Source organism: Metopolophium dirhodum, chromosome 3, assembly GCF_019925205.1.
Source record: "Metopolophium dirhodum isolate CAU chromosome 3, ASM1992520v1, whole genome shotgun sequence".
NCBI lineage: Eukaryota > Metazoa > Arthropoda > Insecta > Hemiptera > Aphididae > Metopolophium > Metopolophium dirhodum.
This window is the reverse complement of record NC_083562.1, coordinates 22,109,111-22,226,199: the sequence shown is the minus strand read 5'-3', so window position 1 is coordinate 22,226,199 and position 117,089 is coordinate 22,109,111. Positions and strand designations below refer to the sequence as shown.

At 28.1% G+C, this 117,089-nt stretch overlaps 8 protein-coding genes across 21 annotated transcripts; 6 read left to right on the top strand and 2 right to left on the bottom strand.

Annotated features, from left to right (window-relative positions):
• Positions 1 to 2,142: 2,142 nt before the first annotated feature.
• Positions 2,143 to 17,690, bottom strand: LOC132940434 (hippocampus abundant transcript 1 protein-like). 2 transcript variants are annotated; one of them, XM_061008047.1, is made up of 9 exons: positions 17,116 to 17,690; positions 9,070 to 9,710; positions 6,705 to 7,071; positions 4,464 to 4,565; positions 4,196 to 4,333; positions 3,901 to 3,984; positions 3,641 to 3,797; positions 2,746 to 2,859; positions 2,143 to 2,667 (listed from the first exon to the last, which is right to left on the bottom strand). In XM_061008047.1, exons 2-9 carry the CDS (start codon positions 9,646 to 9,648, stop codon positions 2,664 to 2,666), a joined length of 1,545 nt encoding a protein of 514 aa, XP_060864030.1. In that variant the 5' UTR covers positions 9,649 to 9,710; positions 17,116 to 17,690; the 3' UTR covers positions 2,143 to 2,663. The 2 variants fall into 2 exon arrangements, with proteins under 2 accessions (XP_060864030.1, XP_060864028.1); XM_061008045.1 differs by having other exon boundaries at positions 2,733 to 2,859; positions 17,116 to 17,689.
• LOC132940432 (proton-coupled folate transporter-like) lies at positions 10,599 to 38,299 on the top strand. Of its 5 annotated transcripts, none has more exons than XM_061008043.1 (9): positions 10,599 to 10,758; positions 11,382 to 11,513; positions 29,945 to 30,586; positions 31,119 to 31,509; positions 35,014 to 35,115; positions 35,223 to 35,360; positions 35,497 to 35,580; positions 35,721 to 35,877; positions 37,945 to 38,299. In XM_061008043.1, exons 3-9 carry the CDS (start codon positions 29,996 to 29,998, stop codon positions 38,036 to 38,038), a joined length of 1,557 nt encoding a protein of 518 aa, XP_060864026.1. In that variant the 5' UTR covers positions 10,599 to 10,758; positions 11,382 to 11,513; positions 29,945 to 29,995; the 3' UTR covers positions 38,039 to 38,299. The 5 variants fall into 5 exon arrangements, 3 of the variants coding, with proteins under 3 accessions (XP_060864026.1, XP_060864027.1, XP_060864025.1); XR_009664080.1 differs by lacking the exons at positions 10,599 to 10,758; positions 11,382 to 11,513 and adding exons at positions 26,335 to 26,662; positions 37,505 to 37,589; XR_009664079.1 differs by lacking the exons at positions 10,599 to 10,758; positions 11,382 to 11,513 and adding exons at positions 26,335 to 26,662; positions 37,505 to 37,642.
• Positions 38,300 to 42,616: 4,317 nt separating this feature from the next.
• LOC132941819 (beta-galactosidase-like) lies at positions 42,617 to 76,988 on the bottom strand. Its single transcript, XM_061010007.1, has 11 exons — positions 76,792 to 76,988; positions 76,454 to 76,620; positions 54,112 to 54,262; positions 50,647 to 50,710; positions 50,042 to 50,136; positions 48,075 to 48,270; positions 46,312 to 46,664; positions 45,423 to 45,686; positions 44,281 to 44,418; positions 44,014 to 44,226; positions 42,617 to 43,031 (listed from the first exon to the last, which is right to left on the bottom strand). The coding sequence occupies exons 1-11, from the start codon at positions 76,852 to 76,854 to the stop codon at positions 42,846 to 42,848; spliced, it is 1,890 nt and encodes a 629-aa protein (XP_060865990.1). The 5' UTR covers positions 76,855 to 76,988; the 3' UTR covers positions 42,617 to 42,845.
• Positions 57,178 to 70,708, top strand: LOC132941666 (peroxidase-like). Its single transcript, XM_061009808.1, has 14 exons — positions 57,178 to 57,303; positions 63,473 to 63,605; positions 63,674 to 63,869; positions 64,062 to 64,253; positions 64,335 to 64,501; positions 64,890 to 65,085; positions 66,872 to 67,069; positions 67,128 to 67,260; positions 67,975 to 68,125; positions 68,195 to 68,371; positions 68,455 to 68,653; positions 68,996 to 69,098; positions 69,492 to 69,568; positions 70,523 to 70,708. The coding sequence occupies exons 1-13, from the start codon at positions 57,254 to 57,256 to the stop codon at positions 69,550 to 69,552; spliced, it is 1,956 nt and encodes a 651-aa protein (XP_060865791.1). The 5' UTR covers positions 57,178 to 57,253; the 3' UTR covers positions 69,553 to 69,568; positions 70,523 to 70,708.
• Positions 76,989 to 77,761: 773 nt separating the features above from the next.
• Positions 77,762 to 83,696, top strand: LOC132941926 (peroxidase-like). 2 transcript variants are annotated; one of them, XM_061010175.1, is made up of 12 exons: positions 77,770 to 77,955; positions 80,006 to 80,427; positions 80,728 to 80,922; positions 81,149 to 81,324; positions 81,559 to 81,754; positions 81,819 to 82,016; positions 82,277 to 82,409; positions 82,469 to 82,619; positions 82,679 to 82,858; positions 83,048 to 83,246; positions 83,356 to 83,458; positions 83,538 to 83,696. In XM_061010175.1, the coding sequence occupies exons 1-12, from the start codon at positions 77,906 to 77,908 to the stop codon at positions 83,605 to 83,607; spliced, it is 2,073 nt and encodes a 690-aa protein (XP_060866158.1). In that variant the 5' UTR covers positions 77,770 to 77,905; the 3' UTR covers positions 83,608 to 83,696. The 2 variants fall into 2 exon arrangements, with proteins under 2 accessions (XP_060866159.1, XP_060866158.1); XM_061010176.1 differs by lacking the exon at positions 80,006 to 80,427 and having other exon boundaries at positions 77,762 to 77,955.
• Positions 83,697 to 87,554: 3,858 nt separating this feature from the next.
• Positions 87,555 to 94,456, top strand: LOC132941940 (chorion peroxidase-like). 3 transcript variants are annotated; one of them, XM_061010198.1, is made up of 14 exons: positions 87,555 to 87,695; positions 87,752 to 87,832; positions 87,999 to 88,161; positions 89,114 to 89,309; positions 90,443 to 90,631; positions 90,731 to 90,909; positions 90,969 to 91,167; positions 91,611 to 91,811; positions 91,898 to 92,030; positions 92,628 to 92,784; positions 92,868 to 93,047; positions 93,123 to 93,321; positions 94,128 to 94,230; positions 94,317 to 94,456. In XM_061010198.1, exons 2-14 carry the CDS (start codon positions 87,801 to 87,803, stop codon positions 94,402 to 94,404), a joined length of 2,019 nt encoding a protein of 672 aa, XP_060866181.1. In that variant the 5' UTR covers positions 87,555 to 87,695; positions 87,752 to 87,800; the 3' UTR covers positions 94,405 to 94,456. The 3 variants fall into 3 exon arrangements, with proteins under 3 accessions (XP_060866181.1, XP_060866182.1, XP_060866180.1); XM_061010199.1 differs by having other exon boundaries at positions 87,569 to 87,695; positions 87,759 to 87,832; XM_061010197.1 differs by having other exon boundaries at positions 87,585 to 87,832.
• Positions 94,457 to 96,127: 1,671 nt separating this feature from the next.
• On the top strand, positions 96,128 to 104,591 carry LOC132941646 (chorion peroxidase-like). 3 transcript variants are annotated; one of them, XM_061009788.1, is made up of 15 exons: positions 96,128 to 96,340; positions 96,537 to 96,643; positions 96,883 to 96,931; positions 97,064 to 97,223; positions 98,038 to 98,233; positions 99,644 to 99,832; positions 99,907 to 100,085; positions 100,556 to 100,757; positions 102,344 to 102,544; positions 102,635 to 102,767; positions 102,862 to 103,018; positions 103,158 to 103,385; positions 103,969 to 104,167; positions 104,238 to 104,340; positions 104,406 to 104,591. In XM_061009788.1, exons 3-15 carry the CDS (start codon positions 96,900 to 96,902, stop codon positions 104,497 to 104,499), a joined length of 2,073 nt encoding a protein of 690 aa, XP_060865771.1. In that variant the 5' UTR covers positions 96,128 to 96,340; positions 96,537 to 96,643; positions 96,883 to 96,899; the 3' UTR covers positions 104,500 to 104,591. The 3 variants fall into 3 exon arrangements, with proteins under 3 accessions (XP_060865771.1, XP_060865770.1, XP_060865769.1); XM_061009787.1 differs by having other exon boundaries at positions 96,537 to 96,685; XM_061009786.1 differs by having other exon boundaries at positions 96,537 to 96,685; positions 96,812 to 96,931.
• A 4,784-nt stretch (positions 104,592 to 109,375) lies between these two features.
• Positions 109,376 to 114,774, top strand: LOC132941849 (peroxidase-like). Of its 4 annotated transcripts, none has more exons than XM_061010062.1 (14): positions 109,376 to 109,521; positions 109,587 to 109,670; positions 109,842 to 110,007; positions 111,283 to 111,478; positions 111,679 to 111,867; positions 111,952 to 112,130; positions 112,188 to 112,386; positions 112,816 to 113,016; positions 113,108 to 113,240; positions 113,333 to 113,489; positions 113,576 to 113,755; positions 113,998 to 114,196; positions 114,269 to 114,371; positions 114,443 to 114,774. In XM_061010062.1, exons 2-14 carry the CDS (start codon positions 109,636 to 109,638, stop codon positions 114,531 to 114,533), a joined length of 2,028 nt encoding a protein of 675 aa, XP_060866045.1. In that variant the 5' UTR covers positions 109,376 to 109,521; positions 109,587 to 109,635; the 3' UTR covers positions 114,534 to 114,774. The 4 variants fall into 4 exon arrangements, with proteins under 4 accessions (XP_060866045.1, XP_060866043.1, XP_060866042.1 ...); XM_061010060.1 differs by having other exon boundaries at positions 109,818 to 110,007; XM_061010059.1 differs by having other exon boundaries at positions 109,399 to 109,670; positions 109,818 to 110,007.
• Positions 114,775 to 117,089: the final 2,315 nt, after the last annotated feature.

Sequence of the window (117,089 nt, the reverse complement as noted above, 5' to 3'; positions counted from 1 at the left end):
TATTTTTAGAATGATCTATTTAACTTTATTATGAACGTATTAAAATTGTAATTTTTTGAATTTTTAATATGCTCACAACTTTCTCTAAATTGAAATAATAGAAAAACCATGTGTGGCACCCTAGATAATATTTTTGTAAAAACTTGATTTTAAAAATAACTGCGAAATCCGATTATGATGGCCATGTGTAAGACGTATCATGTCGTTTAGGTATGTATATACTATTAGTTATTACTATACATAGAACTATAAAGTAATTAGAAGTTGTCAATAAAGTATAGGTACACAAAAATAGAAGTCACCCGGAAGAATAGATATAAAGATGTACTTTTTTATTTTTGTAACATTAATGTATAGATATGGTGGTAACGATTAACGAGCTACGATGACCCGACGACCGTTTGTAGGACTTTTTAATTATTTTATTAACATTATTAACAACTAGCTGAATAACCCGGCGTTGGCCGTGAAAATAATTGTGATTACTGATTAATCAACTCATTTTGGGTGTAATTCGCGCCGTGTATTATGCGAACAGTGTATTATTATCAGGTAGGCGGTAGATCGCAGACACAGCGAAGTGGGTGATAAAATATAGCCTAAATTAGTAAAATAGCTTTGTAGTTGAAAAAAAATTTGTATACAGTGTACCTAAAATAGCATGGCTTAAATATACATTGTATATTATTATTTTATGTGAAACAGTATTGAAGTCATAGTTGATCATCCCGGATTTTTAGGAGTATTTAATAATCATATAGTAATATATTTTGGGGGGTTATTTTATTTTATTTTTACAACCGGCGTAATTGTATCTACCTAGCTTTGTGAAATAATTCGCATATATAACGTGCAACCAGAGGTAACCATTAATAAACCAAAAAAAAGTTTCCATTTCCACCATGAATCTTGAGATCCCTGTTTTACCACCTCTTTAAAAAGCGAATATCAGAAAATCCTTTCTTATTGCTTATCTAGATTCTAGATCATTAGAGGAACCAGTAAGTATTCCAAATATCAAGTTCGTACTTTTGTATTTTAAAGCCAATATTGTATATTTAGTTAAGATATTGATTGATAGATGGCGCCGCTGTTATATTCTTACAACCCTTCATTTTCCCTTCTAGTGATTGAGTTTCCAAAAATCCTTTCTTAGCGGACGCCTACGTCATAATTGAAATCTATATGACAAATTTCAGCCCGATCCGACGTACTTTTTGTGGTGGGAGAACCCACAGTTGCTTATCACAAAGTTGATAGCATACTTATTAAGTTTGTCACGAAGTTTATGATACGTTAAAACGTTACACCTGCAATACGTGTATCTATTGGTATCGGGATTTGATGTCGGTACGCGGCTTACGGTGCGCCGGTACGCCCGTATCATTTATAATTTGGCGGGAAATAATATTATTCATTATTATAAATTTAAATTTAGGTTGTATATTATATTGGTACACATTTATATACATTTATATACATTTTTGGTATATTTTAAAATATTGTCAAATATATTAATTATTAATACGTATTAGCCATTACGTTAAAAATGAAATAGAATATTTATTATAGAAATTAGTTTTAACCTTAAACGGTATTTGTTATTATTGTCAATAAAAATAATAAAGGAGTTGATTTTTTTTTATTGAAGAAGCAATGAATGCATGATTATGGATGAAACAATTAACGCTTATGTAAGTACAACACATAAATTAAACTATGTAAAATAATAGAATACTACAGAATCTTGTTTTATATTTATAACGTGTTTGTTGGTGGTGGGGAGGCAAAGCCCCCCACTTAATTTACTTATTATACAATTGGTGGGCCTAATTTCAAGGTATAGTTAGGTCTATACCACCAAGTTGTATCAAACATCAAGTCTTCGCATTCCTTTATATTCTTGGATAGTATCTTTTCTATTCTGAAGAAAGCGGTAAAAAAATGTTTTTATTGTATAGATAATTTAACAAAGATATAAATAAAGACATTGTTTAGATATATGTTTCTTGATAAGTTAAATATTTTTACATTGTGATGACGTAACATTTTATTATTTACTATATAGGCACCTATCACGATTTAAGATATATCTTAAATCGTGGCACCTATTGAACAACAATAAATTATAACACATTAAAATACAGATATACACCAATCAGTAAACCAGCTATATTTATATTATCTACTACATTAAATGACACTCGTTTATTAATAAACATTAACCATTAACCATAATACCATATAGGTTACTTTAGGTACATACATTGATAAATAATATGAATACAATAGGTATATGAAAAATTACAAACTCAAATATTGTATTATTGATTAAGTATGCTATATAATGTATAGGACATAGGTAGGTACTTAATCAATGGTATCATATTAGATTAATTGGCCCACGTATTTTGCAAAAAACAATACAGAACACATAATTTTATAGCCGAATCGACACGATTGATTTACATAATTATGTTATAATACTAGGTCTTGGCGCTTATATTATTAGTATATTGTAAATTTGTACCTATAATAGTATGTGATGTTATAATATACAGTCAACAGATCGGTAGGAACTTATGTTGAGACGTTGAGTTAGGTATACGAATGGAATGAGAAATCAGCCGTATATCGCTTTGACGAACAGTAGGTAATAGTGCCTACCTATTAATATTATTAGTTACTCGTTAATAACTCGCAACACATTTCACCCCATCAATAAATAATACAATCAACTGTTACTGTTTTATCGTCCCATATGTAGTGACTTCGCCATTTGGGTCTTTCAAAATATCCGTATCGGGTAATGGTTCGTACGATTCTCTGGTTTCCTTTCTGTGCTGGATATAGAGCCACCTTAAATAAAACAACGAAATTACACGTTTTACATAGGTATTATTATTCATTAAAATTTATAAAATTATAACCATAGTTTTTCTACGGTTGAAAGCACATAATCAATATTATATTTTAATTTCCAATTTATTTCAATAACGGTGATAACATCGATAACGATAATCTGTTATAAGTTTATTTTGTCAGTTAAGCTACAGTCATAGAAGTAAAATGTATCTAAAAATGCATAGCTATGGATTATGATCCCAATGGGTTTTAGATTAAGTGAGAGGTTTCGCCTCTACGTCACCACCGTGCTGCTTTATTATACATCATACAGCACAGGTAGGGTACACACAATTTCACAAATGTCACAATTCTGGGCAATTCTTAAAATTCATGGCAATCGTATTGAATATAAATTGTGGATAAATTGTATTTTTAATTCTCATATTTATAATATTTATAACAATAGTTCATATAATGCAAAAAAAGTTAATCAATAAAATAACACTGTTATTTTAGTCAAAATTGAATTAAATATCTTATACAGCCAATACGTATAGGATGGCTTAAAATGACTTAGTATACATATATACTGTTTACTGATGACCTAGGCATAATTCTAAATTTATCATAATAATATTACATGGACATATAAACAGTGGCAGATCCAGGGCTTAAATTTTTTTTGGGGGGGAGGGCAAATGCCCCCTTTGCCACCCCCTCCCCTAGATCCACCACTGCATATAAATAATAAATAGCTAGGTATAAGGTATAATATAATATACTAAGTACTTACAGATAGAGAAAAATGGTCGGGACCGTTATGGCCGCGGTGACTAAGAAATAAGCACTGGGGAAGAAGCTAACGGTGGATTCGTACACGTAACTATACAATGGGCCACACAAAATGGGTACAACGTTTTCCCCGATGCCTGTGACTGCGCTGACTTGGCCTACAAAGGAAAAACAACAACGTAATTATTCTAATAAAACTGTATTATGATAATAATGGGTACCTATATCGGTATACTTATGTGAATTGCATAGGGTACTCACCGAGTTCTTGCGCCGGAATTATTTTGTTTATGATCGATTTCATGGAAATGATGGCCGGTCCTTGTAAGCAGTTCACGAGCGCCCCTGAAATCGAGATTTTTCGTTACAATAATATTATGAAAACGGTTCAAATGTACAACATTGTTATTATTCAGAAGTATAGAGTGCCGACAGTAATATCAATGATATTTCATATTAATATATTATAATATTATGCCGGTATTCCGGTATTCGTATTCGCACCGATGACGTATCTGATTAAGTTTTTTTTTTGGCACACGCCACTGCCACTCACCTGAATAGAACACGACCACACTAGTGGCGGATACGAATATGAATTGTGATATCAATTTTCCAGTAGTAGCCACAGTGCCGATCAACGCGTCGTCAACTCCGAACTTTCTGACCACGACCCCAAGAACAACAAATGTTCCTGTGGGACACATAAACAAATTCCGAATTGATTATGACAAGTTTACAATGCCGACAAAGCTATATGTATATCTATATAGTATATTTTATAATCAATGATAATACTGAAGTAAATTTGCAATATTACTGACCCACGAGATTGATGCACATCGTGGTGGTCGAGTACACGCTGAATTCTACTTCGTTCCAATTAAACTTGACTCGAGTAAACAAATATGCAACGCCTTTTTCACCTATAGAATTACAACGAGTAATAACATATGACTATATGAGTATAATAATAGGTATAAGGTATTAGGTAAGATTTTAAATAATATTTTGATGAATTCCGAGTGCATATTTTTGCACAATGTTACAAAAATATAATCAAATTTTTATGATTGAATAACAGTTTATGATAATCGCGTATCTCTGAATTATAATTAATACGTAATTAATATTATGTAAGATGTAACAATGTACCTAACATTTCTATTTAAATTTATGTGTAAAAACGGATAAATATACCTATAAATTATAAAACGTTTTATACAGGGTCATACCGGAGATTTGTTATTACTGGTAAAATATTTAAATACATTTCGATGACATGGTATATGGAAAATCATAATAATAAGGGATTAAATTTAGTTATTTTAAATCTCTATTGTATTAGTCTTAATCAAATATAAAGTGTTGTTTTAAATTTAAAACACTTCGAGGTTTGACCACACATTTTTAACACATTAGTGAAAAAAAAAACGAAACAGATTTATACGTTAATTATTATTAGTCTAGTTTCTGCATTAGAAATTCTAAAGACGGGATTTAAAATAGTTCAGGACTCTTAAACTGGTTTTTATAGCAATACATGTTCCACATGCCATACTACCATGACTCTTGAATTTTGGTTACTATTTAGGTAGTAGGTAGGTTAGTAGATTCTTACTGTTACGGTTACTTACGCAAAATGACAAAATGTTAAAGAAAAATAGGTTATCTAAATACATTTTGACCTTGAAAATTGTATTCAAAATCCCTCATAAGTTGTTCTTACAGTCACATAAAAATAATATTTTTTACATACATTTCAAGTTCAAACTTTAACAAAATTGGATATTTAAACAAAAAATAATGATTTTAGTTATTTTGATGTAATACAAAACATATTATTTGTAGAGACTCGACATTTTTCACCACCACGTGTATTATTAGTTGTTTATTATTCAAAATATATTGATTAAAATCTTAAAAAAAAACAACTTTAAAATATGTAATACAACGGTGCTCAATAATAATTTATTTTGCACAATATTCCGGATCTGGTCAGCAATAAGAATATACAAATTATGTTGGATTTTTATATAGCTGGTATTTTATTATTTATAAATAATTAAAATACGGCTTGTGTAATTTCACTAATTGATGCGTGTTCATAATAATATACGAGTACCTACCTGCAGTGTACCCTGTAGGCTGTAATTATTAATAATATCCAATCGTGATTTCAGAATTTAATATGCTTATTAGGTAACTAAAAATAACAGAATGTACTCCTACTTAATGTACCTATATAGGTAACATGAATGAGAATAAAAAACGTGTACGACGAATGAAATATGTTATTAAATATTATTTTCCCTAAGCAATTTAAAACGTCGATTAAAAAAAAATCTCGTCGAAATTCTTTTAGTATACCCATATTATATTATGCGCTATAATATAAATTATTATTTAAACATATAGGTATATTTATAATCAAAAACAAGAAGTGTTATGAACCTATATGCTATAATAGTACCTTATTATCAATTACGTTCCGATAAAAATTAAAGTATATCAATATTGTAATTGTTTAATTTCCAGGAAATATATTATAATTATTATCTATCGTGGCTATTCGATAAATGGGAGAACTGATAATAATATTCAAGTATTAACACTTGTATTTTATAATTGTTATTAATATGTTTTTATTTTAATAGGTAGGTTTATTGTTAGGCAGGTACATTAGACGCTGTTCTTTGAATTTATTCAAGATTGTTTTGAATGAAACCGTTTGGCTTTTTATGTTAATAGGTTTCTTGTGTTGGTAGGTACCTGCATCAATAATCTACGTTGCTTAATATTTGTCTATTATATTTTTACTGTTAGGTATATCGTTACTCGAGATGTTATACAGTATAATTATATTATTTATTACATTATTATTATAATGATAATACTATTATATATTTAAATTATACAAATTTAAATTGGATTTTCCCAGATTTATTGGAAGTTCAACAGATGAGGTCTACTATTATAATCGTCTTTACAATTATTATACTACACAACAAAATATTGTTTTGACAACTATTGTAATAACTAGGTATATTAATTAATGTAGGTACCTTGCAATGGACCCATGATTCCAGTTATGAGCAACGTCAAAGCGATAACTTTCATTCTTCTATTGTTTTTTTCCTTTTTGAATGTCACTTTGAACGCGTCAATTATGTGATTTAAACTGAAAAAGAACTTGATACGAGACCAATAAGACCTTTTATGTTTCTTACCAGAATCGAATTTTATCTGTTTTGTATCGTGGACGAAAATGTGAGCCATCCAAATACTGATGCAACAGAGTATCAAAGCTATGATGTATACTCCGGTAAATCCAAGTTCACGATATAATATACCTGACAAACCAGTACCTATAGGAAGACATAAGGCCATTGTCGCGTTTACTAGACCAACTCTTAAGGTTTTATTTTGTTCCTATATGTAAAAAAAAAAAGAGGTACATTGATGTATATACATTTTAATTATGTAACTAACTACTTCATAAAAGTTTAAGGCGTTAGCCGTTAGGTTTTGGACAACTTCATGCGTTGTAGTTATTATACATTTTTAACTCTATAAAATATATGACCTTCGTGCAGTTAATAATATAATTTCGTAAGCTTAACAATTTATGTATTTCTTCAAGGAGATAATGATAGGGTTCTCATACCTATATATATGGAAAAATATTTGTGTGAAATCGATGATTATAATATTTTATGATGTTAAATAAACACTAAACAGTGTCTTACAAATAATATTATATATATAAATATATTATTACATTTCCTAAGTTAGAGTTAGGTAAGTACTTGATGCTGTTTGAAATAAGTTAATAATTTATCTTAGAAAAGTATGTTTACCAAATAAGACTATATATTATTATTTTGTATATATCTAAAAAAATGACATTTAATGAACGACTTAGTAACAAACTTTCATTAGTGACTATGACACATTTATTAATATGTTGTTTTATTGTATATTAACAACTTTAGTGTATGACTTAATTATAATATTATATTTTACTTCCTTCAGGTAATCAAACCAAACTATGTTAAATTATTTAACTGTTATAAAATATTAGGTACTCGGGACCTAATTAGTGCATTTCTATTTTATATAGGATAACGGGATTTAATTATAAAATAATAGCGTGTACATTTAATAGAACATTTAACAAAATAATTTATTTTTAATTTGTAATTAGACAAGATGTAATCCCAAAAATAAAATGCATGGCCAATTAAAAAATATATGATGATCACGATACTTACTGTACCAATAGTTAATAAAATTATGAAAGTTGTGCAATATGAAAAATTAAGAAAATTGAGCAACTCGGTGAATAACTTGCGTAAAAACATTAGAGTAGATATACCTACTGTATTTCAAATAACTGAGTATTATAGATTTAAAAAATAAAAAGTTTCATTGGTATAATGTATGGTTATCTACAGTATGGTTATCTTATTATCATATTTAGGGGGGCCTATTCAGACATAAAGGATTTTAGATTTTAAACTAATATGAACTTTTTCGCCAATTTACAACATATAATGAAAATTGAAATTTTTCGGAACCTGCAACGTTTTACGTCTAACATCTAATATTATGTTATTGATATTATTACTTATGAAGATAATATTTTATACTATACATTTTTAACTATTGCCCCCACAAATAAAACTTTATTGATATTCATTGATATTCAACGATATATTTTTAAATATCGATATCGTTTTAAATTGTGTGATATTGAATCGCGATATCGAAAAAAAATTTAGGTATCGATATATCGATATTCCGATATTTCTATGGACTATGACTATCATAATGTCAATACTCAAATACTCAATTGACTAGGTAGTAACTAGTGGGTATTATATTAACAATTAATTGTTTTGAAATATATTATTCAAGAGCTTTGGCATTAAAATCAGTTTAGCTTGCTGTACATCGATTATCGGTATTTTTATATCGTACGATAATCGATACTTAAATTTCTGATTTTCTGATATCTAAATAGATTTTTAATATTTTTCATCTGTCTTTAAAACAATATATTAATAAGAGCTGTCTATTAAATGTTCAAGATTTTTTACCCAACAAATACAATTTTATTGATATTTATAGAATAAAAAACCAAAAAAAAAAAAATGGAATTTGAACATTTACGTAGATAAACCACTCAAAATAAGTCAAAATATTTTGAAAATGTTATGATATATAGAGATTGCTAATAACCACCCTCAATTGCGCTTTTGGTGCTATACAATTTTGTAAGACAAAGTTTGGAATAAGGGGCTCCAAAATTTGACTCACACCTGGGCCCTTTTATCCCTAGTTGCGACACTGGTTATCTAACCTCTGAAGTAAGTATGCTTTAATTACTTTCTAGAAAATGTCATCAAAAAAGCCGTAGCCGCTTACCGTGCTGTGGTCGCCCACGTACGAGAACACGGCCATGTACAAGACCGTCCAGTAACCGGTGACGGCGATCGGCAGCGACTGCCACAGGCCCGTCACATTCATGGGCAGCTCGTCAAAGAAGTAGACGCACACCAGCAGGCCCAGGTTCCGGGCCACCTCGCCGTAGACGGGCAGCAGCATGCACGGCCGCCGCAAACGGTTCCGATCGCTCCACGAGCCTAGGAACAGCACGAAGACGGCCGGCACGCTGCTCTGCAGTATCGTCTGCCAGATGAGCATGTCCGCGACCAGCTTCTGCACGGTGATCTCGCTGTCGGTGAGCATGCTGTTGTTCTTGTCCTTGTTCTCCAGGTCGTCGCACACTTCCGAGCTCAGTTTCAGGTCCACCCGGCACGCCTTCTGGATGTTGAGGTTCTGGTTGGCCAGTATGACCAGTATGGACGCTATCAGGTACGGGAACAACATCGGTTCGACGGTCAAGTTCCGTAGCACTACCTGGCGCAGCGGTTCTTTGTCGCCGTTTTTCGGCTGTTCCATCTTGAGACGATCTGTGTTCGTCGCTTGAACGTCTTCCCTCATCACTGTGTGTTGCTTTTGATATTATTATTGTTGCTGGTCACGATGTTGGTATTGCTCCATGCCTTGTAAGCAAATAAAATCCATTAAATATTTTTATATCTAAAAGCTTATTTTACAGAATGCATTACATTCGTTTTATAAATCAACCCATATTTAAATTATTTGAAAAACGATAAGTCAATATATATTTTGATATCATAATTTATAATAATGTGTGCTAATAGGACATTAAATCAGTTAGTTTATCTGTTATTAAGATAATGTTTGATTTAACGATATGACCCGGATGAAAAATTACCATAGATTGTATGCGGGTTCTGACAGAACTTATGCCCTCAGTTGCAAAACTTATAATTGATGCAACTATGAACTAATAGTTAATTAATTGATCAGACAGCCGATGTCAATTTGTTTTTGAAAATTTAAAAAAATTACATAAATCATATTTTAAAATTGTAATATATAATATTTAGACTTAAAATAAAACACTAGACAACTTATAACGACTGACCATATTATGGGATGTGGGGTGATCCAATATACATATATACATACGCATTAGGTATCTATATATATATATATATATATATATATACATTATACGCACTCGTCTTACGCACATGCAACACATAAATAATATTTAACACCTCTCCGATTAGACGTTTAGTGGAGACAACACAATCAATTATCAGCGGCGCCAGTAAAACACCGTATATTTTAAAAACATGAACGCATTCTTACACAAATACATACGTATATATATTATATACTTCAAGACCCCTTCGATAATTCTCCGATCAAGGCGTTTGGTCAAAACAACACAATAAATTACCAGCGGTACCTTTATCGCACCGCGCAAAAGAAGAAAATATATCAATACTTTAATATCACATAAATCGATGCACATCAGAAGAAGTGATCACACCAAAATCATATTATATAAGGACCAAATGGAATCGACTCGTCGTCAGTGTCATTCCAGAGAAGTCTCAATACACATTGTCCACGCCAGTCAACATCGCGACACACCTACAATGATTATTCGTATATGCTCATGCATTACTTTTGCGTTATGAACTTATATGTATATTGTATCATTCGAATATTCAGGTATGGTCACTAAGTTATTTGTCTCGTATTGCTAGATCAAATACATTGTTAATTATTATCCTCTATCATCATATTTCCAATATAAATAATCGATTGTTAGTGTAGTGTGATTAGAGTTTTATAATCGTAATTATACTATATTATATTGATGCTATAACAGTTCATAGGTTAGGTTGATTCGAGTCGTTATCAATGTCCGTAAGAGGTTAGGTTAGGTAAAATAAATCTCTAAGGTGTAAAATCATTGCAAATTAACAGTTCACAGGCTAGGTTATATTCGGTTCGTTATCAATGTCCGTAAGAGGTCCTATATGGTGACGGCGAATACAATAAATCTCTAAGGTGTAAAATCATAATATATTAGCAGTTCATAGGATAAATTACGTTCGAGTAGTTATTAATGTCCGCAAAAGGTCCTATATGGTGACTTCGGACGTAATGGATTTAAAAGAGAACTAGGCTTAACTTCCACAATTAAGGTAATAGAACAATAATCACATTGCACTGCGATTTACAAATAAAAGTTAAGGAATGTACTGTAGAAATTATATGACTATTTGAGTAATATTCGAATTATATAAATATCATTAAACTGGATATAAACTAGAAAAATATTATCTTAGCTCATTGGTATAAATTAAAATCACGCGGTACATACCTAGCATATATAAGTCAAAGTGATATCGATCATCGAACACCACGCCGAAGAAATACAATCCAATCGCAGAAGACAATCATCTCAACCCATGCACGAGGTAAGTAATTTGACATATATTATAATAATGTAGATAGTAAAAATATCATTAAGTAGGTATAACACGGTAGTAGAAAGATCTTATGCGGATAAACGAGCAATATAACAACGTAATTTTACACGATTTCTAAATACGTAAACACACACACACACACACACACACACCCATACATACCCACAATCCCTCTTACTAATACAAATAGACCTACTACAACACATTGTCGTCGTAGCGGGGGTTATTGAAGCGTCTTTGCGTCTTTTTAAAGAAGCAGTAAAACCGTTTGTAAAATTATGGTATTTTTGATTACTAGGTTCATAATATAATCGTACAATTCTTGTAGACCATTGGTAATATTATATACCTATTATTAATACTAGATAAGACAACACTAATGTGCCATTAAAATAATTTAATTTTAAATAATCACCACACATTAATTTATGAATTGAATGATTGAATAATTACAGCCAAACGCCAACGGGCATATTTTTTTAGGTACTTATTAAAATAAAAAAAAATTGAGATGTAAAAAACATGGCTTCTGTATTTATTGGTGCTATGAATTTTGATTACGATTTGTATAACAAAAATGGTTTACTTCTTTCGTAATAAAATACATTAGAAGGTTCAAGGTTCAAAACCTCGGCCGCGGGCGGCATTTTTCATCGGGCAAATCACGGTGTCCGGAGAGAAGTGCCGCCATCCCCCACCCGGGCATGGCAGATACCTACGGGTGCCCACTAAAACAATCTGCCAAACTGTGTAAAACGTGTTTAAATCTACAGTACCCTCCCACATAGTAAAAACCACCCAATGGCCTAAGTTGCCGCGGGTTAATAAAAAAAAAATAAATACATTAGAAGTTATAACATCAATAGTTGTTTAAATTTATTATTTTTAATAAATTAATAATAATGATTTAAAATATTGGAATACCTAAACAATTTTATAATTTTATTGCCGAAGATACTCAGTTTTAAAACTGTTTAAAATAAACTACGTTTCAAGGCACTTGCAATTTTGTCTTAGATGCGTAAGAACAAATTATACAATGTATCCTACCAGGTTTGTCCTTGTAAATTTTACTTAGGCTTTTGCTTTAAATAATTAAAAAAAAATATCCAATAAATGCTATCTGTATATCAGTGGCGAATCCAAGGGCGGGGGCGGTCGCCAAGTAAATAGTAATACCACCGATATTATTAAAAAAAAAACCTAATCCAAATTTTGCATATACAGATATATACAATAAAAATAAATAAATAAAAACTATACTCAATATAGTATTTCGCTGTATACGCTTTATCAGAACAGAACGTAACCCACATAATAGTTAATACTCAACAAAATCATTTAGCAATAAAAATTATGGCCCAATGACCATTATATTGAGTTCGTTGTGTAATTTATTTTAGTGAAGGCGAATACGCGTCAATATAATCAAATTTTGTTTTAACTTAAAATTTAAAAATCTTAATGAAATCGGTCAAAAACGAATTTTTGTAAAGTTGACATTTATTATTCAGATAAAAAATTAATACCGGTAGAATGTATATGTTTTTTGCACGTAAAAATATCGTACCGAGCGATTTAAAATATACAAAAAGCGGGTAAGTGGGAAACGATCTGCTGTACATTAGGTGTCTAGAGAGTCACTGTAATGGTGTGTTAAATTTGAATCCAAAAATCATTGTAGGTTACGAAAAAGTGAAGACAGGCTGTCAGCCTATAGGCTATAATATAAGTAAGCAAATTGTATGATATTATTGTGATTAAAGTAGTATACTTAACTATTAGGCATTAGTACCACCTACACTCTACAGTAGGTTAAATTAATTTTTGTCAAAAATATTGCGTTTGGAAATGTCATTGTTTGTATAATACTGTATATAATATTATAATAATGTACTCTTAAAGCCTCAAGTACCCACAAATAATAATTTTAAATTAAAACAAAATAACTAAAACCGTTATTCTTGGTTCTAAATATTTAATATGTAATTTCGTCCAAATTTTAACTTAAAATGTCTGTAAAAATAACTATGCTCACATATTTTTAGATTTTTTGATTACAGTATGAATTATTTATGAGGATCCTTGTTTTAAATTTTGAATTCTTAGCTATACAAATTGGACATTTTACATTTTTTTAACTACAAAATAATTTGAAAACTTTCGTGATTTTGATAAATTTTACAAAAATTTGAATTTATATAGGTAATTATAAAAAAAAAATCGTGGTAACTAGATTGACTTTCTTAGAAAAGGTGCTGTTGAAGATAATCGAAGCATTTTTGTCCCAAAAGGTGATGAGTGATGGCAGACACAACGCGATTTGAGTCCACCACGGGATTGGATTTTGTTTGATTTGTGATGGAGTGTGCTCCTTTTGTGAGGTTTACATTTTTTTTTTACATTTTTAACTATAGCTGTTTTTCCAGATCCTAGGTTAAAATGTATACTCATATATTTATATCGTTATGTAATATTGTTACATATGCATAAGCCACGAGGCCTTAGAACATATTCTTAGGAATTTATTTTGAAAAATATGTTGTTTGTTAACTTTTGTTTGGGACGCTGCATCTCATACTTGCATGTACTCACTAGTCTTATTATCAAGTGGAGAATTAAATGCAAGATACGGTATGGTTTACTGAATAGGGTATAGAATTTTTATCCGGTTTAGTTCTTATTATCATTGTGTATTTTCCACTTACCTAAACAATAATATGATATAATGATGTATGCCGTATTTGAAATAATACCTAATGCAATTAAGTCTCTCGAGTCTTGGTGACAAAACAAACGGAATGATTGATGCAATAAATAGATTAATATCTATTGACTATTAAGGACAATAGTATTTAAGTGAAGTGGAAAATATAATATGCTCGGATCTTGTCTGACACAATAATTACTAATTAGGTACATATTTACAACTTTTCATGCCTTATCGAATTTCTCTGTATGAAGTAAGCAAAAATATCTAAGTATATCATGGCCGAATTTTGATCTGGTATTCATATTATAGTGATGAGTTGACATTTTCTATTGGATTTATCAATATTTCCCGAAATATTACAATTTATAATACATCCATAAATCGGAATTTTGTAAATCGATACGATGTGGTAGGTATATCTGCATATACAAAATAATACTTTCACTACCTAATTGTCGTAATTTAAACTACATCCTTAAAGAAGAGTATGTAAGTATGTTGAAATCAAATTTTCTATAACAAGTCCTCACTAGAAATTATTTTTTTTCACAAAATTCGAATTTTTCCTGTAGATACCACACCTGGAAAAAAAATTTTTGTGGTAATACCTAAAGTATACCTCAGAAAATTCAATTTTTTTTCACGATTTCTTATTACCATGTAAGTAGCGTATACTATAAGTACTATGGTGTATTATATGTAATTACTAATTATATTTTATATTTATTCTGAATCGTTGTAGATGTTATAATATTGAATAGTGGTCAATTGCCATTGATAAAAATAATACGTAGGTACCTATTCGTATATTTTGTATAGCTGGTAGAACAAAATACTTTATTAATAAATAATAGAAATCATGATTCATGGAGGATAAAATTGTCTAGTTTTAATAATAGAGTATTCATTTTAAACAAATACAAAAAAAAACCGTAATCACCAGCATTTTATATAATGAGCATATTAAATAATTAAATATTACTATCAAATGCAAATATACAACTTAATGTAGATTATTGTTCATTGATTTATTTATTAATTGTGGTTGGTTTATCGTAGTCATAGTTTATTTTTATTAACCAGTAGGCTATACATCAGATGGTAAAATATTTAATTATTAATGATGTAACAAGTTAATTGGAATATCCTTTTGGCCTTTTTTATCTACTAATGGTAATGATTAAAATTTTTATTTACACTGCTGTATTTTTAACGTTCAGAATGTTTAGATTATTCAAACTATATTATGATTTTCCTTATTAACTATTACTACTGCTGTTATTAAACTTTATATTTTATATCGTATGTGCTTCGTTGTTATGTGATTGCATGATCGACAACATAATAATATTTATTTATTTAATAAATAATATAAAGGATATTTGTAGTAACTTTATAGTTTGTCTTATCGCGTTCATTTCAACAGCCACGACCCTCCCTCCCAAAAAAAGTTTCATTCGCTTTATATTTATTTTATTAATATTATATTTAGATTGTTAGTTATAGAAATATCCACTACTAAGTTTTACAATTTGAATGGAAAAAACACCAGATTTAATGTGCAATATGTAATAGTAAGCTAAATTTGGCTGATCTATTTTTTTTCCTTTAATTTTACAATGTTTTCTGTATCTTGGCTGTAGTTTTATAATAGTTCGATTGAAGTTATTATAGTACAGATACTACAGAAAGTCACATTTGGGGGTCTTCAGTTGCCATTCAAAAGGGGGGGGGGGGAGATAATGTTTTTTTCTCTTATCAGTTTGCCTGTCCTGAGAGAAAAAACCACATATTACCCATGACTGAAGTTTGAACCGAGGACGTTAAGAATCCATATAAGATCCATAAGAATCGCAATATTGATTGTGAAGAATAAAACATTTAAACGTTGGTCATGCGTATTTATATTGTATTACAGTTAATAATGAAAGAAGAAGTAAAACTAAAATGAAAATTGTGTTATACTATAGGTACACCAAAGTATGTGTACAGTGTATCTACAGAATTCATTAAATTAAACATGATAGGTAGGTACGAGCTTATATTATTATCATTATTGATACCTAATTGATCGGGTCAACCACAAATTTGAATATTTAATTTTGATTATACCAGTATCACTATTGCTGACACTGCAGATGTAGGCCTAAGGTCACACAACTATATTATACCATTATATCAGTCTATTGAAACTTGAAACTATGATACCTATATATTTTCGCGGTCATAAACTGAAATCAAACAGTATCGAATATTGACGAACGTTACATAATATGAAAGGATTCTGGAATTATCTACTCCATGGAATGTTGATCTTTGCCTGACCGAGGATGACGGGAGCGGGACGTGATTTCGACTTTTCGATGATCGGAGTGTTTTTGCAGAGAACGTTGTGAAGAGGGGCATGTCGTTTCGGTCAACGGTCACGCCCAATAAAAAATATCTTCATATTTAACAGACCTCTAAGTCATAACCAATAATACCTAGTACGTTTTATGTATTTTGTACGAGGTTATACGATTATTATAGGTTAGTTTGCGTATACAGTGGAAGTAACGCGCGAAACGTTTCTGAAGTTGAAGAATCGTTGATCAGTGATAGTGATCTAATCAATAACCTGGATTTTCGCACACGCGGGTACTTATGTTATATTGCAATACTACTGTAGGTTTATAATAATATTTACCTAGTTCACTGTTACAAAAAAATGCGTAAATTCTGTAGTCAATGACTAGTGGTTCGTTGGCAGTTTACCAAATTAGTACTCATGTAAAGTGTAGTTACTATCAAATATATACTATATAACTACTATTATAAATAAAAAATTACACAAAAATTGAATAATCTAAAACAATAAGACGACGTATAGGTACTTACAGCCACAGCAGTAGGACCCGAAGCGGGAGAACGCAACGAATGGTGATCCCAGACGATTGGTGGTTTCAGAGTGAACTCTCACGCACGACACTATAATTTTATTATCATTAAAAAACAACACGTATAGGCCGGCCGCCTTCGGATGATAAAAACCACTGCGTCCGGTCGTGGAGCTGATGATGATGCGACTGCGTTATAGTTATGCGACTGTATAATATTACCTTAAAAATGTTGCGTGCGATGGCGTTACCCGGTATCACGTGCGTGGTTAGGTCGTACCTACCTACCTACAACAGACTGTGTCCAGTGAACCTGTCTCGTGGAAAACTGGTTATAACACTTGATATTAAGTCATCGTCTATGCGCGTATAGCGTACGTATGCACATAGTTTTATACTAAATAAATATCACTAAATAATTTTAATATTTTATGCGGTATAATACACGTCGAACTTGTGCTGGTCGTTACAGTTTGGTCGAAATCACATTATAATATTATTAAAATATCGAGAAGATTACCGCTGGAAAAAACGCAGATTATAATATTAATGCCCTTTTCTCAAGTTTGATTGTAGGTCAACATTTAGACAGTTTACAGTACGTATATTAACATTAAAAACGTTGAGCTGTATGCTAGCAATGCCACCGATGTAGTGGTTCAAGAATTCGGGTTACCAGAGTATCAGTCGGGTTATCAGTAGACACTAAACAGTATTAAATTAATCACTAATCACTTATCAGAACAGTAATTATAATATAGGTCCCTCTAGTCTCGGTTTGTAGGGCTAACGTCATAGACTACAGCTAGTCTCGGTGGAAAAAACGAGTACTTACCAAAACTTATACATACATGCATGATGTAGCCCGGATATAGTAACCGAGACAATTAAATGTATAAGCCATAAGTTGAATATTATTTTAATATATTCGCTTCGATAATTGTGTTAATTTTGTAAATCGCTTTAGATGTACAATCTATATCTAAATATAAATCTATAATATATAGCTGATCCCGTGCACTTCGTTGCCCGTTAAATGTACCAATGCTATATGACTCAAACTTTGTTCAATTCGTTATTTAATATTCGGTGTATGGTGTTCAAAATTTATCTTAACTTTTCTGTTGCCCGGAATAAAAGTTCTGATTCGCAGCAGTATATTATCAGGGTAGGCAATCTAATCGTGGGCCCCGTGCTGTTTGTACGTAAGGGCGAGACCGTTTTCGACCAAAAACGTACCCTTCCCTTTTCGGCCGATTCACTTTTCGACCAAAACAAAAAGTTTTGTAATATGATATGTAGAATAAAGAATTGATATATAATTTTTGTAAAATAGAATACCCATGTATTAATATTTTTTTTTTGATTACGATTATTACGATTTATTATATACGATCGGTGATCGTCGACTGTGATTGTTACTACCATAATATATAGTTATATCAGTATAATATTTTATGTAGTATGTACCTGCAAGACTGATCGTTATACGTATTGTAGAGATTCACTATCTTTCTTAATATTATATTATACATTACTATTAGACTTAATAATTATTGACAAAAATTGTATATTATTATTAAAGACCGGATTTATATGTTTTTACATATCGTTACTGGGTCCATGCAGTCTTATGAGAGTAAAAAATGTGGACGGTTCGTTCAATTCCGAATGCGTAGAAAAAAGTTATTTTTGCATATTTGAGAATATTTCATGGGTTAGAGAATATTTAACCCATTTAGCATATTTTGGAATATTTCGTAAATTGTGAGAAAATTTTTTTATTTATTTTGAATTTTATATGACGGAACCCAGAGAAAAATTTTTTAAGCATTTACAATTTTTTTTTTTATCATTTCCAACTCTTACTAAAGTGCAATATAGTACTCCATTAGAATACGAAACTTTTAGTACTTAATTAATACGTCACTATTAAAATAATTTTGAAAAAAAATATTAAGATGCATATTTTTGCATGTCTTGCATATTTTAGAATATTTTTAAAATTTTTAAGAGAATATTAGCATCATATTTTAGGTATTTTAAGAGAATATAAATCCGGTCTTTAATTATTATGTTATTCTTTTTATAAAATATTATGCACAGTGTGACATATTAACACAAAACTAATGTTAATAATATATAGGTATTCTTATATTTAAATTTTTTTTAATATTTTATTTTACAATATTTTATTTTACAACATTTTATGTAACTTATACTTTAAATAATTTTTAAAATTATAATTGCCACAATTTTACGAAAATTGTATACCAATTATTTTATTTATTTTACATATCATATATTACAAAACTTTTTGTTTTGGTCGAAAAGTGAATCAGTCGAAAAGGGAAGGGTACAATTTTGGTCGAAAAGGGAATAGACCTTTTTTAAATTTGGTCGAAAAGTGAATCGGTCGAAAAGGAAAGGGTACGTTTTTGGTCGAAAACAGCTATGCCCGTACGTAAGTGTATGATTTAACTCTAAAGTATCAAAATTGTACCAAGTTTGTCATTTTTACTTATTTCCACCGACGGAGGATTAATATAATCAATTAATACAAAAGCCTAACGCAACCGTACTAAAATTCGATGAATAAAAAAAAACAAATTTTCATTTTTATCTATATCTATACTAATATATAAAATGATAGCGTTTGTTTGTATGTTCGGGATAAACTCCGAAACTACTGAACCGATTTCGAAAATCTTTCACCAATACAAAGCCACATTCTTTGTGAGTGTCAAAGGCTAATTTAAAAAGGGAATTGATCACCCCTAGTAGGTGCTCAAACAGGAATTTTGAGATTTACGATAGAAATGTTTGTTTTTTAATGGTTGCTATGGGTTATATCTGTCTATATATATAAAAATAAGTGTACCTTTTCTTAGTGCACCCTTACATGATGGTACGAAGGTACCATGAACATTTCAAGCCCCCCCACCCCCCAGCTATCATAGTTTAGGCTCTAAGTTGATTAGTCAGTGAATCAAAAAACCGAGCATTTAAAAAAAATAGACACATCGGTCCAGCCATTCTCAAGTGATTCGATTACCAACGAACAGCATTTTAATTTTATTTGTATAGATTATTTTTTACATTTTATTATTTCCACCAACCCAATTAATTTTTCCAGGACGTATTATACATTAATACCTTTCCTGAGACTCAGGCAATCCATTAGTGAAAACTGAAAACTGTACTAAAATACGTTAAGTACTTTTTAAGATATGCGCGCGCGTCGTGCATACAAAAAAGGGGCTTCTTCTTAGTAATATAATCTATATATATAAAAATAAGTGTACATTTTGAATACATTTTATAACTCAAGATCCACCAAACCGATTTCGATAAAAATTTCAGAGCATATTAAGGTTGATGCGTAAATGGTTTCTGTGAAGTTTTTACGCTGTGCGATAAGTGGTTCCGGAGTTATGGCCTCTTCTCTTAAGTGCACACCTGGTGACATCGCCAAAAACAACAACAACGTCTATACACTTATTTTTATATATATAGATATATAACCCATAGCAACCATTAAAAAACAAAAATTTCTTTAGTTAAGATAACAACAAAAAAAGAATTAGCAAAATCGGCCGTTCACGCGTGATGCGATGATCAAGGAATAGACGTTGTTGTTGTTTTTGGCCATGTCGCCAGGTGTGCACTTAAGAGAAGAGGCCATAACTCCGGAACCACTTATTGCACAGCGTAAAAACTTCACAGAAACCATTTACATATCAACCTTAATATGCCCTGAAATTTTTATCGAAATCGGTTTGGTGGATCTTGAGTTATAAAATTTATTCAAAATGTACACTTATTTTTATATATATATAGATGATATTACTAAGAAGAAGCCCCTTTTTTGTATGCACGACGCGCGCGCATATCTTAAAAAGTACTTAACGTATTTTAGTACAGTTTTCAGTTTTCACTAATGGATTGCCTGAGTCTCAGGAAAGGTATTAATGTATAATACGTCCTGGAAAAATTAATTGGGTTGGTGGAAATAATAAAATGTAAAAAATAATCTATACAAATAAAATTAAAATGCTGTTCGTTGGTAATCGAATCACTTGAGAATGGCTGGACCGATGTGTCTATTTTTTTTAAATGCTCGGTTTTTTGATTCACTGACTAATCAACTTAGAGCCTAAACTATGATAGCTGGGGGGTGGGGGGGCTTGAAATGTTCATGGTACCTTCGTACCACCATGTAAGGGTGCACTAAGAAAAGATTTTACAAAATTCACATTTTAAAGAAGCGTGCTCACACTAGGATTTTGAGATTTAGCATTAGGTCTAATGTAAATTAAATTTAAAAATGATTCATTAGAGATAATTTAAGACAGTTTCTCAAATTGTATTTAAATATTAAATTAAAACACCCCACTTTAAAAAATCCTGGCTACGCGCCTGAATTACATTGACTTCTATATCGGAATGTAAAATTTTAATAAATTATTCAATAATTAAATATAGGTGATTATTATCATTGCTAAATTACAAGGTACGATCGCAATTTGCATTTAGACGCATTTTCGTTATGGGCTGTGCACTTACTATATAGTATTGCATGCTAAATCATGGAAAGGAATCTCAGATGGCAGTGATTTTTACATTTATTTAGCTATGTAATTAATAATTTATAGTGTTTTTGTATTATAAATCGAAGTGATAATATTATGTATCACAAAGTTGCGATCATATGCGTATACATTTAGCCATGGTTATTATATAATATACTTATGATATATTATAGTTGTTTCATGCATATTTTGTATTGGGCCACTTGATAATAAAAAAAACTTTGGAGAAACAATACGTCTTTAATTTTATGATATTTTTTTTAAAAATATTTTAGTGCTGTCATCCCTATGGCTATATATTATATTATATAAAATGGCGAGTTCTAAAATCAGTAGTTCCTGTGCAAAACTATAGAGCGTGAAATGTGGTTATTATTGCAACTCGTGGGTAAAGCGAGACTCGATATACTTCAAGTATCAATAAATAACATTCATTATGTTCCAAATAGTTGTAAACAGGTCTGTAAAATACATACGGTTGATTGCGTCATGGACACATAAAGTATTTTTATGCAAACACGTAGTTATAATAATAAGTTATAATGTATCTATTATAGACAGCGCTTAAAGTGACTAAAAATGGCAAAGCGAATTATGATTTAAATTTTGAGTGATTCTTGTAAACTAAAATAATTTTCATTACCTACTAAAACATTTAAATTTTATTACGTTGACCAACAGATGTTGGAGACCCTAGGACCTTTGTGTTTATTATTACTTCTAATCTCTAAATTAGTATCTATCCCTTATTATTAATTTAATATTTACATACAAATTTATCGTATTTGTTATAATTTTTTTTAATCCAAGCTCTATAGCACCACACAGTTCCCTATAATTTAGACTGCATAAAGATTACATGACAAAATATTTGATAGTTAGTAATACAGTATGTTTTTTAAAATAATACAATATCAATATAATACAAATATTAATAATCATGGGGCTGGGGTATTCATTTTTAAATAATATAATATTATATATCATAGTGTGTCAAGGATCAATATGGGTAGTAAGGACCTATGCTGAAAATTTTTTCTTGGGCCCAATGACCCAAATTATGTAAACCTTACTACCAGCTACTGGTACTATATACAACAGAGAAAATTCCCCGGATTTTGTTTTATTATCTTATATTTGATAAAATATGGTAATGCAATAATCCATAATATAAATATACTATTGTTACTCAATTAAGTATTAAAATTAAGTCTTGTGTAATTTTCATACTGAAATAATTGAAGGTGCTGTAATTTAATGTACTGTTTTTAATGTCGTTGGATCGACGAACATTAATATTAGTTATAGTGAGTGAAGATGATCGATTTTAGTAGCATAATTTATTCTTCTTATTAAGTATATTATTTCTTATTGAAAGATAATATTAATGAAAAAAAATAAACTGTTTCAACAGCAATTTGTGGTTGTTATGTTGTGTTGTAACTGTCGATTTGATGTAGTATAATATGTTAAGCGGAGATTGATGTACCTCATATTATAAACCTACTATGTTATAGTAAGAGCAATTTATAGGTAGGTACCTTAATTCATTATTTTAACGTCTATGCTATTGTTTAGTGTTTAATTTCATTTTATAAAATTAGCCATTGTTTTTTTAGTCATTAATACATACCTTATAATATTGTTACTACCTATAGTATTCATTAGATTATTTACTATAACAAATTAAAACGATTTTCAGTTTTACAAATAAGTGTTTTTTAAGAGATACCAAATTTAATACAATTAATACATACTATTATGTAGCAATATGTAAATGTGTGGTTATATTGTTTAATCTATAGTTTTAAATATTCATCAATCTAGTAAGTGTTTTGTTTTTAAACATTTTTTTTTTATTTTGCACTATACATTATATGTATTAATTAATACATATTTTATTAACAATGACAATTTGTTAAGAAAGTTGTATTAAAAAATATATTTGATTTTTTTTAAAATCCTATAGGTACCTACTATACTACTACTACAAACCACCTTAGGTTTCTATTGTTAATACCTAGGTCTTAGTTACTGTATTCGACTGTATAATACATATAATCGCATGGGTACTGGTTAGAGAGTTATATTTTTAACTTAGAAACTATAACTTATCCTATCATTGAATCCAAATATTTCTAAAAAAAACCATGTTAGTTATAAAATTATAAAACTATATTCGAGTTATTTTATTTTGTATTTGCTAACCATGATTAGACATAATGTTTGGAAATATTTTACGTCCGCATAAACATAAGCATATAATGAGTATAATAGTATTATATAAATAAACTAATATGATTTTTTACGGAAACTGTTAATTTTAAATTGAAAGTTAATATATAGATTCGATATTTTGATCTCATTAGTCATTAGCTCACTTTTAATAATGGTTTTATTTTTATTTATGTTTCTGTAAATCATGGATTAAGCATACGTTTAACATCATTAAAATATACAGTTTGGATAATAGTATCTATGCTATAGGTATATCAAAACTATAAACAATGTAATATGATTCGTACAGTCATAGTTAGATTTAAAGTTGCACAAGAACTTGTGTTAGGTAATTATTGTTATTATTAAATGCAAATTGTGGACTCTAACAATGTAGGTATGTATATTTACAGAAGCTTAGTAAATCGAATGATTGCCAATTATTGAGTAATATCTGAATGTTGTTAGAACTACTTAAATAATACTATGATTTGACTCTATAGGGTTAATGGCTGATTTTATGCAATCGCTATACGTTGCCTATGGATCGTTCATCGGTAGCACGGCCTTTGATTATTCGGTAGTATTGATGTTGCATTATAGCCAAAATTATGTATTAATGTATTATAGTTGACGTCGGTGGCGGATTTTCAAAATTTTTTTGGGAGAAGGGGTCTTAAAAAATAATATGTATTTAAAATGTATATTTTTTATTAAAATTAATTAATTAATTATATACGTATATATCAGTGTCTGGGAGTCACTGGTTGACGTAGTCATGTACATTGAGTAAAAAAGATTAATTACACTATATTATAATGGTTCTATTAGGTATAATACATACTAATTCTACTCTTGGTAAAAAAAAAATTATAAACCACCATCTATATTTAAGTTGGTTATCTTATAATTTTAAACTTCGTTCGTTGATTTTATTGATTAGCTATTTAGTAAAATACAACTGTGTTAATTACAATCGTTCAAATAGGAAAATGTTTAGGAGGGCTCAAGCTCTCATATATTTTTTTAAAGTATATTGTACAGTGCAACCATATGTAGGAGAGAGTTAGGGAAATGTGTTAAGTACAAATATGGTATACGGACATTCAAGTATTCAACCTAATCCAAAGGCCAACAGTCAAATTGCTGAGGTGTTTTAACCAACAAGGTTAATAAGCCAACATGACAAAAAGCCGACATTATTATACATTATCAACTTGATAATAATTTCATCTAAGAAATTATTAATGTAATTAACCTGTCAATATGTTATCTTTTACGAACAGTTTGATGTTTGACCATAGGTTCCCGTTATATTATACTGTATGGTCTGTTGATAAAATTGTAATCTTCTTTTTGGTGGTTATCTACTGGTGCTCACTTTGAGATGAACGACTGTAAAGGTAATTTTGAAATAAAATACAAACATTGAATTGCACTCTATATTATCTTATTATTATTATAAAGTATCAGGATAAGCCAGATTCGTATATAGGAGGGGCTCCCTATGTCTAGAGACCCCCAGATTTTTTCTTACTAATTTCCCATAGAATCTTGATTCTTGATAGTGAAAATAAAATAGAATTCATTAGAATTAAATAATTATTATTATAACAAGCTAGTAGGTACTAAATTACAAAAATATTAAATTATATATTTGAGTGAAGTTAGAGTCTAAAGGTAGGTAATGAAAAATATTGTTTAGAAAATCGAACTTAATTGAAAACGGGATTTTTTTTCATGAGGGGTAAAGCTTAAATATTTTAAAAATGTATTAGTTTCACAATTACAGTGATATTTCTAAGTAATAAATTCTTAGGCCTATTTTTTTTTTATAATATCCTTGTTATTGAAATGAGTCACATATTATTATTTTTTTCACATATTTATAATTTTTTATATGGTATCAAATTGTTTCTAATGAACGATGAACCTGTGGCGGTGAGACAGAAACAAACTATACAGTGTAACCTTGTAAGATTGACGGTGTCGTAAATAGAATACCACTATGAAGAATCTCAAGAAAAAAAACAAACAACAATAATAATAACCTGAATGTGTGCCACTGTGAATCGAAGGGTTATAATTTATAAACAAGCCATTTATTTTTATAGGTAATCTTCATAATTAAATAAAAATCTTATTTTTTTTGTGATCATCGACATTTTGAAAAAACTTAATTTTACTAACTTTATTATTTGATATAAATAATACTTATCACTTATCTTACACTTATTTGCGCAGACGTAAGCCAAGCGAGACAATAATTACCACTCCCTCGCCGGTACGCGTCATTGTAATTTGTAGTTTATGTGTTATTTTTTAAATAATAATTTATATAATTTTTTTTATTTATTCTTATCTCTATAATTATTGAATTTAACATTAGTGTATTGTATACATCGAGAAAGTTAGGTGTTGTTGAATTTTCATAGCTTTTGTACCTAATTTGCTTTTCCTTAAAATGTCTAGCCATTAGCCATTATGTTGCAAAAAGATGCATGACATTATGGAAAAGTCCAATAGGAAATCGTTCGACTCAATGTTTGCATTATATAACAATCCGGTTTACAGCGTTTACGTACCTATATAACGAACTGGTGAATGCCGATAGTCCTAACATTAAACACAGAGTTATAGCCAGCAAGACATGACGCTGAGTTGAAGCGATGAGTTGATAAATACAGCGTGTTTTACCTATTAATATTTAAGATACAGACAATTTGGAATTAGTTTTTCGTAAGTAGAATTAATTGTATTATCACATATATGAATATAAGAAAACTAATTGTTTGAGATTACATTTTTTAACAAACATTATTTTATAATATAATTTAGGAATAGGTACTTCTAAAACATTACAAATATTATGTAGAAATATAATATGCAATGCTTCAGTTTAAATTAGTTACTTTTTATTTTAATTAAAAATATGCTCCTGCATAGAAAACGTACAATTTTCGAAACTATTAATCAGGAGTTCTAACGACGGAAATTATTTGACTTAATGTTATAAATTATAATCATGACAAAATTTATTGGAGTGGTTTAAGGCTGCTTATACCATGGTCACATAATTTTTTAGACCCCCAAAAGTGTTAAAAAATATAAAATTATGAAAAATAAAATGGAATTAAAAATCATAAAATTATCATAGTTCACTAAAGTCAATATTATGTGAGATATTTTTAATATTTAATTACCAATTAAAATATTATGGGGGTCAGTGTTTAATAAATAAATAATAACATATTATGTTAGTATTATTAAAATGTACACGGGTTTTGTTCGTATTTCCAAATATAAATAAATGGCATAAATAAGTTTAATATATGGCTATTATGTTAAAAAATGATAATTATTTTGTTATTTTTTACCATAAATACTTATTATTTACATGGTATTGGTATTTTACGTTTACTCTAAAAAGTTAACCTATAGGTACCATTGAACGAATGAAATAAAATAAAATAAATATTGTATGCGCAATTTGAGGCATATTATTCGTGTAATATTTAATTTTGTTTTAAGAACAAAAAACATGCTGAGATTTATTATTATAGATTAGAAAGTTAGATTAGTTTAGGCATAGCACATTTTAGACATAATTTATATTATTTACCCATGCTCTTCTCCAAATATTATTTGATCAAGGATTCCAAAAGTCTAAATTAAGCCAAGGTTAGAATGTTAAAATATTGAAAAACTTTTAAATTTAATATTTGTATTCTGGTGTATTTGAAAGATAGATAAATAGCAGTTATTAAATTTATTAGGTTACCTACGTTATTTATTTTTAGAATATATTATACTGAAATATGGACTTATATAATTATAATTTATATAGGTACCTACCTCCAATATTTTATATATAATAATATTTGTATGTAAAAATTATTTTTACTTTTTGGTTTCAATTGTAATTATTATTTTAATGCATTAATATGATAAACTTATTTATGAAATATAGTATAAGCTGTGGATGTAGGTATCTATTTTAAAGAAATAAGAGTATAAAATATAATATAGGCACAGCACCTAATTTAGTTGTTAAATTCTTTAGGGAACATAAATTTATCTAAATTAGGTATAATATACTTAGGAATTGATTATGTTTTACTTTGTAACATATTTTTAAATTTGAACATAATTGTAATTTTAAAATAGATTAATATTACCGAAGAGTTGACTCCAGAGTATTTATTTAAATATACAAAAATTTGCAATAAAACTCATATTCATACAATAGTTGGTTAAGTGGCATACCATTATAATATCTATCATCAAAGATTGAAACATTTTAGTAAGTATTTAAATTTAAACTTTTAACACGTTCATTGCCTTCGCAGTACGCACATATTCCTAATCTGGCGCCACACGCTGCGTAATTGCTGATAACATTTAAATTTATTCTAAACTAAAACGAAAAATCACGAAACAAGAACAGGGAATACCGTCCAATATTGTTTTCCCAAATACTTAAAGGTCATAATAAATATTAAAGCAGTGTCCCACCAGCTGAACGGTTTATAAAGATAGGTATTTAAAAATATATATGTACTAATGACGAATTAGTGATTCGTTAATTAGCCGATTATGGATAAGCAGTGGTCGTCACTGTTAATATAGTGATAGATCACTGACATCCAACTGTGATTTTCAGCAATGGTAAACGTGTTGAATCAGAAATTAGATTCTCGCATAAGCTATAATACATAATTTAATAGTTCGAATTAATAGATATAATAATTATAATTTATAATTGTTTTCTTAAAATCGGCCTTATGATATATTTTACTAACGTACCTATCCATATTATATTATTTTAATTTTAATAAGCTGTAGGCAATAAATTATGATTCAACGACTTACAGCGTAAACGTGATCGTAATAAATACTGGTTCACTACTAAAAAAAATCGGAACAAGTTTCGCCCAAATTTGGTCTTTGTAGAAATTTAGCAAGAATTTACCATTAAGCAATAAACATATTTATATTATTATAAACACACATTCACGCATTTATAATTAACGCATTCTAAATTAAAACATACCTATATCATAACTTTTAATATAATATCAACCGCCCAAGGTCCAATGGAAATAGTATCTTTATTATAATTACACAATATGTTTAGAAAACAGATAATTTAAATTTAAGATAAGATTCTTTTAATCCATTAATAGTAAAAATATAGTATATTAGTATAGTATCATATAGTATAAACTTTTTAAAAATATTTTACGACAATTTTTGAATAATTACTTGTTAAAAGCTAAATATTTTTTTTTAAAGGTTATCATTTATTACTTTTCAAATTAATGAGTCTCAGTTAAAAAAATTTGGACAGTTTAAAAGTTCATAAAAAATAAACAACATGACTTAAATAAGTGTTTTTACAATCAACATTTTTCTAATAACCAAATTTACAAATTGGCTATTTTGAATTTTTCAAAAAAAATTAAATCAAATTTAAAATTGTTTAATTTAATTTTACAGTATAACAGTATAAAATGATAAAAATAAAAAATATTATATTATACGTGTACCGCAAGAGTCAATATTATATACATATACAAAAATAAATGTATTGATTATGACCAAAGTTATTTAATTTGTCAGGTCTTCCTGTTACACCCTGTATATTCATATGTATAATCAGTGGCGTAACCAGGGGGGGGGTTAAGTATACAAATACAATATGTCTGTTATTTACATTTTTTATTTTTTTATTAATTTTGATAAAATTCTAAGGTCAACACAGTCAATGGGGGTGGCTTATCCCCCTTAGCCCCCTCCCTGGCTACACCACTGTGTATAATATGACAATATAAGAATCTTCTTTGTGAAATTTGAAATATTATACGATTTTTGCTTTCTATACCTACTCCAAGTGATATTATGTTACACGATATAATATATAAGTTACAAATAGTCGAGCCATTGATGTAGAAGTAGAACAGTATATAGATGTAAAAATTAAACAAAATCAATAATCTTCAACTTTTGACACTGTTTCAGGTCTGACAAGAGTATGACTATTTAGGTGTATACTTCTCGTAAATCGCAATCATGAAAACAAACAAACACGTGGCGAAGGCGTGCCCGCCGATTACCAACGCCGATGCGGATGAAGACGAGTGGCGGAAAATGAGCTTCACGTCCAAAGCGGCGCACATGGCCCGGAATGTGACGGTAGAACCGATGTTGGGGGTCTTCCAGCTATCCATGATCATGTCCAGCCTGACCACGCAAAACCTGAACATGCAAAAGGCTTGCCGGGTGAACCTGAGTCTGGGGCAGACGGTGTGTTATGCCCTGGAGAACAAGAACGCCACGTCTTACCGGAATGAAGAGTTGGCAGTGCAGCAGCTGGTGACCAAGATGATGCTCTGGCAGAGCCCCTTCCAGAACATTGTGCCATGCGTTCTGGTGATGTTCGTCGGTTCGTGGAGCGACCGGAACCAGAAGCGGAAACCGTTTATGCTGTTGCCAATAATCGGCGAACTGGTGCGCAACGTCGGCCTGGTCATTTGCGTGTACTTCTTCCATGAGCTGCCGATGGAGGTAGCAGGTATCGTCGAGTCGGTCCCGTCGGCCATTACGGGTGGCTTACCTATACTGATACTAGCCGTGTTCGCGTACGTGGGGGACATAAGCACGGTGAGTTTATTATAATATTGCCTTGTAAGCTATAGGTAAGGTGTATCTGGTGGGCTTGACGTTTGCGAATTTAAATCGCCATTACACCCGTTAAATCCTCTGTCTGCGAATAGACTTATAGTCTATACTATCTCTATATTTATGAATGGTTGGGTAGGTATGTAGTAAGTCGTATGCCGGAGAAATCACTTAGTGTAGCTCTTTTGAACACGTATGGTTCTCTTATTTTATCTTAATGAAACATGGGTATGAAGTAAAATAATGCAGTTTGGAGGGACTTTGGCATAGAATTTTGTTACTTTTAGAAATAACTGTTTTCATAAAAAAAAGTGTGATCTCTAATTACTAATTAGACATACCTTACATTCTTACTCTATGCATAGTAATTTATCATTAAATATACGAACATTGAAAGTTGAAACTACAGATAAAATTGCTTGTATAATAATATTCAACATTAATCTGCAAAACTATTTATATAATATTTTGTTTAATGCATACAATTTTTAACCTGTACATTATATCGTTCTAGGTTAAAAGTAGAACAGTTCGAGTGGGCTTCGTGAGTTTAATTTTCTCGATCAGTATAACCGTTGGATCAGCGTTATCCGGCATCCTGTTTCGAGATTACGGTTTTTACGGCGTGTACTTTATATCCACTGGAATGTATTTGTTCAGCTTCATGTACTGTATAATTGTCATCAAAGATATTAAGCCCGCTGTCGTAGAAAAATACCATGAGCCCAATATTGTCGTTGGACACTGCAAAAAATCAGCTTTACTCGCGATAACCGATTTCTTTGACTTGAAACACGTAAAAGAAGCGCTTCGAGTTACATTTAAGCGAGGAAATGACGATAAAAGAAGAACCGACATTATATTGTTGTTTGTTATCATGGTTATTATTTTGGGACCTCTGAGTGGTTTGTATATTAAATTATTATTTTATGAGCATAATATATAGTACACATTATAAAATATATAAGTTTAATGAAATATGTTATTAAACTTTGTAGAAAATGAAAATGATATGCAAATAACCCAAAACTAAAATGTATGGTATAATCATTGAATATACATGAGTATATTTAACCAATGGTATAATATCTAAAATATTTTTACTCAGGTACAAATTTAGAATTTTTTTTTTATATTTTAAGATCTTACTAAATCCGCGATTGCCTAGTATAAATGTTATTACTTATAAATAAGGAAAAAAACAAATTGAGTATCTATCTGAAATAAATTAATATTTATAAATAAGATTTTAATGAAATTCGATCTTTAAAGCGGGTAATGAGTATTTTAAAATTATGATGTTTTACATGGTTTTGACTCAATTTTTAAAATTAATATATCAATATAGGCCTAACGTGATGTCCTAGATAATATTCTCAACTTTAAGTTTGATAATAGGACAATTTACTTTTTTTATTAAGAGGACGCCACACTCGCATGTGTTGTCTCCGTCTTACAAACGCGCAACATACTAAATGTACGCTAAAAAATTCACGTTTTATGCTGTTAGCTTAAAAATTAGAGTGAATCAACCTATTATGAAAATTGATGGTAAGAACATTATCTGTGTTGACCATATTTTTAATTTACATTTATTGTGCACGCATAACTCACTTAAAAACTGAATTATCGTAAAAAAACTTTCTACAAAACACAGATAATTTTCTTACCATCAAGTTTCATAATAGGTCAATTCACTCTAATTTTTAAACTAACGGCATAACACGTGCATTTCTGAGCGTAAATTTGGTATGTTACGTGTTTGTAAGATGGAGACAACACATGCGGGTGTGGCGTCCTCTTAAAGCTATGATAACATAAAATTGGTTTTTACATTTTTTTTATAAAATAAAATAATTATTATTTAATACTAAATATTATTCATCTCAATTCCAAATTATGAATATATTGAATATCGAATAGTTATCAACTATAATCCTTCTACGTAGTATTTTGTTGCACGAAGTTATATTTGCTGGGAACCTGTTGTATTACGTATGTTTTCCGTTAATTTTATAATATATAATTATAAAACATATTAAATATAAATAATTATGTATATTTTCACTTCGTGAAATCGATATTTTCATAAAAAGTTGTCCATAAAATAGAAACGGTTTTTTCACACTTACAATTTTACGAAACGATAATTTACACTGTGAAACAAAATATTTACTATAATTGATATATTTTTATTTTAAGTATAACTCTACCAACTATTTTATTTTTTTTGATTTCATATTTAATAACTTGCAAGGTGTTATACATATTATTATACTTTTAAAATGTATTTATTTAAATATCAGTAAATGTATACATAGTAATATTTAACGTTTAAGTCATACTAAATCTACATATTAAAAACTGAAATACATCTTACCTAATTACTAAGTACCTACGTAACCTTAAATAAATACAACTTAAATGTATAAATATTAAAATATATAACATTTGTATGACACTGGATATGACATGAATAAATCATTTTAAAAAAGGAGGAGAGTAGATAATCGCTCAGTTGTACAGTAGGTGTCGAGTGTACCTCGATATTGAGTATAAGTCACTGTAATGTATTTGATAAATTTAAATTCAATGAAAAATCATTGCAATACGAAAAACCTTTCTGAGCGAAGACTGTCGATCAGCCCAAGTTACTAAGTATACTTTATGATGTATTTATGTTGTTAATATGGTAATTTATTTTACTATTAATAATACGGTAGTAGGTTGAATTAATTTATTCCAAAAAGTAGGTTATTCGTGGTGAAATATGTAGGCAATATCATAATAAATGTTTTTAAATAGCAATTGTGTGTATAAAATATAATAATATACGTTTAAGCTTCAAATTCTCAGAAAAAATATTTTTGAATTACAGCAAACCAACAAAAATTGTTATTCTTCGTTTAAATATCTAATTCCATACAAATTTGAAATTCAAATGTCTATAAAAAATAGTGTCTACATACCTAGTATATATCTATTATATTTTAAATTTTTCATTAGCAGCATAAAATACTTATGGTTATGAAGAAACTTTTATTCAATTTTCAAGCCTTACCTATTAAAGTTGATAATTTTATAAATAAACAAAATAGTTTTTGAATTTTAGACGTTTTGACGTTTATACTATACATTTTTATAAAAAAAATCGAGCATATTATTAAATATCAAATCATTTTATATGATAAACTTTTATGAGGAACTTTTTATTACATTTTCAAGATTTTGGACTGAGCCAAAATGTATTTATCGATAATTATAAAAAACCGAAAATGTTAAATGCCTATAAATAACTAAAATAATCAAACTATTTAGAAAATTTTACCATGTGTAGGTAATACTAATATTAAAATTTGGTAAAAATGGCATGAGTCTACGATTATTGGTATTTGAATTACAATAAAATAAGAAAACTGTTTGCTAAGAAATTGTTATTTTACGTGTGTAAATATCAAATTTCGTCAAAATTTAAACTTCAGATGCATTATATAATATTTGTGAAATCACTCCTAATTTTTTTTAATTACAGCAATATAATATGAGTAACTTTTAAATAATTTATAAATTGTTTGACTAAGCAAAAACTTTTATTTTAATTTACAGAAAAAAAATTTAAAATAAATCAAAAATAATTATTTATTAATATCTCAAAAAATTAATAATATTTTGATAATTATATCGGGTATATAATGTTCATATAATTTTAAGTAGCTACAATTATTATTTTTAAAAATTATCTTAAGTAGCCAGTTATTTTTTTTTTTGAATTATGACAAAATAAAAAAATTTATTTCGTCAAAACTGGTTTTACGTAAACATCCCGTTTTCTTACAATTTTTATTTCTTGTTTAATTCAATTATTAAGAAAAGTAGTCAAAATTATTAATTTATATCACCCAAAAGTAGTAACTAAATTCACTTCCCTACCAAAAAAGATATTTAAATTGAATATCAATGCAATTTTTCTACTGTAAATCATGTAGGTGCACAAGCACACACACCAAAAACAGATATTTAGCATTTTAAAACCAATACAGTCATGATTCATCGAATTCATCTTAAAGCCTAACGTTGAACAAATAATAAAAACAATAAATTGTGCGTAATATGTTTTATTTTATCATAAAATGAATAAAATTACACTTTATCAAATTGGAGACAACAACCATTTCGAGACATAATTTAGTAATTATTTCACAAATTGTGTTATATAAGTTATAAAAATTAGAAAGTTGGCATTCTTGTCGAGTAGTCATTTCTTAGGCGCTTTTTAAATATTATAGTTATAATGTTATATAGTAATCAAAATGTACTTAATATTGCAATTAACTGCAAATTATTTACGTGATTATCGAATAAAGCATTTGTGATTTAAATGATTTAATGTGGGGAAAAACTCGTTTCAGGTGAACAAACATTGATGTATTTGTTGGTACGAGTTAAATTCAGCTGGAATGAAGTAGATTTCAGTGTTTTCTCCACGTATTACTTTATTTGTAATCTCGTAGGTAAATTTAATTAATACGTACTATAACAATCACATTATATACAATGTTCGACTATTCGGGCAATGATCGTCAAAGACTAATGACACATGCGTATTATTAAATTCCAGGTATTGCATTTACGTTGTGGATTCTGGTTAAACGTTTTGGCATTGACGACAGACTGCTTGGGGCAATTGGATGTCTGAGTAAAGGATTGGCTTCATTCGTTTACGCCTATGCACCGACTGAATTCTTATTCTACCTAGGTGAATATTATGCAATAAACCATACAATATTATATCCATATAATTAATGTATAATACGTATCAGCTAATAGTCAATATAGAAAATATGATCTGCTTACAAAGCTAATATTATGTACAAATATATATTTTATTTCAGGTCCGATCGTGGACATTTTTCACGGTACGGCACTTGTTGCGTTTAGGTCGATACTCTCAAAACTTGTTCCTGCAAACCAACTAGGTATGGAGTTAATTAAATCCATAGTAATAAAATTATGAATTCATTTTTGTGTCACACGTGGACTTATTATTTTTAAATATATAAGTATGATTTATAAATGTATTATACATTAGCATTAATTTATTTCGTATTGTATATAGGTCAAGCGTTGGCGGTATCTTCTCTCGTCGAAACCATAGTTCCTGCAATATTCAGACCTCTGTACAATGTGATATATTATAAAACACTACACTTTCTACCCGGCGCATTTTACATACTCGGAGGAATCCTTAATGTTTCTGGTATCTTTGTTTTTCTGTGAGTAAAAATTTTATAGTTTAACATTAGGTATGCAATATAAGATTTAATCAAAATTACAGTTTTACAAATGTTTGAGATATCAAACCACTAATTCTGAATACTCATATAGTCATATACATGTGAAGTGAGGTTCAATAATATCATCATAGGTCAAACTCCGAAGAAATGCTATAATTAGGTTGGATTTTATACCAGCAATATAACCCTGTCCTATTCGTATATGAAATAGGTAGCTTTAATTTATGAATTGGTTACAAATCATTGTCATTAGGTAATATTTATAGACTATTAGTACGCATAGTAATATAATTGCCTCATAAAAAATTATACATATATAGGTACGTAAATATAATTAATTGTTGACATTATTTTGATTAAAGTTTGTTTATAGTTGTCACTTGTTCCAAGAGATTGTCCGTACATTTAGAGAAATTATTAAGAAAATCTAAAGATAACCTTTTTAAAATAGTTTTTGACTAGATATGAATACTTGATTTCAATCGATAAATTTAGGTTGCTTGTTGTCACTCATTTTACTAAAAAACAGTGATGACAGAAAAAAAATATCACACCAAAATGTAATATTCTATACATTCACTTATAATATAAAATGACTACCTTTTCCCATGAAACGTATTAAAAATTGTCTGAAGTATAATTTAAAAATACTAACAGTACACACACGTATAGGAAGTTAGTGGCGCGGTAATCTTTTTATAAATAAAAGTTTAATAAATATCTAAACTTAGTTTATAGAATACGCAAAATCATTAAATCGGTGATAAAAAAAGTGGATAAGTGGATGTCGCTCTGCTGTACAGTAAGTTACAAGTGGGTCATTGTAATGCAGGGGCGCCCGCAGGAAATCAGCTCAGTGGGTGCAAAATTAAATTTATGTTATACATCAATATGTAGTCACATATTTACATTATTATACACTGATTTTTTGTTCATTAAAAAAAATCTCAGTGGGTACAATGGCACCCACTGGCCTCTCTCTGTGGGCACCCCTGCTGTAATGGATGGCATTAAATTTGAATTCAATGATATAATAGCGTTGTATAAGAAAAACGGTTCTGAGCGAAAACGGTCAGTCAGCCTATGATATTACTAAAAACCAAAATTGATTTTGAGGAAAACCGATTTTGCGTAAAAATTCCCGTTTTTCCTTAATTTTTATGTTGATTTTCCCGTCGCTTTTGAAAAATATTGGGAATTTTAGAATTTTAGCTTTCGAATGCACCAACTAGATTCACTTTCCCATCAAACAAGATACTGTTGAAGAAAATCGAAGCAGTTTTACTGCCCCAAACTGTGATGTCAGACACAAAAAAAAAATACACATCATTGTAAAATCAATACATTCATCGTTCCGCTCCGAATCTAAAAAAAATTTAATCTCTTATAATTTTTGTTATCGTACCATTTGTTATAATACGCAGTTTAGTACGCCAGGTATATTATATTAATTATTTAATTAGAACTATTGCATATTATTTGTAATAACATCCTAGGTACTAAAATACTGAAATTATCATCACAAAGTGAAAGATATTTTATCAGATCCAATGAAAATTAATAATGATTCATACGAAGAATAAATATTTACTGATTTTATATTCAGATGGATGTACAGCCGTACAAAAAGAAGAACGTAAACATGAACATCTCAGAAAAGCCAAAGTTACAAAACTGATTTAAGTATAAAGGTTCTCGTCACATTGGATTCTCGCAAGATTTTTATACCTACTTCCCTTTACGTGTACTATATATTTTTTTTTAATCATAATTTTGCGATATTATTTTAAACGCATATTTTTTCCTTGAACAAAACGATATAATATTAACCTTATTACTATTATAACCTTATTGGTTTTACTAACTTGTGATAATTTTCAAAATGCATGATAATGTATTAATGTCCATTTAGAATTTATTGTTCTTCGGTGGTGAGAGTCTCGTACAATCGTACATATTATTATGTGTAGTATATTCTTTTAACATTATTAAATAATATTCTGTTTAATTAACTGTTTATAATATAATATGTAACATATATTTTAGATGGATGTATAAGAAACACAAACAAAACGAAAAATGGGAAGATTTTGAAGAGAAACAAGCCTTATCAGGAGAACCTGACAGTCAACATCCTTAAAATTATTACAGTAATGTGTTTAAATTATTAATATTGTTTTAAATTATTTTAACATGTAAAAAAGTTTTATTTATATCACATACATTTTTTATTGTATATTATTATACTAGTAAACACTATTTACTAGTTACTAGTGCAAACCAATTTTATTTATATTTAAATTACGTCAATTTATATTAACTAAGTTAAACCCATCTCAGCTGGAACCAATTTTGGTGAGTTTAAATTAGGTATTGCTTATTGAATATATTTTTTATTTTTATTTGAAGAGTCATAATCTTATGTTATTGTTAGAAATATAAACGCTAGAATTTAAGTTTTTATATCACATTGTATTTGATTATAAGTAAACGTTAAATATGAATTCTCTTTACCCCAATCTTATGAAATACACATGACATGTACCTAATAACAATAATTCACAGAAAGTATTGATAAAATGTAAAACTAGATCATAACTAGTTTAAATAATTATGTAACATTCAACTGTTGATTCATAATATTATAATAATGACACAAATTATAGTTTGATAATGTCTGATATATAATAATAATAATTATAATAAATGATAATTTATCTAGTTTAAATTTATGGGTTCGGTATTACGTAAAACATGGTTTAAAATGATTCAAACGATTTTTCTGCTTTTTCTAATTTTTTTTCAACATTTCTGTAAAAAAATTATTTGTAAGTACCATTTTAGAACAATCGTAATAGGTTTAATGTGGGTTGAAAAATACAATTTTTTTAAATGTTTCAAATTTGATTCTGCCATGTTCTTTATTTTCTACAAAATGTAGAAAACGATATTATAACGTACATTAGCCTAGTAAGCCTTCTACTAATTTCAAAAGTTTTTTTTTCTGGGAAAACGTATATGATATTTTACACATGAATTAAAAACGTATCGGAGTTCAGTTACCTTATATTATTTAGCTTATACAATAATATTTAAGTTTTTTAGTTTTTTTGCAATGATGTGTTTTTTTGTGTATGTATGTATACGTCGATATAATGCTTGGATTTTCAACTTCGGTATCTTTTCTGGTGGGAAAGTGAACCTAGTTGGTACTTTAAACATGTCAAAATGAAATTCTCTATGAATTTTAAAAAGGGTCGGAAAAAACGAAAAAAAAATTAAGGAAAAACGGGGATTTTTTTACGCATAACCAGTTTTCGACAAAATCGATTTAGTTTTTTTCGAGTTACTTAAAAACTAATAGCCATAAATACTTTTACGTAAATTGGATGTTTATATTAACATTTTATATAAACCATTCAATTTTAAAAATATTTTGACAATTTTTGAGCTATAAGCATAAAAAGATTTCAATTTTAGATTCTGAGTGGAGCGATGAATGGCGAATGGCTTTACAATTATGTGTGCGTTTTATTGAAGTAAAACCTCTTTCTTGAGGTGTGGTGGAAAAAAAATCGTAACGAAAAATGAAACGACACGTTAGTTTATTGAACAAAACTCTATCGTAAATTACATATTTTTTTATTGTATTGATTTTTCTCACTCTCTCCCTAATTCACTTATAATTTTACGGGCCCAATTACTTATGAAAGAAGTTTTACATCTCCAGAGTGTTCAATCTAAGTTCAGATTTTGACATAATTTATCAAATTTAAAATATTTTGTTGCGTATTTTAATATGTGTTTCTTTTCAAATCGTAATAAAATGAGTATGCACAATATGCACCCACTTAGAGGCTCTTAAATTGTAAATTTAGTATTGTGCACAAAAATATTAACATATCGATTTTTCGAAATCGTTATTCGACTAGAGCACTAGACTAAAACATAACTATCAAATAACTGGAAGATAATTAGCAAAAGTCATCATTTATACATAACTAGTGTTTTTTGCATAACTTGTTATTAAATAACAATGTATATATGATTATTATTCGCATTGTGAATATAATAAGTTGTATTATTGAAATACATTACAAACAAATGTAGCTAAATTGCCTACCTTGAACGCCGTGTTACCATACTTACTTTCAGTGGCGTGGTGAACGGAAATTTCAGAAGCAATTGCCTCTGAGATTTTTCTTAAATTTAATAGAGGGGTGGGTGGAAGCCGGTGGGTCCCCCCAAGTAAATGTAATATGATAATATACTCAATAGGTAGTTCATAACGATCTGAAATATAATTAGTTATATTATATTAATACATTATTATGCATTAATACTTTGGATATTTGTAACTTGCCTCTGGAAAATTTTTAGTACGGCACGCTACTGCTTACATTCAGAGACTGATATCTTTATGATTTTTTCGTTGTTGGTTCAGTTAAAACCACTTCAAACATTTTTAATAGAATTTTTTTTAGAAGTAAAGTACCTACAGTTTAAAAATGTACATTACCTACAATGGTCACAATGAATCGTAACAAAATTAATAATTGATTATCCTTCAGAAGTTAAGTTAGGTATATAATATAAATGTTAGGTGATATATTCATACTAATCATACTATAAATAAGTGATTGTTTTTGGTTAATTGCAGTTTCAGCGTGCCGTTGAGTCTTAAACTTTGTAAGAACTTTAGATTTATATTGACAATTCTTGTTTGATGTTATAATATTATATTACAGTAACGGTTTAAACCATGGGGTTTACTATATAATATTACCATTAACACCACTGACATATTATATAATGATTAGATAAAAACTCTGAAACCATTTATAAATGTACGAATGGTTATTATATTTGAAAATATTAAATTAGTATTGTCATTCCCGATAGAGTATCCGCAATCGACATCTATTTAATAATAACACGTATTTTATCAATAGGTTGGAATTTATAATTGTTTCATGATAAATTTGTACCTATAAAACACATCATAATATGATAATAATATAGTATTTTAATTATTAATATATATTTACAGAATAACCTGATCTACTATTTTATATTTATTAGCTTCTGGTTAGGTGAGTATTAGTGAGTAAAACTTGTTTCGAAGGTAGTGCCTTTAGGCACAATTATTCCTATAGGTACCTATAGTTGAATATTTTTAGTTGATCGTCTTCTAATAATTAGAAAGTCAGTTTTTGTAATGTAGGTACCAATAATGACATTGGCCAGAGCGCCATATCTAGCGTTTTTTTTTTTAATGTATTAAAGTTGTTGAAATTAGAGCCTCCCAAGAGTAATTTTCACTTCAATCATTTCCATTTTGTATAACTATCAATTTTTATAAATAAGTGAATAACTCGGAAAATTATCCTGCCAGCGTATACTTTTTGTTCATAGTTTATATAAAACATCTATGGTATGTTATGTTGTAGTATAAATGTGGTTACACTGTAAAACGTTGAAGTTTGATATTGTTATTTACATGTCTAATCTATATCCGGTCATTATATATTCTGTTTTTATGGCCTTATACACAATACACAAGAGGTTTTCTCCTTACAGCCGATGTCGTCTTAAAGTTTTTTCTTATTATAAATTAACGATGTACCAGTTGTTAAACTTTTCACTACACAACAGTGTAAAGTGTAGTAGAAGGTACATTATAGGTATTTGGCGTTCACTACTGGTTTTTAATCTGTTATAATATTATGTATTACATAATGTTAGAATTAAATTTTAATTACATGTAACATAAATAATTGACGATAAAATATTAATTTCATGTTTTTATTACATCTACAATTAATATTATTATTTATGAGTTTAAATAACACTGGTATATAAATATCATACTTACATAACACATCGAATACAGGGTAGACCAAATAATAAACATGAATAAAAATAATTGTCATACAGATAAGTTTTATGTAGGTATACAGTATAAATGTATAAGAATATAAATTATAATAAGCGGTTGTTGCATTCAGTCACGTAACGTGTTTTAAATACAAGCACAGGCCGGTGTCACTAGTTCCCGGATGGGTGGCCATCAGGTTTCTTAGCTTTGTTTTAATTTTATAACATGAAATATAATATAATATAATATATATAATTCTTCATTATGCGTGTATATCACTGAATTCCTCCAAAACGGCAGGACCAATTTCGATGAATTTGTGTGTATGTGTTTGAATGGGTCCATGGATGGTTTAGAGTCACAGTTGGACCAGGTAGGTCCAAACCGGAGAGATCCTCACACAGGGATTTCGAAATTTACAAGAATATTTTGAGCCACGTTTGATTTATACCAAGTGCTGTATCCAATACGCCACAGGTCCATCTTGGTCGAATTAGATTACATCGACGCAAATTTGTCGATGAACTGAGGTACACCAAAACTAAGATACCTAAATAGCTCAATATTTTATATTTTTTCACGTGCGAAGTCGGGTTCTACATCTAAAAATGGATATTAGTTCATCCGACTTTAATAAATTTTCTATAAAAATGTTTTCAATAAAAGTTATATCAATAGATTGCAAATGAATAGAATTCATTATGAGACTTGGAGGGGGTTTATAACTTATTTTTCAACTCTTTATAGATAACTAAAGAGTGGTTACTCCTCACGCATGATTATTTTTCAGCTAACGAAAAAAGACAATTTTTTTTTGTTCGTCTAAATAGTTGCCCTTGGTTACATATTTTATAACTATTATAATAATTATAGAAGAAATATCGCATATACATTTGATTTACTAAAATATTTATTAAAAATACAAATATTTCATATTTGGCCCGAGTAATGTCGGACGAAACAGCTAATATTATTCAATTAATATATAAACATACAGGAATATATTTATTTTTATTTATTCATATGATTAATATAAATTCAATTTGTGGATCATTGTTTTTATTTTTAATTACCAATCCAAACGATGTTTATCAACCAACTTGACGGTGAAATCTTCAGAAGATCCTTCGAGTTCTACCATCACTATAGTGTTGAGTCCAAGAACTAAGTACGGAGCTGGCACGTACAATGTGATTTGTGGACCTACTGCTGGCCAATATCTACCGATGTTGATGCCATTGATAAATGCAACGCCCTAAAAAATGATTGATCTTGTAAATAGTTATAAGTTATAAATTACAATAAAGTATATTTAAAATATACACTATTCATAAATAGTCTTAGGAATAGTATTTAGTTAAATAATATTTTACAGTCAACGTTTCAAAAAAGCTTCTCAATTTAGGGCATTCACATTTGAAGATTTTTATCTCAAATATTTTTTAAATGATTAATAAGATATTATCGACCATTTCGTAATATGAATACGGTATATTAAGAATTAAATCAATTTATCTTGATTTATTATGAACCATTATAATAATATGACGCATGAATTATAATACACAATATTAAATTGGTTATTGATAAATTAACTATTCTAACTAGTGATAAATATTATGTTTTATTGTTTTGTATTAATTAATAATAAACTAAACTCACTAGTATTATTCATTGGTATCATAACGTTATACTCAAAAGCCACTGCCAAGGCCATCCCTAAAGCAGTGTGAACGGAGCTTTTGTTCGGAGCTCCGGCCACTGCGTCTTAGCACGTAAGTATATGCATTGTACGCAAACTTATTTTCAACTGAATTTTTTAAATAATTATTTGTTTATATTTTTAAGATTAAACTAATAATGATCATTCAATTTTTTACAAAATTACAACAGTTAAATTATATTTTCTTTGTCATATTAATTCATAAAACTACATTAATTATACCACCAATATTTTACATTCAGTATAGGTATTATTTAATTTCACTCTATTATGTTTACTATTGAAGTTAATTGACTTATTGTGAGATTTAAAGGTAGACATATTATCTAGGGACATATCTTCATATTCGTCATATAACCTATGATTTAAACATCAAAAAAATCTAACGTGTTCCAGGTCCCTACATAATAATATTTTATCGATAAACTTTCTTTAGTTTACCTTGATCACCTCCAATGTGCATTTTGTAAGACTCTGACGAATAATATTATTTTAAAGTAGGTTATCAACAAACCTTTGACCATCCAGACGTATCTAAAAATGTATCCAATGGTTTTGGGTGTTTATTATCTTGCGGTATGACGAAAACTCCTCTGTAAAAAGCTGGTGGTTTGACGTTTGGTTGAATATTTTGAGTTTCTAACCACGATGTTTCGTTCAACGGATATCCAGTCATTACCCATGGACCTAGGATGTGATTTCCTAGCGTTACGTTTGATAAAATCCCCTAAAATTTACCTATTATTACATAAATTCAATTTAATAACAGATTTCAAAATACCTTTCTATCTTCTAAAAATCTCTTGTCATTAATTCTACCTTGATTTTCGACAAGAATACTCAGTTTTTGATTATTACCGGTTACTGATATTTCCATCGTTGTATTACTATTAGATCTGCTCATTACTCCTAATTTCACCTAAATAAAAATCATCAGTATTTAATTTCACCTTTGAAATAATAATGTGTTAAATATCTTTTCAAACAGAAACTAAAGTTTAAGATCAGTTATTTATAACCAAATTCCTATTATGTACATCGTACAGTACATGCTATATCGCTAGGTATAAACAGTATTTTTCTCTTTGACAACTTTTTTACTTCTTAATTTTATTTTAAATAATATGGTTTATTAAATTATTGCTGGTGTACTTCCACATTTTTATTGTTTGTTATTAGTAAGTGAACTTAATACAGAATAAAATTGTTTATAACGTTGAATGTAGACACTGCAATAATGTTTAAATAAAACATGATTCCAAACAAACAAGTTAGAAGTGAGTAATTGATAAGCACAGTGAAGTACTGTAATTTATAAATAGGTCTTCGTCATAATAATGAATGGTGAATGTGCAGTGCGCATCTTAAAACAAAAACTAAATTTATAGTTTTTTGTTTTTATAATAAATTATAAAAAGACTATTTAGATCCATAAGTAGGTATATTAGGTATAGTAAGTAATTTAAACGTTAAAAACCTATTTATTTATTTAAATTTTCCCTAATATCTATTTCATATAAATGTGGTATAGTCTAAAAATTGTGTAAAATAAATTTTTAAATTTGAAAGCTTTTTCAATGACATATTTTTCTTTAATCGTAAAGAATTCCTATTTCAGTATATTAATTCAAATTTAAAACAAATGTTTTTCAATCGTCACAATTTTCACGATCAAAGTATTAATAAATAATAACCAATTAGACTATAATTGATTGTAAATATTAAAACTGATTAGGTATTAGAGTACACCTAACAAAATAGAATATTAATATACAAGTATTATGTCGGTACCTTAGTACCTATATATAATAATATGTATATCTGTAATCAACACAAGATTGTTTTATGTTATCTGAGTTGAGTTGAAATAAATAATTATGATAATATATTACATAATATGTTATTACTAATTAATACACGTACATTATTCAAAAAGATAATTGCTCGATCACCAAGTGATTTGATAACTAGTGGTAATTTGGTCAATCCTCCGATCGGTGGTAAATTAGTTTCATACAATACCAGCCCATGATTAATATCCATATCTTCAAAGCATAATGGTACGTTATTCAAGACTGGTTTGAGACGTTTGGCTACATTGTCAAATAAACTGACCACGGGCAGCATATTTACGGTTCCATAATACGCCTTCGGTGCAATTTTCGGAGTTAATGCGGTTGGAAAATTCTGTAAAAATTGTCTTAGTATAAAAATATATTTATAAACATTTCTGAATAGTTCGAAATATTGTTTATTTTAAATTTTAATGTACCAGTGTACGTCATCATCCAAAGGTTTTATTTAAAGCGCGTTTTAATATTCCCAACCATTTTGGGCACAAATGGTAATTTATTTATATTTAATATCCGTGTAATAAAACGATCTTTATAAGTTACGTTTTTCAGTTTTTGTGAATGATCAGGTAGAAATTTTTTGTTTAAAAATATTATTATAACGTTATTCTATATAATTCGTGATTATTATATAAGTTTAACATTATTATAATAATATTATAATATTATCATTACAAAATGCTACGAGGGATCTACTTTGATCTAATTTGATCTACTTAATGATATACTTTATACGTAGTGCTTATTTTTCGACTAGTATATTAATCTATATGGGTATCAAACTTTAATTTTAAATCCAATACTTTGCAAATATATCACATAAATCAAAGTAGGTACTTGGTTAAAATAGTTATACATCGCATTACATGTTTTCAAAGACAATATATTACATTATATGCATTCCACTTAATCTTAAAAAAAAATTTTTTTTACTGTATTTTTAAATGTATTTTAATTACCGCTTTTTTAAGGATCTGTTTAATAGCATGGTACTTTTCTGTCGGATCACCAGCTTCGTCTAGTGGAGCGGAAAAATCGTACGAGGTCAATTGCGGTCGATAGCCAGATTTCTCCAAAGTTGTCCCCATCGTATTAGCACCCGAAGTAAATCCAAAGTTGGTTCCTCCGTGGAACATGAAAAAGTTGAAAGATACGTTGGCTTCCAAAAAATATTTCAACACTCGTATTATGTCCGAAGTATTTCTAACCGGCCTTGGGCTGTCCCAAAACGCGACCCATCCGTCGTAGAACTCAGAGTTGACTAATGGCCCTTTCTTCTGAACTTGCCTCAAATGTTGAAAACACTCAGTTACTAGAAGAAATAAAGTTTAGTTACGACTAACAGAAGTACTTAATATATCATAACATACTGACTAGGGAAATATCCATAGATGGCTATGAGAAAACAACTTGGAAAAACTTATATTTTATCATATCGCTCAATTTCTTATAAACGTTTGAATTTAACATTTTTACGACATTGGATTTTTAATGGTAAATTAACGAATTATCATTCATAGATTTTTGATTTTTTGTTGTAATTCAAAAACAAAGAACAGACGACACTCGGAATGGAAAAAAATTACCATTTTCTTTACAGGGTAAAATTTTTGAACTAACTTCAACTTTTAAATTTGATTATTTATACAAGTATTCTTGGATGGCAAAAGTCTCTGTTCAGAATCCATTTTCGTTAATTTATCTATTTATGATTTCATTAATTTATAACATATCTATTACAACGATGTACTCGACAACTACTACAGTACAGTAGAGCGATACCCACTTGTCCGCCTTTTTTTTTGTATATATAAATGGTTGCAATTGAGTACTTGGGAAAATCAGGTACAAGCAATCGTAAAATTGTCGCATTTACTTGGCCTCAATTAAATAAATTATATCTTAATACCAAATGTCTGTTTGATGCTTATACTCTGAAAAACTACTCAATTAATTTTGACTAAAATCTCAGAGATTGTTTTTAGATATATCAAACAATTTTAAAGAGTGAGTAATTCAAAGCGAAGCCGGGTTATTCAGCTGGTTTGGTTATGAGTGTTAAAAACTGTAGTACAAGTACATCAGCTATGCAAATCTTATTTTATACTGTCTAGACACTTATTGTTAAAATGTGTATCATGTATTTATATTTAATATATTATTATTATACATGTAAGTATGTGATACATGTCTTTGGACTAGATTAATATTAATAATCTCATACAATTGTAATTTTGGGGAATACCCATTGATTATTTATTCGGGGCACCTTGCTATTATAGTTATTGATACTATATCAATAAGGGCCGTTCTTACAATGTCCGGTTAAAGTTAACCGACACTTTACCGGACATTGTAAGAACAGCCTCAAGTCTACTACCTATACCTGTTACATATAGTTTTTTTTTCAATTAATCAACCCACGGCGTCTTAGACCATTGGGTGGTTTTTAACTGGGGGGGGGGGGGGTACTGTAGGTTTTGCAAACACGTGTGATTTAGTTTGGCAGAATTTTCAAGTGGGCACCCGTAGGTATCGGCCATGCCCGGGTGGGGGATGGCGGCCCCTCTCTCCAGACACCGTGACTGTCCGAAGAGTAGTGCTGCCCGTGGCCTTGGTTCGAACCGGCGACAGTGTGCGTCGAAACTGACGCCTTAGTCCACTCGGCCACTCCGTCCTCCTGTTACATATAGTATTATCGAATGATTTAATTTTATCTTACCATTAACAACTGCAGCAAAGTCAACAGTAGAGTATACATTTGGAATCTGTCCACACTCCAAAAAAGATAAATTGCATTCGTCAGTAGTATAAAGTTGAGCTTGTTCGCCAACATAGTGATGGAATAGATCCCTAAGCCATAGCATGTACTCCTTATCACAATTGCCTAAATCGTTATGTCCGTATTCATTTTCTATCTAAGTAAAAAAAAAATGTACATAATATTCACAAATTGTTTTTAAAAACAGGGTTGAATTATTTTTCATAACATATTTTTTGAAATATTATAGATAACTTAGTTAATCTAATATAAGTAATGTCATTCATATAAATAAATACAAAATACGATTTTTTCATTTATGATTGAGATCAAAAATTCAAAATCTATGACTTTAAGGGGATTCGATACCGTGATTTTCTGTTTTTGTCTAACACACGCGCGACATAGTATTTTAGACGTGTTTTTTGCCAAACATTCCAATTGATCTATTCAAGCGATAAGAATTCTGAAAACAGATTTGAATTTGTCGTCAAGTCTACTTGAAATCGACTTTCCCACATTTTTGCAAGGCTGGGCAAGTTAATGATTTTTTTTAACTCAGTTAAGTTAAGTTAAGTTAATATGCACCAATAACAAAAAGTTAAAAGTTAAAAGTTAATTTAAATATAGGTTAACTCAGTTAAGTTAAAAGTTAATACACACTTTTTGTTAACATTTTATTAAATTAAAAAAAAGTTAATTTGTTTATACAACGCTAGCGTACTTAATTTTTTTCCAACCAATTAACACTTACAGTATTTCCATATAAGTTAGATTCGAATGATATAAATTTTTAACTTTAAACAATTTACGTTACATATTTTTTGACATGAAAACGAAATAGACTGAAATAGTGAAATATTATAAAATTTAAAAACAAAATAAATTAACTTAACTTACTTTTTAAAATGAAAAATTAACTCGTTAATTTCACGTTAATTAAGAAAGAAATTTAGTAAGTTAACAGTTAAGTTAATGAAAAGCCTAAAGTAACGAGTTAAGTTAAAAAGTTAAAATAAAATTAACTCGTTAATGCCCAGCCTTGCATTTTTGATATTATCTCCCAAATTCCAGAAAACGTCATATTAAAAAAGAGTATTTAAACATTTTTGTATTTCAATTTTTTGGAGAAGCTAAAATCAAAAAATCAAAATTGTGGGAAAGTCGATTTCGAGTAAACTTGACGATAAATTCAAATCTGTTTTCGGAATTTTCATCACTTCATTGGATCAATTGATATGTTTGGCAAAGAATCCGTCAAAAATCCTATGTTGCGCGTGTGTTAGACAAAAACAAAAAATCACGGTATGGAATCCCCTTAATACAAATATGATACATACAGCAATATTGTAAGACAAATAATCATAGTTGAATAAATTTGTATTAAACGTTGACACTGTCGACTTGGCTTGGAAATAAGTAATAAATACCTAATTGCTAATAAGTACCTAAATGATTGTGTATACTGTATGACAGTTCCTGAAATTTCCCGCTGGAAAATTTTAATTGTTTTACCCATACCTATAATAACTAGCTACTGGTGTAATTTGGTGTAAGTGAACCATGTTTTATCAAAATCAATTCAAAGAATAGGAATTTACACACTTATGTGACTGTCTAACTTAAAACTGTTTTTAGTTTTTACGGGATTCGATTTAAATCATAAATTTCATATTAAGGGTTATATATTTTGTTTACAAGAAGGTTACAACATTTTGTGAAAGTATCAAGTCTTTTTAAATCTCGTTCTACTTCTTTATAAATCACAAAACAAATAATCGTGATTACATTTCGTTGCAAAATGGTTGTAAAATCTTTTGGTATTTTTGAACAAGAATTCCAAATTTAGAGTGCTAGCTGCAAACATTTTAATCTAAAAGAAAACGTGTATTTAATAAAATTACCATACATTTTAAATGTTGACTCACCTGAACCATGATAATGTTTCCGCCATTTCCATATAAAAACGGAACTATTTTTGGCATCAATACTGAAAACCATCTTTTTACATACTTTGTGTAATCTGAAATTATACAGAAACCTAATGAAATTGAATTGATCAAATTTTTGACGTATTTATTAAATTATAAAATACATAAAAAAAATAGTCTAATAGCTATAATATAATAGCAGTATATTCCATTAATCTCATATAATTTAAACCTAGATTTTTTGTGAAGAAAATCTAAGATTATTACATTTATTTACAATATAAAATACCTACCTATACAAAACTGAAAACTCAATGTACATAATGAGACATAAGTGCCCACACCAACCACCAGTATTCAAAGTCATGTCTTTTTAAATAATATATAAATAAGTTGAACTTAAAAAAGTTTATGTCTTTTTCTAATTTTAAATATTATATACATATAAATAATTTTTCTTTTGTAATTTCTCAAGGTTTATTTAAAGAATAATAGGTTAATAACTAATAAATAAAGCTTAAGGAAGTATAAAGTCTATAACAATCTGTGAGATTTTTAGATTTAATTGTTAAGAAATATACATAATATTATATTAATATTACTTGGGTCGCTAGATCTGAGATGTAAACTAGGTTTTTCTTTCAACAACCAATATGGATGACCACCCTGCAATTTTTTAAAAAAAGAACAATAAAAATTTATCAAGTATAAAACATTTTCCAAGTCTATTAAACCAGTCATCTGCAAAGTATTAGCATTTTAATTCCCATGAAATGTATACCTTCCCTCCGCCCGATGGTGGTTCATGCAAAATCAAAATGTATTCGTAAAAAAATTAAGTTTCAATGTTCCACGTAAAACCTGTTTATTTTATAATGTTGTAAACAGACACTGTGCCCACAAAATATTTTGTATTTTATAACTGGTTTTAAATATCTATTTCTGTAAATTCTGAACAGATATTTAATGCATTTATACTCTGAGCAACGCAATATATTAATATGAACGTATCGGTTTTACAAAGTTCAATGATAAACTATTTTTTAATGTTGCATGATTCTGTAATACTATTTGGTATTTAGGATAATTTTGGTGATTTAAGCTGAGTCTATATTATAGAATAATATAGATACCTACACTGTAAACATTATTTTAACTGAATTCAAATAAAATGTATTATTATTTTTGTATTCCATATATTACACATATAATATTACCCATTTAATAACATTACACACAAACGTCTGTAATGTTATTTAGTCTAAACAAAATATTAATTATTAAATAACGATAAGCCCGAGAGACCTATAAGTCAATTATATAATAATAACAATAATATTAGTAAAAATCAATGTTGCTGTGAGTATTTATAATATAAAATTAAAAATGATAATCACAATCTCTGGAGTGTAGCAATAACATGTCGGGAGAGTTTACACATTTTAGGTAAACATAATATTGACCCGGGAAAGTTAACATATTTCCTTCAGGTAAACATAAAGTTGACCCGGAGAGTTTACTAGTTTTAAAAATCGGGAGAGTTTACCATACAATCGGGAGAGTTATATGACAGAGTCAAAGACATGCGGGTGTCCCTTAATACAAACGATACCGTGAACACGTGACGCAGTGTCCTAGCATAGAACTAGCTGGTGCAGGCGAATGCTACTTCTGTTCTGGCCATGCTGTTCTGCACGCAGTACGCGTTGCCCGCATGCGACGAAATACAAGCATACGTTTTGTTTTTCCCCGCATGCGTGCAGATCGGCTAGGACACGGTTTGAATGTAACAAGCATACGTTTTGTTTTTCCCCGCATGCGTGCAGATCAACCAGGACACGGTTTGAATGTAACAAGCATACGTTTTGTTTTTCCCCGAATGTGTGCAAATCAGCTAGGACACGGCGTGAATGTAATAAAATAAAACGCGTATGATTAATATATAGATTCTAGGTACGTGAATATTAACAACTTACTGATAAAACACAGGAATACGTGTCAGAATCGAATTCACGTGAGATGTGAATAATTTCAATTTATATCTATCAACTATCAATTGAAAATATATATTATTTATTGTTTATTATGTACATTAAATAATATAGTTATTAATTTAAAAAAAAAAAAACGTTAACTAATGATTCCTAGGAGGGGTCAGATATTGCATTACTTAACCTAACCACTTATAATTTGTGTAAATGATTATTAAATTGATTTTATCACATAATCTATATTTATGATAATATAAAATATGAGCAAAACCATCTTTACCCTACAAATAAAAGTTGAAAAATATGTAAATGAAAATGTAAACACGTGAATACATAAATCTAAGGACAATTTTAAGCAACGGGTCTTGGAAAGTTATAAATCGGACATTAATTTCACGTGAATAGCATGAAATAAGGAGCCCTAGTTTCTACCTGTCTATATACAGAATGATTCACCAAGCATGTTTTCCCCCTTTTTTTCTTCAATAATGCAGTTATTCAAAATCTGATTTTTTGAGTTTATAAATATATTTTAAGACCATAATTTCAAATTCTTGAGATTTTATGTGCCACTTAACGAGTGTCTTTGGACTTCGGAGATAAAACTTCTGTTTTTCAAATGAGAACACCCCTATTTAACTATAAGTTATATACAGTAGAACATTTTTCTGAAATGTTTACATATTCATATCAAAATTCGTATAAGTAGTTTTTGAGTTATTGAACTTGATGTTCTAAGGATAAAATGTTTATAGAATGGGGGCTATGGTGATTTGAAAATATTGTAGTTATTAATTTTGATCTACCAATATTAATTATTTGGAAAAATGGTCCAAGTATAATAAATACTAGAACCAGTTTTAGGTCTATTTTATATTTATGTAAAACCATTTTTAAGGACTATTAACCTTAATATAAACATTTTAATAACTAAGAAACTAAAACTCATTCGATTATCAAATTAGGTACATCATAATTTTCAAAAAAATTATTCACTTAGTAATTCACAGTAAAAAAGGGGGGTTCTCATTTAAAAAACAAGTTTGTTTAATATTCAAGAATTTTAAAATATGATCTACCTATGAGTATATTTAAAAATTTCAAATATCAGAATTTTAATAAATTAATTATTAAAGGAAAAAATAGGGGTGAGCATGGTTGATGAATCATCTTGTACGACATGTTTGTGAAGTTGACCAACCTGAGTACTGCATTTTTTTTTAAAAATCTATGCCATTATTTTGGAAGTTATTTGCAAGTATTCGCAAGTCTATTTCACAAACTTCACGAACGTGTTTATACCTAATACTCAGTAGCTAAGACAATTTAAAATTTTGGAATTAAAAAAAATGAATTCCTACATTATAACGTATACTAAATACTTATTTTAAGAGTTTTCACTAGGTATTATTGAATCGTGTTTTTCAGTTCCTTAGTGGCTTAGTTGACAAACAATTTCTTGTTTTTATTTCGTAAAAATTATAAGGTATAAAAATATTTTTTATTAAAAAATTTGTGTTTAATATTTTTTAAGCATATTTCTATTTTTTTAAGGTGCATATAACTATATAAGTGCACGCATATTTCGTAATTTTTAAATGCATTAATTTCCGATCCTTAATGGCTTTATTATTACTAAGTATATTTTATGATATTATTGTGATTAAAGTAATTTATTTTAGTATTTTAGCCATTATTAATTAGTACTAGTAGTACTACAGTATATATGCTGCTGGTGAATATATAAATTAATGTAATTGAGTAATTTGATTGAATACTTTCTTATTGATGAAATTACTTAAGCTGCTCAACCGGAAAGTATCAATATCATGTTTATATGATATACATTATTATAATATAATATAAAAAGGAATCTATTTTTCTACTTTCAAAAGACAGTATAAGCTTAAAATTATGCTAAAAACATTGAAATATTAAAATAGCATCAAAACTTCAAAATATGCCGAAGTGTGACGAAATGTGTAAAAATAGGCAAATGCTACATATATCGCACGAGCACTGAATTTAGAAAATTGGAATTTAAGAATATTTTTTTACACTGAAGTTAATACTTACCAAATCCCTTTCAGCTGAGATAAATGGCCCTGGTCTAATAAGTACACTCATATTTTCTTGTTTTGAAATAGTCAAAAAGTGTTCAATGTCAGCTTGTCCTTCAAAATCGTATACACCCGAATATGGTTCATGTAAACTCCATTCTACATAACTAAAAATAATGAAGATTGTATTTTCTATTTAATATTAAATTAAGAACGAGACACAATGACGGGGCTAGGGGGGGGGGGGAGAGCTCCATGCAAATTCCCGGGGCCCCGTGTCTTATTGATATATATGATATTTTCCCTCTATAAGGAAAAATCGATGAATCATACATTGTATTATGTTTTTGTTAATAAGACGTAACCATGAAACACAATCGGTTAAGATAATAAAATATCTGTATCCAGCCCTTAAACAACTAAAAGCTAATAAATGTGTTATAATAATAATTCTTATTATTCACGGAAAAAAAGGTACCTACTTGGGTATATAGATACTTGGACTATATTGTAAACGTGTAAAAAATAAAACAAATGTTGTTATCGATGTATACTAAAGTTTTAATAGTGCATAATAATATCTTCCCAAATAAGTCAAACAAAAATGTAGCTTTGTTAAAATATTAATAATGCATGTTGACTAAAATGCAATACTTCGTAAATTAGTAAGTGAGTCGGTACTTTTTGTATTTTCCTGGCCAATCTTTCTCAAATTCGCCACTGCATACAAGTCAATACTGTAGAATGGTGTGAATATTTGTTTGTCAGTTTGTGTATATAAATGTATAATTGTATAAATAGTCTAAAATTAGTCTTATATTTTTAAATCATTGTTTATTGGAAATGATACACTTTTAAGTAACCGTGGAATGGTACAAGTTTGTATGATTTCTATTTTTTGGATTACATAACAAAATTCCTTATACGATTAACCAATACGTTGCAATAATTAGTATCCAATGTCATAAACACCTTAACTACAGTAATTTATAAAAAATCTAAGTGGTTTTATGCTAAACGTTTTGAAAGCGTATGAGGAAAAAAAACTTACGAGGAATCTTGAATTCAATTTTTATGTTTTAGATGTAAAAATTAAAAATTGTATATATTTTTCACTACAAAATAATTGACATATTTTCGTGATTTTGACGAATTTTGTAGACAGTTGAACTTTAAAAGCCTATCACAGGTGTAACTAGTAACTTAAGCTATTTAATATATAGTATATTTCATTAGTATTTGTTTGTTTAACATGAATTAACTGAGAAAATAAACACTTATAAAAAATTCTTTCCAACCAAAAAAAATATTACTCTACGATCGTTTATGAAACCGTTGCGACCAATGAAGTACGAAAGATAGGTTTTTGGAACTAAAAATTACGAATCGACCGTTGTTACTTGTAATGAACTTATGATTTATTTTTACCCAATTATGGGTCGTGACTAATATGGAATGTGTCGCCTAAAAAATTGTTATTAAAAATGTTATTAATATAAGTACCTAATACGTGTAAAAAACAAAAATTAATAAATTAAGAGTAATAGTTTCTTTTATTAATTATGGCAGTTCAAAAAATGATGGTGCCGTGGGAGGGTGCTGGGTGGGTAGCCCCTCATTGAGCAACATTGGACATAATTTTCAAAAAGGTCGCATGATAAATCGGGTAAATATCTTGGGTCGCAAACACAAAGGTTGAGAACCACTGGTCTGCTGATCTGGTGGGTGTATGTAGCGGAGCGGCGGCGGCTTAGCAGTGAGTTGTATGCAAGTGACCACACCGCGCACTGCTGTCACTAGGTAGGTAGGAGAAAACAGGTTTTCTTGTCGGCTCACCGGAATAGTTTTACGACAATTTAAAAAAAGTAATAATATAATGTAAAAAAAAAACATTTTTTTGTCTTTTTGATTCCAAAGTTTCTTTCATTGTATATCATAGTTTTCATTCACGCATGTTGTCAGCAAACCCTTATAGCACAATATACATAAATAATAAAGGTATTAAGGTAGACTCGTAGTCATGGTAGACAATGTGGTATTCGCGCCCACAGTTTATGAACCTCTCAAGTAGAGGTTATATAATATGGTTTGTTGAAAATCTTATTATGAATAAATTATTATTTTTTTCTTACGTAACGCTCATATAAACCTGGACGGTGATGAGTATACTTTATCAGATGACGGGTATCTGGTAACTAGTAACTACAGGCAACTTACAGCACCGCGGTCGTGCCAGCGCAAGGAACCACGTGACCTGTTATATTGCTTGTTTGTATCGATAGTTGTCTATCGATAGTTTTTAAATACTATTTTTTAAGAGGATGTCCCACCCGCATGTGTTGTCTCCGTCTTACACACGTACGATATAGATAAAACGCGTTTACGCAGTCCAAGTAGAACTCGCTCAATTTTGGTGTTTGAATAAAAACACCTATTACAAAATTAAAAGATATTTTGGATTGCAAGATGTTGAGTTTTTTAAAAAAAATTAAATTTTTAAAAGTTAAAGGTATTTTTAAAATGTTGAAATTGTTGCTATTTATAAACGGTATAATGATTGTTATATTGGGTTGCCCTCAGAAATATTGTCACAATTTAATTTTATAGTTGGTATTTTTACTCTAAAGCCAAAATTGAGCGATTTATACTCAAAATGCGTAAACGCGTTTTGTCTATACCTATCGTACGTGTCTAAGACGGAGACAACACATGCGAGTGTGACGTCCTTTTAATATCTTTTACACGAGTTTCATAAGTATGTAAATTATAAAACTACTATTTAAATCGTTAAATAAAATGTTTTAAGTGATAAGTATTTATTGTATTAACTACTTTACGTCTTTATATAAATCCATTTTTAAATACAATAATATTATTATTAATTGTTTGTATTCGAATGATAATCTATTCAAAAAATAGAAAGGAAAAACATTATAATTATTATTAATAAATACCCATTAACTAACGTAAGAACAAATTAATTTTAGTATTCTAACAACACAATCGAATTATTCCGATAGTGGTTATTCGTTAGTACCGCTAGTCCATGAACGATTCTTTAATACTTTCAATTTAAATGCAGCTATACACAAATATTACAGATTGTTGTTCAGTTCACTAACGTAGTTCGTTGTAGGAAATCGATCCACCTATGTAAAATGGGAAACATTTTGAGAAGTAGAGAAAAACCATTATTAACTGAAAATTCGTGAGTATATTATTTTTTAATTAACAAGGCTTTTAATAGATTTAAGTGCATATTATTTTAAAAAAACATATTAAAACTTTTTAAGAAAAAAAAAATTATTTGGTTTTTAATTAATAATACGACAAATAAGTTTACGCTTAAAACTTTAATTGAATAGAATTTTTGAAAGAGTAAGGGGAAATATAAAAGGATTGGCTGGATAACTGGTGTACAATATGAGGTTATTTATTGGTAGTTAAAACTAATAACTAATAAAAGATAAATTTATTATTAAAATAAAAAAAGACAAAAATAACATAGGAGAGTTTACAGAAAAGTTGTCAACATTTTGATAAAAACAAGATATCATTTTAATTAGGCACGTCGTACGTGAGTGTAGTATGTGAGTATGTGACACGGGAATGTTTGGTCACTAAACCTGTACATTACTATAAACTGTATAGACACCTATATCTTACGATTATTATACAACTACGTGTATAGTGGTAGGTATCTATTTGTTTACGTGTTTTTTTTTTAATACATTTTTCAGAGAATACGCTTTTGGGCTTTGGCCGTATCGATATACCTTTTTTATGGCTATTACTTATTAGTAATTACTCTGATGTTATATGGAATATAATAATTGTTTCACACTTACTATTTAAAAAAAATGTACTAAGGATATTATTTTATAATTACTGGTCTACGTTTAATTAATATAATTTTTCGAACGTCATGATTTGTACGGCTGGTACTCGAATGCCATTGTTTCGGTCATGTTCACGGTTAAATAAAATAATTACTTTAATTATTACTAATAGTTACTAGAGAACATCACTCCCGAATAATATTATGATGTCTCCGTCTTACACATGTACGACACAGGACATTTTCGTTCACCAGTTTCAATATGCTGTCAGTTTTGATATTATAGTGACCTATTATCAAACTTTTAGGTAAGAAAATTATCAGCTGTGTTCTCTCGTTGGCTTTTTACGACATTTTAATTTTTAAGTAAGTTATGACTTATGAGTATGTAAAATGTTAATATTTAAAAATGTTCATAATTCACTCAAAAATTAAAATATCGTAAAAAATTAACGATAGAACACAGATAATGTTCTTACCTAAAAGTTTGATAATATAGGTATATTCGCTCTAATATCAAAACTAACAGCACACTATTAAAACTTATGAATGAAAATGTGTTGTAATAGTGTCGTACGTGTGTAAGACGGGGCCAACATAAACGGGTACGACGTCCTCTTAAGACTTATAAGTTATAATTTACGTACAACTGACTCTGTCTTGTAGGTATACTCTATTCTTTAGTATAATAGTTTCCTAGGAAATGTCAAAAAGTTACTTTATATTCGAAATGCAATATATGTTTTATGTTCAACGAACAATAACGTGTTTATCAGTGTATAAAATTTATATTTTTCAATCATTTATGATAAGGTACTATAATCTGAAGAAAATATAATTACGAACAAACCATGTTTCTCATCTTAAAAACCAAGACAGATAAATTATCACATTTGACATTTTAACGTTGATATTGAATATTGATGCGTGTTGGAACTATTGTAATTAGAAACAATTATAATACCATAATAGGTTTAGGTATTATAATTTTTAAGTATAACCACGATTTAAGATAATACTATCTTAAATTGTAAGTATAACACACAAAATACTTAGTTTTGTAAATTTGTTTAATGATTGATGAACTTAAATATATGCCCTTTGCTCTAGTGTCCAGACATATTATAATATTTATAATGATAGAAATATATAATCTACATTATAAATTCATATCTAACAATTTTAACTTAATAAACATTTTAACATTTTTCCAGCTACGTGATGTGTGTATTTCGATGTGATATTTTAGACTTTGAGCGAAGTATTGGTTTTGCAATGACATATTATATTATTTATTGTTTATGTTTGTCATCCACTTTTGTATCAGTAATTGTGCTTCAATCATCATTTTTGAGGGCAATTTCTGGTAGATATTTGGATATAGGTTCTTTAAAAGGGTAAAAAAAATGAGACTTGAAATTAATATGTAAAAAATAATATGGATGTGGCCAATAACTCAAATCCAAAATAATACATAATCTAAATCGGTTGCTTCAAGTAAAACCCAAGAAATAGTTGTAAATAGGTCTACTAGGAGTTACCTACTTATTAAGCAATTAATTATTATTAAATTATTATGTAAGTGAAATGAGCCATATATCTATCATATATTTTAGACTTAAAATTTTACATGACGTATTTAATGATTTTAAGTACAATATAAATCAACAAACAATTAATATTACATCAAATAAATAAAAATTTTAAAAACATCCAACACCTATTTATTATTGTGACTTGTGATTAACCAAAATTCAAAAATAAAGTTGTTAAAGTAAAGGTAGTAACTAATAGTATAGGGCTTTTTTATATTTAATGAATTTTTATAACTACATATAAACTATTTAATATCATTATTGTATACAATATAGAATATAGATGCTATTTTTTATATACATCATATTATATTTTATATTTTTATCACATCTTTAAACTTTGTATTCAACAATTGATCAAATAGTCCGCTGACCGCTAGGTAAAAGCACTTGCTCTTTTCACTAACCAACTAACTAAAATTAAAGAAAAAATGTAATTTGTCAAAAATTAAACATGATAATAACGTGAGCAAACAGTTATAATTCAACGTTGCATTTAAAATTATGCGGAATCGTGTATATGTTACCGGAAATGTTGACATTTTGGAAATTATGACATTTCCTAGGAAATGTTGACAATTCCTAATAGCGGAAAGAAATGATATCATTGCCTAGTATATGTTATCAGTTCCTAACGATATCAGGCAAAGATGCATACATTTTTTTTTAGATATTTTAATTTAATCTGTCTAATTTAAATATTACTTTTATCAAACATAATTATTAATTACCCTGATAAATTATCATTAGTTAATAATCAATAAAAACCAAGTGTTGTGAAAAATTTTTTTTATCACTTCAAATTGTGTAGTTTAAGCTTATTTAAATTTTTAAATTCTTACTCAATTTTGTTTTCACATGACAAACTTCCGTTGCTATTTCTCAGATCTGCAAGCATATTTGTTCGTCTTGAATTTTATCTTACAACATAATATCTTTCACGTCCCGGTTTGCACGTTCTATAGACTCTGACTATGTCTTGGTTTTCCGTGCATATGTTACACATGGATATATCGTATATGATAGGCAATAACAGCGAGCTCAGCACAATGATGTCAAGCGTCTTTTTTTAACTCTGAATAATTTGAGTAGAAACGTTAAACCTTTACATCCTATATATTTAAGTAATTTAGGTTTACTTAAGTTATTCACAGCTTTTTTTTTTTTTTTTATTGAACAAAAATTGTATTTACAATCTATATAATAAGTAAATGGGATGTGGGTTGCCTGACGGGAGGGGGAAGTCACCCAATGCTGGCACCCCGTAAGTTATTCATACCTATAGTATCATTATCGTTTAATAATAATAATACAGTCGATAATCTTAATATAGCCATAGGTATAACAATATACTATTAATATCTCATTGTTCATAATTTTACATTTTTAAGACATGTTTATCATATTAGGTATATCATGGTTGACAATAATGACTAATGAGTAACAAATCAACAAATTAAAATTTATCAAATTTATCAAATTTATAAGAAATATTATCAAACAAGTTTTTACAAGAGCCATAATATTAGTATTTTAAAAAATGTATCAAAATTGCAAAACAACATTTTTAACTTGCCAGTAGAAAAAATGGGAAGAAAAATGAAATTCCGTAATATATATAGTATTTTTAGATTCTGAGCGAAGCGATGAATGTATTGATTTTACAATGTGTGTGTTTTTTTTATTCTTTTTTTGTGTCTGTCATCACCTTTTTGGATAGTAAAAGTGCTTGGATTTTCTTCAACAGTAACTTTTCTGATAGGAAAGTGAATCTAGTTGGTACTTTTGGGGGGGGGGGGTCAAAAGTAAAAATTTCCCAGTAGTTTTCAAAAGCGACATGAAAAACAAAAGAAAAATTAAGGAAAAATGGGAATTTTTAGGCAAAATCTGTTTTCGAGAAAATCGATTTTGGTTTTTGGTGAACTCTAAAACAAATGACCGCAAGTACATGCAATTTTGACTGAATGTTTATATTAGCATTTTCTATACACCATAACATCCAGTTTTTTTTTCTACAAATATCAATAAAATTTTATTTGTTGGGTAAAAAAGCTTGAAAATTTAATACAAGGCTCCTACTATATTTTTACAATGACATTTGAAAAATATTAAAAATCCTTAGTCACAGTTTTTATTTATAAGCATTGATAGTTCAAATATTGACAAAATACGAAAAAATCACAAAAGATACCAAATTATTTTGAGTTTAGAATTCATAAATTTTTTTTTTTTTAAATCTAAGATTTGAAAATGTAATACAAGATTATCCATAAGTTTATCTACCTTTATCAAAAAAAAATGTCTACAAGAAAGTCAAATTACATTTTTATGAGCGTTTGAAATTCATATTTTTACAACATTTGATATTCACTCGATTTCTGGAGTAACGATTTTCTTATTTTGTTACAATTAAAAAACGTATGACTGTAGATATTTGAAAATTTCTCTGAATGTTTATATTAGCATTTTCTATACACGATAAAATTTTGAAAATAATTTGACTCTTTTTGAGCTATTAACGGATATTGTCAGTTCTCAATTTTTTTAGTTTTTTTTTCTATAAATATCAATAAAATGTTATTTGTTGGGTAGAAAAGCGTGAAAATTTTATGCAAGGCTCCTGATATATTGAAAGAATAGCAGTTGTAAAATATTGAAAATACATAGGCACAATTTTTTTTTGTAAGCATTTAAAGTTCAAATTTTGACAAAATTTATCAAATTTAAAATGTAATAATTATTTTGTAGTTAAAAATTTATAAAATGTTCAACTTTTGTAGCTAAGGATTGAAAATTTAAAACAAGGTTCCACGTAAATAAGTAAATATATAAATTACTATATTCACAATAATATCATCAAATATACTTGGTAATATCATAGGCTGACTGACCGTTTTCGCTCAGAATCGTTTTTCTTATACAATGATATTATATCATTGAATTCAAATTTAACACCATCCATTCAGTGACGCATTTGTAACCTACTGTACAGCAGAGCGACATCCACTTACCCACCTTTTTTTTATTTATTTATTTTTTTTTATTATCTAGTGTGTAGCCTAAAAATACATAGCCCGAAGTCTGAAATTCGTGTGTACACTAAACAAATTTAAGCTACGATTCAGAAGACATTTTTAGCACGGGATGTATCTAATAGCCACCCGTAATGTTTAAGGGCTTAAGTTTTATATGTTAATTTATAATAATATTCGTTTGGGACGTTAAAGATTTGAAAAATGACATGGTGTTATTTATTGTATTGTGATAGAATGCGTCACCTACTCACCTAGCCAATTATAATTATATATCTATGTTAATAACTGTAATGCAAACGGGGTGTTACTTTATTGTATATCTGTAAGGTCATAGGGGCCATATTCCTAAATATGCCACTGTACCAAGACAACTCTACATTGTACCTACTTATAAAATATTATTAACACAATTGTATGCCACCATAAAACCTTTGTACACAGAAAATTACACAAAATCTTATATTATCAAGTACCAAACTTATGTAAGTTATATAATAACTTATATGATTATATAATAGTTATATAGTTATATACAATAGTATATATAGTATATATAGCATATATAATTATTATAAGTTATATATTACAATAGTTATAACTTATAATAAGTGAATTTTGTTTTATTTTTAATAAGATTGTATTTTGTCTGGGTACATATTATTATCCTAAAGGTCACGGTTTTAATACTATACCGGTTCAATATTGTAGACTTATCTAAGTCTAAAATAAATATAATATCTATTTATTGATAAAATTAAAAATTTTATTTGTGGTAATAATGTACAGGTCAAAATATAAATCAATATGAATTATGCTTAATATAATTATTATTATTATTTAATTATTATAAATTAAAAATATTTTATGATGGTAACTAAATTTTCTAATATTAAATCTTAATATTTTCAGCCCTCTTATTGGTTCGGAGTCAAAATCGAAATTAAAATGGTTCAATTTACGGAATGTGGTCCTCTTTATAACACTTCTACTATGTATATTAATTGTTTTGTATCTGGTTTTTATGATATTCAATACACCGATGGTAAATATATATTTTTCAAATATTAAACCAATGGTTTGATAATTTTAAAACTATTTTTCATATTTTAGAAAAAATCCACTTTAAGATTAAATAGTGTGGCGACGATCAACAATGATTATTTCGATAAATGCTCACCATCAGTAACGTGTGACCCTAAAGCAAAATACAGGACAGTCAATGGATCATGCAATAATTTGCAAAATCCCAACTGGGGTGCAGCACTAACTCCTTTTTATAGGTATATGGATCCGGTGTTTAGCGATGGTAATTTTAAAAATGTTTAATTCTCAATAACTATACTTACATTATAATCGATAAAATATAAAAACAATTCGTCAAAGTTTTATTTTACATAAAAAATATATTAGGTAATTATGATAAGTAGGTATTGTTTTAAAATTAACTATATAGGTACCCACATTATTATTATTCAAATTTAATGTTTTATGGTTTTAGGTATCTCAGCTTTTCGTGTACAATCGGATGGAAGTCCATTGCCAAATGCTCGAAACCTTACTCTAACGATGTTCCAAGACACGCTTAGGATTTGTGATCATAAAAACAATGAACTATTAGTACCATGGGGTCAATTCATCACCCACGATACGGCTTATTCACCAGTCCGTAGTATCAATTCATCTTTTCCTGGTAACATTTAACTAAAATTTGTACGAAACAATCAAAACATTTTCGATTTTTTAACCACATTGTGTGTATATTATTATACAGCTGCTCTAGACCATTGTCAAGACAAAAATCCACCAATAGAGTGCAAGGCAGTCATTCCATTATCTCCAGATGATCCAGTGTACGGAAAAAAAAATTTAACGATTTTAAAATTTATGCGTCTCGTAACTTCGCCAGCTTATAATTGTTCCTTAGTTCCTGACACTGTTGTTAGTATTTTTTATTATTATTAAACCAGAACATTAGTTGGTACTTGATAGGTATAGGTATCTGGTATATTAAATCAAATATTATTTATTTTCAGTTAATAATGATTTCTTATAGTAAAGTCCTTGACAATGAACTTGTATATTTCCATATAATACCTGTATGGCTATATACGTGTATGTATATGTAATTAATTTTCAATTTAATGTAAAATACTTTTTATGGTAAAGGAAATTCCTATTCTGAAAAATCTTTAAACTCGATTATCTTTAAACTCAGTTTTTTTCGTGCTGGTACACTAATGTTTTGATGTTAAATAGGCACTAATAGCAGAATCCTTAACTATCATTAACTAATCACATTTTTATTTTTCCATTATTTATAATTTAGCTTAATAAAAACACGCATTATATCGACTCGTCAAATGTGTATGGTTCCGATCCTGATTTGGCAAATGAATTGCGTCTGTTTAGTGGAGGACAATTGCTTTACAATACAATTAAAAAACAAGAGTATTGTCCCCAGGATCCTACTAAAGTTGTAAAAAAAGGAAATCAAACTCAAGTAACGATAGCATTTCTTGCAGGTAATTCAGACTATGCAATATTATTTTTTTTTAATTATCCCTGTAGATTTAATGTTTTCATTGATATTCATTTTAGTGTTATATATTATGTGGAAATAGTGAAATAATGAAATACATAACAATATTAAGACGTAATCGTTGGGTTAAACATAAACAAATTAAAAAAAAACATTATTTATGGACTGATAAAAATTATATCAACAACAATTTTTTTTATGTCTGACAAATGTGTAGTAACTGTTTTAATACAGAATCAATCGGAGACCGTCGATTGCGTCCCAGGCACAGGCAGGCCTGCGATTGGTTAGGCGAGCTACCGAGAAAATCTCGGTGGACCGTTTAAAGTTTGGGCCAGCCGTGTGAGTGAAAATAAATTCATGTTTAAAATGCGATTGGCCGCCTACCTATATAAGATCGTAATAATTATAGACGTAATTTTGGGCCACTGAATATGTAAATGTGCCGCTTACAGAAGTGAAAATCTCGATGGGCCGATACATACCAATCCGACCCTGGGCACAGGTACCTAAACGATTTTCCCCTACCTTTTATGTGTTCCGATTGCGTCCTGTTCTGTATAGTAAGTAAGCGTTGAATAGTAAATACACCTAATGTATTTGGCCAATGTAGATCTATTTAAACACAAATCGGTTTTTTTTTGTTTTTTTATAAGTTTAGGAAAATGTTATCTCATGGCCGGTACTCTTATCGATTAATATCATAACAATCACGTAGACATTTAATTTAGAACTAATGGTATGGCTAAAACGCCGAGCAAAGTATTAAAAAACAAGAATTGATTGATAAACAAATATGCAGCTTAAAAAAAAAAATTATATTCCCTTTGGCCTTTTACAATACCTTAAAACAATTCCACTACTTAACCCCTTAACTATTTAACCCCTTTTTAAAATGACAAGAAGATGTATTTTTTAAATTATTTAATCCTATATATTTGGACTGAGTTTTATTTGTTTTTGTATTATTATTATTATTATTATTATATATAACACTGATTGATCAGAAATGTATTTTTAAATTATTTATTCCTATATATTTGGAGTAATTTTTATTTTTTTTTGTATTTATGAATAACACTAAAAAAATAATTACTAATTATGACTATTAATTTTCCATACTATCGATCCTAGAACTACGAATGTATTCAATAGTCATTAGTCATTACTAAAATCATATTAAAATAGAGTAATTTAATGCTTATATATTATAATATAGTGACGCAATCGGAACATAAAAAAAGGTAGGAAAAATAATTTACCTATCCGACTTGTGGACGCAATTGAATAACTTTTTTTTTTTATTTGTAATGTTTTCCTGACAAAATCATCTAAACTTAGTTATATAAAAAACAAAATTTTGATTGAATAACTGGAAAGTTATAAAAGATTGAAACAGGACACAATCGAATGACGTATTCGATATCAATATCACATTATTTATTGTGTAATAAATACACATCGAAAATATTACTATGTATTTCGTTTAAAACATTACAATTTAAATCAACAATTTTTTTCATTATTTAATATTTAATAACGTCTTTTTGTAGAACTATTACTATGTTTTGGTCGTTTTAAACATATTTTTTCGCTCCACTCATATTAATTATTCTAATTCAATGATTCATCATTGTTATCAAATTTAAAATAAAAAATACACCCTTTTCCAATTTTTAAGTTTCTTATAATTTTATTTTATTATTTTTAATTATTAAGAAAAATTATGTATTTTTATTAAATTCACATTAAATTTATTTTGTGTTTAGGAGACGTAAATGTTAACCAGAATTTAGGAATAGCATTATTACAAAATTTATTTTTAAGATTCCATAATTATATTGCCAACAAGTTGCAAGAAGCACACCCATCATGGACGGATGAGACTATCTACCAAGAAACTCGTAGAATTGTTGCAGCTGTAACTCAAATTATTACATACGACAATTTTTTGCCTATAATTTTGGGTAAGGATAACTTAATATTTAAGAATTAATAATTTTTTATAATTCATATTTTTTTTAGGTGAAAAATATATCAATGAATATGGTCTAAATAAGGAAACAAATTATGATCCAACGATAATGCCTTCTATGGCACAAGAGATGACTAGTGGTGCTTTTAGATTACTTCACAACATAATTCCCGCCCAATTGAAGTAAATTAAACAATTTCATTTAAAAAACTTAAACCTTTAATTTTCGTTTAAAAATAGTAAATTAAGATTAGAAAAAAGTAGATAGGTACCATTATTACTATTTATTATAATACGCAATAATAGACTCAAACTATTAACAATAATTTTATCCATTAAAAACTATTGCTACAACTACAATAGATACTACATTAATCATATTAATTGTAATGCCAAATATGATTATTATCAGAGGAACATTACAATTATGAACCCAAGTTGAATAGGTAATTCTTTTTTTTTAAATTATAAATCCACTTTAATAAGTAACCTACAATATCTACAAATCGACATATTATATTTTAATAATTTCATTTGTGTAACAAACTAATTTTAAGATTTATTTTTAAAATAATCGTCAAAGTTGCAATAATTCAAATTTAAGATGCGGGGTTTTAAGTATAGCCGTACCTATGGTACTGTACAAACGGTACTCTAGTAATTAGTACAAAACATTTTAAAACAAATGTTTGAAATATAGGTACCATACTACCATCAATAGATTAGCCAGTGATAGATTCATCGCGAAATATTATTTATTAATACGAAAGTCATTAGAAAGCGGTTGTATTTATGTTTAGATGTTAATTAATAATTGTATTATGTAAATGAAAATGGAACTTTTTTTTATACAGCAATTGTTTAGTAAAATGATTTAATTTTTGCAACATTTTACAGCTATATGACCGAAAATTACACTTCATATGAAGTGGAAGAACCTTCTAAATCGTTTTTAAGACCGGATACATTGATTGGTAACGTTGATGGATTAATTAGGGGTTTAACAGAAACTCCTGGACGCGAACCCCAGTCATCATATAATAACCTTGTAATTATTATACAGTAATGTGTTGATTAAAATACCCATAATTAATTTGATTTATATTTATATTTAAAGATTTCAAATATTGTTATTGAAATTCCATCAATTAATACTACTGGATTTGATCTGCTTTCTTACGACATACAACGCGGTCGTGATGTCGGTCTCCCGCCCTACACTAAAATGAGAAGTTTATGCGGACTGCCACAAGCAAAGTCATTTGATGATTTGTCGGATTATATACCGTCAAAAGTAAGTCACATCGATCAATTTGTTCATATTTATTTTGAAATATTAAATTTGAACTACCTAGCTCGATTTGTTATATTATATAGAAAATTGACCAGTTAAAATATTTCTATTCATCGGTTGACGATATTGATTATTACGTTGGAATTTTATTGGAAGATAAAGTAATTGGATCTATGTTTGGCCCTACTGGAAGTTGTGTTATTGCTGATAGTTTTTACCGATTTAGAAATGGTGACCGTTTCTTTTACGACGTCAAAGATCAACCTGGTAGCTTCACTTCAGGTAAGAAAAAAAAAAACAAAAAAATAAATGGAGAACTTATTAAGCTGTGTAGTAGCTGGTATTGATTATACATCGTCATTAAGTATAGGTTACTGTAATGGATGTGTTAAATTTTATTTCTAAAATTATAATTCGTTGTATATGGATTTTTGTATTAAGCCAATAGGTATATTATTATATAGAAAAGTGAATGAGTTCAAATTTTAGCTTAAAATTAGTATAAATATTTGTGTGTTTAGCAAATAATAATATACGTAATAGAAAGAAGTTTAATGTCTACGATAGTAATTTTTTGAATCGTAACATAATTTCTAGTAATTGATTCGGATTTGTATATTTTAGATCAAATACAGTCGTTGAAGAAAATAACGCTTAGTCATATAATCTGTGCTACGTCAGGTATAGAACGTATTCAAAAAGATGCATTCAGGTTAATTGATCATATGTAAGTAATATGTACTTACCTATTATTATTTTTTTTTTTTTTTATTGATCTTAAGCTTTGGCAACTATGGACATGAGCTGTAGTGGATTGTTAGTGGGTTGTTAGTGTTGGTAGGGGAAGGAACACGTGTGTGTTGGGTTTGGCAGAATTTTTGATTGGGCACCCGTAGGTATCTGCTATGCCCGGGTGGGGGATGGCGGCACTTGTTCTCCGGACACTGTGACTTGCACGGAGAAAAATGCCGCCCGGTGGTCGAGGATCGAACTCGGACCGGCTGTGCCGAATCCGTCGCGTTAGACCGCTCGGCCACCTCGTCCCCCTTACCTATTATTATATTATGCTAATTTCTAGTCTTAACATGATTCTAATAATCAAATGCATATAATATTTTAGACGAATGATGAAACTAAAGCCCAATTGTGAAACGTACACAATCGACTTGACTGCATGGTGAATGATACCAACACATAGTAAGTATAAGCATTATTATTTTGCTTATTGTATTACTCTTTATTAGTTATTACAATTTATTTCAACCAAAATGTACCAATATTTTACGAATCATACCTATATACCTAGCAATGGGATTATGCTTTTGAAAACTGATCTGAATTTGTTATTATGTTTACTGGAGGGTTGAGGTGGATCAGGCACCTTTTTCTAATTTCATTCCCCAACTCCTATAAATTTGGTTTGAATGTTTACAATGTATGAGATTATAAATGTTGATTATTCGAAATTGAAATTAAAAATCTAAAAATGTAGCCTGATGCCTCATCGATCTTAAGTAGATAGGTATATTACCACCCATGTTTACTAAACTCACATTTAGAAGACCAATACGGATCCATAAAAATTAATTTGTATGAATTTAGAAAATGTCTTAATATTGAACTTCTTAAAAACTGTCCGTTTATAATCCCCAAGAGGACGTCGAACCGGATGAGTTTTCTCCGTCATACAAACGTGCAAAAGAGTAAATCTACGATCAATAGAGCCAATTTTGTATTATTAACTTCATATTAGACTATTAGAGTGAATTTACCTCTTATAAAATTCAATAATAAGAATTATAACCAGAGCATTATAGCATTTATATTATTGATATTTCAATTTTAAACAAATTGTATGTTCATTTTAAAATTGTAATATTTTACATAGTTATACTCACTTTAAAATGAGTAGGTATTTCAATAGAATCTTATGAATTGTCTTAGATAATAATTCTTAACTTTAAATTTGAAAGTTATAGCAACACATTGGTTCTGCTGAAAGAATTTGGTGTAATATACATTTGTATGAAAGAGACAACACATGTGGGTTCGTTATCCTCTAATATGTCAAAATATCTAACCTTAAGATAAAGTTTTTATGTTTACAGCTTACCTCACGTACAGATTTAAACAATTATTTTTTTTTTTTAGATCGGAAAATTGAGCTCACAGTGTTTTAACAAGGAAAAACAACTAGGTGCAGACCTATATAATATTAAGTATAAGGCTAAAAAATATTTGTTTTTTTTTTCATTAGTCTATTTATTTATACTTTTATACAGAGTAAAACGTAAATACTTTTGAATATGATTACAATATATTTAAACTATTTATTTACTTTTTCTACACAATTTATATTGAATTTATTATAATATAGGCTTTATGCTGAGAAAAACCGGCTTATAACTGTTTTCAAGTGGTTTAAATAACCGCTAAGTAACCGATTTCAACAGGTTTAAATACAGCTTTTTACGCATAGATCTTATCCTAGTATTAGCCTTAAGGTCTATGTTTTTACGTCAAATTTTTTGTCATCAATTATGAAATATTGATAATGTGCATACATATATGATTAAATGATTCGTCTATCCTATCTAATAAGAAAATCAATGATTCTGAGTCAGAATTTCTGACTTCTGATTCCATTCGGTTATGTCCACCCCTTGCACCTCCTAATGGGTGCTCTTGAGTAAAAATTGAACATTTATGAATTATTTTAGACTTGGGTCGCTCACACTAGTCACTAGTACACTAAGAATTAGCAGTTAGTTCTTAAACATTTTTAAATACTAATAGATAATAAATTAATGCTTCAATATAAGACAACCATATAACAAATTAAGATTTCAAATATATTGCAGTTATTAAAATACAAAATTAAGTTCAAAACTTTCAAATGGTTTATATTTAATATTTGTATAACCATTAAACATTAGTATTACTTATTAAATGCATAATTTTGTAGTTTAAACAATTATATTAAGAATTACAAATCGATATCAATATTAATGCATTTAATATTAATTGTATTTCATATTTAAACCTGTAACCTGAGAATTAGGTAAATATTACAGGTATCTTACTATACTATTGACAATAGACATACTAGACATAAACATAAAATATAATAATAAATATGTATACGGACATGCGGTATACCCCCATTAACCGTATTTCAAAGTATAAGCTATAATAATATTGTTGACACATGAAAATTATTTTATTTTTATTTAATTTATAGATTCTGATTTCTGAGCGGAGCGATAATGAATGTATTGAATTAAAAATTCTGTGTTTTTTCTGTCATCGCATGTCTTGGAGCAATTAAAGTGCTTAAACTTGGAGGGAGATTTCTAGTAAAAAACTGGATCCAGATAAAATACTGAAGTGCTTAAAAAAAAAAATTTGTGACACTTTTAAAAACCGGAATATTTAAGCCTTGGAAATCCAGTTATATTTGACAAAATCAATTTTGTTTTTTTTTTTTATAAATTCAAAAATAAATATCCGTTAATAATTTATTAAACTATATTTAACATTTCCACCAAATATTTACATAAGCATTCTCTAGACATGACATAATTTTCAAAATACTTTGGCTCAATTTGAGCTATTTATAGACACTATAATTATTTGTCTATTTGTCGAAATTCGATTAGAAAAACAGACTTAATTGTAAAATCATTTATCAATAAGCTCTAAAATAATGCATTTATTATCACACACTTAATTTGGTATCAGAGTTTGTGCTTCTTCTCATTTTATTTGTAAGAATGTTTCATATAGAAAAAACAGGTGTTTCGTATTTTAGATTTTGAGTCTATAAGCTACCAAAATGATGGACTTTGCCTTTTGTTGTACATTTGAATAACATACAATAATCGACTATTAATTATTCTTTTATTACATAAATTAGTTTGGTCACTGCTTTTAGATTCTGAGCCGAGCGAGGGATCTAGTGGTTTTACAATGGTGTTTATTTTTTTTTTTTTTATTCTGTATACAAAATTTCTACCAGAAGGAGTGATTCGATTTCAACATATAGTATCTTATTTTTTAGTAAATTGGATCAAAATGTTACTGTAAACAGATAATTTTTCGATTTTCTCAATAGTTATTTAATTCCACGGGAAAAACCACCGACAAATTACAAAAAACCACTAAAAATGGAATTTGAATTACTAACGCTTTGTTTATCACCATAGAAACGAATAAAAATAAAAATATCGATTTATTAGTTATTTTGTTGTAATTTATTATAGTAATTCAACATACCGGCTATAATAAAATATAATAACAATACAAAATATAAAATATCCAGACTGACAAACCGTCTCTGCTCAGAATCGTTTTTCGTATACACTGATATGATATCATTGAATACAAATTCAATACAATCCATTATACAGTGACCCTCTTGTAACCTATTGTACAGCAGAGCGATATCCACTTATCCATTTATTCATATTTCATATTACCCGACTATCTATGACAGGAGAATTTTTAAAAAAATGTTTTCAAGTTCTTTTACTGGAAAGATGGCGCTACTGCTTTATTCCAATTTTTGTATTTTACCTGCCTTAACATCAAAATATTATTATGTATATATTTGTTTTTAGTGAAACTACTCAAAAAATAACAAATAACAATACATCACCAATAAATAGTAATATATTTACTTTGCGTAGTTATTACTTACTAGATGAATTATTACCCGGAGCTGCCCGGAAAAAAATTGTGATTTTTCAACTTGTTTTGGGTGTACCTAACACGCTGAAGCAATGTCTTTTTAAGTGTAAAGTATGTTATACATATTTTAATTTATAGCCATCCCGATCGGTGTTGTTCGTGAGATTCGTTTGTGATTATACGAACAGTATAATATTATCAGGTAGGCAATCTACCTATGGTGGATAATGGACCCTTCGTGGTGCGTACGTAAGTGTATAATTTTACTCTAAGTATCAAAGTTATACCAAGTTTGTCTTTTTCACTTATAATTCAACCGACGAAATTAATACAATCAATTAGTACAAAATCCTAACCTAACCCAACGGAACTAAAATCCTATGAATAAAAAAAACCAAACATTCGTATAATAATAGATAGTCATATAGATAAAGAAGAAAAAGAAAAAAGTTAAAAGAAGTAAAAAAATCAATGTGAAAAGTTGGTTCGCCGACACCGTGGTTCGAACTGGAGACATTATGCACTAGAGCTTATAGGCTTATCGCATAAATAATAATTATTATTATTATTATTAAGAGGATGTCAGCTCAAAAAAAGAAAGAGAATAATATTTTTGAGGGAATGACATAGGTATCGATTTGTCTAAATATTGTCTTAAAACAATTTAAACATAATTTAAATTTACAACATTTTTTGTTTATTTTGAAAGTAGAAAACTGAGTCAAATAACAATAAAATATAAAATCGATATGTCATTCCCTCAAAAATATTATTCTCTATCTTTTTTGTAATGGGGGATTTTATTCTATAAGATTACTTAAAAACATAGAAAAAAGGTTCTGCGTTACTGCGTTTTGTCTATGTGGCACGTGGTACAGAGAGAGAAAACAAATGGTGCGCTGACATCCTCTTAAAACAAATAGCAACTATTTATAAACAAAATTTTCCATAAAGGATAGACAGATAAACATTAATTTATATAAATACTATATTGATTAGTATGATGAAAAAAGTGCTTGCGTATTAATACATAGACTTGAAATTGTATCCTTTTATTTTTTAGGTACCTACTTAAGTTACAATTTTTTGTTCCTATGGATAAAAGCTTGATAATCCAATACAAGTTTCCTCATAAACTATTCTTTTAACAACTAAAAATATCAAAAATACATGGTCAAAATTGTTTATTAAGGCGCAACTAGTCATCGCCTGGGACCCCAAAATATATATTAGATATAATAAGTCACCAAAAATGTTTTCATTGATTATGTACAAATTGGATAAGATGCTATATACTTCAAATTTGTCTTATATTCAATATTAAAAGAGTTGTTGACAATTGCAAGTTGATTATTAAAATAATATGTATATAATAATATATCAGGGGTGGCCACGACGAGGCTCGCGGGCCGTATGCGGCTCTTAAAACAGTTTCGTGAGGCTCCTAAAACCAAGCTTAGAGTAAAATTGATAAATATAATTCCATTAGAATCGTTAGCATTGGCGGTGTTTTCAGCACGTTGTGTAGCCCAAACTTATCACGGTGTGTTTCGACCGCGCCAGATGACGACGATAACAACAGATTTTGGATCGCCTCGAATTATAAGGGGTCAGTTGTGGCTTGTTGGTTGGCCTCAGTCACTAACATGTTCTGAGGTCGATCCTCGGCCAGGGTTTTTAGTGACGAATCCTCACCCCACATTACACGTGTTCCTCAACCAACCGAAACCCCCGTCCCCCATACAAAATGATAATGGCCATAGTTGCCGATGCTTAAAATCAATAAAGATAAAAAAATAAAAATATACATTATTTTATAAATATTGTTGTACATTAATATATATTATTATATGCCAATTACAAATACATAAACATGGAATGAGGACAAGAGGTCTAAAATGATGAGCTGTGAATCTCACCAAACATTTGTCATTGTTGTACCCAGATATATGGTAATCTGAAGTTTAAACAGCTAAAACTGTTACAAAATACGCTCAAATCATGAAAATATGTGTTTTAATTTTAATACAAGCTTGAAATTTAATATAAGGTTATTGTACTTTTAGCGCTCGAAGTTCAAATGTTGATGACATTTTACATCATATAAGCGGTTTAGCTTCAATCTTCATATAATTTTTATTACTTTTTTATTATCAAAAAATATTAATCAAAGAACTTTGAAACATTTCACTGTTAGGTACTTAAATCATAATAATTGTCTATAGGTACACAATGGAAATTTCAAAATATTTAGAAAAATTTTAATCTATTTTACCACAATCCTTTTGACAACGTTCTACGTAAGTTAAGAGAGTCGGAGCTTCATACTTTTTGGTGCAGTGAACAAAATGGTCATTGTAGAAAAATTAACAAACGCCGGACTCTGCTCGTTTTACACATTTTATAAATTTAAAATTATATAATAATGTTTTCATGTTAACATTGTTATATTGACAAATTATAAGTGAAGTTTGAACATTTCCGTTTCACGAAGTACCTATAGAACGTGTAAGTCAGCTCAAGTTTTGATCTCATTAATATAGTAATATTATAATGATTTCGCAAACGTTCATACAATGTATTCACTCTGTATACACAGATGTAAAACACTATCTAAACAATCACTAAGTACCATAGTACCTACCCAATAAATATCAATGATCTATTTTATTATCTATTTGGCTTCATGCATAATTACCTACAATACACGATAATCAGAATATTTTACAGCATACTATATTCAGAAACAGAGAAACTTATTCAGAAATCCCGTACGGAATATTATATAATTAATGTTATATAATATAATTCAACACATAATAATAAATATGATCCATTTTTAATTATCGATAGATAAATATCATTATAGATAGAAATAAAATGTAACGTCCTATTGAATAATACATTTCCGTACACAACATTAGCAGCCAATAATACAGAGTGATTATTTTAACACTTATCTCAAAGAGTATTGATGTTTTTTAAAATATGATATCTTACATAATTTTAAGTCATTCCAATAGAACATATTATTTTAAAATAAAAAATAATATATTTATAACTATTTAAACGTTATTATTTTAAATTTACTTTTTTGATAAAAAAATCATACATTTTTTTTCCTATTCCAAAGCAGAATATATTTTTGAGTGTTTCGACGCATATATAAATATAATTTTAAACGAGAAATTAATTAGTTATAACTTATAACTTTAAGTATACTTTTACTTATGCCGAGATTTTAATGAATTTTTTATCTGGTGCTTTAATACGAAGCTTTTAAAAAGCATTGAACATTAATTGCTCCAAATTAAGGAGTAGTAGTGTTTTTAGCATTTGGTTGACCGTTAAAAATGGTATATGCGTTTTTTTTTTAATTTGTCAGGTACTTACAACGATATTGCATTAAGGCCGGCAGATTTCATTTTGCTTATACGATCCCTCCAATAGGGCCTGGGCACTCGAAAATAATGCAGTGATCCCGAAACATATCGGAATATATTGCCATCTTTGATGAATTCATTTTTTTCGTAGTCCACATAGAATCTCCTGTCACTATTCTAAAAATGATACGACAATAATATATTATCATTATTTTTACTCTTTAAAATGAAATAATATGTTTGAGTATTTTATTTATTGTTTATTTCCATCTAGTAGATTATGTAAATAGTCACTTATTTTATAGATAGGTACAACTGTACAAGGAAATAATTGCGTATACAACTTACTACATATTCAAAATGAAATGACAATAACAGCGCTAAGGAACAATACACGGAAATCGTAGGCATTATATTATACTTATTATAATCACCAGATCGTCACAAGCGTTCAATAGGAACTGCGGTAATTTTTCATCAGTTAGACAGTTAGGTTTACAACGACTAATATTATAGTAAGTTATTCAACATGGCGAAACAGCACAACTAGTGAGAAAATTATATATATATTGATTTTACAAAACTTAACATCAAATTATAACGAAACTCAGGTCCAGAATGTAAGGACAGTAGATACATAATTCTATTAAATCGAGTAACGAAGACACCGGGTTGGCATAATTTTAACAATTTTCATATTTAAATAATATAAGTACATGAGATTTTTAAGTTGGCAATCGAGGGCGATTTTTTAATACGTTAAAATACTTCAATGTTTTACTGTGTTCGTCTATTAACTTGGAATTATTGCTGAAATTAGATTTGGTTTGGTAAAATTATTAAAAAAAATACAATTTAAATTAATTTAGTTTTAAATATTAAAAAAACATTGTTGGTTAAGATTTTAGACGTGTTTAATAGATATATTTAAAATATAATATTATAATCTGTATCAAATTAACGATATGAATTTGTATTGTTTATTAGTTACTACCTTTAGTTTAATCGATTTTGTTAGGTTGATTGTGTATTTTATTTTTTTCAAATGATAATAATTTATTGATAAATGCAAAAATCTTAATCAAATAAAGAGCAGCTTTTTATGTGGCCGACTACGGAGAATTTTGAACCACTTTGAAATTTAGAAAACTGTCTACCTAAATTTTGTCTTTTGCTATAATTTTTTATTAAATGACTGGCCTTGTGCACCGATTCTGCGCCGATCATCAATAGGTACATCAATTTATTTTAATTTGTTTTTCTGGTATTGTACCAGCCACTATAATATATTATTGTTATTAATAATGTATTATCATAGGAGTTGTGAACGTGTAGACATGTGTAGCGGACTATGGAAGTAGTTATGTAATATTACCTATATCTCTGTAATGATTCGCGCAGGTATAACAACGGATAAAATTCAGTCAAATTATAAAATTCATTCCGATCGGTTTATTAAAAAATGGTTAATATTTTTAAAAAAGTTGATAACTCTTCGTCGTTTGAAACTGAGTGAGTATTGTCTACATTCTTCATTATAATTAATTTATAACATAATATATAGTTTATCATACGCTCAAATATAAACTAGTATGAAAGCCAAATACTTTTCCAAAGTACGAATTTATTTCCCATATCTTTAAAAGACATATATTACAATATGATCTATTTAGAGAACTTCTTGCACTAGTTTCTTGTAGAATAAATGTTAACATTACTTAACAGTAAATTATAATTTATAGTCATAAAATAATAACAGAATTGTAAAATTAATGCATCGATTACTTCATTATAATAATAATCTATAATTTCCGATGTGTATACATATAATTTTATGAAATGTGCTTACCTTTTAAAAAATAAACCTAATAATAACACAACATATATAACTACCAATACGTTTTATATTTGTGTTCCAAAATCTTTGTGAGTACTAAATACTAATAATATTTTATTTAGTAAGTTTAAATTAATATTGCCCTCGCTTCTCTATCGAGTATTTATTTTAACTTTATTTTTAATGATCAAGTTTTAGAGATCAAAATATAAAAACCTTATATTTTCTATGAGTTCTAAGCAGCATCTGTATTTTTTAAACTTTTTGGTGTCACTATAATAAACATATGTAACTATGTAAGTTAAGTTTTCATATTTTACAGTTTTTTACTCTAATTACATATAAATTTAATATTTTAATCATATTTTTTAAAAAGACAAATGATGTAACCTGATAGGTAGATTATCTGCCTCAGATATGAGCTATTTTGATTTTTGTTTCGCATTGAGTAAGTACCTTATAAACTACAATCAATCAAATTATATTTATTTAGACTCAATACCTATTTATTCTAGATAAATTGTTTTTTTTGCATATGGCATAATATGGTATATTGGTGTACAGATTGGGGGAAAAAATAAAAACCAATAATATCCAATAAACAATAATAAAATAATATAAATAAAATAATTGAATAACACACGGTAATATTAATAATAATAATAATTACAATAATAATCATGTATGATAAATTAGCGATTATACGTCAAGTCTCAGTACTATGTATAAACGGATGGTTTGATCTTGCATTTACTGATAGGCTTTATGCAGTCCTTCTATTCCTCCACCAGCTATTATTTCCTGGCATTCCACAATAATATGATTGATAGTTTTAACCTGTTTGCAGTTGCAGAGAGATAAGTTCAGTATTCGACATTTATGCATCAAATAATTTCACTTAATTTGTTCTGTTCTTAATCAGTTGATAACACACGTTATATAGAACGTTGGTATTCAAAACAAGCTACTAATTGGGTTGAAAATTCTGATTAATGATGTATTGCGTAATTTCGTTGAATTTAAATTTGTAACAACAATATAATACTATCAAATATTTCGATATTAGTTACTTAGAAAATAATTGTAAAAAGTCAGAACCTCTGAAAGGTCAGATGCTATAATATAGAATTTGACTGACCGTATGTTAATTATTAATTTTTACCGCCTTGATTATACTATTACAACACAACAAAAAAATGTATGCCCCTCAAAATTCGATAAATTCCGATTAACGATACCTACTTATAACATAATTTGAATACATGACTTCAGAGTCAAAATTATAATTAAAAATAACTAATATAATCAATGAATTGCTATCGGATTACATAATATCAAATATGGTGTATGAATACTATCGTTTTCAAAATATATCAAATGCGATCCTAATTCACTGAACTGATTAAAACTTTGTATTAAATATTTTATATTTTAGTACCTATGAAGATTTTTTAAAACATCTCGTTTTTTGTATTTTTGTTTCACTTTTATTATTTTATAATTTCCAAACTAAATAGAGTTTAAGACTCAAGTAGTCACTTAATAATCTATATTAATAATTGTAAGTTGCCTAACTATTATAAAAAGTTCCATGAAATAGAAAAAAAAATTGCTTACAGCTTTAACAACAACTGTGATACATAATAACTAATAATTATCTAATTGTTTTTAATAATATGAGTGATTATGTAATAGAAATTGAAAACAGAAATATTTATGTTCTAGTCCATTACTAGGATCCAAGGCAAAAATACAATCATTTTGGAAGAAACCATGGTTTACTCTTTTTATAGTAATACTAATAATCGTTGTTACTTCAACTATTATTTTATACGTATTTTACCATAAAAATGGTTCGCCAAACGATATTCATTATGCTGAGTCGGAGGCAAATACCGTTATATTTAATGCGGCAACGTTATCGTATAATCCTATAAATGTCGGGTTCAAATCTCATCCGACTTCTAGGGTGTCGAGCATAGCAACAACTAATGGTGATTACTTTAAAAAATGTGCCCCATTCGTTACCTGTAACCCAGACGATAAATACAGGACATTCAATGGGTCGTGCAACAATTTGCGGAACCCTAACTGGGGTGCTGCATTAACACCATTTTACAGGCTGATGAACGCTGAGTTCAATGATGGTAATAAATAATAATAATAATAATAAAGAATACAAACTCATTAAAAAAAAATGCATTTGGTATTAACCTATTTGATTTACTAAAAACATAAATATAAATTTATCTAATTAAAAATGTCAATACTCATTAACGTTAAAAAAAATTTAGATAGTCTTAATTTATATCCATAGTACCTATACATTTTTACATTTTCTGCGCACTATATTTAAGTATTAATTACTGCATTTGTGAAACTATGTGCATGTTATAAATACCTACTAAGTTTGAGAAATAAAAAAATATTTTGTTTGATTTATTCAGGTAATAATACGCTTAGAGTTCAATTAGATGGAAGACCATTGCCTAGTGCTAGGCTAGTAGGCGTGAAATTATTCTATATGAGAGACATTCGCAACTACGATCATGACAATAATGAGTTATTAGTTCCGTGGGGACAGTTTTTGACACACGATATATCGTTCTATCCTGATGATATTCGAAATGCCACTACTCCAGGTAGTAATTCATTTACTAAAATTATTACAAAACTATTTATGGTTTGTAGAGACATAAATAGATTATATATTGAGAGGCTGGATGCAGATGCTCATATTTTTTATAATATACTTACATAACAAACCTAACTGTTGTATAATTGTATATAAATATAGAAACTAATAATTCAATAATTACCAGCCTTTTAATACATATAATATCTAAATTTATATATTTGTAATTTAAGCTGATTTGGATCACTGTTATGAAAAAGATAAGACCAAAATACCATTTGAATGTGAAACCGCTATACCGATAGCAGCAGATGACCCAGTGTATGGCCAATATAATGTAACACTCTTTAAATTTGTTAGATCTACAACTTCAGTGAATTTTAGCTGCCCTTTAACACCTAGAACTATTGTAAGTATTAAATTAGTTATTTATTCAAATCATTATAATATATTTAACGAATAAGGGACACTTGTACATCAATTGTAGGTACACAAAGTATATATTTTAGTATTTGTTCCCATCATAATTTCGTATATCATATTTTTTTTTATTTATCTACCTATGTAATAATGTGATTACTGATTATTGTTTAAGAGATGATTTTAACCCATGGATAATATAAACGATACAAATTATTTTTAGCTCAACAGAAATACACAATATATAGATGCATCCCATGTATACGGATCAAACAAAAAGACAGCTGATGGGCTTCGAACATTTGTGAATGGTAAACTTAGATCACGGATATTAAAAAACGAAGAATATTGTCCGCAGAATCCTAATTCGGAATTTAAAGATGGTCCATTAGGAAAATCTGATGTTCAATTCGCCGCAGGTAATTGAAATTTAAAAATATAATGCAATATAAATCATTAACTTATTAAATCATTTTTTTACAGGCGATGTCAACGTCAATCAGAATTTGGCTATTGCATTGTTTCAAAATTTATTTTTAAGATATCACAATCATTTGGCTGACGAAATACATACATTAAATCCGTCATGGTCAGACGAAAGAGTTTACCAAGAAACACGTAGAATCGTAGGTGCAATTATACAAGTTATAACCTATGAGCACTTCTTGCCAATTATTCTAGGTAAAAAAAAAATTATAATTGAGTTTAAAAAATAAATGAAATAACCACACTTGAATAATAAATAAAACTATTCTTATATTTAATTTTGAAAAATTATTTATAACTGCACATCATACTTTCATTGCAAAAAAAACAAAAGCATACATTTGGTATTTACCATATAGAATTTAGTAACCACTAAATAAATAATAAAATATTATTAATTTAGATACAGTAATATTATAGAATTCAAAATGTTAAAATATTTTTTTAAATTTTAGGAGATGAATACATGAAAGAGTATGGACTCACTGGACAGACAATCTATGATCCTTCAATTAATTCGGCTTTAGCACAAGAAATGACAAGTGGTGCGTTCCGAGCTGTTCACAACATTATTCCCGCTAAATTCAAGTATAGTTTTTAAACTATGAAATAAAATAGATTATCTAGTAACTTATCCTGATAACTAGCTTAATGACTGCAAACTATTCAATTGTCGATGAAGTTGAGCCTTCAAGAGTGTTACTGCAGCCAGACTTGCTCATAGGAAATTTTGATAACATGTTACGAGGGTTTTTGGAAACGCCAGGCCGAGCTGTACAACCATCCTATAATAATTTGGTAAAATTTTGAAGTATATCGACGTATTATTATTATTATTTGTATATTAATAATTTCAGATTACAAATGTCGTGTTCAAAATACCAAATTTGGATGGATACTCGGGGTTTGATTTAATGTCTTATGATATTCAAAGGGGCAGAGATAATGGACTTCCACCATATAACAAAATGAGACACATTTGTGGATTAAAAAAAGCAAACAAATTTAATGACTTATCTGATTTAATTTCTTCGGAGGTAAAATTATTTACATTTCTTAACGGATTTTGAACAATCGATATTATACCTTCATTATACTTTGAATAAAAATATATTTTATTAATATTCAAATAATTCCATTTCATAATATTTGTCTAATTATTCAACTATTTACGGTTTTGCTAATATAATATAAACATTATATTGTTTTAAATTATCTTCTATTAGGATATTGAAATTTTGAAATCACTATATTCTACTGTGCACGACATAGATTATATTGTTGGTGCCCTCTTGGAAAAACCTAGAAATGGATCAATGGTTGGTCCATCAACTGCGTGCGTAATCGGAGACAGTTTCTACAGGTTTAAAGCTGGTGATCGTTTCTTTTATGATATCCTAGGACAACCAGGAAGCTTTACCCCAGGTACAGAAAAATAGGCAAACACTGACACACCTTTTACATAAATATTATAAAATAATAATTATTATAACAACGACCAATTGTATTACAATTCATTTTTTTGTACTTTCAGAACAAATTAAAAGCCTGAAAAAGATCACTCTTAGTCACGTTATGTGTACATCATCAAACTTGGGTCACATGCAAAAGGAAACATTCAGATTTGTTGACCACAAGTAATGGTTTTTTCTGAAATATATAATATGATATAAATGATATAATATGTAATATTAACATGTATTCTAATATTATTAGGTGGATGTCAAGTATTAAGTATAGCTGTAAATCATATAAGCTGGACTTATCACCATGGAAAGAATTTTAATAATAATTGTATTAGATATAACTTTTGATATAATTGTACTTTTTTTGAATTTCAACCATTGTACAATAAATATATATAAATAAAAATAATTTAATGTCCTTGTTCTTAAAAAAAATATACCTTGTTCAATTTCATCACATATTTATACTACATTCATAATGTATATAAGAGGAATATAATAAATCTATACATATAAGTATATAACGGTGTCATGTTTCTTAAAACACTCAGTTTGAGGTTTGAAATTTAATTGGTGATTATTAGCATCCATTTGATGGAAAATGATAACATTAAAAATAAGCGGGTAAGTGAATGTCGATCTGCTGTAGGTACAGCAGGCAATTTATAATGGATTGTATTAAACTTAAATTCAATGATATAATATCATTGTATAAGAAAAACTATTCTGAGCGGAGACGGTTTGTCAGTCTGGATATTTTATATTGTTATTACTTATTTATTATGGCCAGTAAGTTGAATTAATATTATAATATTATTATTTTTTTATTCGTTTCTATGGTGATAAACAAAGCGTTGGAAATTAAAATCCCGTTTTTGTGGTTTTTCGTAATTTGTCGGTGGTTTTTCCCGTGGAATTAAAAAACTATTGAGAAAATAGAAAAATAAACTTTTTAAAGTACCATCTTGATCCAATTTCCTAAAAGATAAGATACTATATGTTGAAATCTCCTTTTGGTAGAAATGTTGTACACAAGATAAAAAAAAATAAACAGTGAGTGGTGGGCAGGTGGCGATGAAAAGGATCCCCCCGTGACCTTTTTTTCGATGTTTAAGAGCTGATAACCATAAATTATATTGTTAATGATCAAACACTGCATGTTAAAAACCAACCATACCCTCTCTCCCACGACAAAATCATTTGCGGTCACTGTGTATTACGTAAACCGAACATATTAAAATCTTTTAATGAATTCTGTGGTTTATAATTGCCTTTAAAATTTAAATATATACAGAACACAGGTACTATAATATATGTTAGTAGTGAGTTAGTTCTCAACATAATATCATAGTCTTGAGCAGTAAATAATTTTTCCTAACTTGAACTAATCCACGGTGTCATAAATATAGGTAATAACAGGTACATTAATACATTAAACAACGACTTTTAAATATTGTCAATGACAAAACTTATAACTCTTAATGCTCAATAGACAATTTTTTAAATTTGGACAAAATTACATATTAAATAACCAAGAAGGATGGTTTTAGTTAGTTTGTTCTAATTTGATAATAATAATTCGACTTACCGTCTGCCGTAATAATAATAACTAATAAGTAATAACAATAGTAAGTTAAAATAATATACAATATCCACACTGACAAACAGTCTCCGCTCAGAATCGTGTTTCGTATACAATGGTATTATATATTATTGAATTCAAATTTAATACCATCCATTATACTGTGACCCACTTATAACGTACTGTACAGCAGAGCGACATCCACTTACCCACCTTTTTTATATTTCTATATTTTTAATTTTATTATTTTCTGTATGCACTGAGGTCATGATTTAATGATAAAAATATGCACTTTGTATCTTTGTTCAATGTTCATATACCTAAATATGTAAGCAAATCTGTATGTTTTATTTTATCATTTTGGTTATAATGACAATCAGTATTAAGTTGTTATGACTATTTTGACCCTTGAATGTTATTATAAACGGTGTTGACTGTATATTTTAAATGTATATGATTACAACTTGAACTGTGGTATACGTATACGTATCAGTATCCATTGATGAGTTTTGTGATTCTGTACAATAAATGGAAATTCGTCTGTGGTTGCTCTGATTTTACATATGTTTATTGGCAAATTGATGAATTATTTGGATTCATCGATTTCCATTTTTCCGTTCCCAATGTCCAACAATTTGTTGTCATGAAATAAATGTTCAGCGGATGCATCATGTTATAATTGTACACAAGTACTGGTCTTCGGAGTAGTTTTCTGCACGTGTAGGCATTTTACACGTTTAGTGCAAATTTAATGCCGAATTTGAATTCATTGCACGCAAGCGATGTACTAACTTTACTTGTCAAATCAAGGATTTCAATGGCTTTAAATCTTTTCCTGAAAACGCAAAATATTCTGAAAAAAAAAACCACGCGTAAAACAGTACCGTAGTTTTTTAGTCTATAGCGGACAAAAATAACGTTATAATATACATGTATTATATAGATACAGTAAGTTATATTCAATAACAACTATTTTATTATCTTAACCATTTAAATAAACAAAAAAAGGTTCGATTTGCGTGAGTTGAAACAAAATTCATGTGTGAGATAACCCTTTTAGCGACCTATTTATGGGTTGAAAAACGAAGGTACATCCTTCATCGAGTTTCAAGGATTTTATTGATATAGCTTTTATTGAAGACGGTCAGGTAGTTTTTAAGTTCACAGAAGACGAACAAACAAACATTAATTTTTATATTATATTCGATAAACATAAAATGCCTTTAATCATTAAAGTGTGCATTAAGAAGGAATAGTGGGAATAATTAATACAACATTTATTAAAAGATACAATAAACAATTAATATTAAAATGTTAGTAATTAGCACAGTATGACTAATGAGTAATGAGTAAATGAGTAATGTAAATTAGTACATTAGTACATAATGCGCATTGTGGTTAAAAAATCAATTAGTTACCTGTTTTTAATTGAGTTAAGTTAATTATTTTCAATTTTAATTTTAAAGTCTTAGGGTTAAATATATTATTCGATATCTACCTATATTAAGTTATATTTCTCAGCTTAAGTAGATGAACTTTGACTTATCAAAACTATCCCAAGTTAATTGTCCACATTTGATGAATATTTTCATAACTAGCACTTATGTAGATAGGTATATAAAACGCACATAAAGAAATAATATTGAAGCATATTAATTAATGTTTAAAAAAAAAAGTGTTGCTTAAACGATATATATAGGAGGATCAAGTACTAAGGATGGTAAATAATTGTTCATTACATCATGATGTATATATTTAACTATAAATAAAATAATAATCAACAAAAAAATAATTGATTCAATATTTTAAAATACGATTTGAAAATACGGTTAAAATACGGTTAAAAATAAATACAGAATGTGCCTGTCTAATAAAAAAAAAAACCTGATATACATATTTACAAGATCTAAAAAGTTTTTTTGTGAATAAATAATATATTATTTGAAAATCAATGCAAATAAAATACATTAAGTACTTATAAAGTTACAAAGAATTAAAATAAATACATTTTTTTTTCTTTGTACACAAAAATTAGTGATGATGAGGTGTATAATATTAATAATAACTAAATACTGTGAATTACGTACATTATATGAACATTGCCCAGGCATTGCCCAATGGCTGGTATGTTTACAACGGTAAGGATGTATACAATATACTCATTTATTATGTAAGGTGTTCCTATCAAATAACTTTAAAACATAGTTAAAGTATTTGTTATCTGGTACATTTAAAAATGGAAAAACCAATTAAAAGTTATATAAGATATAAAAGATATATAAGTTTTAGTTGGTACATTGCACAAAGTACTTAATTGTCAGGACAGAATAGACAAGATTTTTCTAGCTATAAAAATAATAATTTTAGATGAAATGGTCTAGTTTCGTGTTCCAGCACCTGCGAATTAAAAAAATAAAAACTTATAACGTCCATGAACACCCGATAGATTTATATCACATTAATGCCTATATTTATTATGTAATAAGAAAATTGAATGCCTATATTTATTATGTAATAGGTACGTTTTATTTGTTTGTAGTTGTTCCAATTATTAAACATATACGTTTTAAGCATTATTAAATCAATTGTAATTAATGTAACTTACACGATCTATAATTATTTTATCATATTAATAACATAATAGATAAGTATAATAATATATAAACGTTTCATTTCTAATAAGATTATATCAATTTAACCAATAAATTACAAGTATCAAATAGTTTAATCTAAACCGTTCTATGAGTTGTGTATATTAACTTTTAAAAAGATGTTCAAAACCGAACTGTTTTATACACTTTTGACTTTTTAATTTAATTTAATTTGGTAAATATAAAATCATTTTGTTTTTATTTCTTGATTAATCTATGTGAATTTATCAGTTTTTAGTAATTTTGCATAACCGTTGTTTTGAGAATAAATCCCTATAAAATGTACTCATCGTCTCAACGTTATGAAACCCAGTAATTATTAAAATACAAATATTTAAATTTATTTTACAATGTACATAATATTATTAAAACTAATATTAATTATTATGTATACACAGTACACACACATAAACTATATCGATGCTTAATTAAATTGAAATATTTGTTTATTAAAAAATGATAATTATTCTCGTTTTAGACCATTGTTAAATCAAAGGAAGTCAAAAGTAAAGTGGAACCAAAAACTGCTTAAGTGGCCTTTTAATGGGATTTTATATGGATTATTATTACTTGGCGCTATTTATCTTTTATACGTTTTCATTAAGTATGAAATACAACCAGAAACCAGTTATACCACTAAGGTAACTTAATTATTATGACCATACATTTTGAAATAGAAAATATTATGTTAAACAATTTACTTAAGAAACTTGTATAGAACTAAATATTTAAAAATTGTCTAATACTACGACTTTTTGTTTTGTATACTATACCTACTAATAAACAATACTAAATACTCTATACTAATAAACCTATAACCACAATTTAAAATACGTCTTGCTCATAAAAAAAAACATTCAAAAACTATACATTCGAAAATACTATTGTATTTTTATGTGCGCAGACTTTTTTTAACAGCAATAAGTCTATAGGATTTCTGGATTTATAATAACTAAAACATTCTTTATCAAAAAAATACGTGTCTACTCTTGCGCGTAAATGTATCTCGAACATCGATTGTTGTAATTATGGTATAATTCATTAACCATTTTCTACTGGGAAATTATCATAGTTGAGCCGAGCGCAACACTCGGAGACGACAAGACAGACGACATTACAACATTCTTTAACCAGTTTAACGTTCATGTTAAAGTGAATGTCACTAAATACATTGACTTTAAAATAGTTTACTCAAATATATTTTAATATACTTTGAAGTATTAACAATCGTATACATATACCTTATACACATATTATTATAAAAAACAATATTAAAACTTACAATATTCAATCCACATATTAATTAATGAGGTTCTCAATCAAATTTTAAATACTATAATTTTGAAATGAAACATATTGAATACGAATACATATTATATAATTTAATACAACTACCCACCTTCTATATTAATGATTACACCTGTGTAAAAAATATCATATACGTTTATAATTTTCAAAATAATGAATGACTTAAGTACTTACGTTAAAAAAATCATTTAAGTTTTCCAAGCAAATCAATAAAAATAAAATATTTTTTAAAATTGTATTTAGCTTCGATTCTATAATTATTACATAGTTCATATATGATTATAGACAAGAAATTCTCAACATATTTTAAGTATTGCAACCACAAATGATGATTACTTAAAGCAATGTGCTCCTCAAGTGAAATGTAATCCATTCGCTAAATACAGAAGCATAAATGGATCGTGTAATAATTTGGAAACACCTACGTGGGGTGCAAAAGATACACCATTTCTTCGTTTGCTTAACGCTAATTTCAGTGATGGTAATACCATTGTACAAATATTAAGTAGTAAACAAATGGTAAATAGGTATTGTTCTTGTAGTGATGTAGTACCGTTGTGTCCATAATATGGTAAAAATAGAATATAGTTTATGTTCATAATAATTAAATTAATATATTATTCTTGATTTGTTTTTTCTATTTTTATGTATTTGATTTTTTATTATATATTATATCCATTAAAAATTAAAAATCATAATTTAAATTGAGGGGATTGCAACACCGTATATTTTATACGTTGTAGACCAAAAAGTGTTGGTAAATTATACATATTTTGGAATATCCGATTTTAATTTTTTGTACATGTATGAACTCTTTGACAAAATATTTAGGCTTTTCTAGGACTTTTAATTTTTAATTTTCTTAAAATAAAGATTTTTTTCAAAAATTTCATGAAATATTTGCATTACGTTTGTATTTATTTTGGGTACATTCAATTTTAAATCAAAAAAGTGAATCCTAAGAGCATCATAGTCTAAAAGCTTATAAATGCAATCATTTTTTTTCGAACATCAGGATGTATGTTTAATTTACTACCGCTTTTAGAAGTTTTTATAGTTATGCAAACAAGAATATATTTCATTTTTCGCAAATTATTGACATGTGCGTGCGCCTGCGAGGGTTGCATCCGTTGGCGATTACAGCGATACTTGGGAACACACACTTATGTTCATATACTACTCACACATAGTCATAGCCCAAATGTTCATGTCATGTGAATTGCCTAAATATTGCTCATTGATGCGCTTAATATAAGACAATTATAACCTCTAGATTTATTAAAAAAATATATATAATTCTAAATTAAAAATATGAAAAAGTTAGACATATTTTAATGGAATCAACATTAATCTTTTTAGGTGAAAATATTGATTAAAATAATATTAATAAAATCTGATAAAAGCTAATGTATTCAAATATTTTATATAAAAATATTTTTTTAAGAATAGATAGCTTAGGTAATAACTAATAAGGTAATAATAATAATAGTAACTTGTGATCACTCAAATATGATATTAAATGTTTATTTTAAGATTTTAAAATTGAAATTTAAGTGTTATAATATTTTGAAAATTCAATGTTGGTTAGGTTTGAAACTATAACTATATTTTAAGGTTTTTATAAATTTCGACTGCAAACAAATGGAAGTGCATTACCTAGTCCAAGAGTGGTCAACATTAAACTCTTTCTGAATCAAGAAATATATCGAGTTGATGAAAATAATGTACTTTTATTGCCATTTGGGCAGTTGATAGCTCATGACGTATCAGGTCTGTTTCTCGACATTCCAAAAAGCGACAAAGGTACGCAATCGATTTTCAAATAACGTAAATCGTTAAATTTTGATATTTGTATGAAATTTAATTTTAAAAAGTTTATTTAAATTTGTTTTTCGAGTGCAGGTGGAGTGATAGATGGTTGCGTCGATGAAAATGCAAGAAAAACATTTACACAGTGTCAAATGGTGGTCGAAAACCCACCTGACGACCCTGTTTATAGTAAGCATAACATATTTTGCATGGGGTTATTCCGTTCGTTAACGTCGAGGAATTACAGCTGTCCGTTATACCCCACAACGTTTGTAAGTAAATTGTTAACGTTTTCCGCGTACGTTGATAATGGTCATACTGGAGATTTCAGATTAACAATAATACTCATTTCATCGACGCATCCGAAGTGTATGGGTCGGATGAAAATTATGCACTGCATCTCAGAATGATGGAAGGCGGAAGACTTAATTTCTCAACAAGCGCCAATGGGCAAATGTTCTGTCCATTCTTGGCCAATAAAAATCTGGACCTTACTGTACATAAAGAAACCGACATCGAATATGACACAGGTTAATACAAACTATACGTCGAATTGGCGATATCATTATAAGTCGGGTATAGGTATATATTAATTATTAATTATTCCATGAGTCTGTGTATAATGTATTCACTTTTCGTCAGGAGATATTAATATTCTTTTATTTAGATTTACATTTTTAAGATTATTATGATTACTATTGATTAAAACTCTCATTAAAGTGTTATGAAACACGGTGTTTCGTTTTTTTTTAATTTCACGAGTGGCTATCGCAAATTTGAGAAAAAATACCTGAAGAACTGGTTTTTACGTTTTAATACTAATGTCACGTCTGCAACTGAACCGTATTATTTTATTATTATATTTAAAATATTTAATTTAAAACATACAACTATTTAATAAACAATATCTACATAACGTATAGTTTTTAGAATTTGTCATTTTTTAAAATTAATATATAGATTCTGTTCATAGGTGATCCGGATAATGGAAATCAAAATTTAGGAATAACTGCGATGCAGACGTTATACTTAAGGTATCATAATTATATCGCTTTTAAACTATCAACTATAAATCCTCATTGGTCAGATGAAACGCTTTATCAAGAATCTCGCAGAATAGTCATTGCAACTATTCAACGTATCACCTATAAAGATTTCTTACCTATAATAATTGGTATGCTTAATATTAACAACAAACAGCATAGTTAAAATTTTAAAATATTCAAATATTATACTTTTGTGTATTTTCATTTTAAACAGGAGAAAATTTTCAAGAAATATATGGATTAAATAACGAGAATATTTATGACCCTACAATTAATCCATCTACGTCTCAAGAATTTTCAACTGCTGCTCTCCGAATCCTTCATTCGATTATACCTGTTCAATTCAAGTATGTAATAAATAAACATTATTCCATTTTGTGCATATTATTATCAATAATAATTAAAATTAATTCTTTTATAATAGTTCAAAATTAATTTTCTCAATATGTGCTTTTAAAAATATTTTTTTTAGTCAAATTGTAATCATTTTTCAATACTAAAAAAAACAAAAATATTTTAATTTTAAATTTTTTTAAGTTGTTCACTTTTTTAAATGGAAGCATACATTTTTAATTTCATATTCTAAACCTGAATTTTTGACTGAGAATTTTAATTTATAAAAATCGAATTTCTAATGAAAAAAAGTTATAAAGCTATATATACATGACGTCACTAAAGTTTAAAGTTTCAATGAGTAGAGTAGTAGGTATTCAACATTTAAGATACATTTTTCCCACTCTATTTGGCTGAAAATTCTAAAAACTTAAAAATTATAACGATATAAAATATAATTTTTTTTCTTCATTGATGTTTTCTTTCGACTTCAAACTATCCAAAATTAATATTTCCAAAATCTGAAGACTTATTATTATAAAAAGAATCACACTTTTTAGTATAGATACTGAACGTAAAATATTAAACTAATATTGAATTGTTGGTATTAGTTTTATAAATAAGGATTATAAAACAGAATATTCAATTAACATTACGGATTGGATGAGAGAATCAAACTTGTTACCTTTACAAAATAATTTTGATAAATTACTCAAAGGATTTTTGGAGACACCTGGTCGATTGGTTCAGCCTTCGTACAACTTTTACGTGATTATACTATTTCACAGTTCCCTATATATTATATTATTTTGTATTCAATATTCAAATATATTTACATTTTAATTTTATAGATATCCAACTACATGCTCGCTAAATTTAACGAACCTCCATATACAGGACGTGATTTACTGACCATTGATATTGTTAGGGGTCGTGATGTGGGATTACAACCATATAATTACGTCAGAAATTTATGTGGAATTCCGTTGGCGAATGATTTTGTAGACTTAGTAGATCTGATTGATATAAAAGTATAGTTAATCATCAAATAGATATAATTTGAAAAATAGAAATATACAAATTATTATAGTTCTAATTTATTTTAGGATATAATGAAGCTAAAAGAACTTTATAACTCAGTCAATGACGTTGACTTAATGGTAGGTATTTTGTTGGAAAAACATAGTGACGGTGCAATTGTGGGTCCTACTGCACGATGCATAATTGCCGATGGTTTTTATCGATTTAAAGCTGGAGATCGATTTTTCTACGATGTACAAGGACAACCAAGCAGTTTTACTGACGGTAAATAAATCGAATACTCCGAGTACAATATACATTTTTCCAAATACTTATATATATATTATGTCTTGTCGTATACGCTGTTTTTAAATAACCATGGATCGAAAAATTACTTTGGTTAAAAAATACGTACAGGCAACTGGTTTTATTATTGTAAACAAAATTGGTTTAATATAACTTTGAAGTATACACGGCTCTTTTTCGCAAAAAAATGATGGTATTTTGTAATTCTGTGTTAAAATTTAATAGTACATTTAATTTAAATAATTTTCATAGTTGTACCTTTTTAATATAAATAATCATTGATTTTATTGGTGTAATAATCAAAAAATATCAACTTGGTTTAAATAATATTACTACAGTAATACTATTACGTATTACTATACTAGATTCCTCTACTATAATTGACAAACACAAAGCGTTATTGAATTATACAACATCCTGTCGACTTAAATCATTAAAAAAAAAAGTTTACTTTGTCTGTTGATACTAAAAATTGTCTTATAATTATATTACAAAATGATACTTTCAAAAAAAAAATCGGCCGTTCCTTGAATATTTTTTATTGTTAATACTTATTTTAAAATTCGTTGCTTGTTCTATGACAAATAAATACTGCATTATATTATGACGTAATACTAATAACTGGAAATGTTTTATTAAGTAGTATGGTTACACTATATTATAGTGGTGTAGATATGTATAATGTATGTCATATACTATTATAACTACCTATGTATAACATTAAAATATAAAACTGCATAAGAGAAAAACGATTATATGTAATAAATCAATCAAATGTTTTCTAGGTCAATTAAATATGATTCAGAAAATTACTTTTGGCCATGTTATTTGTGCTACTTCAAATGTGGACCACGTACAAAATGACATTTTTAAAATAGTCGACCACAAGTAAATATAAAATATATAAACATATATTGTTGTTTTCCATTGTTTTCCATTGTTACTAAATAATAAAATATTAAATGTATTTTTAGTTTATTTCCAACGAGCAAACTGAAATGTGACGAGTACGATTTGGATTTTAAAGAATGGGAAGAATCAAATGACCAAAAAGAGTTGTGATTAAATCAAGATAAATGTTTACTGCCTATAAAATATATTGTTCATAAGACTATTAGACCTTTTTTTTATTAATTCCTTGTTTTCAAATTACATTAAACTATATAAGAGTGGTAATTTTCTTTAAATTATAATACTATATAGGTATGAATTGAGTTTGAGAAGGTCTAGATTATAAGGATGTCAATTAAATTGATGTCTGAACAACATTTTATAAAATGTTTACCGTATATTCAATATTGGTATTTGATAATCGATTTCATATTTATATTCTGGTCAAAACGATCATCATAATAATATGTATTCATTATTGAAATATACTAACATAGTAGTTTAATTTAATATTCACGCAATACGAACTGTGTAAATATTATATCATATCACATATTATTAGGGCTGAGGATTTCTATAGTACTTATAAACCTGGAAATATGTATGCACTTATGCACAAAAAAAACAGCAAATGTGCACTTAAAATATGCTTTAAAAAGTGTCTAATGGTAAAGTGGACTTTTGGTACTTAAATTATACAATTAATATGAAAACAAAAATATAAAAAGATAGTTTGTTTAGGTATTTACTTTATAAAAACTTGAAAAATTAATAATTAGCAATTAACACTCCCTACTACACGCGTTGTAGTATTATCGGCCAGATAATCGACCGATATGTTGTGATTAGTGTGGTACTAGTATATTTTTAAATATTAAATTTTCCAAATATATACATAATATAATATGCTCTCAATTTTTCAAAGACCAACATTTTACACTTAAATTTTAACAAACATTTTTCAAAATATTTTCTTATTTGTTCTAACTAACTTTATTAGATCGAAAACTGGCAAAATATGTTTATATTTTTTCTAATATACTCAAATATGCATTTATACGCAATAACGACAAAATATGCAAACATTTTCAGTGTAACTTACTGATATTATGAAACATATTTATACATCACTTACATTATTCTGCGACCTTTTTTGACAAATATGAAAAAACTAGAAGTCCTCAGCCCTACATATTATTATTATCTAATATGTATAATTTAGTGACAAAACGGTCGATCGCAGACGGTTTTTAAGTTAGTCCTAAATCAGGGTTTATTTTATTTATAGTTTAAGTGTTTTATATGGTACGTGCACATAATATACAATCACGGTGTAAAACGTATTAATGTAAATACAAAAAGTAGTAAGTACTTTAATTATTTTTGCGTTGCATTATTATTCACTATTCTACTGGAAATAATAATAATACACAATATTATAACTTGTGAATATTTTTATATATTATATAAAAATTATGAGTGTATCTGTAGAATATATTAGAAACGAGTTAATTCGACTGAATATGTTAAAACATACGTGGGAATACCGCTCAGTTAAGTTAAAAACTACACCAACATTACCATGATCTCAACCTTCGATAATACGATCTAAGATTTCTTTATGCGTAACATAAAGCGAATGCAGCGCTATCTAAACTAGCCACTAGGTACTAAATATACTATACATATACATATGAAATATGTATATTTTAAATATATAAGAGTATACCATAAGAACACACCAATGTAGGTGTTATACTATGCATTAGACGCGGTTAGGCCATTCAGTATGTTAAATTAAGAAATTCCAGTTGGCAACCTGTTTCCCCAAGGCCTACGTTAGAACCAGTACCTATCAACTTCCAGTTACCTGTCTTCGAAACTTTTCGGTTCATTCCGTTATGATATTACGGCGTTAAAGTCCATGGAAACACATTGTGAACATAAAAATATGCACCTATAAATTGTGTATGAAACCAACTCAAGTTCAAAACAGCCAAAATAATCAACGTAAAAACATATAAATGTATGGTACTATGTTCACCGTTCACGCATTTATAATTAAGAATCCAAATAATATTGGTTTCATTTTTAAAATCTAGGCAAAGTAAGACAAATGTTTTTGTTCATAAAACAATTAGTTATTTCTAATTATATTTATATTTGTTCCTTATATTCGTGTTTCAATAAAAATACATTAATTTATTGTAATTTCTTGCATATTTTCATCGATTGAATAATTCAATTTTTAATTTTTTTCCTGTATATAGTTCCTTATATAATAGCATTATTATTTATTATAGTCTTAAAAATTAATTTGGATTTAAAATAATAACAAGAACAACAAAACGACATTTCAACGATGCGGCGGGGGTCAAGGAGTCGTCAAAAAGACAAAAACCTACACATAGTAAGTTGATAGTTGGATCCGAGCCACATCAAACGTGTTTCAGTGAGTTAAATATTCTCGTAGGTATCGTGTAAAACGTTGACTGTAGATAAAAACATATTATTATCCAAGAGCCATTACATATTTACTTCTTTCAATAAAATATATTATATATCTTTATTTTTTTAGATTGTAATTTTCATGAACTATATTAGTATTATAATCTTTTTTTAAAACAAAAAATATTTTTATCCTAACAGAAAAACACCAAAATAAAATGAATTTATTTCCTCCAAGTGGTGAAACACAGTGAGTATTATATAATATATTATTATAATATAAAACTATGCACACATTACATATCATACAAATAGGTAGAACAAAATATACTCTTACAAGATTTTGAATAACAGTACTCATTGTTTATTTTTCTCATTTCAGATCGTTGTTAAAAAACAGTAATTTCAACATGAAATGGAATAATAAAGTGGTCAAGTGGACTTTCAGTATAGTTTTGTTTGGTTTGTTGTTACTAGGTGCTATTTGTCTTGTGCAAATTTTCACTAAGAAAATTCAGGTGGAATCTAATGCAACTATAAAAGTACCTAATATAGTTATACTTATAATAATAAATAATATTTTTGCAATTAATACTAAATAACTAAAAACGTTTTTTTCATTTTATAATTAAAATTTGAACTTGACATTTTTATAATTGTAAATCGATACAAGTACAACTTATGATGAGCGTCGTATTAAATTAGCAAACTCTTTCCTCGAGCATATAAATGTAATACATTTTTAGGGGAAAAACCACAATAATGTTTGAAGTATTTTTTAGGCAATAACGAAATAAAAAATTATTTGTAAATAAATCGTTATTATACGTTTGAGTTAAACTTCAAACGCTCTTAAAAAAATAATGTTACTTTACGCTAAATTGTGTGTTAATTTTAGTTAGATAAGTTTATGAACTATCTTGTACTACCTAGTAGATCATTACTGATAAACAAAAATGTTTTCCATACATAAATTGAAAATAAACTAAATAGGATAACAATTTTAAATATCTATAAAATAGAGCATACAAAATTATATCATGTGTAGTAAATGCAATTATGAATATTTGGTTAAACTTTACATACATGCTCCATTGCGGGCTCCATTTACAGGCTCCCATCAGGTAGTAGGTACTGGAGTAGAACCGGGAGAGTATACCATCGGGAGAGTTTAAAGGTCATTAAAATCGGGAGAGTTTACAATCGCCCCTTTTTCACGGCTAATGGGAATATCCTCACGGGACACCCTGTATATTATATCTTTACAATTAGTTATAAGTCTTTTGTACTCCAACAATTACATCATTACATCAATATTATTATATAAATTTAAGTTATATTATGCTATTATTACAGAAAAAAAATCCACTACACATCACGAGTATTGCAACCACAAACGATGACTTTTTAAAGAAATGTGCTCCTATCGTTAAATGTGATCCTGATGCCAAATATAGAAGTGCAAATGGTTCTTGTAATAATTTGAGGACTCCCACATGGGGTGCCGCAACAACGCCATTTTTTCGTATGATTGATGCCAATTACAGTGATGGTGAGATATTAAATATTTTTACTTTAAAAATGTAGAAAAACTTCAATGCCCATACGCATAGTCAATTTATGTGACACATGAATGTATTATGCATACGTACTGTTTGCATATTTTTATGCCTACATATAACATATAGCAATTATAACAGTTATCACTTTTATTAGATAAAATATTACGGACGTCGCATCCGCATATTGTCTTATAATCCATATGTTGTCTCCGTCTTACACACGTGCGACATAGCAAATTTTTGTTCACCAGTTTCAATAGTGTGCTGTTAATTTTGATATTAGAGTGAATTGACCTATTATCAAACTTTTAGGTGAGAACTTTATCTGTTTTCTCTCTTTGGTTTTTTACGGTATTTTAACTTTTAAGTGAGTATTATGAATATTTAAAATATTAATATATCTGAAAATGATCATAATTCACTTTAAAATTAAAATATCAAAAAAAACCAACAAGAGAGCATAGATAATATTCTTACCTTAAAGTTTGATAATAAGTCAATTCACTCTAATATCAAAACTAATAGCACACAATTGAAACTGGTGAACGAAAATTTGCTATGTTGTACGTGTGGAAGATAGACACTACATACAACATATTATACGGGTACGACGACGTCCTCTTAAATCACCTCATTAAAATATATATTATTTTACTATCGTTTGTCAGGCTTTATTTGTTTAATGACTATTTCTAAGCTTCTTAACACCCTTTATAGTCACATGGTTAGAAAATAAATTAAGTACAAACACGCAAGTAAGCCTGTTGAAAATGTTTTTGTTCAAGCCAATTTCTGAAACGGAAAGCAATACAATTAATTTAAACAATTATTATAATTTTGTTAGTTTTGTTTGTTAATTGCTCGTTAGTTCGGCCCCTGCTTGAGTACGGATTTGAAAGAGTAGAATTATAGAAAATTAATAAACAACAACATAAGATTTCTTCAAAATATTTTTGGCGGTTATGCTGATGTCCCGTCGCTCCTTTCCCTTATCAACTTTCGGGTCCCCCCACATCCAACTAGCTATATTTCTCCATTTTCTATTCATAAACACTACGTACAACTCTACTAACTACAGTAGGAATAATCCAATTGACTGATTAATGCGTCTTGCCAACACCTACCCTTTATTTCTGTTATAATCTGGTTACCTAGTTCTTTCTCACTTTTACTGAACTCGTACTATATATATATGTCTACTACCTACTGTACTTTGGGCCAAGTCTGTACTTAGGTAATTGATAAATAATAAAAAAAAAATAATAATAATTTAGCTTTTCATCAATACTCTCATTGAATTGCCAATGTTCAAAAATAATGCAAAAATGATCGCATGACAAAGCCATACAAATCAGCTAAAGCCTAAAAATGCCAGATATTAATATTTTATATTCATTTAGGCTATTACGCGTTCCGATTACAAACAAATGGAAGTGCATTGCCTAGTGGAAGGATGATAAATGTTAAAGTCTTTATGAATCATGAGATATATCGCGTTGACGAAAATAATGTACTTTTATTTCCATTCGCACAATCATCAGCCCATGACATATCGGGGTTGCCTAATGATATTATATTAAGAAAGGATGGTAAGTTAATATTTTACGACCAACTTGATTTTTATAGTCATACCTAGTATAACTTTATCAAACGCATAATTTAGGCACAACAATAGATTGTTGTTCGGCTGAAAATAAAATAAAGAAATATCCACAATGTCTTGAGATTATCGAATCAACCGACGATCCTGTTTATAGTACGTTTAATATAACTTGTACGGGTACATTCCGTGCAATGACATCGAGGAATTATTACGACTGTCCGTTATACCCCACAACATTTGTAAGTAAAATTTTCTTTAATTTTCATCACATTGCATAATCAGGATCTAATTAAAAGAAATGCAAAATAAGCAAAATATGCCTATGTAATCAAATATTATAGTTAAGATTAAAATATTATTATACCTATTAATGCCCTAAACTAAATTATATTAGTAAAAGCAAATAATGTAGATAATTAATTAAATTATTTTTACCTAATCAATAAATTACATATTTTATTATTGTGTACTATTATATTATGTTAACTCAATAATATGTCAATATAACTGTATAAGACTTTTTACATAAATACATAATATAATATAGGTAGGTACTTTATATGTAATAATATTTTTACATACAATTAAAGGCCTCTATGTCTAGGAATTTAGTGTAAATGTGCTTGTTAACCTAATAATATTATAATTCAGTGCTAGAAATGCTATTACCTATTTATATACTACAATAATAACTATACTTAAATATCAGATCAATACCAATACACATTTCATCGACGCGTCTGAAGTGTATGGATCAAACGAAAATAATGCACAACACCTTAGAACTATGGATGGTGGAAGACTGAATTTCTCAATTGGTGACAATGGCCAAATGTTCTGTCCATTTCTACTCAATCAAAACAAGGAACCATCAATTGAAAATCCAAACAGCCATATTAAATATGATACAGGTTAATATAATTTATTATTGGGAGTGTCAGCGCCGACGTATTTTTAGTATATAAAAACTTGACTCACTAGAAAAAATCTGTCAGTGTCGCTCGTAAGAGGGTGGCACAAATGCCTGGGAAAAATTTTTTTAATCATTTTGACTTTTAAAATAAATAATAATATATAAAATTGTCTTCTATGTTAATACTGTATAATTTTTAAATGTCACACTTGGATAAACTGACATAGGATACAGTCATAAAAGGACAGAAATATCATTGAGATTTTAATTTTACCAACGTTGACATCATAATAAATTATAAAATAGTGATATTATGTAAAATTCATTATTATTATAATAATCTATTTTTTACATCATGGTTGAGCATGTGATCAAAATATTTTTATTTTATATCATAATAGTGTTTATACTATGATTATCAAATTAATGACCAGTGTAATTTTTAAAAGTGAAAGTCTCACTCCTCGTGTAATAGTCAGATTTTTATAATTTTTTTTTATTTGAAATATAAAAACTGTATGCAGATTAAATAAGACTTGAATTTCAAAAAATAAAATAATTTCTGTCTAATTTCTATATTTGAAAACTAGATTCTGAGTGGAGCAATGAAGTATTGATCTTGTAATGATGTGTGTTTTTTTCCTGTCTGTCATTGTCATCACTCATCTTATGGAGCAGTGAAAATGCTTTGATTTTCTACTTCAGCATCTTTTCTGGTAGGATATTGAATCTAGTTGGTATTTCGAGGTCAAAAGTAAAATGTTTTCATTAGTTTTCATAAGCATCGGGAAAAACAAAAAAAAATTAATTTAAATATTTCATTATTACATTTAAGATAGTTATATAACAATTGTATAAATAAAAAATAAAATTTTATCGTTTTAAGTGAGAAAACTAAATAATATAAAAAGCGTGGTTTTTACAGTAATACGTCATATTTATAAAGAAAACTATTTTTGTAAATTACTATTGAAACTAAAAGCAAAATATGTATGTATTGAATAGTTGGTAAAACTGCGTAAATTTAAGTATCACTCCTTAAAAGTTCAAAAATCACTAAAACACTTAAAATGTCAACATAATATAGCAATTAAAAAAAAAAAAATTAATTAAAATAAAAAAATAGTAAGTTGTTGTTAGGTGTAAGTATATAATGTAATAACTGTGTAAAAAAAATTCTATTTTTATCGTTGAAGTGTAAAAATTAAATAATATAAAAAATATATAAAAGTTTGAAAATATCAATAAAATAATGTATATATTTTATACAAACAGCTGTAAGTCAGGTGTGTGTTAATTAATTCTTTTGAAATTCTGGTTTAAGCGTCAGAATATTTTAACGATAAATTATTGATAAAAGAAAACCAATAATTTTTTAGTTTAAGAAATGGTACTTGCGTGCCGAAAAAATTCGTGTTTCATCCCACTATGCGTATTGTGCATGGTATATTCAATTAATCACGGAGTAACTGAAATATTGTACAGTTTTGAAGGTTGAATCTATTTTACTACAGCATTGATCAACTGCAGCCTATATAAACTATACTATCTCAACTTTAAGTAAACGTGTAGATATTTTTACAGGAGATCCAAAGAATGGGAATCAAAATTTAGGAATTATTTCAATGCAGACCTTATTCTTAAGGTTTCATAATTATGTTGCTTTAAAGCTTTCGTCTTTAAATCCATTTTGGTCCGATGAAATTGTTTATCAGGAGTCGCGAAGAATTGTCATTGCAACTATTCAACGTAGCATATATGAAGATTTTTTACCGATTATTATTGGTACCTAAATATTTAACATTATATTTGCGATTAAACTAAAATGCTAAGAATATTGGCAGTAAAATGTATCATTAAGTAATTTGGTTTTAGGAGATGATTTCCAAGAATTATATGGATTAAACCAACCAAATATCTATGATCCTAGTTTAAATCCCTCGACGTCTCAAGAATTTTCGACTGCTGCTTATCGAGTCCTACATGCAATTATACCCGCTCAGTTAAAGTATATAATATAATAATTAATAATACATTTTAAATTCTTGTTTAATTTAAGCGTAAATTGACTAAGCCACTAATTTTGAGTTTTGAAATTTAAGTTTTATGAACAATAATTACCAAATAGAAAACCGGGTAAGAATTATCGATTGGATATTAGTCTCAGACCCATTACCCATTGATAATAATTTCGATAAATTGTTAAAAGGGTTTATAGAGACTCCAGGACGAATAGTTCAACCTTCTTACAATTTCTACGTAAGTTTCTCGTTAAATTATTTGTATTTTGTTGAATTATTTAGGTATTTAATTATATGCTTGTTATACCTAACGATCCTACATAATATAAAAAACATGACATATCAAATAAATTTGTATTCTTATTTTATTTTTTTAGATGTCCAACTTCATGTTCCTTACAATAAACAATTCTCTATTAGCTGGGCCTGTCTCACTCGATAATGTTAAGCTCCGTGCACCTCAGTTCAGTACTCGTGATCTGCTATCAATTGATATTTTAAGGGGCCGCGATGTGGGCCTTCAACCATACAATCATGTCAGGCATTTTTGCGGATATCCGTTGGCCAAAGATTTTGATGACTTAGTGGATCTCATACACATAAAAGTATATTAAATGATCAAAAAATGCAAATAGTAACTAATATTTAGACATTATATTTAACCTATTAACATAATATATTTATTATGTTCATTTAATTTATACTTATACTGTTATAAGGAGGGGCTTGCACCTGAATTAACCAAAACCCGTAACACACTTAAAAACCCTTTAAAAATCAATCAACCGAAACCCATATAACCCGAATGATTCAATTTTCAAAACACCCGAATAAAACATTCTGATTAACCCAAAAGCCGGATAATTTTTATTTTACAATCTTCTAAAGTGATATATCATTTTGTACCTATGTATATTATGTGATTAGTTCGATTTTCTAGTTATTTGTTTAATAATGACAATATTAGGGCTAAGGGGCTAAACAATAAAATTAAAAAAAAAAAATCTAATAAAAATAACTTAAGAAAATTGTGTTTTATCTGAACTACTTAACACCCAAACGTTTGCTTAAATTATTGATGCAACACCCAACACCTGAAACCCGAGTAAGCCCTGGTTGTAAATACAATTATTCAATTTTAAATTGTATAGACAATTAGAAACTAATATTTTTTACTTTTTATTTTAGGCTATAGCCCAATTAAAAGAACTTTATAACTCAGTGAATGATATAGACTTAATGGTAGGTCTTTTATTGGAAAAACACAGTGACGGTGCAATTGTAGGTCCGACGACACAGTGTTTGATTGCCGACGGTTTTTATCGATACAAAGCGGGTGATCGATTTTTCTACGATGTACAAGGTCAACCCGGTAGCTTCACCGATGGTAAATAAATCATAAATATAATTAATAATTAGGCATTATGCATTTATACAAAATTTTAATCTTTTATTAGATCAATTAAAAGTGATTAAGAAAATTACTCTCGGCCATATCGTATGTGCTACTTCAAACGTAGACCATGTACAAAAGGACATTTTTAAGATGGTCGATCACAAGTAATTATAAAATTATTGTTATAATTTTCCAACATTATTTAAAAAAATGTTTGGTGTGTTTTTAGTTTATTTCCTACACTCAAACGGAAATGTGACAGCAGGGAGTTCTATTTGGACTTTGAAGATTGGAATGACTCAAATGGTCGACCAGAGTTGTGAATTGATCGATTTAACATTTAGACATTTTTTGTATTTATATTTATGTGTGTAATATACTAGCTGAATTTCCCTGGCATAGCCCTGAAAAATAAGTTGTGATTGTTTAACTTCACTTGGGTGTAACTCTCTGTGGAAGCAATGTCTTTTTAAGTGTAAATTATATTATACTAGCTGAATAACCCGGCGTTGCCCGGGAAAATAATTGTGATTACTGATTAATTAACTCTTTTTGGGTGTAATTCGATGTGTATAGGTACTTATGGAAGAAAAATCATATTATGCGAACAGTATAATATTACCAGGTAATTAATTTTATTCCAAATATCAAGTTCGTACTTTTATATTTTAAAACCAATATTGTATATTTAATTAAGATATTGATTGATAGATGGCGCCAATGTTGTATTCTTACAACCCCTTATTTTTCCCTTTAGGAATTGAATTTCCAAATTAGCAGACGCCTAAGTCATAATAGCTATCTATATGCCAAATTTCAGCCAGATCCGTCCAGTGGTTCCACCTAGGCGATGATGAATCACTCAGGACAAGTCATTTTATATAATATATAGAGATTTTAATTTAGAGTCATCCTGACTGGCGTTGTCCGGGAGATTCGCTTATGATTATGCAAGCAGTAATGCAGTTTATTATAAGGTAGACAATCTACCTGTGGTAGACCACACGTAGTGCGTTGTATGTATGTGTATAATTTAACTCTAAAGTATCAAAGTTATACCAAGTTTGTCGTTTTTACTTAATTCAACCTACGGTGGATTGGATTCAACCAGTCGTTTTTCATCCTCCGGAAAAAAATATCAATTGGTATAAAATTTTAATCAACCTAACCGTACTAAATCCGATGAACAAAAAAACTAACCAAACATTCGTATGTATAGATAAAGAAGAAAAGTAAAAAGTAAAGAAAAAAAAAACAATGCAAATAATATTATACTATTATTATTTTAATCTGCAACCAATAGCAACCATACAACAAACGACATTTTTATTATTCAGTTTATTTTTTCTGGTCAAATGGCTCCACTGTCATTTCATCGCCACCATACATTGTTTTCAGAGCCGAAACTTTATAGGACTAAATTTATGTTTAAGAACATGCTTTGTGATATCCTCTTTAATTTCAAAAAAATATGAAGGAAATCGGAAATCGGTCTCAAGTAATTAGGGTCCATTTTTATATATAGAAAGGTTTTGAATTCAACAACATTCACTCTATATAATATATAATATTATGGTTAATTTTTTCAAATATAAAAAAAAAAAAACTATAAAACCTATACATTTTCAAAAAAATATATAAAAAATAAATCCAAGAATTTCAAACAATATTATAGATTTTAGAAAAGTTTTGAATTCAACAACATACACTCTAAACTAACCATCTGTATCAGGTATCCTCCGGTGTAAAATTGCTAATCGTCTTATCCACTATACTCAGTACTCACATCCTAATTTTTTTGTTTCTATAAATTATTAGTTTACGAGTATCCGTAACAGACACAATTACACAAGATAAAAACACAGGAAGTGGCTCTGATGTATGTATATTACATGTATAGTGGGCTGGAACCCGATTGAGCACAGTTTACCTTTTTCATTACCCAATTGAGCATAGATACAATTAAACAATAGAAATCCAAAATATAACACGATTGAGCATAGAAATAAGTACAATGTTGCCGTTACACACATCAAAATAAAAATTAAAAAAAATTGAAATATTTACAGGAATTATTTTATAATAATCATCAAGCTATTAATTAGTGTATAAAAATATAAAATTAAATTATTTTACAAATATATACAATATACATAGTTTATGTCCAATACAGATTAGTCTTAAAGTTAATAATAAAATAATAATTACATAATATAATAAACAATATTAAAGTTCATTTGTTTTATAAATATATAATATAATTCATATCCTATACAGATTAGTCTTAAAGTTAATTTATATATTTGATTTGAATATTTGTATTATGTGTCAACGTTTTAAAGTGGTATCCCTAAATACTTGTTTCCCACTTTTAATAAATATTTTAGTAAATCTTTAGAACATTTATTTCTTAAATATTCATCGTAAGCCATTATAGTTGCATTAATTTTTTGCATTTCAATAAAACTCATACTTTTATAACTGTCGGTTTCAATTGACCGAATTTTTGTCATCGTTTCAGCTTGCGTTTCTTGTAAACCCATAATTACCAAGTGTATGTGTGGGTGAGACTTATAAAATTGTGAATTGTAAGTTCTATGAAAACTTTAAAAACCACAAATAATATCCAATCTTACAGTCGTACAGATAATCTTAATTGGCGTAATCGACAATGCATGAGTGCACCTATTTCGACGATTATGTCGATCCTAATTTCCTACACGACTCGTATATTATTTATCGATTATACTCGTGCCGCTTTCAAAAGATGGGAAACCATGATTGAAAATAATCACCATTCTATGTTAAATACCTCCCATACGACTAGTAAAGCACAAAGATTGACAAATATTCCCACCGGCTTTATATATAGGTACTAGTATTTCAAAATACGAGTGTAGCCTAGCTGGTTGTAGTCGGACAGAAAAATTGGCAACGTTGCATTCATTTGACTGTGCTCAATCGGGTTGTTAAAAAATATGGATCGTGCTCAATCGGGTTGTTTCAAAATAGGGACCGTGCTCAATCGTGTTTACCGGTATAGTGTATACCATTGAGTCACTGTAATGTAGGTATATACGTTAAATTTGAATTCAGTGATAAATATGAGAGCCGAGAGGCATATCAAATACAATCCTTACCAGAAACGGTGGTGTCAGCCTCTACTTCTAAGGATATTTTATAATTTATTTATGAAAAATTGTTTGTAATTTATTGTTTAGGGTTCCGTACGGTAAAACGGGACCCTATTACTATAAAGCTCCGCTGTCCGTCCGTCCGTCTTTCACCAGGCTATATCTCATGAACCATGAAAATTTGTAAGTTGACATTTTCACAGATAACGTATTTCTGTTGCCACTATAACAGCAAATACTAAAAATCCTAGAATATATAATATAAGCAGTGTTGCCAACATGTTTATAGATGATGGTATGGTCACAGAATATATGAAATATTTCGTATATTCTGTGGTATGGTACTCTTCGTGCGCGAGTCCGACTCGCACTTGGCTGATTTTCAATTAGTAATAGCATAATAGCTATTCAAAATCGTTATTATATTATATAATTATTGTTATAAACTTATAAGGCAATTATGAAGTACAGTAGAAACGTAAATAAAACGTAAATAGGTTCATGGTTTAAAAAGCTTAACACTAAACTAAATATTTTGAAATTTTCATTGTTTATAGAAAAACGATATAAATTAAGTAATAATGGAATGCTCTAAATGTCCACAGTTAATATCTTTTAGTTTACAACAAAATATCATAACTCGTTTGAGGAGAAATCGTTATTTTCTGTCTGAATAATTTATACCTATCTAGTTAACTGACTTGATAAAAAATACAGAAGGAAAAACACTTTTACTAGTACGTATTTTTGATATTCTTTAATTGTTAAAAGAATTCAGTAATAATGTTGACTATGTATTTTCGGTACTCTTTAATTGCTAAGTCTAAAAGAATTAATAATAAGGAACTATTTATATTATTGTTCAAGCTTTATTACTCACAAATAAAAATGTCAAGTGTCTATAAATAGTACAAAAAAAGCCAAAATATTTTGAATGAAATTTTATTGACAGTCATAAAAAAATACTGTGGATTCACGCTCAACATTTTGCTTTTAACTACACCATTAACAACTTATACACACAACCTTGTATTACATTTTAAAGTTTTGAATCGCTTTGATGGAACAAAGAATTATTTAGGTATCGACAATAATTTAATAAAAACTTTAAGACAATCAAAATTTCCTCATGGCTCGAAAAGAGTCGAAATACTTTGAAAAATGTATCATATATGGAAAATTGTCATGTGAACATTTGGTGAAAATGTATAGTATCTATGGTTCTTAGTTTGAAGTTGCACTAAAAAAAAAAATCAATTTTGTAATAAATTAATTTAGCATAAAAATTCTAATTTTTACTGAATTGTTTTTTTTTGTTTATTCTTTCAATTTCAAAAACTACCGGGAATTTTTAATTTTGATCACTTTAATGCACCATCTAGATTCTAGGTCTTCACCTAGACTTTCCTATTGAAAAAGATGCTGAAATAAATGTTTAAAGCATTTTTACTATCCCAAAAATTCGTGACAGATGGAAAAAAAACACTTCATTGTAAAACCAATACATGCATCGCTATACGCTCTGAATTTAAAACTGAGATACAAATACCAATACATTCATTGCCCCCCTCAGAATCTACATCTTATCTAAAATAAAACTTGTAAACAAGATTTATCATGTTAATGTTATGAGTTATGACTTATGAATAAATAATGTTTTGTTTGAATATATACAATGATATAAAATAACGGATATTCCTTTAATTGATTTGTGGTCAACGTTTCGTCGAGCCGTTTATCTATTCTAAGATAGTATATTAACATTTAATGTACCTCTAAACCTCTTACACAGATTTTAATGTACACTTAAATAATATACTAATGACTAATGATTAATATTTATTGTCGCTATCAAATTATTTTACTACATAACAAATCAGCTATTTATGTAATTAACACGTAGGTTAGGTTAGGTACCTTACAACTTTTATTAATAGATTATTATTTTGATTAAGTAATTATTTTTCTGATTATCAAAAGCTACAATCAATCTGTATTGAACAATATATTTTATAAGTTATAACTAATATTTTTATTTCATCATTTTAATATTATAGATAAAAAAAGAAATTTAAATGTTCTGATCTCAAATGCTCAACCATCTAATTAGTACTAGTGTTATTGTATACTATAGTCACTACAAATGTAGTTCTGTTCCAACTTTTAATGTAATAACTACCTATTCAGAATATTTTCAATTCTTAATATTATGCAAGTATAATAAATCATACGATCTTATTTTCTGGAACCATTTATCTAAATTAATTATATTTCAGTAAGTTTGTAGGGGAAACTGAACAGTGTAACTGTATAAGTCTCTAAAAAATGAATTATCTACGTACAGTTATCGATGAAACCAAGTAAGTATTATAAATAATATTATGAATTTATAGCTCGTTGTATAATTATAATATGTACCATATATTATATATACACATACACATACAAATAGTTCAAAATATCAAAAATATATCTAATTAAACTAAAATGTTTGACAATTGTAATAGTAAAGATATATTTTCTCGGTTCAGACCATTGTTGAAAAAAAGAAATACACAATATAAGAAATGGAACCAAAAACTGTTTAAGTGGCCTTTCAATGTAATTTGGTTCGGCGTATTGTTACTGGGTGCTGTTTATGTTTTGTACATTTTCATGAACAATGTCATACAATCGGATTCTAGCAATGTCCCAAAAGTAAGTCCAACTAAATAACAAAAGTATTTATTTACTTAAAAAATTATATATCTTTTCTGTTTAGCAAACGTGAACCAACAAAATGTATTTAATTAAACATGTACTGTATAATGCATACAATATATAATAATGATTACAGATTAGGTAATTAATATAATAATATTGTTTTCAGCTAAACAAGTGATAACCTTTATCAACTTAATAAGAGGTCGTTACACCGACAATTGTAGTCTCCGTCTTACAAGTGTGTAACATAGCAAATTGTACGTTCAACAGAACATGTGTATAGCTCCGTTAGCTTAAAAATTAGAGTGAATTGAAATTTTATAAAAATTAAAGGTAAGATTATTATCTAGGCAACCTCGTCGGCTTTTTATTATATTTTAATTTTAAAGTTATTTGCGAGTTAAGAGTATTTTAAAATTGTATTGTAAATTGTTTGTACATCTTGAAATACTACTCACTTTAAAATTAAAATATAATAAAAAGCCAAAGAGATTGCTTAGATAGTAACCATACCTAAAAATTGTATAATATGTCAATACACTTTAATTTTTAAACTAACGGAGCTAAACGTGATCTTCTGAGCGTACAATTTCCCATGATACGTACTTGTAAGACGGAGACAACAAATGTCGGTGTAGCGTTGTCTTCATCGTTTATTTTAAACAATACGTTTTATGATAATATTGTAATATTATACCTAAATTGGAAATTATTTTATTAATTATTTGACACATATTTACTTAATGTTTAAAAACAAAAAATAACTTGAACAGTTACACAAAATATTTAAATAGTTAAAATAAATAAAAAGTAAATCTATAACGATTTTTCGTCGCAAATCATTTATTAACAATTAATTACCTATAATTACTATACCTATTCAAATCATTGACGTGCGTATAGATTCACACAAAAGGAAATCAATGAAACAGATAAAATCAATTCTATAGTATGGCTATACCTGAATCGTGAAAAACCTAAGTCCTCGCAAATAAAATAATAACGATGAATGATGATTGATAAAAGCGTTCTTCATAAAAAATAATTATTTCATTTAGCGCTATTACATATACAACATACAAATCATATCGTAATAATAATTTAGTTTCTTAATTTCTAACTACATATTTATACAAAGGTAAAGGTTAGGCTAACCTACATTATATTATATTATAATATGTAGGTACATCTGATATTCTGATATAAATTATAATCCAACAGCTGCATCAATATAATTTTAATTATATATATATATATATATTATTATAGAATAAACCTTCATTACATATCAAGAGTATTGCAACCACAAACGATGATTTCTTGAAGAAATGTGCTCCTATAGTTAAATGTGATCCAAACGCCAAATACAGAAGCTTAAACGGATCTTGTAATAATTTGAAAACACCTACGTGGGGTGCAGCAGCAACGGCATTTCTTCGGTTGCTTGATGCTAATTTTAGTGATGGTGAGACAATTAGATATATTGTAATATTATAATAATATGTTTTTGATTAAAAATTATTCTATTAGTTATAATAATGTTACTTAAAATACCACGAATTGATCGTTAGATGTGTTTATCTCGTGATTTGGAAAAAAGTTTAATTTTTTTTATTTTAATCATTTTAATTATTATTTACTCAATAGGAATTTATAATTTTTCAGGTTATTACGGTTTACGAGTACAGACAAATGGAAGTGCATTACCCTACCCCAGGGTGCTCGACGTTAACATATTTCTTAACCGTGAAATATATAGAGTAGATGAAAATAATGTACTTTTATTGCCATTTGGACAATTAATAGCCCATGACATATCAGGTTTGCCCAATGATCTAGTATCAGATGAGAATGGCAAGTCCACATTTTACAATTATCTCGATTTCTTTCATTCTTGTAAATTTTAATCATTTATTTTGTCTTAAATGTATAATTTAGGTGTTGCAATAGATTGTTGTTTAACTGAAAATAAAATAAAGAATTATACTCAATGTCAAATAGTGCTTGAAAATTTACCCGACGATCTTGTTTATGGTGTGTACAATAAAACTTGTTCGCCTATATTTCGATCACTGACGTCAAGAAATTACAGTTGTCCCTTATACCCCACAACATTTGTATGTCAGATTTTCTTCCATTTTACCGAAAAATAAAATTAGAATTAAACATTTCAGATCAATGATAATTCTCATTTTATTGACGCATCTGAAGTGTACGGATCAAGTGAAAGTTATGCACTACATCTTAGAGCTATGGAAGGTGGAAGACTTAAATTCTCTATAGGCGACAATGGTCAAATGTTCTGTCCGTTTCTAACCAATCAAAACAAAGCAACAATTGAAAATAAAAAAGCACATATCAAATACGATACAGGTTAATATTATAATATTAAGCATTATCTATTAATATACATTTAAATTTGCTTATGATAATAGCATGTTTTATTGTAATTTTATTCTAAAATTTTATAAGACAAAAAATAAAATACATAGAAAATACCCGATATATACACGCTATATCTACGCTATTTTGAGTATTTTTAACACACAAATATTGTAATACATTAGTCATTCAAAATAAAAACAAAAATAGATATTATATTCTATAGACATGTAGCTCAAGAGAATTTTCATTAATTAAATTCAATACTTATTATTTTTTTTTTTATATCAGGAGTACGATTTTTAAATATTATAAAAATGTCTAATAAAGCATATTTATTATTATACCTATTGTATATTATTATCTTAAGTCTTAACTCTTAACCATCATTAATATATTGGTGGATGTTGTGTTATCTAGGAGATCCAGATAACGGAAATCAAAATTTCGGAATTACTGCAATGCAGACTTTATTTTTAAGGTTTCATAATTATATCGCGTTTAAGCTTTCGTCTTTAAATCCAATTTGGTCCGATGAAATTATTTATCAAGAGTCACGAAGGATTGTAATTGCAACTATTCAACGTATCTCGTATGAAGATTTCTTACCGATTATTATTGGTAATCATTTAGTATTTTATTGGTGATTGGAATACAATACAGATAATGATTGCATTCATTAAAAATATACAATTAAAAAAAAACATTTTAGGAGATGATTTCCAAGAAATATATGGATTAAATGAAGCAAATATATATGATCCTACCATAAATCCATCCACATCCCTTGAATTCTCAAGTGCCGGAAGTCGAGTTCTTCACGCAATCATACCGGTTGAGTTTAAGTGTGTATTAGCAACAAATTGTACTTCCATTTTTACTTTGTAAATATGGAATAGAATGAAATAAAAACTAATTTTGAATTTTTACGATTAAGTTTTGTGAACAAAGATTACAAAATAGATAATTCAATAAAAATTACGGATTGGATGGTAAAATCAGACCTAATACCTCTAGGTGATAATTTTGATAAATTATTAAAAGGTTTTATAGAGACTCCTGGACGAATGGTTCAACCTTCATACAATTTTTATGTAAATTTACCATATATTATAATTATGTAAATTGATATTATTCACTGTTTAGGTTTATATATTTATTTATTTTTTGCACATTTTAGATATCTAATTATATGCTTGCCCTACCAAACAACCCTCCATACAATGGTCGTGATCTACTTGCAGTCGATATTGCCAGGGGCCGCGATGTGGGCTTACAACCATACAATCAAGTTAGACATTTTTGTGGGTTTCCTTTGGCCAAGGACTTTGAAGACTTAGCGGATCTTATACCTATAAAAGTATAATAAATTATCAATTATTTAAAATTAAAATATTATCTATATTACATTTTATCTATATCTATGACTACGAATACCAATTAATACTTTAACTATATCCAAGTTAATATTGTAACAATATTATTGTATTAATATTAATGACAAATACTAAGTTTTGTTACTTTATAATTAAATTTCAAAAATACACCTGATTGTTATAATGTATGTTAACATGCCAAGAGTAACATTTTAATTTGTCTTAGGACGTAATCAAATTAAAAAAAAATTATAATTCGGTGAATGATATCGACTTAATGGTGGGTATTTTATTGGAAGAACACAGTGCCGGTGCAATTGTGGGCCCAACTGCTCGGTGCTTAATTGCAGATGGGTTTTATCGATACAAAGCTGGTGATCGCTTTTTCTATGATGTAAAAGGACAACCAGGCAGCTTCACCGATGGTAAATAGATCATAAATATAATTGATATTAATAAATAGATATGTATGAAAAAAATTAATCATATTTTATTAGATCAACTGAAAATGATTAAGAAAATAACTCTTGGTCATATTATATGTGCTACTTCAAACGTAGACCATGTACAAAAAGACATATTCAAAACAGTCGACCACAAGTGAATATAAAACAATACACGTTATATGATTTTATTGTCTTCCTATGTTAAAATGTCAAATATTTTTTCAGTTTATTTCCAACTATCAAAATTAAATGTGATGAAGAATTTAATTTAAACTTTAAAGCCTGGGGAGTGGTAAACTATCACTCAGAGCTGTGAGCTACTTGAAACACTTGAAGCAATAAGATAAATATTTACTGTCCATTATAATGTTATACAATGTATTATGTTAAGTCTATTAGAATTTTCTTAGTTTGGATAAGTACCTATATCGACCTAGTGTTCTAATTATTATGGATATTTATTATTTACCTATGTTTATATATCTGATTTCTACTGACTAGTGACTACTTCAATATCTACCTCAAAAAATATATTAATAAATTACCTTATATTTTTATTATGTTATAATAGTTTTGAGCTCATTCTGTTTTTCCTAATCTGGTATTTTTTAGTGACAAATTGACTTTTTTCTATTGGAAAGCTTATAAAATATTTTTACAGATTAATTTGTCAAACACCTGAGGCTTAGTTAAGTTTTTTTTATTCTTATTAAATTATTGTAATTTAAGAAATCAAGTAGGTAAGTTATTGGTACCAAACAATTAATAATTAATATACTAATATGTAAAATCAAAGTTTAATACAATAAACATTTAAAAAAAATTACCTTGTTCATATAATCAGGGCTTGAAACCGTTTTCAAAACCGATTTCAGAAACCGGTATAAACCGTTTTAAAACCGAAACCGTAATCAAAAACGAAACCGAAATAAAATGGATGCCGGTATTAAAGTCAAAACCGAAACCCAAAAAATTTGGATACCGGTATTATAATTTAAAACCAAAACCAAAAAAAATTGGTTACCGATATTACATTCAAAATTAAAATCGTAAAAAATTGGAAACCGGGATTAAATTCAAAACCGAAATCTGGAAAAATGGGAAATTGTTATTTTTTTTTTTAATTGACGTGTTTTTAAAAACGCAAAGTCCATAAATACGCATAATACAATTGAGATCATGATTAAAATGTTGATAACCATTTCATTATCCACAAAAGAAATTTGGAAACCAGTATACAAAACCGAAACCGAAATTTCTTAATACCAGTGTTGCCAAGTTGAAACCGATATCATAAAATTTCAAAACCGGTATTCAAAATCAAAACCGAAACCGAAATTTCCTAATACCGGTATTGAAAAATTGAAACCGAAATCGAAAAAATTAAAAACCAGTATACAAAATCGAAACCAAAACCAAAATTATTTCAATCGGTTTCAAGTCCTGCATATAATAATAGTTACCTATGTATTTTGTTACTTATTTTTTGTCTATTGTTATGGAGAGTCAACAGCGATGACTTACCTTTAAAAATGATGTTTTAGTCAAATTATTTTTACCGATGTCTTAAAAAATGTTGTAGGTTATTCATATACAGATAAACCAATATTAGGTATTACCTACCGGTATATAATTATTAATAACAAATCAATCATTTTTAGTATTTTTAGAGGTAGGTATCTGACATGTGAATTAATTGTATGTTTGATTCATACAAACAATAATGTTAGTTAAGCTAATACATTATATACCTATGATAAAGATTTAATTTATTTTTATTTTTTAGGAATCAACAATGAGGTTTTAGCCGATACAATCACACGATTTACGATGTTTAAAATTATGTTAAACACTTAAATTTAATTAATAAATGTTAAAAGTGTATTGAAGGATTTTGTTGTTGGTGCGAAGAATTCATGTAAAGTTACTGGTGTCTTGAAGAAGCAAAAATAATGGGAATTAACCGCCTATGTATTTTTAATATTTTTAAACCGATATTGTAACAATATATCAGGAGCCTTGTATTACATTTTCACGCTTTTTTACCAAACAAATAACAATTTATTGATATTTATAGAAAAAAAAAATAAAAAAATTGAAAACTGACAATGTCCGCAAACAGCTCAAAAAGAGACGAAACATTTTCTAAATTTTATGGCGTATAGAAAATGAAAATATAAACATTTAATACAATTTTCATGTATTTCCAGTTATTCGTTTTTAAATTACAACAAAACAACAAAATCGCTAAGAGACTCGCTGATGAGAAATTGAGTAAATCTTGTAAAAATCTAGTAAAAATAAGAACTTCAAGACATTTTCCTTTTTATAAAGGTAGACAAACTTATGAGGAATCTTGTACTACATTTTCAAATCTTAGTTTTAAAAAGAAAAATTTTTATGAAGTCTCAACTCAAAATAATTTGCTTATTTTCGTAATTTTTCCGTATTTTGTCAAGATTTTAACTTAAAATACTTATAAAAAAAAACTCTAACTAAGAATTTTTAATATTTACCAAATGTCATTGTAACAATATAGTAGGAGCCTTGAATTAAATTTTCAAGCTTTTTTACCCAACAATTAAGTTTTATTGACATTCGTAGAAAAAAAGGTGGATAAGTGGATGTGGCTCTGCTGTACAGTAGGTTACAAGTGGGTCACTGTAATGGATGGTGTTAAATTTGAATTCAATGATATAATATCGTTGTATAAGAAAAACGATTCTGAGCGAAAACGGTCAGTCAGCCATATGACATTACCATTTACCAAGTATATTTGATGATATTATTGTGAATAAAGTAATTTATTTATAACCTATTTACGTGGAGCCTTGTTTTAAATTTTCAATCCTTAGCTTTAAGAGTTGAACAT

Excerpts from the sequence above, each read along its gene's own strand:
- LOC132941646 (XM_061009788.1), top strand. The coding sequence starts at position 96,900 with ATGAATTTATTTCCTCCAAGTGGTGAAACACA. Across the intron at positions 97,224-98,037 it reads AATCTAATGCAACTATAAAA|AAAAAAAATCCACTACACAT; the intron begins GTACCTAATATA and ends CTATTATTACAG. Across the intron at positions 102,768-102,861 it reads ATTATACCCGCTCAGTTAAA|TTTTATGAACAATAATTACC; the intron begins GTATATAATATA and ends TTGAAATTTAAG.
- LOC132940432 (XM_061008043.1), top strand. The coding sequence starts at position 29,996 with ATGAAAACAAACAAACACGTGGCGAAGGCGTGCCCGCCGATTACCAAC. Across the intron at positions 35,116-35,222 it reads CTTTATTTGTAATCTCGTAG|GTATTGCATTTACGTTGTGG; the intron begins GTAAATTTAATT and ends ATTAAATTCCAG. Across the intron at positions 35,581-35,720 it reads TGTTCCTGCAAACCAACTAG|GTCAAGCGTTGGCGGTATCT; the intron begins GTATGGAGTTAA and ends TATTGTATATAG.
- LOC132941926 (XM_061010175.1), top strand. The coding sequence starts at position 77,906 with ATGGTTAATATTTTTAAAAAAGTTGATAACTCTTCGTCGTTTGAAACT. Across the intron at positions 82,017-82,276 it reads CTTCTTGCCAATTATTCTAG|GAGATGAATACATGAAAGAG; the intron begins GTAAAAAAAAAA and ends TTTAAATTTTAG. Across the intron at positions 82,620-82,678 it reads AACCATCCTATAATAATTTG|ATTACAAATGTCGTGTTCAA; the intron begins GTAAAATTTTGA and ends TAATAATTTCAG.
- LOC132940434 (XM_061008047.1), bottom strand. The coding sequence starts at position 9,648 with ATGAGGGAAGACGTTCAAGCGACGAACACAGATCGTCTCAAGATGGAA. Across the intron at positions 7,072-9,069 it reads ACGTGGGCGACCACAGCACG|GAACAAAATAAAACCTTAAG; the intron begins GTAAGCGGCTAC and ends TTTTACATATAG. Across the intron at positions 3,985-4,195 it reads TGTGGTCGTGTTCTATTCAG|GGGCGCTCGTGAACTGCTTA; the intron begins GTGAGTGGCAGT and ends TCTCGATTTCAG.
- LOC132941819 (XM_061010007.1), bottom strand. The coding sequence starts at position 76,854 with ATGCCTACGATTTCCGTGTATTGTTCCTTAGCGCTGTTATTGTCATTT. Across the intron at positions 50,137-50,646 it reads TCTCAGATCTAGCGACCCAA|ATTACACAAAGTATGTAAAA; the intron begins GTAATATTAATA and ends GTATAATTTCAG. Across the intron at positions 44,419-45,422 it reads CAATTATCTTTTTGAATAAT|GTGAAATTAGGAGTAATGAG; the intron begins GTACGTGTATTA and ends ATTTTTATTTAG.
- LOC132941666 (XM_061009808.1), top strand. The coding sequence starts at position 57,254 with ATGGGAAACATTTTGAGAAGTAGAGAAAAACCATTATTAACTGAAAAT. Across the intron at positions 67,261-67,974 it reads ATAATTCCCGCCCAATTGAA|CTATATGACCGAAAATTACA; the intron begins GTAAATTAAACA and ends AACATTTTACAG. Across the intron at positions 68,126-68,194 it reads AGTCATCATATAATAACCTT|ATTTCAAATATTGTTATTGA; the intron begins GTAATTATTATA and ends TTATATTTAAAG.
- LOC132941849 (XM_061010060.1), top strand. The coding sequence starts at position 109,636 with ATGAATTATCTACGTACAGTTATCGATGAAACCAA. Across the intron at positions 109,671-109,817 it reads ACAGTTATCGATGAAACCAA|TAAAGATATATTTTCTCGGT; the intron begins GTAAGTATTATA and ends CAATTGTAATAG. Across the intron at positions 111,868-111,951 it reads TCTAGTATCAGATGAGAATG|GTGTTGCAATAGATTGTTGT; the intron begins GCAAGTCCACAT and ends TGTATAATTTAG.
- LOC132941940 (XM_061010198.1), top strand. The coding sequence starts at position 87,801 with ATGTACTCATCGTCTCAACGTTATGAAACCCA. Across the intron at positions 90,910-90,968 it reads CGTTATACCCCACAACGTTT|ATTAACAATAATACTCATTT; the intron begins GTAAGTAAATTG and ends TGGAGATTTCAG. Across the intron at positions 93,048-93,122 it reads TAGATCTGATTGATATAAAA|GATATAATGAAGCTAAAAGA; the intron begins GTATAGTTAATC and ends AATTTATTTTAG.